The sequence below is a fragment of the Castor canadensis genome, chromosome 17 (assembly GCF_047511655.1).
Source record: "Castor canadensis chromosome 17, mCasCan1.hap1v2, whole genome shotgun sequence".
NCBI classification, from domain to species: Eukaryota; Metazoa; Chordata; class Mammalia; order Rodentia; family Castoridae; genus Castor; species Castor canadensis.
Window position 1 is genome coordinate 40374308 of NC_133402.1, and position 128089 is coordinate 40502396.

The 128089-nt window shown below is 49.1% G+C and overlaps 1 protein-coding gene across 4 annotated transcripts; it reads right to left on the minus strand.

The window, feature by feature from the left end:
• Positions 1-18804: 18804 nt before the first annotated feature.
• Scn5a (sodium voltage-gated channel alpha subunit 5) lies at positions 18805-115444 on the minus strand. Of its 4 annotated transcripts, none has more exons than XM_074059835.1 (28): positions 115308-115444; positions 96189-96513; positions 93729-93847; positions 86939-87028; positions 85498-85626; positions 78796-78887; positions 75362-75592; positions 73826-73889; positions 72367-72508; positions 71673-71870; positions 70592-70771; positions 69587-69958; positions 64174-64306; positions 63294-63532; positions 55646-55819; positions 53694-54050; positions 49607-50041; positions 48142-48300; positions 45313-45433; positions 44309-44463; positions 36172-36345; positions 32673-32795; positions 30562-30843; positions 28128-28181; positions 27306-27443; positions 26532-26636; positions 25197-25467; positions 18805-22381 (listed from the first exon to the last, which is right to left on the minus strand). In XM_074059835.1, exons 2-28 carry the CDS (start codon positions 96459-96461, stop codon positions 21141-21143), a joined length of 6051 nt encoding a protein of 2016 aa, XP_073915936.1. In that variant the 5' UTR covers positions 96462-96513; positions 115308-115444; the 3' UTR covers positions 18805-21140. The 4 variants fall into 4 exon arrangements, with proteins under 4 accessions (XP_073915936.1, XP_073915937.1, XP_073915938.1 ...); XM_074059836.1 differs by lacking the exon at positions 78796-78887 and adding an exon at positions 79022-79113; XM_074059837.1 differs by lacking the exon at positions 48142-48300.
• Between the last annotated feature and the right edge of the window lie 12645 nt (positions 115445-128089).

Sequence of the window (128089 nt, forward strand, 5' to 3'; positions counted from 1 at the left end):
TCACTCACAAAGTATGAGGCATGTAGGGCAGAGAGAAAACAGACAGGAAAGACAGATTGAAGCTTTTGCCTCAGAAATAACTACCTAGAACCATGAGCATCTATGGTCTTGAGGTCTGCTTGGTAAGAAGAGTCTTTTTTTTTTTTGTCTCAAGCCAAAAGGACTTCATTGTCCTCTGACCTTCTTTAGCTCTTTGGAAAGAAACAGTGCAGGTCAGAGGACGATGCTCTTGTGGGGTTTATCAGAGCCTGTGTTTGCCTTCAGGTGTGCAGTTCTTTCAGTGATCAGATAGTACCAGATAGTTGTGTGTCTTGCTTCTCACATGTACTTTTTTTTGTTATAAAGATTAAGAAACCTAAGAAGGCATCACCAGCTCATGATTGCTTCTGTGCCTGCTTATCTACCTGGGCAGCACAGGCCAAGTAGAGTGGAGCTTTGGCTCCAGAAATAGTTACCACCCCCAGGGGAAAAAATGGTGGCTTCTCTGAGCCAGATTTCTAGACTGGATTTATTTAGTCCTTTCTTGGGCTATCACAGTGAAATAACTTGAGGACACAAGAACTTGTCTAAATCTGTCATACTGATGTTGCTTTCCAAGTAGTATTCCAAGAACAGTTTTTTTTTTGTGTGTGTGGTGTTTTTGTGTTTGTCTCTAGAAATGCCAAGGCTTTAAGAAGAGAATGATTGACCTTGTTCTGCTTCTTTATTTGAGTAAAAAGGAAAAGTTAGGGGGTAGAACACAGTAGCCTGATTGGTACCATTCTGTTTTATCATACTGTTCCCCATCAGTTTATGCCAGTCCTTCTCTTCTCAGGGATATAGAGCCAAAATGTCACTGTGACCAAAAAAATCTGTTGTTTTCTCTCCTCGGTAGAGAGGTGAGAATACACATAGGGCTGGGTATTTCTCCAGGATTCTGGGGAAAGTTCTGTGGGATGTGTCCTGCCTAGGTACCTCTTTGGTTGAGCCTGGCTGTTTCCCTGTTACCATGCTCCATTCTGGTCAGTAGCCTTGGAGTCACTTCCTGTACTCTTCTTACTCCAGCTTTGAATTTTAGATCAGTAAATTAAAGTGTCTTAGGTTTTTATTTCCTATGAAAGATGCTACCTGCTCATTGTGAGAAATGGAGATAAGAGCGTATAATACAAGAAAAGTCTTATTTTTATATGTAAAAATCTTGTTGGTATATTAACAGTGATACTTGAACAATTTTGTTGAGTCTCCCAAACAAACTTTACTTTCATTAAGAGTCCCCCAATCAAACAAGCCTAGAATTTTTTTCTAGATTAAGTCATTTTGGCTCCCCTTAGTGTGGCTGTTGATTTTTCTGGACTCCAATGCAGCAGATTCCTGGGTCTCTCCCAAGCAGCAGATGTAGCCATCTTTTTGGAGAACACCTCATTACCAGCTAAACCCAAGCAGATTGTTATCCAGTTGGTACCTCAGCTGAGTTCTTGGGCTGAGTCTGGATCTCTGCCTCTGTCCCTTTTACCCACTAACTCCCTGGTTGTAGGGATAGGCTTCTCTGGAGGAACTGCCTGCTCTGCTGCAGGAAGCCCTATTACTCTCTAACCTTTCTCTACCTCCAGTGATGTCCTCAGACTCTGATCTCCAGATTGAGGCTCTTTTACTAAAGTTGTATGCAGCAAAGGTGGACCTTACACTGTCACAAAGATCAGGAGAGTGGGTATGTTGGCCCTTTAGATATCTGCAAACATTTCTGCCCTTAACACCCTCAGATGACTGAAAACTTCTGTTCCTCCTTAGGCCTTTGATTAGAGCCCAGTAGGAGAGGCAGCCTGTTCTTGAGGGAATGGCTTCATGCAGAGCAGGACTCAGCTTGAAGCCCAACACTTGGAATGATCCTGTGTGTTGCCATGTCACCTGTATCCCCTGGCTTTGTCCTTGTCAGTGCCACTGACATCAACTCGATGAATTGTAAACTTCCCATTAGCAGCCCATTTCTGAACCTATCTCTGTACCCACATTCTGTCATTCTGTTCTTCACTCAGCCCTCATACCTTCAGCCTGTGTACCCTTCCTTCTCTGGGCCCTCCTGGCAAGCTTCTACCTTCTAGCTCCTTATCCACATTCTCATTCATCCTTGTGAAGTTGAATAGGGCTGGCCTCTCATTGGCGTAGACTCCTTGCTCCTGCCTGCCTTTATACCCAGCCTTTCCCATCTGGCCTGCTTTTCTCAATGTCATTGTTAGAGTTTGTCTACCAGGGATCTAGTATTCCTTTTTCTATGTCAGTCCCACCTGTAGAAACCAGCTCTCAGGTTATCAGAAGGACATGCCATACTAGTAACTGCATTTCAACATGGACCCCATGTAATTTGGGACAATGGTGGTAGACCAGTTTCTCTTTGGAGGTTCTTCACGTTCCATTGTAGCCTAGGGGTTGGTCCGTCCCTAAGTGCACAGAGTACCTCTAGAGGTCACTGTGGCCTAATGTCATATGGCAAAGACTCAGTCTCAGCTGTGACACTGTCCCTGGATAGAACTTGGAACTCGAAACTTCAAAAAAATACAGTGGGTCAGACTTAGGGTACAGGTTCTCTAGTCGAGGTAGGGGAGAGCAAACGTTATGTCACCCAGAGGACTTGTGTTGGGCTTTTGTCACGATAGCCTTCATCTTCCCCAACTTTATTTTGAGGGTTTTTTTGTTGGGGGTGGGGGAGAGAACTGGGGTTTGAACTCATGGCTTTATACTTGAAAAGCAGGCACTGTAGACTGCTTGAGCACACCTCCAGTGCATTTTTGCTGTGGTTATTTTGGAGATGGGGTTCTTGCAAACTGTTTGCCTGGACTAGCTTTGAATGCCTCCCAATCTCAGCCTCTCAAGTAGCTAGGATTATAGGTGTATGCCACCAGTGGCTGTCTCTTTTGAGAGATTTTAAGCCTACAGAAAAGGTGAAAGAAGAGTGTAAAGATTGCTCTTCCCCCAATATTTTGTCTTTCTTTCTTGAGCCATTTAAAAGTAATTTGTCTGAAAAAAAAAGTCTTGTAGACATGGTATCTCAGTTTTTAATACTTCAGTTTATGTAACCTAAGAATAAGGACATTTCCCTATATTACTAAAATACATTATCAAAGCTAAGAAAATTATCAAGAATTCAGTGTCATCTAATAATCAGTCCCTATTAAAATTTTAAAAGATTATTAAAGTATAATCTTTTATACTTTTTAAATTTTTGGTGGTGCTGGTGTTTGAGCCTTGTGCTTGCTAGGCAGATGGCCTTGGAACTCTTGAAGGTCTCAAAGTGAGAACTTTCATCACTTTTGGACCTAGTTACCTAGTTTCCTTTACAGTGAAGTTGAAACCTTCTGTGTAAGTCCTCCCATCAGTGGCAGGCCCAAACTGCCATTCTAGGCTAGATGGGGCAGGCTGGCACCTGCCTTCATGTGATAGTACTTTTGAGATAGGAAGCTCATAAAGACCTGGGGTGTCTCATTTCACTGTCAGGTGCTCATGGATTTCTGGCCCTTCACCATCATGATACTACGTGCTCTCATGAGGAGCAGTCATAACCTTGGCAAAGCATTTGGAACAGGTGGTAGCAGTGCTAAATTGAGTCTGGAGTGGGGTTTGACCTGTCTTAGGGATGCTCCACTTTCTCGCTCTACTATTGGTTTATGTGGAACCCACTCCAACTAGCTGCTGTAGGTCTTCACCTGCTGCACTTGTCAAATCAGTTTCTCATTATGTACTTACACAATTTGTGGAACACAAATGTGCAATTTTATGTATGCTCAACTGTTAAGATTTTCTCATATTACAATTTCTATTTATCTTCAGGCTGGTGGAATGGCTCAAGTGCTAAGAACACCTGCCTTGCACGCGTGAGGCCCTGAGTTCAAACCCCAGTGCCACCAAAAAATAAAAATTCTACTCATCTTCAAATGAGTGCACTTTCTTGATCCTGATTTGACCATTTGATGTGTTAGTTATGTTAGTTCAGCTTCGAAATTACAGATTGAATAGACAGGCTTTCAACATGTTTGCTAAAAACATTGAGAGGGACAGGGCTGAGGTAGATCCTCCTGGTAAAAATGCATTTTAATGGCAACCCATAGGGCTGGAGGTGTGCCTGTCTAGCAAGCAAGAGGCCCTGAGTTCAAACCCCAGTACTACCAAAAAAAAAAAAAAAAAAAACCCTCAAGACATGGCAACCCATATAATATATCCTACAAGTTTTATGTGATAATGTACTCTGATAATTCCTGTTAAGCTCACTGCTGTTTTTTTTTTTAAAGAAACACTTCAGACTGTGATGTAAGACAATACCTAGAGAAGTTGTCCACATTTGTTGAATAATCTGTGAACCCAATAAAACAGGCATTACTGTGCGTTTTTATAGGAAGAGAGAGAAAGAAACACTGATTGACTGCATAGGGCAGAAGTGAGTCTCTGTGACAGTTTGCCTGTGAGTCACTGCAAAACAAGAAGTGCCTGCTGTATCTCTAGGTCCGGTCCGTAGGCATGGCTGTTCCAATACTTTGAACACTTGAGTAGGTGAGAGCACACTTGGATTGGGTGCCTGTCTCATCTTCCTACCTCATCAGGGCAACCCAAGCCAGCTGATTTCATCCTTTTGAGTCAGGTTCCTTATCTGGGAACAGGTTGAGAATGAGCTGTTGAGGATTAAATAGATAACATGTAGTTTGGTAAGCTTTTAATAAATGGTACCCATTTACTTAAGAGTAATTATCAGATGACTGCTGTTCTGAGAAGGTGAAGGACTGAGTCTACGACCTTGGTGTGGTGTTAAGCTGTGGACCAGGTAGAAACCTTTACAGTTCAATCATTTATGCATTTACTCATTGTAGCCCTGCCCTGCTAACTTGCTAGAGGTAGGCACACAATGGAGTTGACTTTTCTGGGGCCCCCACAGCATTCTGGAAGTAGTAGATGGTCAAATGTTTTGGAGTTACCCAAGTCAGAAAAGTTGAGTGGATCCTGCTTGAGTCCTAGCATGCTTGTTCTCCATTGAGAGTGAGAACAAGGGCCATGCTTTGTAGGTGTAGGCAAATCTTTGTGGTCACAAAAGAGCAGCAGGCCACAGTGCCAGGTAGTGAACCCTACTGACAGCATGCCTGGGGTTCCAGAGCTCTTTCTCCAGGGCTTCTGCATTAGGCTCTGCAAAGTCTGGCTTCTGGTCTGAGGCAGCCTGCTCTAGTGAGAATATGGAAGTAAGGGGCAGGCCCTGTACTGAGCAGGGGCTTTTGTGTATTTGGTCCTGGGGGAAGCAGAGCTAAAATGAGATTCTCCAGCTGTGTGCAGGTGCGAAACCCTGCCCTTTCCTCTTCCCCTAAGCAGGGTCTTGGAATGTATCTCATCTTTCCCTTCTCCAGCCTCAGTTACTCCACAGGCACAAGGTGAAATATCCTGTCTCTGTAGGGTGAGGGGTCCTTTCTACCTAAATGCATCCTAAGGCTACAGTGGTCAAGACAGTATCGGACAGTGGCCTTGAGTTTGCAGAACCTCCTCAGCACCTCTGAGGCCTGGAAACAACTGGTTCCTTGTTAGAACACCAGGCAGAATAACATTTTAGTCCCTGCAACCATCCATGAAGGGCCTCTGACTTCTACTGGCCTCCCAACTGATGTGCTGTGTGTCCGTACGTACCACTTCATCCACCACCCTGGCCAGCCATTGCCATGCAGACCCAGCCAGAGGAGACCTGGTGATCCAGGGTAGAGATTTACCCACTCAATGGAGCTAGGACAGCACCATGTGATTGTGCCCTCTCTCCCTACATGACACTGAAACCTGAGTAGATTAACACTCCTCAGGGATAAATGTGCCCCTCACACCCCCTTCACCTATGGCCTTTGGAACCTTGCTCTCATCCCTGGGCTGTGGCTCAATCCTTAACATGTTCTGGTCTGGAGTCAGAGCTTGTCTTCTGGCTCCAACCCTTAATGTGTACTTGTGACAGGTTATCAAGTAAGTGGCATTTCCTTATTCTTCAGTTTCCTTGCCTGTGAGGTGAGGGTTGGACTAGATGGTCTTCAGGGTCCCTCTGCATTTGGTGCCTTTTAATTGGACAGGGCAGAGCCTTCCTTGGAGAATGGTGGCCTGCAGAGGTAGTTTGCAGAGGAGGCATATTGGGGCAGGCGGAGGCCGAGGGGCAGAGTGGATGAGGGCCTCTGAGGAGGTGTGAATGAGGGAGGCAGAGCAGAGCCAGTGTGGACAGCCCTGTCCCAGCCCTATCTCCTGTCCAAAACACCCTCTCCACACCCTAGTCCTGATAAGCAGGTGTGAGCCGTGGCCGCCTTGTGACAGGCCCTGTGGCAGGGAGGGCAATGGTGGGGGTCCAGTCCACTTCGGAACGCATTAGACGTCAGCATCTTTTCTCCCCTCACCCCTATTTCCCTGCCAGACTAGACAGACCCAACTGTGACATCCTCTCTGACAGCCCTGGCTCTGAGACTTAGTTCCTTCTCCATAAGGCTTGAGGAAATAGATCTCTGCCAGTCCTCTCAGGCAAAGTGCCAAGTAGGGTGGCCTCCCCACTCCACCCCCAGGCCTATTCCTGCAGCAACTACTGTTGCTCCACCTGGCCTTCTTACCACCTCCATGACTGGTCCTCTCTTCTCCTCACTCCATCTTGAGTCCCTGTGGCCATCAGCTTCTAGCCCCATCTGCCCTCCTGCCCCACCCCAGCTGTAGCTGCTGTCTAGGCCCACACCTTTACATTCCAGCTACCGCTCTCCAAAATAAGGCCTCTTGTTTCTGCATTCATGAGCCGGAGAAAGAAGTAAGTTTGGAGTTCTAGTGAGGACAAATAGGCCAGAGGCTACAGGAAACCTCCAGGATAGAGGGTTTCTGCAGGCTCTAATCCCCTGCACTCCAAGCCCCCAAAGCTTAAGGCACTAAACTCCGAACTCCCACTTTCTGAAAGCTCTTTACTGTGCCCAGATCTGGTCATTGCCTCTGGAAGGGTGCTTGTCTTCTGTGTGCTCTTGTCTATGGGTTCCATTCTCAGTTTCAGCACAGCTTCTGAGACAGCAGAACATACTGGCTAAGAGTATATACTTTGGAGCCAGACAGACTGACCTGGGTCAGATCCTAGCTTCGCCATCTTACTGGCTGGGAAAATGAGCAAGCAACTTAACCGCTGTGTGCAAGTTTCCCCCTCTATAAAATGAAGAGGGCAGTGGTGATAGATGTTGCCATACACCTTATGACAGCAGAACTGTTGTAAGTACCAAATGGGTTAAAGCATGAAAAACATTTTGAATAGTGACCAGTGCAGGAATGCAACTTTTGGCTATTATTAATATTTTTAAAATTTCATTTTAATGTAATGTTAGATACAGAAAAGTTGCAAGAAATTCCCATATACTTTTTACATAGGTTCACCAATTGTGTATATTTTGCTCGTTTTGTCATTTTCTTTCCTGATTTTATGTGTGTGTAAGGTATGCTATACATATACTAAAAACACAGTATATGTGTACATAAATACACACATGCACACATTTTTTCTAAGTTACTTGAGAATAGCTTGAAGGCAATAATGCCTTTTTACCCCTAGAAACTTCATTATCTATTTGGTAAAGACAAGCATATTTTCTTACTAAACCATAATAACAGTTATCAAAGTCAAAAAATTTAACATTGACCTAATATTGTTACATGGTCTATATTCACATTTCATCAGTTGTCTGAATACCTCTTTCATGTCTGGTTTTTCCTTTGTCCACTGTGTTTGTCATATATGTTTAGCCTCCTTTGATCTGGAAGTCTTTAGCCTAATTTTGTGCTTCTTGAACTTGGCATTTTTCTGCTGAAATTCTGTTTGATGTTGCCTCATTATAGTTTCAGGTTATGCATTTTTGGTAAGATTATGTATAGGTGATGTTGAGTATTTCTGAGTATCACATCAGGAGGCATGCAGCATTGAGTTTTCTACTTATTAAAGATGTTACTTTTGACCACTTAGTTTCAGTAGTGTCTGTTAAGTTCCATAGAGTTAGTATTTTCTCCTTAATAATTAATTATGTAATTATTAATACATGATGATAGGGAGACACATTGAAATTCGTTCCTCACCAAACTTTTACCCACTACTTTCATCCATTGATGATTTTCAACTCTACCATTCCTTCTAAAGATAATTAGCCAATTCAATCTGGCTCTTGTGTTTTTTTTGACATATCTCTGTCAGCCTTTGTGTTATTATTTTCTGGTACAACAAGATTTTCATGTGGTATTTGCTGTGCTCTAGCCCTGAATTAGACATTTTGCCCAGGAGTAGCGGTTCCTTTTAATGGAGAATGGTATTTAGAAACCAAGATTTGGGTGCAGGGTATGCTTAGTGATACTGGTGTCTTATTGCTTCTAGTTGACCATTTTTATTACTGTTTACTTGGATGTGATGTTGGGGAACCACTGAAGAAAATTTAGTTTAGGGATGGAAGGGAAGCAAACGAACAAATGACCTAGGTAGAGATTCTCCTGTCTTTCTCTAGGTCTGTGGGGTTTTCCTGCCTTCTCTTCCCTTTATTTCCCTCTTCATCATGACCTCATCTCCCCTTTCTTGGTGAGAATTCCTCTGGACATTCCAGCTGTGGGAACCTCTGAAGCCATTTCTCCAGCTATGTGTGTGCTATCAGAGGCAGACAACTATGTGACCTTTGTGTGTGAGCAGCCAACGACAAAGATAATTTACGAGAAAGTTTTTGCTTAGAACAATCTGGTGACAAGGTGATTGGGGAAGACACATTTGGAAGATTTCCACCTGGAAATGTTCCTTTTTCCTACATGAAAGCACTTAGACCAAAGCCTGTGTGAAGCTGGATATGGGCTCCTGTTGGAGGTCTGCTCTCCAAATAAGTCTCTGGGTTCTGGGAACCAGCCAGGAGGATTTAAATGCTGGCACAGCTCACTGTCATGGTCACAGGTAGCAGGGACAGTAGACCAGAAATAACCATGGCAGTCCTCTCCTTACTTGTGCAACTGTGGGGTGCATGGATAGCCTTGTCCTCCATTTAGTTAACTGTTTGAATTCAAAGCTGCTTCTCCCTGAGATTCCTGGTGTGCAAAGCTGGTTCCTGGAGCCAGTGTAGCAAGAAGCCCATTGCCTCTGGAAGGAAGAAAGCACTGTCCAGCTGCTCTTTTCTGGGGCTACAGTGAAGGAGGAGATCTGTTGGGATGGAATCGGGTGGCCACAATAAAGGTTTTAGTCCAGGGTGCTTCTGAAAAAACTTGTCTTGAAGACAAAGGAAATCGAGTATGGTGACTGAGGTTAACAAGGCCCACCTTTGTGGGTAAGGCTGACTTGAGGAGAGCATGAGGTCTTTTGGGAGTTACAGAGACTGTCAAACTGAGATAGTGTCTGTGCTCTTGGCCTGGAACTGCAGAAATCCATAAGAGTCACCTCAGACTAATTAATAGTGTACATGGGAGGATGGTTGGGCTCTGCCTGTCAGGAATGGGATTGTGTTTTGGCGACCTGGGCTAGACTCAGGACACTGGGAGTGACAACATTGACATGGCAGTGCTGTCAGACCCCTATTGTCTTAGCTAGAGACTAGGGGAGCCTCTTCTGCCACTGTTTGGTGCTCTACCAATCTCACCTCCAACATAGCTCTCAGAATTCTCACTCTTAACTGTCTCCATCCTGGTCCAGCCTACCCTCATCTCTCCCTATGGAGACCTCCTAGCTTGTTTGCCCTCATTCATTCTTGTCTCACACAAATCCTTCCCCTAGAGCAGGAAGTGGCATTTTGATAAAGTGCAAGCCTGATTAGCAGTCACATCCTTTGCCCCATGTAATCAAAGTATGTATAACAGTTAACCTCTTCAGCAGTTCCATGAGCCTCAGGTCATGTCCAGACTCCTTTCCTGCACCTCACCAGGCTGGATTTCCTCTTACTGTCCAGGTTTACCCTGTGTGGGCCATCTTTTCCTTCTGGAATGGGCCACTTGTCTTCTACCTCAGACTCTCACATGTCTCTTCCCCTCTTCCTGGAAATGCCCACCTCAGGTCAGCTCCAATGCCACATAATCAACAGAGGTCTCTGACCCTTTCTCCTGGATACTCTTTACTTATTGTACTTTCTACTCCCTCCCAACAGCTTTGAAACTGTAGACAGCTTTGTTTGTGGAGTTTGAGGTTTAAATCTACCTCTGTGACTTGACTGTGATCTACATAAGGGCAGGGACTTTGGTTTTGCTCATTATTGTAACTCCAGAATCTATATAAGATGCTTAATACATGTTAGCTATCTGAAGAATGGACAGATGCCTCAATTTCCCCAGCTGGTCCCAGTGTAAACTACCTAAATTGGTGACAGAGAGGGAGAGAGAGAACCCCTCTGGCTCAGGAGCCTCCTGACTCCTGGGGTGGCTCCTAGTGTCAACCCTGCTAGCTGGGCTTTGGCTCCACTGCTTAATACATACTTATCCTTTAAATATCATAGTTTCCATAGAACCAAGGGGGTGCTCTGTCAAGTGGCAGGTAGGGCTGGCAGGGGGTAGATGTGTGACCTCCTAGTGAGTCGATCCTATGAAGACCTGGCTGGTCTTCAGCTTGGGTGTAATAGTAAAGAAACTGGCTGTGTGTGGGACTCTGTGGATGGGGCCTGAGGCATTGGGGTAGTGAGGGTGGCACATAGGTGGTAGCTGGCCTAGGGGACAGCAGGGTATGGGGTGGCCAAAGTGCTAAGAGAGTTCTGGCTGGGGGCTGGCATTTGGGCAGGCTGAGCAGGAGTGCTCACAATTGAGGTGACAATGAGTGTGAAGAGCATGTTTAGTGGACGTGAAGGGTTGGGAAGGTGGGAAGGGCAGAGGTTCATCTCGCCCAACCTAGCCCTTCCTTGACTCTCATCTTGCTCACTCTCCTTTTCTCTGGCTCCTGAGCACCTTCATTTCTCCCTGATCCTGTATTTTAAAGGCTTGAGAGCTTCAAGCCCCTAAATCCCTCAGCAATCCCAGTCCCCCACCTCCCACCCCCCCACTTCTGCCCTGCCAGTGGCCTGGGCCCTGCTGAGCTGCTGTACCCTTCTCTCATCACCTTCTTTTCACTCCCTGTGGCACCCTGGCGCCAGCCCTGGGTCTGCGTGCTTTCATTTCTCCTCTCCCACCTCACTGCCCTCAAGGGAAGGGCCTAGGGATGTGAGCTGCTTCTCTTGGGGTCTGGCTTTCCTGCAGAGATCAGGTGGGGTGAGTGTGGGACTGATGGAGGCCCGGCCTCTGCAGGGCAGGACTGCTGCCCGGGAGAGTCACAGGGTGGAGTGGTTGGGAGGACATGGAACTGCTGCAGGGCAAGGCCACACTACTTTCTCCTGCCTCCCAGTATCTCCTGATCTTGCTTTGTGTCACTGGCCTTCCCAGCTCTGCCAGTTTCTCATGACCCTTCCCATTGATCACTGAGAAACTGAGCCATTCTTCGTGTTAGGTGGAGGGTATGCTACCGCTGCCGTGTGTGTAACTCCAGTGTCCCACTGGCAGGTGACTGTTGAGGTGCCTGAGTGGACAAAGGGATCTGTTAAGTTGCTGGCAGGTGGCTGCTGGGATAAGTGTGTGTCAATAAACAGTAATTCTGGAGCTCAGTGGAGGTGACTGTGAATGACACTTAGAAACTGTCCTCCTCCTCCCCACCCCCAAGATAGAAAAACTAACAGATGAAAATTCAGGGTCTGAAGAGAGAAATGAGATTAGCATGAACATGCCACATTGGGGTTGCCGTTACCACCATCACCATCACCACCATCACCACCATCATCACCATCACCACCACCACCACCACCACCACCACCATCATCATCACCATCACCATCATATTGGACATTTATCAAGTGCTTACTACATATCAGGAATTTTTATAAATTCCTTCCATGTCTTAATTTACACAGTCCTCACACTACCCTAGGAAGGAAGTTATCATCCCTATTTCACAGATGAGGAGGCAGAGACTAGAACAGTGAGGTCAGTTTCCCCAGATGTCACAGCAAACCCCAGCAGAACAATGAAATGTCTCATTCTCAGGGAGTCTTGCTCCTCTAAATGAGGCTTTAAATATTTGGTGAGCACTGTTTAGAAACAGTGGCAGGCATTTCACCAAAGAAGATAAGAGATTGGCCAATAAGCACATGAAAAGACTTTCAGCACCATTAGTCATTATTGAAATGCAGATTAAAATTACTGAGATATACCTACTCAAATAGCGAAGTTAAAGGAAAAATACAAAGACTGACAATATCAAATGTTGGCATTGATATGAAGCAACTAGAACTCATTATTGAATGAAAAACAGACACTTTGGAAAACATTTTGATAATTTCTTACAAAGTTACAGATACACTTACTCATAAAACCCTCATTCTTTTCCTAGGTATTTACCCAAGAGATAAAAATACATGACCCCACAAACACCTGTATACAAATTTTCAGAGCAGTTTTACTCATCACACTAAAAAATTATAAACAGCCCAAATGTGCGTCAGTTATTGAATGGAAAAACAAACAGGGTATGTGCATATAGTGGAGTATTGATACAGTCAGCATGGGCCCAAACGCATTGTGCTCGGTGAGAGCAGTCAGGCACAGAGTTTTATACAGTATCAATCTATTTATGTGAACTCTCCAGAAAAGGAACAGAAAACAAATAGTGGTTGCCCAGAGCTGGGGGTGTGAAAAAAAATTTGACAGTAAAGGAGGTGAGAGAAGTTGGTGTGATGGAAATGTTCAATAGCTTGATTATGGTGGTGGCTATCCTGCTTACAGATTTGTCAAAACTTACCAAACTATGCATTTTAAAATGCTGAATTTTATTGTATATAAATTATACCTCACTAAATTTGATTTAAAAATAAAAACAGTGGGCTGAGAAAGGGTAGGAAATAGGATGGTTGCACTCAGTGTCATTGCAAAAGTGACGTATGTGAAAAGCTTTGAAAGAGGAAGGAGGTGAGCCAGGCCTCTTCCTTACGGAATGAGCACACCAGGCAGAGAGATCAGCCAGTGCTAAAGTCCTAGGCCAGGCATGCTCAGCCTGTCCAGGAATGATCAAGAAGTCAATGTGACTGAAGTGCAGTCAAAGACAGGATTGTGGGGACTCAGGCAGGGGCTGGGGAGCTGGGCCTATCATGGAGGGCTCAGTAAGGCTCAAGTGTACCAGGAGCTGCTGGAGGGTTCTGAGCAGAGAAGCAGGCATCAGCTGACTTGACTTTAGTGAATCTGCTGACTGGTGTGCTGGGAACATTTAGGAACAAAGATCAGTTAAGAGGTCATTGCAAGAGTCCAGGTGGGATATGGCAGTGTTCAGACCAGTGTAGTAGCTGTAGAGGTGCTGAGAAATGGTTGGACTTGGAGTATATTCTGAAGGTAGAGCCAACAGGATTTCCTGCCGGATTGGATGTGGGGTGTGAGAGAAAGAGGAGTCAAGGATGACGTCAAGGTTTTTGGCATGAGCAGCTGGAAATCCAGCCGGGCACCCCCGTGGGTGCTGTTGAGTGGTTTTAACTGTCTCCTGGGGCCTGTGGGTGAAGTCAAACAGAGACAGAAGGGAGGGCAGCTCAGCCTGCTCTGGGCTCTGGAGCTCAGGGAATGGGCTGCACATACTGCTTATTCCATTATCCTTTGTTTATTGGCCTTATTGGCTTTTGTCATTTCCTTGTTGTCTCCTGTCTGGTGTAAAGGCTATAAGTGTGATGGATTGAACAGGATACAGAAGGCACAATCATCTCTGCTAAACTGGCCTTTGGTTCTTGGGCTAGCTCTCCCTGCCTCCACCATCCTACAGCAACTCCACAGACCTGCATGTAGAAGGGGCTTGGTCTGGCCTTCCATCAAGAAGGTCTTGAGACGGTGAGTGGTAGGCAGATAGTACATAAGGAGAGATGGCTCAAAAGGCAAACACAAGAGGTAAGCTCATCCTTCTGCTAGACTCACCTAACATCCTTGTACATGCTCTCTCGTGCTGTGCCCCACAGAGAACTGGGCATGCAGCAGAGCAGGCAGGAGGACAGGACATACCGCAGATTGGTCAGCCCACATCCGGGGAAGGAGCTCTGCTGTGACCTCACACGCCTCTCTGGAATTTGAGCCACCGGACTGTCTCTCCACAAAGGCTGGGATGATGGGGCTTTTCTCGCCAGCAGCAGGTGCCTGGCAGCTGCCCGGGGATGCCAGCCCAGTGAGCTGGCATGGGAGGAAGTGCTTGTCAGGGTGGTCATTACGTGTACTGGGTTCAAGCTGGCTTGGGATACCCGCAAGAGGTTGGTGCTGCTCATTGGTCCTCCCAGATAGAGTTTGGCAGCTGCCAGCTTTGAGTGTCATTTCTGAACAGTCTTCCTCAGTACCCCCTGTTTGAAAGCCTTCTGGCCTGTCTGCCTGCCTCTGACCCTGGGAATGTCTTGAGGCCTCTAGCATAAGAGGGTTTGGGATGGGAAGCCTGAGATTCATTCCAGGCATTTGGGGCATCTCTTTATGCCCCCCAACTCCCTTCCTGGCACTGACTTGATTGCTGACTCTTTGCCTTGCCTGTGTGAACACGTGTATGTGAATGCGCACATGGCTGTCCATCTGGGTGAGGCTCTCAAATGGCCCTGAATCTGGCCACCTTTCAGAAAACAGTGAAAGGTGGGCCTGTTGGTGAGAAAAGAGGTCAGAGCACTCAGAGGACAGAAAGGTTCCAACAAAGTGGAGGATCCTGGTGATCCAGCAGATTGGAGCAATTGACCAAATTGCCTGTTTCTTCTACAAACATTCCTGGCATCTCATCTCTGCCAGGCACCAGTAGGATGGGCTGGAGACCCAGTGGTGAACAAACAGGACTGGCCTTTCACAGCCCTTAGCCTAGTGAGTGATTAGGACCCGTGTACTCAGAGTGCTGGGTGGTGGGGTGCCGAGGTACCGGGTCAGCACAGATGGACTCCAAGAGGCAGTCAGGATAAGGAGACACCAGTCCTTATGCTTCCCTGAGCCTGGTGAGGGTCTGTTGCCACACCCTTGTTTGCCCTTGGTCACATTCCCCATTTGCTGCCTCTACCTGTAGGAAGGCCTGGGCTTCTGTCCTCTTGCCTCCCCCACACCTCCTGGGCACTGAGTCTCGTGGCTGTCAGAACTGATGGTGGAGGAGCTGCTGGCACAGGGCAGGGGGGCTGCCAGCGTCGTGGCCCCAGGGTGAGAGCTGACGTCTGTCCAAAAGCATCTCTCCCTGCCAAGGCCTGAGATCCCCTGCTGCATGCCTTCCCTCTGACACAGGAGCCGGCATTCATCAACTCACAGAGCCACCCACTGCCTGGTCCCCAGCCTCAGCCCTGTGTGGTTCAGTGACAGCTGTGGCATTGCAGCAAGACAGTTCTCTTAGTTTGGGCTCACACCACCTGCCTCTAGGTGAGCCTGCCTGCATTCCAGAGCAGGTGAAGGCCTGCCTCAAGCAGTCAGGAAGACCTCACATGAGGCACTGGGAACCCCTAACTCCAAGGCTGGATTTAAGAACAATGGGGAAGCTGCCTTGCTGACCTAGTCCAGCAAGGTGTCCCTGGAGCTTGTGAGAGGAGAACTCACCTCTTCATAGCCTCAAGGGGTGTGGAGTGGGCACAATTTCCAAGTTCTTACCATATGCCAGTCTCTGAGCAAGGTTCTGGATGCAATGGTAAGGAAAACAGACATGGACCCATGCTTGTGTTTCTTTTAAATTTTGTTCATTGGGATTTTTAGTAAGAAATTTATTTGCCAGCACTTTCAGGGATCACACACAGGCGCTCCATGAGTTTTGTCTGGATTTGAAATGGCAGCTTCACTAAGCGGCATACATCCCTACCACGTAGGATATACCACTGTCTCATGTTCTGATAGGCTTGTTTAAAAAGCTGGTCTCAGCCCATTGTCCTTTGACATGGCCTGGCCTTTGAAAGGAGCCAGTTTGGTTGAGGAAAGACAATTCACTACGTGTCATAGGAGGCTAGCCTGAGCTGTCCCGCTCCGGTTTTGACTAAGGGACCAAAAACAAGGGTTTCAGGATACCAAATCATGTGTCTGTCATATGGAGATTGTTCACAGGAGAAACGTCACCAAACAGACCGGACCCCTCAGTCTTGGCAAGGACATTAAAAGGATCTGAGGGGGGGGAAGAGCTGAGGGGACTTGTGAGTGGGTTTCTTTGAAGAGAGCTGTCACTGCATTGTTTTTGTGGCCTTCTCTTGGGGGAGGACCAGAGGGAGGTTGCCTGTGCCACCTTCAGGGATCAAGCCTGTAGAGGGGCTTCAGGGATCTTCTCAAAGAGCTGTGAGGTGTCAGAGATATAGAGGACTGGGCCTCACTGGGCCAGAGCTCAAGTGGGTGGGTGACTGGTCTAAGGCCTTGGGAACCTACAAGAAGGTTGGGACCAGCTGCTCCACTGGGGGCCACAGAGTGTGCTGTCAGAACTTTGCTCCTACTCCAGAGAAGGAGCAGGTAACTGTGGATCAGAGGTGGGCAGGTAGAGAGAAAGCCAACATGCACCTCAACAACAGGGCTGCTTGAAGGGACGAGGGGGCTGGGGTGGACCCACAGGTGCCTAAGGACAAGGGAAGAGATCACCAAGGGCCCCCAGACAAGAGTGCATCTCCTGGGTTGTGGAAACTGCTGGGAGAAGGCCTTGAGTTTGTGAGTCCCTTTAAAAGCCCACAAAAGTATCTGTGAGAGTCCCTCTAACTGTGTGGCCTGGGAGGAGAAGCCACCCAGGCACTCTGCTTATGGCACTGAATGCTGTCATGCCAGACAAAGACTGTATGTAAGAAAAGTGTTAGCCAAGCAGAGAAGCTTTAGCTCTGCCCGGGACTCATCCAAGGCCAAGGAGGGTGATACCAATGAATAGGGCTGGAACTGACAGGGAGGATACTAATACGGCTGGGTTCTTTCCCATCAGTGGTCATGTCTGTTCACACACCACTCACAGGCGTTCGTGAAGAGCATGGAATGTTGTGACAGGGAGGTTCCAAGTGTGGGGCCAATAATGGGGATGGGTCCCAGTGGAGGTGAGACCTGTGGCCGAGTAGAAAGGAGAACATTGTTCTGGGTGAAGGGAGCAGCAGCCAGTGAGACTGGAAGAGCTGGAGCTTTCTGTGGGATGGAGAGATGCAGTTACAGAGGTTGACAGAGCTGAAGGCCTGGGAGGGTTTGCCTTGATCCCTAGGCAACAGGAAGCCACTGAGTAATTTTATCCAGGGTGTAGTTATCTGGGATTAAAATATCACCTTGGCAGCTGAGTGGAAAGGATGAATCTAGAAAAGGAGCTGTCCTGGTGGTCTCCATAAAGCAAGATGGGGACAAGATGGGACCAAGTAGTGGGATTTGAGAGACACTAAGAAGGTGGACCCAGCAGGGTGATGACGGGTGTGTGGGTGAGAGGAATGGGCAGTTGAAGATGGCATCTGTGGGTGTGTCTTCCCAGTTGGGCTTTGGATGAGGCTGGCTGAAAGCTCTGGCGATGCTCAAAGTAGGCAGCCGGATATGCTGGCTTGGGGCTCAAGACAAAGATTCAAGACTCATCTTCAAAGCTATGCTCCATTTGTTCTTCACACTCTTCTGGGAGAGGATCTAGGGCCTGAAGAATTTCGGCATTTAGTCAAACACTGGAGAAGGAAAGACACAATAAAAAGGACAGGAGGAGATGCAGACTAGTAAAGAAAGGCAGACATGCCTTTCTTCATGGATATAAGATTTTGTGGGTACAAAGACAGAACCAAGAGAGTAAAATGACAACCCAAAGAATAGGAGGAAATATTTGCAAATCATATATCTGATAAATGAGAACTCCTAAAACTCAACAACAAGAATACCTGGTTAAAAGATGGCAAACATTTCAATAGCCAATATGTACAGGAAAAGATTCTCAACATCACTGATTTTTTGGGAAATGTTAATCAAAACTACATTAAGATACCACCTCATACTCAATGGATACTATTAAAAAAATCACAAGTGTTGGCAAGGATTTGGAAAAATTGGAGCCCTTTTGCACTGCTAGTGGGAATGTAAGACAGTGAAGCCCCTGGGGGAAACACTTGATGTTTCTTAAAAGATGAAAAATAGAATTACATAGGACCCAGTAATTCCACTTCTGTGCATAGATAGCCAAGAGAATTGGAAGTGGAGTCTCCAAGAGATACGTGTCCATCTGTATTCAGAACGTTATTCACAATAGCTAAAATGTAGAGCCAATCAAGTGTCCATTAACAGTAAACAGATAAACAAAATGTAGTAAAACATAAATGGAATAGAATCCAGCCTAAAAAAGGAAGTAAATTCTAACACATGGTACAAGATGAATGAACCTTGAGGACATTATGTTAAGCAAAATAAGGCAGTCAGAAAAGGACAAATATTGTGTGACTCTACATGAGGCACTTAGAGTAGTCAAAGTTGGGGAGACAGACTGGGGGATGGAAGACTGAGGAGTTAGTTCTTAATGGGCAAATGGGTCCTGTGGGCTAGCAGAGCACATTTGGTGTGTGATGGGCTGTCAGTGGGGAGCTGTGGAGGAGTGAGGAGAGGAGAGGGCAATGAAGATAGTGCCAGGTGTCTCAGGACCCAAACAGCCTGGGCTCCTGCCTTGGAGCTGCCCCTGCTTGATACTTGGGTGTGGTACAGTCCCTGCTCAGTGGGCACACTGCTCTACCTGCACATCTGTCCTGGTCGGGTGCATGTTTCCAGCCACTTTCCAGGACAAATAACCTGAAGTTCTTCCTGGTTCCTGGATTTTCCTCTCTCTGGCCCCAACACTGTTCTCCAGACTTGCTGAGGCCAAGGCTTCTTCACAGCCTGCCTGGGCCTCTGGACCCTGCTTGTCAAACCTCAGCACAAGATCAGAGCTCAGACCAGTCATATAAGCCATTTATTGGTTTGTTTTAAAAATATGTATTTTATTTATACACGAAGTTTGGTGAGAAGTGCTCGATTAGTCCAGACAAAACCTGGCATTTGATGCTCATCCCTCCCTCCTTTTTTTCTACTCTCTTCTCCCCTCCTGTGGGTCATTGTGCAGTCCTGTTCTGGAAAAAAAAAAAAAAAAAATGAAAGCCACGCTGAGCTAAGGAGCTGGGCTAGCTTGTCCTTGCCCTCAGCTGCTAATCCACAGCCAGCCCCGGGCAGCTGTCTCCAGGCTCCTGGGCAGTCTGCACACTCATCACCACAGTCTCCTTCCGGCCAGCTGGGCTGGCAGCCCAGCCTGCCGCCGGCCACATGCCTGCCTGTACAGTGGGCAGCGAGTACCAGGGAGGGGGGCACATCTCTTCAAGCCTTGAGAGAAAGCACAGATCTACAAAAATAAGATTTCCACTTGTAGAAGTGTCACTGAGACAGTTAAAACCAAGTCCCATACTGAATTCAAAGGGAACATGGGAGAAGAAAAATCTTGGGTGGACAGGGTAGGGCTGGATTGCCATTAAAGGAACTGGGGTGACAAGAAGAAACATAATACTTTACTCACTAGCAATGCTCCCCCTTCAGCACTGCCACGAGTGTCATGAACATCCAGCCCTCCCTCAGCTCAGCGAGGTAGGTTAGGAGCAGCCAGCCCAGTGTGGGCAGGTGAGATTGAGGTGGCCTGTGAGGTGGATGTCCCCTAACAGAAAGTGATTCTGCTGGAGAGCTGGAATGGGGCAGCTGAGCCCCTGCCTGCTCGGGCTCCACCAGCTGATCCTGTCACCTCAAGGTGACAGTTCTACAATAAAAAGATTTGCATATGCTAAATAGGATTGTCAGCAGCTGAAGAGGTCATGGGGGTAATTGAACTAGTAAAGGTACCTTTCCCTGAAAAGCCTTCTTGTAAGACCCCTGGGTCAGCCTGTACCCTGTCCCAAGGAGGTCTCATGTGTAGATGCCACCAGACCCTGGGCTGAGTCCTAGGGCCACAGTGCTCCCCTTTCCAACAGGTTCATGGTTTATTACCCTCCCAGAGTACAGAACTAGAACTGATCATCCTACGGTCCTTCCCTGGGCAGAGCCAACCTACCCTCCCCATGTGGTCAGATGCAGAAAGGCTTGGGGAGCGCCTGATGGTGACAGATTCCTTTCTTCAGATGGGCTGAGTGACCACCATGTCTGGGCACAGTTAAACTTAGTCCCATACTCACATGGTGCAACCTTCTCTTCCCTTGGCCTGTTGGGAGGGCCTGCCAGGTCCTGGAAGCAAGAACAAGCTATGTGCCTGGGTGTGAGTGGGCCTGGCTCCTTTGTGCCTTTGGGCTTCATGTTAATACTCTTACAAGAGGGGAAGAAAGGGCAGTACCAGTACCAAGGACCAGCCCAGGGACTCGGGCCACAGTCTTCTGGAAGCCTTTTATTTTTATAGGTGGTGTGGCCTGCATAAAAACACAGGGGAACTTCCAGAACCCTGGGGTAAATGGTAAGTCAGAGCAAGCCATGGGTTGAGAAGAGTCCCAACCGTGGGGGCGGGGAGGATAGGCCTGTCTCCCTTAGAGGTGATTGTTGGAGCCTGGGCCTTTGTGGCCTGTGTCTGGCTTCTGTGTGTGTGTGTGTGTGTGTGTGTGTGTGGTGTGTGTGTGTGTGTGTGTGAGGTGTGTGTGTGAGGAGTGTGTGCATGTGCATGTGAGTTGAGGGGCTTCAGCCCTCCTGGCACCTCAGCCCATGAGGCAGGGGGCCCCCATTTCCCACCCCTCAGCACCCGCCTTGGGGAACCACACTGGACCCCAGCTTGCTTTGAGAGCAGAGTTCTGGCAGCTCTGTAGACACTCTTGTTCAGGGTTAAGAACAGGCAGTGTGGATTGCTGCCAACATCTATGGATAAAACCTTAGTTCTTTGCTCAAGTAAAAAAATATCAAATATAATAAATTTATGAAAGCCCATTCACAACATGTACAGTCTCAGTTTTGTGTTTTGTTTCGGTAGCTGGGATGTTGCTGCTACTCAGAGCCCCGGGGTGCTTCCTGACCAGACCAGGCCCCAGGATGTGTGGGGCCTATAGGGTACAGGCTTCTGTGAATGGGGAGGCTCCTTTAGCTGCCTCCAGCTTCCATGCAGTGCCACAAAACTCTGCCTTGTGGATCCTCAGGGCTGAGGCCTATCTCTCAACCCTGAAGCCTAAAGCCAGGGAGGCCCCCCGCAGACGCTGGTTTTGACTTCATTCAGATTTGCCACGATACAACAGGGTACGTCTTGGCCAGCTGGGCCAGGCTCACACTGTCGACTCACGGTCCTTGTCTGGGGATGGAGGGAAGTCAGCAAGATCTTCACTGCGGCTGAAGTCAGATGCCCGCACCTGGAGGTTATCGCTGGTGGCCCTGGTAACGCTATCATAGGAGGGTGGGAAGGAGGTGGAAGAGATGGAGGAGCTGGAGAGTGGGTCACCACGCCGGGAGAAGTTCTCATTCATCATGTAGGCGATGAGGCCCTCTCGCTCAGGGGCTTCTTCTTCAGAGAGGTCGCTGCCGCCTGCCTGCTGACGGAAGAGGAAGGAGGCATGCTTCACAGAGCGCTGCAGCAGGTGCCTCCGGAAGGCCCTCTGGATGACTGTGGCCGATACCTCCTCGTGCTTGCGCCGGAGCGTGGTGGTGATAGGCTCATAGGAGATCTTGGATGGGTTGGCCGCCATGAACTTCTCCTCCATCTGGATCTTCAGAGCGTCCATCTCCCCAGATTCTCCCAATACCCTCTTGGTGAAGGCAAAGAGGATGTCCATGCAGTGGATACGGTCCCCGCTCACCATGGGCAGGTCCATGTTGATGAGGTTTATCTGGTTGGGCTTGGCGATACGGAGTGGCTCAGACAGGGCATCAGCGAAGTCGGACAGGGCTGAATACTCAATGAACTGGGTGGCTTCTGGGTCAAACTTCTCCCAGATCTCATAGAACATGTCAAAGTCATCCTCGCTCAGAGGCTCGGTGCTCTCCTCTGTGGCCACACTGAAGTTCTCCAGGATGATGGCAATGTACATGTTGACTACAATGAGGAAGGAGATGATGATGTAGGTAGTGAAGAAAAGGATGCCCACAGCTGGGCTTCCACAGTTCCCCCGAGATCCATTGCTGCTGGGCAGATCAGGGTCACAATAGGGGGGCCCTGTATTGAGGATGGGGCTGAGGAGGCCGTCCCAGCCGGCTGACGTGGTGATCTGGAAGAGGCAGAGCATGCTGTTGGCGAACGTCTGGAAGTTGAACATGTCGTCAATGCCAGCCTCCCACTTGACATAAGCAAAATTAGCCATGCCAAAGATGGAATAGATGAACATGACGAGGAAGAGCAGCAGCCCGATGTTGAAGAGGGCAGGCAGGGACATCATGAGGGCAAAGAGCAGCGTGCGGATCCCCTTGGCCCCACGGATCAGCCTGAGGATGCGGCCGATTCGGGCTAGGCGGATGACTCGGAAGAGTGTTGGGGAGAAGAAGTACTTCTGGATGATGTCGGAGAGCACAGTGCCTGTGGGAGACAGTAGAGACTGTGGCCACTGATGGTACCTCTGTCCTCCTTCCAGGCCAGCACCACTGGGGGTGAGGAGCCAGGGGGAGAAGACCCTGCCAGGAGGACTGAGTGAACTGCATACTAGGACGGCCTCCTCCTGCCTCTGTGATCCAGGAGGTGGGGACCCATATCCTTTGAAAAGGGCCGCCTTAGCCCCATCACTCCTTAATCACCATGGTGTACTTGCACCATAAGGCATACCTGTAACTAGGTCCACCTACTCCACGGCTTCTGAGGGTAGAGGGGACTTGCTTAGCATCTCAGCAGCCCAGCTAGGACCAGCACTCAGGTTGCACAGCACTCAAAGTGTGGTCTGAGGACCAGCAGCCTTGGAATCACCTAGGTTCTTATCACTCCTAGCTCATTTCTTCTCAATAAACCCAGACAATTCACATACATATTGAGGGACAAGAAACACTGGCCCAGAATCAGTGCTCCTGAGACCAGTCCATGCCTCAGTGTCCTTTCTGTGATGGCCCCTGTTACCTCCCAACTCTGCTTCCTTTCATGACTTCCCCACCTCTGCTTCTCTAGTGACCACCTGAGTCCGAAATTTAAGGAATACAGTTATAAGCGAATCAGTGAAGTATACTTGCCTCATGTTGGCCCAAGTGACCCTTCCAGACTCTTCATACAGTAATCATGTCACTGGCTGACATGTGTCCATAGGGCACTGGGCTGAGCACTTTGTGGCCAACATTTCACTCAGGCCTTCCCATCACACTGGGAAAGGGAGCCATCACCCTCACTTTCCAGGAGAAGAAACTGAGAAGTGAGGTAACTTACTCAAGTTGCCACCTAAGTGAGAAACTGGGCTGTGACCCAATCTGGCTCCATGGTGACCTCTTAACCACACTGGGACCAGCAGTTGGTTGTGAAGTACATAACGTATCTCTGGAAGCCTCTGACACTCTTTCCCAATGGTCTTTTCCTTTTCTAAAACTTCTCTCCCACCCCACCAGGCACACTGTCACCCTTCCCATCACCTGGGACCTCAGGGCATTCCTGACCCTAACTTCATGTTTTTAACCATCTGCCCATCACTGCAGTGACAGCTGTCCATTGCTGCCTTGGCCTCTGCATTACTGTTTGGGTTCACTGGAGGCAGAGGATGTAAATGGCAGAAAGACAAATGTCAGTCACCCAAAGGCAGAGGTACTCATAGGGATGGAATCAAGAGTTTGAGCTGTGAGCACAAGTGACAAAATAAAACAATATAGGTCAATTAGGCATCATTAAATTTAAAAACTCATTTCTTAATAGACACTACACAGAAATAAAAACGATCCACTAGTATCTGGAATATATAAAGAACTCTTATAACTCAACAATAAAAAGATAACCTAATTTTTTTTGGTAGTACTAGGGATTGAACTCAGGGGACCCATGCCCCTGGTTCTTTTGCTTTCAATTTGTTTTTCAAATAGCCTCACACGTCTTACTGGGCAGGCTTCAAGCTATGATTTTCCTACTTCTGCCTCCAGAGTAGTTGAGCTTACAGGTATGCATTACCATGCCTGGCCTTAAAAACTTAATTTTTAAAACAAGCAAAGGATTTGAACAGCGATTTCTCCAAAGATATGCAAGTGAATAATAAGCATAAGAAAAGATGTTCAGCATCATTAGTCACCAGAGAAATATAAATGAAAAACTCAGTGACATATCACCTCATACCCACTGGGATGGCTATAATAAAGAAATACAATAACATGTTAGTGTGGAGGTGGAATAATGGGAGCCCTCATCCATGGATGGTAAGAGTATAAAATGGCATAGCTACTTTGATAGAAAATGGCTTGGCAGTCCCTCAAATTTTAGATTAGTGGTTGCCAGGGGCTGAGGGAAGAAGGGAAATGGAGGACTACTAAATAGGTAGAGTTTCTCTTGGGGGTGAGGAAAATAATCCAAAATTAGGTAGTGGTGATGGTTGCACAGCTCTGTGGATGTCCAGCCATACACCACATAATGACAAGGGTCCTATGAGAATATATTGTTCAGTGACATAGCCATGGTAGCTTCTGCTAAGTATAGTCTGCGATGTTCACTGACTAATGCATTTCTCAGAACTCACCCCCGTTGTCAAGCCATGCTTGTATACTACCAAGTGAATTCTAAATGAACTTTCTGTGAATTGTATGGTGTGTGAATGACATCTCAATAAAATTGTTACATAAAGAATCTAGGCTCTGAGGCCAAACAATATGGTACAGGTAAGGATCTTACCTGTGCTGGGCCCTAGCCCCAGGATGTCCCTGCTTAGTGCTGACTTTACAAGGTGAATTGCACAAGGCAGAAGATGACACACACTTTGGTGGTTATACCAGAATCTTTCATTTCCAGGGATGACTTTCACCCTAGCAGTCTACCTACCTCTCATCCCTGGGGACCGATCCCACCTGTGTGAGCTTCCTCCTCCTTCAACCTAGGTGAAGGCTTTACTTTGGAGAGCAGGAAGCCTGCAGAGCACCCACTCCTTTAGAGATGTGTTCCAGGGTCCCTTAGAGGGTGGGTCCATGACAGGGTACTGGGTCTTCTGTCAACTTTGCCTTTTTGTCTCAAGATAAAATTCCCAGAAAGATTCTGCCTGAAGGGGTGTGTGAGTGTGGATGGGTGCATACATGCATGTGTGTGTCAGAAGGGAGCAGTGATGGATGCAGAGAAAAAAGGGTGAGGGAGCCTAATGTTTTACTTGGCAGTAAGTTAGAGACCCGAGGGTTGGAGGAGAGGCTTGGTCTGGGGAGGGCTTTTCTGTCCAGTTGACTTCCATACCCACCCACGATGGAGAGGATGACAACCACGAAGTCGAAGATGTTCCAGCTATTGGTGAAGTAATAGTGGCGAAGGGCAGCCATCTTGACAATACATTCGCCTGTGAAGATGGCCACAAAGAGCAGGTTGATCTTGGCCAAGATGTTGACCTTCTCAGGGCTTTGATCATCTGTCTCCACCATCATGGTCACCATGTTCAAGCAGATGAGGAACATGATGGTGACGTCAAAGGCCTGCTTGGTCACGATGTCGAATATGAAGCCCTGGTACTTGTTCTGAAAGAAGGGGCAAATGAGCTAAGCTCAGCAGGGACCTCAGGCAGGCTAGCAAACCCCTTTGCTGCCTCTAAGCCCACACCACAACCCTCTTACTTCAGCCGCTAGGGAGGCCCAAGCCCTGCACACTGCATACTGAGTGCAGAGGAAAAAGTCACTGAGATGGGACAGCTGGCTGTCCTGCCTAAATACTCCCTGGGCTTTGAGACCAGTCCTGAGGCTCTCTCCTCCCTCCAGGCTGTCACTGATGGACCTGCAGGTCTTTAAGAGGGGTTTTAGTACACTGTTCATTGTGCTGCTCTTTTTTCCAGTCTAAAGACTTCAATCCTAGTACTTGTATTAGTCCTCAGATTCACGTAGTTTCTCCATTCTTTTTATGGAATCGATTTTATTTATTCTACTAACTGAAATGATTCTATATTCATATATGTCTTTACCTGTAAATGTGTCCACATTTGGGGAAGAGATAGGATGATAAATAAGTTCACACACACACACAAAACTAACCTACAACCAAGGACAGGGAACAGGAAAGAATCAGGTGAGAGTGATGAACTGGATTAAAAACTGGATCTGCCACTTACTAGCTAGTGATTTAGGTTACACCTCCTAATTACTCTGAATATTCCCCTCCACACATGCTTTCTTGGAGAACGGCTGAGGAGCAAGGCAGTCAGTGTATCACAGAACCCAGCACTGCTTCTGGCTCCACTCACTAGGGGACTCTGGAACACAGCTTCCTGACTGCTCAGGGGTTCCAAGGATGAGGCTATCCATGGGGGTGGGGATGCGAAAGCTACCCCTGGAGAAAACCTGGACCCATGAGGGGAAGGAGGGCTCACTGGAAGCAGCTGAACTCCCGTAAGTCATCAGCTTTCCCTGGGGGCCACAGGCTTCTTATCCTCCCTATCATCTGTGTCAGGCTAAGACCTCTGTGTGGGTCAGACATGAGAGAGCACCTCTCAACAGCTAAAAGACTGTAAAGAGACCTGGCTGTGTGGCTGGGGATCCCAACCCTGACTCCCCCAGCAAAAGATCCAACTCTGCCAGAAAGCCTAGCTCACCAGGGGCCGAGGAATGGGCTTCTGGGGCTTTTTTGAGCCCAGCTTCTTCATGGCATTGTAGTACTTCTTCTGCTCCTCTGTCATGAAGATGTCCTGGCCTCCTAGGTGCAGAGAGAGAGCACTAGCCTCATTTTGGAGTTCACAGAGCCCCAAATGTAGAGGGCACAGGGACCTTGCCTCCTGGATGAGGGTGCCAGGGTTGATCACCTTGTCACTTCCTCTCAAATCCTACACCGGAAATTTTTTTCCAAACCTGCTTTTCCTTATTAACCTTGAAATCTTGTTGATTTTATGATCAGAAAACCAATGTCTACCTCCTCCACCCTTTCCCTATGTGTAGCTTAGCCAGGCCAATGGTTATCTATGCCCAGTTGGTTTGCCTGCAACCCAATCATGGCCCCTCTACTGGAGCTCTGGGGAGACCTTGGGCCTCTGCACAGCCCCACCATGATCCCCAATCATGGACCAGGAAACAGTCCCAACTGTCACCCCAGCTTCTCTCAGGAGCCTCATCTCTCAGGTAGACTATGGAAGGCATGGGGCCTCCCAACAAAGCCCCTTCTTGCATTCTTACAGGCCTAGGCATGCTACATCTGTGGACATACTCCTCTCATTCTAGCAGGACCAAGAAAAGGACCATCACCAACAGAGAATATGAGATGGGGCCTGGAGCTAGAATGGCTCGTCAGTCCCTGACACCTGCCCAGCCCTGCCCAGCCCTGCCCAGCCCTGCCCAGCCCTGTCCAGCCCAGGTGGAGCCAGTGCTCTACGTATCTTTTTCTTCTGTTGGTTGAAGTTGTCAATGATGACACCGATGAAAAGGTTCAGGGTGAAGAAAGACCCAAAGATGATGAAAACAACAAAGTAGATGTACATGTAGAGGTTGTACTCCCACTGGGGCTGCTCTTCATACTAAGGGGGAGAAACCAGAGAGGGAGATCAGAAAGGCTGGGATGGGTGGGGGAGGGCCATCTGTGGGGAGAGGGTGTGTCCACAGGAAGGTTACCTGCACAGGTGTATGGCTGTGAATACAGAGTGGGACCAGAGGCAGGTGGGATAGAAGTGAGAGGAGGCAATGGTGACAGGAGAGAACAGTTAGCCTGCTGGGCTCAGGATGGGCACTATGTCAGCATGTGGGTTCAGCCCCTGGGCCACTGGGAGGTTGGGGTATCTTGGGGCTTTAGACTTCACTGAACTGTCAGTGTGATCGGATGGAACCAAGGACAAATAAGAAATTCACTATGCATCTCTGTTGCTTCCACCCCATTCTCCTGGATTAAGATCTGAGTAAACTACAATGAGTTCAATTTGAAACACATTTGAGAATCTGGGACTTTGGACTGGAGGCATGGCTCTAGTGGTAGAGAGAGGCCCTGAGTTTAATCCCCAGTAGGAAAAAAAATTGGGGAGTTGTTGGGAGATCTATGATTTGGCCCCACAGGCATGGGCATTCCAGGAAGGTGGAACTCCAGGTTGACAAAGGAGATCCTGCCCCTGTGGACTGGGCTTTCAGATGGGACATGGATTCCCTGGTGATCACAAAGCCTGCAGCTTCAGATACCCAGTTTGGTGGGAGAGTCCAGTGTGACAACCTACCCCTCTGGAGTCCACGGCTGCATACATAATGTCCATCCAGCCTTTAAATGTTGCCTGGAAAGAAAAGAGAACATGAAGAAAGTATTTAACTCTACATCTTCGTTGAGCTACATAAGGCTTCTGTCTAGACAGATGAGGTCAGGAAAGAGCCTCCTAGGAGAAGCAAGCAGGCCCCGCTGCACCCATTTGGTAGTGTCCAAATGACTGGTGGCCCAGGGAAAAACTTTGTTTAGGGCTAGGGGTACATGGGAAGCAGCTGAGCAGACATCCCTAGAAAGCTATGCTGTGAGAAATCAACATCTCAGGTGAGGGTTTAGAGTGTGGCAAGGCTAAGGAAGGTCTGCCCTTCCAACCCATATATATTTTAGATTCTAACACAACATAGGGTCTAAGAGGTGGGGCTTGGATTGTGTCTCAGCTTGGGGTTGACCCCTGTGCCATGCATATGGGGGATGTTGAACCATGTGGCTTCTACACCATGGGCTTTCAAAGGAAGACCCTGAGGAATTAAGTTTAACCTTGCCTTGTACTTAAGGGGCTTTTTTCCAGTGTTGTGTTGGTAAATGCCTAGCAATTGGATTTCTGGGAGGAAAGAAACATCCTCATTGTTGTGTTTGCCAGTGTCTCTGATATTTCCACCATGATTGATTTCAAGTTGCCAATGTGAGGTTACTGAACAGAGTTGGAAAGAGATGCATAGGATCACAGCATTACAGTATTTCCACTGTACAGATATAATAACAATAAAATCCACAGTACAGGTGTTGATTAAAAAGTAATTATTTTAACATCATTGAGTTAATTATAAAGTTCAATGATTTTTTTTATAATGGTCATGTTTAATAACCAACATGCAAGATTTCTGCAAATGTAACAATCAGCTCTGTGAGCTGGCATAAGCTGGCTCTAGCACCACTAAGAGGAAGGCAGTCTACATGAATGAGATAGGGCCCTGGTGTGGCCCCAGTTCTGCTATGAAGACTCAGAAAGAGCCCAAGACAAGCTTGGTGGTAAGACTGACTACCCAGTGGAGTCTCACTGTGTTCTTGGCAAACTCTAATTCGGTCACCACAAGGTTAGTTACACAAACTTTCTGTATCTAAGAGTTTTTATGAGGCAGGCAGGTACTATAATTTTGATCTGGAATACCCCAAATGTCCAGATGTTAAAAGCTTGGTACTATTGGGAGGTGGGGCCTAGTGGGAGATCTTCAGGTCATTGGAGGTGTGCCCTTGCAGAGGATAGGGGGATTCCAGCCTCTTCCTTTCTTTTGCTTCATGGTCATGAGGAAAGCAGCTTGCTCTACCATGCACTTTTGTCACAATGTACTACTGCCTTACCACAGGCCTAAAAGCAAGAGGGCCACCAATCATGGACTGGCTCCACAACTGGGAGCCAAAACAAACTTACTTTCTTTATAATTGATTAACACAGGTATTTGCTACAGTAATGGAAAGCTGACTACATAGCAGGGCAGATGGGCAAGCTCTGTCATCTATGGGTCCTCACCTGTGAAAAAGAGGCCAGGAAAGGCTTTGGTAACTTTTGAGAACTTCCCAAGGTGACAAGACACTTCTGACTGAATTCTTCCTGGCCACTGATTAGTGGGCAGTTCTCAGTCTACAAAGGGGTCTTTCCTTCCAAAGTTCTGATATCCACAGGGACAGTTACAGGGACAGACAGCTCTCTGGGTTTGGCTTTAATCCTGTTCTGCAGTAGGCACTGCAGGGGAGTCTTTCTGGTGCTACTATTAGGATTTAAGAGATGGGGGAGGTGTGAATGGGTGCACAAAAAGTTTTCAGAGGACTAGACACAGGTGTCGGGGCCTACAATGGGGTAACAAGACAAGCAAGCTGCAGCTTTATGCATTATGGTTGTTTGCATTTCTGTTTTCAAAGCTAATGGTGGGTTTACTTTATGACATGTGTTGCAATCACTGAAGCTATCCTATTTTCAAGACCAATGGAAACTCTAGAAGGACTGGTTTAAACATCATATATCTTGTACAACAAAGATAAAAGTAAACATGTTTTTTTAAATGACACAAGACAGAGAGATGGCCATAGTCACAAATTTGCTAATAGCCTCTGGGGAGTTGATGGCCTTTCATTTCTAACCTGTGCCATCACCCTGCTTATAGGAGAACCTGAAGAGGTCCATGTGACTGCTGGCTGGGGAGTTGATGCTGCAGCAGTGCTGACCTGACATCCATGCCCTGCCCCTTGGCAAATGTGCCATCTGCTATAGAACTGAAAATCTGGGCCTTCATGAGGAGCCCAATCCTGGAAAAATTCTTAACTTCCTTTGGGCCCCGTGACTCTATTATATAGATCCAGTGTGGCCCCACTACCCCCTCCTGCCCACACCAGGGATGAAGACATGTGCTGCTGGAAGGCCATAGGGAGGAAGGAAGTCCCTTCTCTCCAGGACTTACCACTTGCAGAAGGGCCAGGTACCCGGCCCCCACGTTGTCAAAGTTGACTTTCACCTTGGTCCAGTATAATTCGCCGGTCACGTTGAAGGACTCACATTCGCTCTTGTTGTTCACAGTGGTATAGCTCAGAGGCAGGTCTCCCTCAGTCTGGTTGATGCACCTCCCGAACTTCCCGGCAAAGAGGTTCACCCCCATGATGCTGAAGATGAGCCAGAAGATGAGGCAGACCAGGAGGACGTTCATGATGGATGGGATGGCGCCCACCAGGGCATTGACCACCACCTCAAGTGGACAGAGAGGATACTCAGTTCTTGGGGGTGCCTGGAGCATGTGCCCTTTTCAAGACCCCTACTGAATGAACTCCCTGGCTACAGGTGGCTGTGGGGTGCAAATGCAGATCGTATGGTCAGGGGAGAGCCCCCCACCCCATGGCTAGCACCCTAGCGGGGAGTGAGAGAGCATATTGCGCCTTTTTCTTTGCACCCTGAAGTCTGACTCAAGTCCAGAGCATGTGCCTTTCCTTTCCCTGCCCTGCTGTGTCCATAACCTTCAAAACTTGGTCTTCTTAAAAACAGGCTCTCTGCTAGCTGAGTATGTTAGCAATCGGATAGAAAAGGACCTCTAAACACGTATCCCAAGCCTGGGCCTCGTGTCAATCCCACTGCTTGCCCTCTCTGAGCTCATTTAGGGCTCCTCCCTAAAGTATACCCAGGGGACTCCTGAGGGCAGGTGGCATGGTTCCCCCTGTGCCTCACTCCCTAGTGTGGGACTGTCTGACCCCATGGAACCACAGCCTTATACTCTTCATTTAAACTCAGCTCCCAGGAAAAGACTCCCTGCCACATGCATAGGGGTGCTCCACCCACTCAGGCACAGAGTCCAGCTGTCTGTGAGTCAGGAAGGTGTTTACCACGCAGATGGAAGTGGAGTTGGTAAGGGCTCTATGGTGTGGTCCACATGGCCCGGATGCCATGAGGAAAAGTGCTGTTTTACAGCAGGTATCACGGTCCCAGAACAGAGTGGGATAACTGGCTCTCTATAGCACCAAGCTTCCTGGGAGGAGGGTGGAAGCCCAGGAGTTTGCCTTTGGCTGGTTCTGTGGCCAATGGCCACATAAGGCATCCCCGGCACCTGTCTCCCTGTGTCCCTCTGGAATCAAATGTCCTAGCTCCCAAAAGACATTTAACTCTAGTTCAATTAGTGGCTTGTAGGTGGTTTCCCACCAGGAATAATCAGTGTATTTCTCTGGGGGTATGGGCAAGGTTCAGAGTCATCAGCCAAATGGTGAGTCCTCTGATGTTGCCTTCTCTAACAATGAGACAACAGATGTAACTTCTGCAGCTACACGGAATTGTGCATGCTTTGTTACAAAAACCAAAACCATGCTCACACACACACACACACACACATACATGTTTGTTTTCCTGATGTATACTACAGCTAATGTTTTTTTCTTGGGGCTTTTAAATTTGCCTTATATGTCACATTCTTTGGGAAAATGTGGTGACCTGAAAAACGCCTAGGGAACTGCTCTAAGATAACAGCACAAAAGAGTTAGGAAGCACATAGCATCCCATTCTGCAAATTCATCCTTGACAGTGAGGTATAGCTTGCTGTGAGCCCATCCGCACCCTTTCTATCATAGCACCCACCACCACAGACAGAGGGAACACAGCCTGTGTTTGCTAGGAAGCAGTGGAGACAGGTCAGCGTGCAGAGTGGGCACCGAGAGATAGGGCGCCTCAGCACAAAAGAAGTGGAGGCACTCTGGGTGCCAGGGGGGCTGGGGTGTCACCAAGACACCCATGCCCAGTGAACTCTCACTTCCTTTCCCTGTCCAGGGATCCCCTGGCCTTCACTGGAGCCCCCAGGTCTGGAGATGAGAACCATGGGTATGTGTGTTGGGGGAAACAACTCTCAACAGTGTTTTACCCTCTGGGTGCCCCAAACCCAGCTGTGCTTCTCCTGGAGACTCTGGACCATGCTCCTACCAAGTTACCCAGGTTACTGTCCCAGCTTCAGGCTGGGCCTTTTGGTCAGTAAGCTGAGCCTGGGGGTCCCTCAGTGTGACCACTCTCCCTACCTGGTATGAAGGCAGCAGCTCCACTTACCCTCATGCCCTCAAATCGTGACAGGGCCCTCAGGGGTCGGAGTGCACGCAATGTCCGCAGTGATTTGATGGGGCCCATCTCGGCAAAGCCCAGGGTGTTGGCCACCAGGCTGACCAGGGACACCTATGGAAGAAAGCAGAGGTTGAAGGATGGGGATAGCTCTAGAGACAGATGGCAGAGCTCTTGCTCACTTCAGACAGGCTGGATGATCATCATAGGACTATTACGCACCAGGCTAGTCTTCCTGGAGTCAGAGCCAGGAGTGTCTTGGTCTCTCACCTTTCTGGGAGTCTGCTCTGTGCACTTCACATGGTGCTCTGTGATAGCCCCACTAACATGATGCTGGAGTGCACCATCCCCATTCCACACACAAGAACACTGAGTTCCAAAGCCACCCTGTCAGGGCTTCTTGTCCCTCATGCTTTTCTTTAAACCAAATTCTTGGGCTTCCTCCCCCAGAGAAGGCTCTTTTGAAGAAGAAACCCTGGGTTGCACATGAGCAGTAGGTAGTCCTGGGGCCCCTCCCCAATGCTGGCCTCTGAAATATTCCATCTTCAAGGAGGAACACACAGGTAGGACATGGCAGTGATGGTGCCTTCATTCTCTGCTCCTTCTGCCCCAGAATTCATCTCCTTGAAGCTCCATGGGCTTCTCTGCCTTATTTCCCATGGGCCTGGGATTGCAGGCTGGAAATGGCTTCCTGCCTGATGACCCTACAGTCAATGAACTCCATCATGGTACACAGGGCACCCGGGGGGCGGGGGGCTGTAGACAGGGCCCTACGTCCCAGATTTCTCCCCAGATTTGGAAGCACCAAGTAGCAGAGGGCTGGCTGAAGGGCTTGGAGGAGGAGGATCCCCAGTACTACGTCCACCCATCCCTCAAGGGTGCCAGCCTGTGGGTCTCCATTCCCAGAAAGGCAGAAAGGCATCTCAGGGGACCTCCTCTAGTGGGCGGGACCTCCAGAGCACCAAATCTAGCCAGGCTGCCAGCCCTGCTCCTGACCAGCCACCCTTGTCATCTCTTTTCTTTGCAAAGCTCACCCACCTGTTTTACTCCTAGTCTCCCCATCTCAGTGAATAGTGACCCCATCCTTCCAGCTGTCCAGGACACAGACTTGGCATCATTCCTGCCTCTTCTGTCTCTGACACCCTATGTCTAACCCATCAGGATTTCCTGTTGGCTCTGCCTCCAAAATACATCAGACATCTAAAAATTTCTTACTACATCTACTGCCATCCTCCTGACCAGGCAACATCATCTCTGCTTGGGTTAATGCCAGAGTCTCCTAACCCTTCTCCCTACTTCATCCTGTGCCCTCTCTCTGCCTCTACACTGACCCTTTAAGAACAAGCCAGTGCATGCTACTCTTTTGTTTAAAGCCCTCCAATGCCTCCCCATTGCATTCTCAATAGAACCCCATGGCTTTGTTACATAACCCACCCCTCTCCAGGTCATCTGATACCCTCTCCTGCCTTCCCTTTGTTCTAGCCATTTTGGACTGCTTGCAGTTCCTTAACTCTGCCAGGAATGCTCCAGCCATAGGGCCTTTGCACTGCTATTCCAATGACTGCCTGGAATGTTCTGCCTGGCTAACCACAACTTCCCTCAGATCTGCTCAGATGTCACCTTAGGAGGCCCACCCTGGTCAGTGTATTTAAAGTTGTGGCCTGCGCCTCCCCTCCACCCTGCCCATTGGGTCATAGAACTCTTAATCCCCTTCCCTTCCCTTGCTCCTTTTTCTCCTTGATACATATCACTTTTAACATAACAAAATTGGCTTCTTTCTTGAGTTTATTGTTTGTCTTCACCTTTCCCATGTGGCAGAAGTTTCTGTCCATTTTGATCCCTGAGGTCCCCAGCACCTACCAGAGTACTTGCACCTAATGGATGCATTTATTGAGAAAACTGCACCTTCTCCAGACTCTGAGCCCTGAGACCACCTTTCCCAGGCAGCACAGTCAGTGTCAGGAAAGTTGGACTCCAGTGCCATTTCTCCTGCCCTACCGTGGGTGAAGCCCGTCTCTGCTGTGACCCAGTTGCTTCCACAGGCTTGTTCTCTTCCCTACATGGGTTCCCTCTCCCTGCCCTGGGCTCCCCAGGTAGCAGGTAGTTGGCAGTGCCTTCCCCAGAAGTCTTGGCAGATGCCCTTGGACTGCCCTGGAGACCCAACTCTCCTAGAAACTGTAGGAACAGTGGGCCAGGCAGCCCAGGCCCTGCTTTGGTCTCTCAATAGGGAGGCCTCAGGGTCCTCTCCTTCACTTGGGAAGGCTCTGAAGGCTGGGTCAGCCTACTCCCACCACTCTAGCCCCCCTCATCCTAGTCTTAACATCCTCACTACTTGAAGTAAGAGAGAGATGTTGGTCTGGAGGCCCAAGGACTGGAGTCTGTGTTTCTGCATATTTTCCTGCTTGCAGAGCCTCCCCTGCCAAACCATCATGGTTTGCCTCCTGCCTGGGTTTGTGGCCTAGGTCTACCTGTGTCTAAGCCAACAGGGAAGGTCCAATGGCTCCTGGCTGCCCAAGCCTAACCAAGTCTAACCAAGCCTACAGGGGGCTAACCCCTCCTTCGGCCTCTGAGTAGGATGTGGGGATTGAGCACAGGCCTAAGCCTCTTCTATAACTGAAAGATTGCTCCAGCTGATAAGAATATCCCAATGGTAGAAGCCACTGGCAAACTTGCACCTTCTAGAAAGTCATTCCATTCTGCAGATCTTGATCCTTGCTCTGTCCTGCAGGATCCTCTGCAGGGATGCACATGCCTGGGCCTCCTGCCTCTGCCCTAGTGAGAGATTGGGTGTTGCTCACAACCTGAGCCCTGTTTTCTCCTCTGGCAACCATCCTACTCAGAGCTGCTCAAGACCCCTGTGAAGCCTGCAGTCCTGGAGCCAGGGAGCCTTGGGGCTGGAGCTTTCCACCTCATCTACCAACTGGGTGCTCAGAAGACATGACAGCCTGGACACACCCAGGCAGACCAGGTCTCCCATCTGCCCACTTGCCCAGGCAGCCACTGTAGCCAGTGTTCATGCTCCCTCTCTTCATAGGTGACCCACATCCTTCTTCCCAGTCGTTCCTTCTACTTGAGCCTGCCCAGGATCCCTTCTCCAACCTTTTCCTTAGATGCCCCCGGTGTGAGCCAAGAGGGCCTGCAACACTTTGCAGTTCACCATGGGGTGGGCGGCCCCAAGAGGATGCTTCCTGTTCCTCCCTGGCTCACACCACTACATTGACTGCTCTCAGACTATCTCTCCCAGAAGCAAGAGCCCAGATCTTCCCCTCCTTCTACTCCAATTCAGGGATTCTGATGGCAGGACCCAGGACTCCTGCTTCTCTTCTTCCAGACTGGGGCCCTAAGGTCAGGACCTGGGTCTTAGACTCCTGGCTTCCTTTGCCCTCTGCCTGCCCACAGTACAGATGAGTGCCTCCACTTCCACCTGCTGGCTTCAGCCCTCATCCAGCAATGGGTCTCCATGGTGTGCTCCCTTGGCACCCACACTCACGTCCACAATGAGGAAGTCCAGCCAGCACCAGGCGTTGGTGAAGTACTTCTTGAAGCCATAGGCCACCCACTTGAGCAGCATCTCCAGCACAAAGACATAGGTGAACATCTTGTCAGCATACTCCAGTAGGACCTTGATGGTCTTCCGCTCTTCCAGGTAGATGTCCTCAAAGGCCTGGGGGCAAAGCGACAGGTGGATACAGTGTCTGACCAGACAGGAGGCCTGTTTCTAACAATAGTTGCTGCCAGGAGTGGGGAGAGCAGAGGCAAAGACTAGATCAGACTTCCAGGTGTGGTGTACACCATGGGTGGGGCAGGAAATGGTTCTCCCTGGTAAGGTGGACAGCAAGGCAGAGTGCCTGTTAAGAATGCCCCTTCCTAATGGATTAAGAAAATGTGGTATCTATACACAATGGAATTTTATGCATCCATGAAGAAGAACGAAATGTTATCATTCGCTGGTAAATGGATGGAATTGGAGAACATCATTCTGAGTGAGGTTAGCCTGGCTCAAAAGACCAAAAATCGTATGTTCTCCCTCATATGTGGACATTAGATCAAGGGCAAACACAACAAGGGGATTGGACTATGAGCACATGATAAAAGCGAGAGCACACAAGGGAGGGGTGAGGATAGGTAAGACACCTAAAAAACTAGCTAGCATTTGTTGCCCTTAACGCAGAGAAACTAAAGCAGATACCTTAAAGCAACTGAGGCCAATAGGAAAAGGGGACCAGGAACTAGAGAAAAGGTTAGATCAAAAAGAATTAACCTAGAAGGTAACACCCACGCACAGGAAATCAATGTGAGTCAATGCCCTGTATAGCTATCCTTATCTCAACCAGCAAAACCCCTTGTTCCTTCCTATTATTGCTTATACTCTCTCTACAACAAAATTAGAGATAAGGGCAAAATAGTTTCTGCTGGGTATTGAGTGGGGGGAGCGGGAGGGGGTGGAGTGGGTGGTAAGGGAGGGGGTGGGGGCAGGGGGGAGAAATGAACCAAGCCTTGTATGCACATATGAATAATAAAAGAAAAATGAAAAAAAAAAAAAGAATGCCCCTTCCTTTGGGGGTAGGGGGCAGAGGGAGAAATGGCCCAAACAATGTATGCACATGTGAATGAATGAATTAAAAAAAAAAAAAGAATGCTCCTTTCTGTAATTAAGGAACAGGGTCACTTCTAGGCTATAGAATCTTTAAGATTAACCTTTCTGAAACTTGCCCATTTCCCATTTTAACACAGAGGGAGGGTGTGCAGGCTTAGCTCACTGCTTTCTGCTGGACACATATAAAACCATTTTTGACAGCTGGGTGCAGTGGTGTATTCCCCACCATAATCTCAGCTATGGGAGCCAGAGGTAGGAGGATTGTGGTCTGAGGCTGGCCTGGGCAAAAGTGGGGGACCTATCCAAAAACCAAACTAACAGTAAAAATGATGGGATGGCTCAAGTGGTAGAACAAGCATGAGGCCATGAGTCATGAGTTCAAACCCCAGTAATGTTCCCCCCTGCCAAAAGAAAACAAATCCCAAACTGTTTTTGTTTTGTTTTCATTCTATTTACTTTATACAGTTACATAGTTTTCATAGGAAGTAAGATTAGCTTCTAATTATAATTACAATTATTTCCCTTTACAATGAGTGTATTTTAAACAGGCCAGTGAGAGGTGGTCTAAAGCAGAATTTTAAGCAAATGATGGTAAAAGTGGCCTTAGTTCTGAGATGTAGGGAGCACAAGTCTACATGTAGTCAAACCTTCTCTTCAGAAGCTAGGAATCAAAGATGTAGCTCAGCAGCAGAGGACCTGCCTGGCATGCATGAGGCTCTGGGTTCCAAAAGTTTCTAAGATGCTAAAAGACACTGCAAGTCTTTCCCTACTTCTTCATCCCTGCCACAAACAAGATCCAAGCCAACAGGAACAGTCCAATGGCTCCTGGCTGCCCTCTTCCACCTCCACCTTCCGATTTGTGCCACTACTGCACAGCTCCTTCTCCATCCAGTGTGCCTGGAGGCTCCCCGCCCAGGCAACTGAACACATCACCAAGGGCCCTGTGGAGTGGCCTCCTACTGTCACCCCCCTCCCCCCCTTGGCCTTCATGTGACTTAAGGGCCTCTGTGAGCTACAAGGTCAGTGCTGCTAGTGGTGGTGGCTGGGGATGCACAGTTAAGGCTTGCAGAGAGCTAACTGGGTCAGTACGGAAGGCACAATGGTATAACTCAGTTCCAAATGGACTTTGGGAACTATTCCAAAAAGTAGATCTTTTTTCTGACATAAAAATATGTGCTTCTTATAAAAGTTAAGTAATATAGAAATTATCAAAATTGGCATTTCCAATTTCATGACACTAAAGTCACCACTACTAACATTTAGGTGAGTTCTTTTTTGACACTATTTATATATCTGTGTGCATATGCATGTGTGCACATACACAAATACACAATTTCATAAGATATACTAAATATTTGCTTTGAAAAACCAATTTCCATCAAAGATTCTATTGTGAACACTTATTCACTCAATAGTGTAAATATATACAATAATACCTGTCAGTCTTTTAAAAAGCTTCCTGGTACTTTGACATTTGCACATGCTACTATTTACTTAGATAATAACCCTCTTCACTGTACGTGTCATTCATTTCCAATTTACCTCTAACAGGAAGAACAGAGACTGAACAACGTGCCTCACTATCTGTTGAGGATACTTGTCTAGAATTCAGGTGCCAGGTCAAAGGTGGGTTTTGGTACAGAATGGGAACGGGCCCTCAGAACAGGAGGCTGATTTATACACCATCCACAGAGCGAGAACGTGGCTCTTTCCCTACTGTTCCCCCAACACTGATGGTTTTCTCCTTTTTCACTTTTCCCAGCCTAATGAATGAAAATTATATTTTTTTTATATTTTATTATTAGTGATGCTGACATTTTTTTTTGAGGGGTGGGGGAGTGAGACAGGGCTCTCTATATAGCCCAGGATGGCCTTAAACTCAAGAACCTGCCTTGGCCTCCTGAGTGCTGGGGTTCCACGTGTGCACCACTACATCTGGCCTGACATTTTTGACTTGGGTGTCTGCAGTGTGAACTACCTGTTCATACCCTTTGCCTACTTTTGAGGGCAATTCTATTTGGGTATAGTAACTCTTTGTTTGATACACTTTATCATAATTTGTTGTGTACTTCTAAATCTTGTTTACTTTTGTTTACCACATCTCATTATCATTTATTATTATACCATTGAATAGTTATATCATTTGTTATAATTTTCTTTTAGTAAAATCTTTGGTGTCATGTTGAGAAAGCCCTTGCCTATCCCAAGGCTAGAAAAGAGAATCCTTTTCTTTTCCTCTTCTTTTTAAGCTTTGTGGTTACATTTTATTATATTATACTTTTAAAATATCTAATATATTTTCATTAAGAGTAAATATGTTTTTATGAATGGCTGGTTAACGGTCCCAATATTTTCTGAAATAATCCACTCATGAGAAGTCAATTTCATCAGCTTTCCCTATGTTTTGCACTTGTTGTTTCTGCAGTGCTGGGGATGGAACCCAAAGCTATACCCTCTTCTCTGGTTCTGGTGCTGTCTGTTCCTGAATTAATGTCACATGAGTCTCCCTGGACCTTTTTTGTAATTTTCAAGATAAACATCAGCAAGGTTTTGTCAAATTCACTGGAAAGTGTAGACAATGCATTGCAATTGCGTGGAATCTATTAGGTGCCTTAGGAACTGATATGGAGTCTACCTACCTGAGACCAGAGCATGTCCTCTATTTGTTTTTTGTTTTTTTTTTTTAATACTTCTTGTCAAAGTTTTATATTTTTTCATGTACCTCTCTTCTATTTATTCCATTGTTTTATATTTACAGTGCCTGGCAGGTAAGCAATATTTGAGAACTATTATTTGTGACTAAATTGTTTGGCTATTAGTATAAAACAATACCAACAATGCTTTGTATACTTTTATAACTGGCCACATAATGTTTTGAATAGGCTTTAAAATTTTTATAGGCAATGTTACCCACAAATAGTGATACATCTGTGTTATTTTAATTCTTTCTCTCTGCAATGTTAGGAATCAAACCCAGGACCTCAAACATGTTAAGTAAAGTGCTCTATCACCAGTCCCAATTTTTATTTTTATTTATTTATTTATTGGTGCTACTGGGGTTTGAACTTAGGGCCTCACGTTTGTTAGGCTTGCTCGGCAGGCACTGTACCACTTGGGCCCCTCCACCAGCCCTGTTTTGTATTTTCTTTTCCCTCCTGAGATAGGGTCTCGTGAACCAGGAGGCTGGCTTCAAAACCGAAATTCTCCCAATCTCTGCCTCTTGAGTACCTAGGATTACAGATGTGAGCCACCAGTACCCTGCCCAATTCTGATTATTGTAAATTCTTGCTTTTACATTTAACTGATTGCACTAGCTTTCATTCTTCCATTTTCCCAATTTTTACACCTTGTATTTAATTTTCTTGATTAGTTGCACTGGCTGGTCCTTAAAGATTACTATGAAATAATGAGCAATGGCTAAAATGTAGTTAAATGGCCCTTTTCATATTCCTAACGTTAATGAAAATGTTTCAAGTGTTTTACTATTAATGATAATAGAAATGAACTTGAGAGTTTTTCGCTAAATGAAGAAAATACATCTTATTTCTATTTTTGCCAGAGTTTTAAACAGATTCTTTGAGATAATCATGTGGTTTTTAAAAAAATTTTATTCCTATAAGTAGATTTTTTAATATGACGCCGTTCTGACATTTTAGAATATACTTAACTATGATATATTTAAACTTTTAAATATATTATTGGATTCTATTTGCACATATTTTAAAAAATGTTTTTGCATCACTATTCATAAGTATGAAGTAGGTCTATTATTTTCCTTTTGAAGTTTAACAATCAGCATTACTTAGCTTTTATAGATGCCATTTATAGACTTTCCTTTTACTCATACACTAGAATATTTTAAATAGAACTAGAATTATTTACTTCCTAGAGGGTGTGAAAGAACCACCTATGGAGATATGGGAAATTAGATTGGCTAGCGGTTTATCTATTTGATTATTTTAATTTTTTCAAGAAATCAGTTTTGGAATTATATATCAATGTACTACCTATTTTCTAATTAATGTACGTTTTAATTTTGTTAATTACTTCCTTTGATTTCCTTAAGATTATTTTGTGGTTCTGTTTCTAATTTCTTGAATTAAATAATTTCCATTCTTTTTGTTTGATGATAAAGTGTTTATGAATTGTCCTCTCTGTACGCCTTTACCTGCATTCCATGTGCAGTATCCTCAGCAGGCTAGAGTCCATTTTTCCCCCACCTCTATTTTTCTTATTTTTATAGCTCTCAGATAGATAGAATTTGTTGAATCATCATTTTTTTTCAATACTACAGTTTGAACTGAGGGCCTCACTCTTGCTAGGCAGGTGCTCTACCACTTGAGCCATGTCCCCAGCCCTGAATCATAATCTTTAATTTATAGCACACTGCTATCATTTGTCCATGAATGGCCTCTTTGATTGATTAATTGATTGATTTACTCATTCACTGAACATCCATGAAGGTACCACTAATCTACTTTCCATATGATCCAAGGTCTGTTGGTCTGTTAAAAAATTACTTTTACATTTTCAGTGTTTGTTTTTAATCTTTCTTGAGTGTGTGTGTGTGTGTGTGTGTGTGTGTGTGTGTGTGGTACTGGGGAATTGAATACAGGGTCTGCATATGCTAGGCAAACACTGTATCACTGAGTTACATCTTCAGCCCCTATTTTTGATATTTCTAACAGTTTTCTTATCTGTAAAACTGGCTTAATAGTGGTACCTATCTGTTCAGGCTATAGTGAGAATTAAATGAATTAATACTTACACTTAAAATAGTACCTGATCATAATACCATTTAAGTGTTCATTATTATTCTATTATTAGGTTAGATCAAAGTTATTAACTCTACATATTTTATGGCCTTTCATTGTCTTGTTCTAATTGATTTATCAAAAGCTAATAAAGTTATGACCGTATCTCCTAGTACTATTGCACTGCTGTTGTTTTTCTTCTGTTTTTTTTTTTCAGTGCTTTTTGCTTTACATATTTAAGTGCTATGAAATACCAAGCAATATTTTCATTGTAGGTTGGTCCTTTATTGTCTTATCTCAAGCTTTTTACCTTGAACTCAACATTGTTTAGTATTAACAAGCAGATAGAAAAACACCCTGACTTTTGTGGTCATGTCTGCCTTGGCCTGATACAGGCTGAGCATTGCTAATCTTTTGGAGTACTGATATGACACTCGAAGTTTCAGCTTTGGAGCACTTTGGATTTTGGATTGGAATGCTCAACTGGTAAAGTCTATGCAAATATTCCTAAACCCCTGAACCTCCAAGATCCAAAACATTTCTGATCTCAAACATTTTGAATAAAGTATATTCAACCTGTATAACACCTCATCTTTAATATTTCTGAGTCACCTTATTTCAGTTTGTCATTTAAGAGCACATAGCTGATTAAAAAAAAAAATCCAGTTAGAGTCTTTGTCTTTTAAAGGATGAATTTTATCCAGTTATATTTATTATTAAAACATGTTTGGTCTTGCCTCTGCCATTTTGTGTTCTGTTTTCTGATTTTACGCATCCTTTTTGCTTCTTTTCCTTCGCCTTTTGTCATAAGATCTGCTTTCCTTAAAAAAATTTTTTTCCTCTGTTATTTGGAAGGAATATCGTTTGCTTTCTGTTAAAACAAGTTTACAACTTTAAATAACACACTCAGACTTCTTTTTCCCAGTATATCATCAACATGTTTTTTTAACAACAGAGCTTAGCTGTGTACCATGATTAGATTCACCAGACGCTCGCCAAAACTCCTCCTCACTTATGCCAGGCGGAGCTTTTCCTGCATAGCCCAGACTAAATGGCTCTGCCTGCCCTTGTTTGTGGCTGTTTAGAAACAAAACTTGTTAACATATTGTCAAATCATCCTTCTCTGAAACCTACAGAGACTTGGCTCTGGCTGCCAATGGTGAAACAGCAGGCAAGCTGCAAGCCATGGCTCCAGGCCTACTCTGAAACAAGGGAGGGCAGTGTGGGGAGGGAGGGAGGCCCAGAGGCTTAGAAGTCACAGCTATGGTACCCCCCATGAGCCTCCCCACAGGAGGAGGCAGCATAGACTGGAGGCATATTGCTTTGGATCCAGGTGTCCTTTCTCCCACCCTGTGGGGAACAACTGTGGTCCAAAGTGCTCATCTGTAGCATTCCCCAGCAACATGGGGTGCTTGTTTCCCAATTATTCTGCCTTCTTAATCACCCCTCTACCTGCTTGCCAGCACCTTCCAGAATCCTTTCCGGGACTATCCCATCTCTTCCTATCCATCTGATCTCTCAGAGCAGGTGCTTGAAAGCCAGGTGAGGCATCTCTGGAGGGCCTCACTTCTCCTCTCTGTCCTCCACAGTGAAGCCCCACTTGCCTCCTCCAAGGAGTCCTCCATAATTCCCTTTGATCTCCCTGAGTCCTCCATCCCATTCTCATTCAACTCTCTTGTGCTGATCTTTGACATCTTAAACCTGCTGAATGTATTTTTCCCAAATAGAATGGGAGCCCCTGAGGTCAAAACTGGGGGGTCTCCTCCTCCTTTTGCTCTATGGTTCCCGAGTAGTGGGACTTTGGGGGAGTTGCTTAATATTTCCATAATGGGTTGTTGTAGGGATGGAATATGACAATATATGAGCTGCATGGTCCAACTTGCAGCCCACAGAAGACACAGAGCTGCCCCTGCACTATTAATCATAACTCCATCCTAATGGTTTCATAGAATACTTGATGTTATATGCAGGTGGGTGTGTCTTCAGAGCTCCAGCATGGGAAGCTGATGAACTGGGACAAACTATTTGCCTTTCATGGAACAAGGAAGAGGGCTAGACACATGGCCTACGTATGTACTTCTTGCTCTAGCCTCCAGACAGGTTGTGGGGTTGGAGCTCGTGAGCTGCACTCTGTTCCAGGGGCCTGGGGAACATTTTCAGCAGAAGCTCTGCCCCAGTTTCTGACCTGGCTTCCCAGTTGGAGACCTTCCTTCCCTGCCCTCCTCCTCTCCTCCTGCAGCCCACCCTGTCCCAACCCTGCCTTCCCAGGAGGGTACCAGGGCGCCACTGCTCAGCAGGATCATGAAGATGATGAAGCTCTCGAACCAGCTGTGTTCCACGATTTGGTAGCAGGTCTTGCGCAGTCGCCACCAGACCTTCCCTGGGGCCTGTGTGGTGTCCACTGTGCAGCAGGGACAGCGCCGGACACAGCCTAAAGGGGACAGAGCTGTTCAGACCCAGCTCAGGGCCTGTGAACACCCACGTCTGATGGCAGAAGTCTGGGGAGTTGAGTGAATGATGAGGGAAAGAGGTTGCAATGGCAGAATAGTGAACAAAGCAGCATGGTAGGGGGTCGCTGTGTAGGGAGGACCATGGGCACTTCCTGCAGGGCACTCTATAGAGAACAGAGATGGACTAGGCAACCAGTGAGTGGGTGAACAAGCCTGGTAGGTCTGGGAAGGGGCAAGGCTAGGATTGGCATGGATTCCAGCTTGTTCTCTGCTCATCTGGGAAGCCCTACCCCTGAGGAAATGTCCAGCAACTCCTGGGCCTCTTCTGTCTTTGCGGTCTCTGGGCTTTGGGAAAGACAGACCCCTCAGTGACAGGACCCGCTGTGATACCATGTGAGGGAAAAACGCAAATTACCCCAGCTGCCCTCAGATACACCACCAATTCATAAAAGTTGCAGGTGTCCCTCACCAACATGGCCACCTTAAGCATTTGTGGAGGGCTTACAGAGTGCAGGACCTGGTGGTTCAGGGGTGAACTGGCAAGTCCCTGCTGCAGTGGGTGTAGTCACACTTCCACATACAAACAGCACGGCCAGTCCTCCGTGCTGCTGTGTCATAGCTGCCCAGTCCCATACCATTGGTGGACTTGCTATGACCGGGTCACAGACAGATGGAGCAGCCCCCAGGGCCACAGAGAAATGGGGAGGGAGGGCAGGTTACAGATCTGGTAGGCTGTGACATGGCCTAGGCCCTAGGGAGCTGCTGGCCCTCTTGTTCACCCCCACCACACACACACACTGGGTGGAACAGAGGGCTGCTCAGGGCAGTACCTTCAGTGAAGCAGTCCTCTGGATCCTTGATGTCCTCACCGAGGTCAGGGATCTGCTCCAAGAGGTCAGCAGTATTGGTCATGTCAGCTGTGCTGCCCTCAGAGTAACTGTCCTCTGGGGTCTGTGGGTAGGGGGAGGGCAGGAGTGTGGGCTTAGAAGTGGGCTCCATCTTTGAGCCCAGATAATCCCCCAGTGTATCTCCCAAGAATCTGAGGTTGGGTCAGATGGGCAGGCACCTGCCACAGAGCCACTAGGGCTTCCAAGTCTGATTGTCTGCTGGATTGTGATGTGGGAGTGTGGAGGGCTCTGAAAGAACACTGGGATGGAGAATGTATCTAGTTGGGAAGAAGATGGACATGGAGGGGGGTGTGTGGCGGCAACAGGGACACACACCCAGAACAGTCAGACCAGGATGCAGGCACACATAGCAGCAAGTCAGACATGCAGACAGAGAAGAGGCCAGCAATACAGCCTATGCTTCCCATCCAATTCATACAGGTGCTGATTGAGGTGCAGAGCCTGGGGTAAGACTAAGAAGGTTCTAGAACCTTCTCTTCCTGGCCATGAAGGGGTTTGCTGCCCAGACCTTGACACCTTGATTTTGGGAGGTCATAGGGTGGTGTGTGTACTTGGGTGTGCCCTCATAAGTATGTGTGTCACTTGTAGGTGTGGGTAAAACTGTTGGAGCTCACACATCTCCCTCTTGTAGGCCCAGAACCCGTTCCTGCAATGTAAACTCTGGCAGCTTAGCTTGGCATACTGGGGATTGAACTCAAGGCCTTGTGCTGGCTAGCCAAGTGCTCTACCACTTGAGCCACACTGCCAGTTCTTTTGCTTTTAGTTTGTGTTTCACATAGGGTCTTGCTTTTTCCCAGGGCCACTTTGGACCACGATACTCTTAGACCACCACCATGACTAGCTTATTTTTGAGATACAGTCTCACTAACTTTTTGTCTGGGCTGGTCTTAATCAGCCATCCTCCTCTCTCTGCCTCATGAGTAGCTAGGATTACAGGCATGAGTCACTGTGCCAGCCCCAGAAAACTCTTTAGTCAATGAGCTGCCATGTTGGGAAATGCCTCAGCAGTTACCACCCAATCCCAGGGTAGCTCCGGAAGAACTACTAGTCAGCCATTGACTGACTAACACAGGCCTACAAAAGATCAGCCTTGAGTTGGGATGACACCATGGTGCAACTCATGCTCTGCAGCTCTGCACAGGCCCAGGCCAAAGCCGACTCCAGCCAATGTGGCTTTGTGCAGCTTCTTTCCCTTGTCTGCTTCTCTTCCTTCCTATGGGCTTCTCCCAAGAACGTCTTCAAAGACTCATTTGTACAGTAATCCTATCTCTGCTTCTAGGGACACCGACCTAAAGATAGGTATGGAGGAGAAGGAGTTCTGTGAAGGACAGAAGTCCCTCATCTGCTTCTGATCGGGTGTGGCTCCATCTCAGCAAGCTCCCTCAGGTCAGCCCAGGCCCAAGGTCTGCATAGAGATGGGCCTGACTGAATTCCTGAGCATGGCTGTGTCTTCCTCTATTGTAATCACTCTGCTGATGTCTCCACGTCCTCTTTTCCATTTTGGGGGTTTGTGATGGGAAAGAACTGGGTTTCAGGGGAAAGTCTGAAGGGTGAGGCTCTGCCTTTTGTTGTCCTCATGGCTTTGAGAGCTCCCTGACCTTTCTTCCCAGTTCAGCAGGGCTATGCAAGGAGTGTGGCAAGAATGTCTTCACATTGCTTTCCTTTCCAAACACTGGAGCTATCAAAAATATGTGGGATGGTCATGTGAGAGGATCAGTTGTCAGGCTCCTACTGCAGGTGAGATGAGGGAGACCTTTTGGGGGGGAATCCCCAACACATGTCTCTCCATCTTATAGGCCCCAGCATAACTGATCTGAAGGAAGGAAAAACTCATTCAAAAGTCCACATTCTCTCCTGTGACTTTCTGCCTTTTCCATGTTTTGCCCCCATCAAGTGTTACATCCAGGGGGAGGACATGACCGGCATAGTTAGGATGGTGACTCCACTAGGCTCTTGTGCTCTAAAACTGGCCATGATGGCAAAGCCTCCCAGGGCCTGTCTCCCAGAAGGAAAGACACAGTACTGGGCTGAAGCGTGAAGCATTCTCTGAACACCCAACTCCATTCTCCCCATGCTTGATGTGAGCGAGGGGGCAGCATGGTCAGCCATGCTCAGGCCCATAGGTTAGGAGTTGCAAACTCAAGTGCACATGGAGGCCAGGCAGGTGACTCAGTCTTTTGCAAACCAAGCTCTCAGTGGGCATCAAGGGGCAGCCACCACTTGTCTCTGGCATTGTGGCATCTCTTCCAAGTTTTCAAGGGAAGCCAGAAATACAGCTTTTTACATAGAACCTCCCAAGTTTGAAAAGAATGGTAGTTAATTCAATGTAAAACATTTGGGGTCCAGAATAAATCCCGATGGTAGGCTGGGAGGCCTCCTTTTTGCAGCCTCTGTTTTAGTGCAGGGGAAAAGCAGCAAGTGACCAATGTGCACTCAACCATACTCAGAGCTCCCTGAAGTCCTCTTTGGATGAGGGAGTCACAAGACAAACACTTGCCAAATAGGACAAGAACAGAGGAACAGAATGTGAGGAGAGGATGAACACAGAGGAGCTGGTGAGTACTGTCTCAGAGTCCTAGGTTGAATGTTTCCAGAATTCCCTGTGGCTGCCCATCCTCCTATCTGCAGATGAGTTTCCCACACTGACTGTGACTCCCCCCAGCCAATGCAGGTATGCTCTGGGACCTTTCACTGTGGCTCTAGCCCAAGCAGCAGTGCCCCTCTGACTTCAGGGATAAAGGTGAGCATTACCTCACTGCACCCCAGGACCTGGGGCTCCACTTTCCGCTGCTGCCGGCAGTCTGCCTGACATGCACTGGCCTCAGCCTCAGAGGAGGTGGTCTCTGACACCTGGCTCCAGGCCCTGGCCTCCGGTGGGACCTCAGGGCCTTCAGAGACAGGCTGGGATTCCTGCTGAAGAGACCCCAGCCTGAGCTGAGCCCACACACCCAACTCGAGGGTCTCCAGGACCCTGGTTTGTGGGCTCTGTCCATACCTCTTGGCCTCTTTCTGGACCTGCATCTCACTAAAGACCCTCCCTGAGGGCCCTGAGTGGGTGAATGAGAGGCTCCTTTTAGGTCCAAAGGGCCTATCACCAGACAATGCCTTGGTCAGCCTGGTGTAAATCTCCCCTTTTCTGACTTCTTGGAAGGGCATAGCAGGGCCATGATGCCATCTCAGGAGTGCTACCAACTCCATTTAGGAAGGAGTTCCCAAGGCATCAGCTTGCTTGCACATCTGTGTGACACACACACACACACACACACACACACACACACAGCACGTACAGTTCATGCGCACATGCTGGTTCCCCAGGGAGCCAGTCAACAGGCTCAAGAGAAGGAAAGGAGAGGGAAAAGGAGGAGCAGCCGGAATTCTACTCCTGTGCAGGAAATAATTGGAAGCTGTGGTCCTGGTAACACACACTCTCCCTCCCCCACTGCCACCGCCACTGCCATACAACCTGATTAAAAGGGCCAAAGCTAGTTTCTGGGACCATAAGGAGGCAGGAGGAGCGGAAGCAAGCCTGAGCCTCAGAGCAACTTCCCTCACAGGGAGTGCAGCCAGGCCATACCAGTGCCAGCCCAGGAATGTCCAGTTACATGGAGAGAGCCACTGGACCTGCTTGACCTAAAGACCTAAGAAGAAGCCATCAGAGCCTGGCTCAGGCCAAGGGAAAGCTAAGGGGCGGGAACTGTCTGTTTTGGCCAGACCTGGTCCCAAGTGTTAAAAATAACAGGTTGGGAGATAAGATAGTGCTGTCTCTGACACCTCAGTCTTAGGGAGGCTTATTTTTAAATCTCAGAATTAGCCCAGGAATGGGAGGAGGGGAAGGGGCAGCCAGGAGGTCAGGAGCCTGGCACTCCTCCCTCGCCCAGACATTCAGCCTTGCTGGTCCTGCAGGTGGACAATCATCAGGGTGGGCTTGGAGGGTCAGGGTCCCAGGCCCCTATCCTAGACTCATGAAGAACTCCTAGCAAGTTTCCCTCTTGCCATGCCTCAGTTTCCCTCCCTGTACAATTAGCTGCCAACAGCCAGCCAGGGGATGAATGGACAACAGCTGATCTTGGCACCCCTCTGTTGTGGGGAGTGGGCCTGTCTTCTGTTTCACCCTTCTTCTGCTGGGGCTCTGAGTGAGGATGGGTCCCTGGACAGCAATACTGGGGGGCCCTATACAAATAGGTGCTATGGACATGTACGGTAGAGGAGGTCTCACCTGCTTGCTGGATTCTTCCTCAGTTTCCAGGCTGTTCTCCTCGTCCTCCTGGTCATCCATGTCCGACTCAGCCACAGCAATTGGCACACACACAGGCTCTAGATCCCCAGGGGTGCCCTGGCCTGGCCGATTGCCTTCCTCAAATCGTGTTTCCTTACGGGCTGGTGGTGCTTTCTCTACCTCTGGAGGTGGTGGGGAACTGGCAGTAGCAATGCAGCTGGGCGGCTGGCCATGGGTGGCAAGAGCTGCAGGCTTCTTGGGCCGCCGCAGAAGCCCACAGCAGAAGTCCCAGGTGGTCCTTTTGACGAAGTGCAGGCCCCGCTGGATTCGGGCCAGAGCCAGCTGGAGGTTGTTCATCTCTCCGTCTTCATCAGGGGCTGTGAGGTTGTCTGCACTGAAGGAGCTGAGCAGCAAGGCCAGGAAGAGGTTCAGGACCTGTCGAGGCAATGGGTCAGGCTCACCTAGGCACTTCCTTGCATGCACTCAGCCATAGCTCCAGAGAGGGGAAATGGAGGCCCAGAGATCTTGAACACTACCTATGGTATGAAAAGCAGTTTGGAGGCTCCAACCTCTCCTTTTCTTGAATATGAAAAAAAACAGACTCATATCTTTCCTCCCAAGGGCTCAGACACAATCTGAAATAAAGACCTTGTGTCCTAGCTCAAGCTCAGTGGGAGAGCCACAGTTCACTCTATGTCAAAGGCTACAGATGGGGATGAAATGCAGCCAGGGGCTCACCCAAGGTCACACAGGAAGGCTAGGGAAAGCCCTGTACTGATACCAGCTGCCTCAACCACATTGGCCTTCCTCTCCCTCCACTTCCACCTGTTGCCTTGGGAATAATGGAGTAGGGGGCTTGGGGTGGACACAGGGTTCCTTCTTGGGAAATGGGAGTCCAGGAAACTCTAGCCTTCTCAGGAAGGCATGAGGGGCCCTCAGGTTATGCCAGACCATCTGCAGGGTCAGGCCACAGTCAGGGTCACCTGGATGGGTGCTATGTAGAAGACCAGATAACTGCAAATGTGACGATTTAGTCTTTGTAAAGTAAAAGGACAAGGGCTGGGCTTGGGTCCATTTCCCAGCCTTGTGGAGGGTAAGTGCAGATGGCGGTGGACTCTTCCCAGACATGGGTCAGATTGGCCCCAGAATATCCCCTGGCTGATATTCTGTTCCACTGTGGGCTTGGTGTCTCTTTCTCCCAGTCCTCCAGGAGGGAGTGTAGTTCAATGAGCCCTTGCAGCAGGGTGACTGGTGAGAGCAGGCGCAGTTTTCTGTGGAAATCACTGAGTCCCTGCTACGGCTTCTCACAAGCCTCTAAGAGATGCCCCCCCACCAAGGACCCTGCACCTGTCATAAATCTGGGAATGAGGGGACCAGGCTGTAATTCCAGTCACTCAGGAGGTAGAGATCAGGAGGATCAAAGCTTCCGCCCACCAGAAAAACCCTTCCCAGAAAGCTGGGAAGGAGGGACCAGGCATGGTGGTTCACAACTGTAATCCCAGCCACTCAGGAAGCAGAGATCAGGAGGATCAAAGTGCCACCCTGGGGAAAAAGTTAATGGGCACGTTCTCAGCAAAAAAAAGCTGAGATGTGCACCTGTGGTCCTAGCCAGAGGCAAAAACGCAAGACCCTACATGAAAAATAACTGAAGCAAAAAAGGGCTGAAGGTGTGGTTCTAGTAGTAAAGCACCTTCCTAGCAAGTGTAAGGCCCTGAGTTCAAACCCCAGTACCAAAAAACCAAAAACAGAAACAACAACAACAAAAACTGAGAATGAGAATTTTTTGATGGGAGGGAGTTGGTAAGGCTGGAGGGCCAAGCCTTAGGTTTTGGTTGAAAAGTAACACATGTTCAGGAGGCCAGTATGGAAGGGCTGAGGGGTAGGCGCTCCCACACCATTTCTACTGGTCTGAGCACTTGTGACACCTGGCAGCCTTTTCCATATTGTCACTGTGTGAGTTATGTGATGAGAATTAGCGTTGCTGTCTGCACTGACCTCTGGCCTGAGTCACAGGGCCCAGGCACAGCCCACCTCTGTTCTTGCAATCCACAGTGATCCTCTCCTTGTAGCCCTCACCCACATCCCCTGATCTCCAGGAGTGCTGAGCACAGTCTGGAGGCAAGACAGGGGAGCACCTGGTGGCCCTGTCCACCCACACAGCACCCGAGGGCCTCCCTTGTTGCAGGCTTCCGAAGTTTGGCTTCTTCCAGGTCTTCCTCGTCAATCATGTTAGGCTCCCAGCCCTGCCTGATCATCACTTCCCATTTCAATGGCAAGCTTGTTTCCACCCACGCTCCCCGCCCAGCAGCAGCCCAATTCCCGAGGCGGCCAGGAGGGGCTGTGTGGGCTGGCGTTAGCTCCCTCCTCCAGAGCCTCTAATCTTCTCATCCCCAGCCAAATCTGCTCGGAAATGGCAGGGCTCTGCGAGGGGCAGCCCAGCCTAGTCACAGGCTGGGCTTTCTCCTTAGAACAGAGTCTGGCAATGCCTGGGGCTGGACTGTGTGAGCTCCCCTCAAAGTGGTGGCCTTTTGAGGGGATGTGAGAAGGTTTGTGGGGCCAAAGAGCTAGGTGCCACTGGCACTGTGCACAGATGCCCTGGTTCCTCTTTGTGCTCTGAGGAGGACTGACCCTAATATAATATGGCTTGTCCTGGCCTGGTTAAGGCACCTGGGAGAAGAAAGAAGGCAGGTGGAAGGAGGAAATGCTCTGGAACCTACAACCCATAGTTCTTGTCCCACTGCAGCTGGAAAGGTAAATCTGAAACCTATGTGGCTGATGTGACCCCGTGCTGCCTGCAACAGACACAACAGCTCCAGCAGTGCCAGACTATGTGGGCATGATGCCTGATCATGGGTGAGCTACCTGTGCACCCAAGAAGTGTCCTTGTCCACATCTGCAGTGACACGGATGTCTCCCTGAACCACTGGCTTTTCTCAACCTTGCCTCTTCCTGAGGACCCTTCTCTGGCGTTTAGACTTTGATCTCTTTCAATACTGGAATTCTGCACAAGGCACAAGGAGGCCATAGGAACAAAGGCCTGGTTCTGTATGATGGGATGGCAGGGACTTCCACCACAGCCACTCAAGGTGACACCAAAAGGTCCTTCTGGGCCCCACTGCACCTGGACCACATGTCTGCACCTATACTTTGCTTACTGTCTTCAGTATTATTTGTTTATCAGGGACGTTCCAAACCTTTCTCCAGGAAGCCCTCCTTGACTTCTATAGCCAGAAGGGAACAACACCCATGAGCTCCTTAATGGCTCTGATCATAACTAGTCTGAGTTATTTCAGGCCCGTTCAAACTCCGCGCGGCCCCAGTCTCCCAAGTTAGAGAGTAGTGTCAGGGCTGGGGCAAGGCTATATTTACCTCCTAATGTCCATCAGCACCTGGCACAAAATTTTGCAAATGTTTGTTACCCTGAACTGAAAACCATCTCCAAATTCACTGATAATGAATGACAAGTCAATAAACAAACTAAAATGAGTGAATAATAATGAGTAAACAGATAAATAAATAAAGAGTAAATGGATGGATGAGTAAGTGAGTGAGTGAGTAGCTGGATGGATAAATGGACACATGGGTGAGCGGACAGATGGGTGATGGATGAATGGATGGAGGGTTGGATATAAGGGTGAGCAAATACATGTGTGTGAATAAATGGGGGGCGCTGATGGATGGGTGGTTGATAGATGGATGATGTATGTGTGATGAATGAATGGATGAATGAGTGAGTAACCAGATGGGGTAAAGGATGAATGACTGGTGCATGAATGAATAAATGGTTGGGATGATTGGTAACTGAGTAGACAGAAAGTAGATGGTGGATGGGTAATAAATAGGCAGGTGTATGGATGAGTAGCTAGATGAAAGAGTGAATGGGTAAGAGAATAATGGGTTGGGTTGATGATAAGCGAATAGATGGATGGGCAAAAGGGGGCACAGGTGGATGAACTGATGGATAAGAGATTGATGTCTAGGTGACTGGGTGGATAGAAGGAAATGTAAGTGAATGGATGGATTGATGCCTGGGTGGGTGGGAAGCTGAATGGTGAGCGTGAATGTGTGAGGCTCTTGGCTGACTCACCACAAGGTTGCCGATGACCATGACAAGTAAGAAAACCAGCAGGCACAGTGACTGCCCAGACACCTCCATGCAGTCCCACATGGTCTCAATCCACTCGCCACAGAGGATGCGGAAGATGATAAGGAAGGCGTGGAAGAAGTCCATCATGTGCCACCTGGGCAGCAGGCCGGAGTCGCTGATGCGGTGCCGCAGCTCCGAGTAGTTCTTGCCGAAGAGCTGCATGCCCACCACAGCGAAGATAAAGACGATGATGGCCAGCACCAGCGTCAGGTTGCCCAGCGCCCCCACCGAGTTCCCGATGATCTTGATGAGGGTGTTCAGGGTGGGCCACGATTTGGCCAACTTGAAGACCCGCAGCTGGGGAAGGGAGAAGAGTAGGGGTCCTCGTGAGGGGTTTTGGTCTCTGCTGCTCTCCCCAATCCTAACTGAAAGCCCTAGGAAGCTTTGGAAGTCACAGATCCCTGCTTCTCCCATTTCTCCAAGACCACCGCTATTCTCTACAGCCCGAGGGCAGCCTCCCTGGACTCTGCTCTGGGGCCAGGCCAACAGCTCCAACCCATCCCCCCACCTCAGCTCCTACAAGCACTCTCTTATAAGGACTGCGTAGTAGATCTCCCCAACCTGAATGCTTCCTCTTTCAGACCTGTCTCCATCAGGGACCGTTCGGGATAGCTGAGATCATCTCTGGCTCATCCAATCTCCCTCTTTCTTTCCTCTCAGTTTTCACAAAGGAAGAAATGGGGCAGGTATTCTATGGATACCTATGATGTGTTGGGCCTGTGCATAGGATGGATTCTCAGCTCTCAAGGTCAGCACTAAGGTCAGCACTATTATGAGCTCATTCAACAGGTAAAGAAACCACCCTTTGAAGGTAGAGTGACTTCCCTTATGTAAGCGCCTGAGCTTTCCTTACCACCCCCACCAGCTATCCTTCGTCCCAAGTGGAGCCACCCACAGTCCTCAGGACCTCCTCCTGAAAGGCTTTCCTAACCAGGCCCCAGTTCCACATCTGGACATCTCAAGCATTTGAGCTCCAAGTGTGGTTTGCAGACTGGCAGCAATGGCACTGCCTGAGCGAGACCCACTGAATCAGGCTCAGATTTTTTTTTTTTTTGGTGGAACTGAAGTTTGAACTCAGAGCCTCAAGCTTGCTAGGCAGGTGCTCTGCCATTTCAGCCACACCTCCAGGCCTTTTGCTTTCAGTTTGTTTTTCAGATAAAGTCTTATACTGCCTAGGCCAGCTTTGGGTAGAGATCCTCCTATCTCTGCCTCCTGAGTAACTGGAATTACAGGTGTGCCCCATCATGACTGGCCTGTTTGAAATAGTGTCAGGCTGACTTTTGCCCAGAGTGGCCTTGAACCTTCTATCCTTTTATCTCCATGTCCCAAGTGGCTGGAATTACAGGAGGTCATGACCATACCTGATGGCCTATGCATTTTTTTCATTTCTTTCTTTCTTTTTTTTTCAGTACTGGGGTTTGAATTAACACTTGTTAGGCAAGCACTCAACTACTTGAACCACACCCCGAGCCTAGCCTCTGCATTTTAACAACACCTTCAGTGATCAATGTGCACATTAAAGTTTAAAAGATGCCGATTCATCAGGTAGAGCTCTGGGTGAGTGATCAATAGACCTGGCTCCACAACCTGTCATGTGGCTTTGGGAAATTCATTTCCTCTCCTCATCTGTGAAATGGGGAAGAAGCAATATCCTATGCATCCTTGCGGACTAAAGGGGATGCCATAAAGGGCTCTGCAGTCATCAGGATGCCACCTTAATGGCCCCTCTGGAGGGGTGCCTTCTTCTATTTTGCCCACTTCCACCTGACACCCCCAGCATTGGGCTACACACATAGGGGTACCCAGCAAAGGCTTTTGGGTGATGGCATGACAAATCAAAGCAGAGTATTTGAGTGTGTCCAGCCCTCCCCCGCCCCCCTGCTGTGGGGTACCAGGCGGAAGGAGCGCAAAACCGATAGGTTGCCCATTCGGGACAGGCCCAGCTCCATGAGGCTAAGGATGACGATGATGCTGTCGAAGATGTTCCAGCCCTGCTGGAAGTAGTAGTAGGGGTCAAGGGCAATGATCTTGAAGGTCATCTCTGCTGTGAAGATCCCCGTGAACACCTGAGGAGGAAGAGGAAGCAGGAGTCAGGTTCCTGAAGTTTGGGCTAGAATCACTCTGGCCAGTAAGGGCATCCTGCTTCCTGACCCTTGCTCTAGCAGGGCTTCTCTCAGGGCTCTCCGTGGCACCTGCTTGGCCATGGCTCTCTTCTCCAGCCTGATGCCCAGGCCTCTTGGCTGTTTGCCAAGAGTAATGGTAGATCAGCCCTCAGGAACAGCCTGGGCCCCCCGTGGCCTAAGTAGAGACAATTCTAGGAGGCACCAGCAGCAGGGGAGGATGAGGTGGGCGGTGACAACCCACCACTCAGTGCACTCTCCATAAGGAGTGCCTTTGTCCCACACATGCAAAATCCATACATCCTCCCAGACACTCCTGGTGCTCATGACTAAAGCCTTTGCCCACACTGCTCCATTGTCTGGCTGCCATCTCTCCTTCTCCACAACCTAGCTCTTACTGCAATTATAACCAGCCACCATCTCTCCAGGACTGACACCATGCAGGTGCTGGGCTACAGTGCTTTGCATTAATCCATCCAACAACCTGATGAGGAAATATCATTGTCCCCATCTTACAGGTAGGAAAACAGGCACTGAGAAATTCAGTAGCTGTCTGGAGTCATGTAGCTGGTACATTCAAGACCCAAAAGAAACCAGTGCTGTCCTGCAAGGTTTAGAGCATCCCTGGCTTTCTGGTGACATTCCTGAGTGGTCATTCTGGCCTTTGTAAAGCTACCCAGCCTTAGCCAATAGAACAGGAGCCCATGGTATGGTGGGCCAGGCACCTGCAACTCAGCAAGCTGCCCCAAAGAGTTCCTGGAGGAGGGGATGTCTGGTGAGGAAGTCAGAGGCCTGTCAATGGGCTGCTTGGCTGTGGAGAGGAGGTGGGGGGCTACCCTGAGGGTAGGGAGGAGGCATTCAAGCTCTTTTGCTGGGCAGAGGACTGGGGTACCCCTAGGAATAGTGCCAGGCCTGCAGAAGTCATAAAGATACAGGAATCAGAGACAGATGTGGCTGGGGCACCTCACTGGGGTCAGCAATCACAAGGGGAGGTCACCCTGGCATTTGCACCCTCAGAAAGCTCTGTGCTTAGAGAGGCATTTGTTGCTTGTCCCAGCACCTGCTTTTCCCCCTCTGCTCAGAGGAGGCCCTGTGGAGGTAGGCTGGGGCAGGCACTGTCACACAGGGCTCCACCAGTCAGCCTGGACTTCATGTGTCCAGAAGGAACTATTCCCTGCCAGCCAGCTGGCCTTTTGGGTAACGGAGGAGGCTTAAAAACTCTAGCCTCTGCCCAAATTCCTGGGCTGCTCTCACAGGCACATTAGAAGCATCTATGAGTTCTGCCTGTTTCCCCAGTTCCTAAGCTTGTTCCCATAATTTCTCTATCTCTGATTCCATCTCCTTGCTTCTTCCTCCTCAGGGTCTTTGCATGCACTGCTCTCTCTCCCTGCAGCATCTCCCTACCCCCTCCCACAAGGCTCACTCTGGGTCCCAGATGAAAAGCCACTGAATCCATGGGCTTCCTGGCTCGTGCTTTAGCAAGAACTCACATACCTGCCAGCTGTGCAGGTGTGGGCACTCTGTGTTTGGAATGTAACTCCTTGACAGGAGAGACCTTTTTGGTCTTACTATGCCTGGGACACTGCCTAGCCCATTGGTGGCCTGCCAATATTTGTTGAGTCAATCATGGTGAGCTTTTGACCTGTCTGGCACTACTCAGATCCACTTCACCATCTTACAGGAACCTCAGCCCTCATGAACCAGCACTCCCTCATTAGGCTTCACTGAGAGCCCCAAGGGGTGGGGCCTGGGTTGCACCTTCCTTTGGCCCCTGCCACTGACCTTCCCCAGCACCTCCCTAGGCACACAACGGTGGGGGCATATTTTTTTTGGCAGTATTGGGATTTGAGCTGAGGGCCTTCACCTTGAGCCATTCCACCAGCACTGTGAGCCACTGGTGCCCTACAGGGGGTGGGGGTGGGCATTTTTAAGGCCTGTCTGACAGACCTACTCAGTTCTGGGGAATGGAGCTCAGAAATGGCCCTGCATCTCACTTTGCTCAAGATCCCAGCTATTTAGTGGAAAGACAGCAGCTACCAGGGGAAAAAAGGATCAAGAAAAAAAGACTGAAGAGGCTCTCAAGAAGGCCTTTGGGAAGTGACAAATGAATGATTCTGTGGCGATCAACAGCATCACCCAGAAACTACAGAAATGCAGAATTGTGGAAGAAGTCAGAGCCTGCTGAAGCAGAATTTGCATTTTTTTTTTTTTGAGTACTGGAGTTTGAACTCAGGGCCTCACACTTGCTAGGTAGGTGCTCTACCACTTAAGCCACTCCGCCAGCCCAGAATCAGCATTTTGACTAGATTCCTAGGTAATTTGAGGTTTGAGAAGTGCTGATTTTTGTTTCTTTAGTTTTTGGTTTTCTTTGGTTTGGGGATTTCTTCAGTTTTTGTTTTCTTTAGTTTTGGGTTTCAACTCAGGGCTCTGCACTTGCTAGGCAGGTACTCCACCACTTGAGCCACACCTCCAGCCCTTTTTGCTTCAGATAGGGTCTCGTGTTTTCTCTAGGGCTGGTCTCTGTTTGTGATCTGCCTACATTTGCCTCCCACATAGCTGGGATTACAGGCATTTACTGCTTTGCCTGGCAAGAAGTGTTGTTTTCAAGCACAGGTTCTCTAACTCAGTGCACACTGGAGTCACCTACGGAGTCTTGAAAATGCCGGCACCTGGATTCTATCCCAGAGGCTCTTCTTAAATTGGAGTAGAGTGCAGCTCAGGCACACAGACTTCCAAGCACTTCCCAGGTGGCTAACATGCAGTTAAGCTTGAGAAACAAATGGAATTCGGCACCAGACCTGCTCCCTTCATAAGCTCTCCCAGATGTTCTAAGGTCACACAATCACAGCTTCATGTTCTCAGAGGTACAGAGGATGGTACAAAGCAGGGTCAGTCACCATGTGACCCTGGGCCAGTTTCATCATCTCTCTGAGGCTGGAGTGTCCCTATATGTAAAGTAGGGATGGTAAGTCCACCAGGGGGTTCTAAGAGTTAGAGCTGATGGATGTAAAGTGGATGCTCATGGGAGAGGGTGATGTCTGTTACCACCAGCAGCGTTTATTATGACCCGAGAGTGGCCAGGAGCGCCAGATGCAGGCGCTCACTGAGACCCAGAAGATGGCTCTGCATGTGAGGAGGACTCCTGACAAGAGGCCCACCATCAGCACTGATGGCAGCTTTCCAGCAAGCAGGGACTTTCTGGGAACCCCCACCTCTTCTTGACCTTGGCACATGTTTTAATGGGGTCATACTCTTTGTGAACACCCTTCCATGTTAGCGAACCATAATCTACAGCACCGCCTGCTCTTTTTAAACAGTGGCACACTCCACTGCAGAGCTGCGCTGTAACTAGTCTAACCAATGCCCTGTGATAGGCATTTTTCCTATTAAAAACATCGCCACAATACACATTATTTACATACAGATTGTCCAGTTCTTTTCAAAGGACAGTTTTGGAAGTGGAAATGCATCAATGATCATTTTAGAGACAAGTTTTATCAATCCCACAGACTGCGTGTGAGCAACTGTCTCCCTCCAGCCATAGTAATACCAGGTGTCCCATTTCCACAACTGTTTCTGATTCAACAGGTCATGGTTGTTTTATTGGCCATTTCTTTAATTTTTGTATTTCTTCCTTCATGAAACTACCTGTTCATGTCCTTTGCTATTGTTCTTTACAGTGTTAGCTTTTTTTGAATTGCTTGTAAACATACTTTACACATTAGGGATGTAATTTTCCTGGTTTGTCATGTATGTATATATACAGATTTTTTTTTTGTCCAGATGGGACTGGGGTTTCAACTCAGGGCTTCAAGCTGATAAAGCAGGAGCTCTGCCACCACTGGCGCCACATCTCCAGTCCATTTTGCCCTGATTGTTTTGGAGATGGGGTTATTGTGAACTATTTGCCCTGGCTGTCCTCCAGCTTCAATTCTCCTGATATCAGCCTCCCAAAAGTAGTTAGGATTACAGGTGTGAGCCTCCAATGCCCAGCTATTTTTACTATATTTTTAAAATAAAAAATAATTTTAAGAATATATACTTAGTAGGTAAGGTAATGAGTTCCTCTGAACCTACAACAAACTGCCAAATATTAACATCTTGCCATATGTGTTTCAAATGTTGTTTTATTTGTCTTCACAAAATAATAGTAGCAAAGACTTAAATAGGATTTGCTCTATGTCAGGCATTGGTACAGTGTCTTATATGTTAAATCATTTAATCCCTCTAATAATCCTGTGGGATATGTAATGATGTAATGTTATTATTGCCATTTTATAGACAGGGAAACTGACACACAGAAGTTAAGCCACTGACTCACACGAAGGCTCCCACCATGGTCTTACCTGCTCTGTGCTACCACAGGTGAGCACGAAGCCACCCAGTGTGTCACATTCACTCCAAGGCAATCACCATCCCAAATCTGACATTTATCATTCCTATTCATGTTTCCACATTCTAAATGTACATAATAATAGATAGTATTTTTGCATTATGTTAAGCTCTAAAGAAAAAGTTTTATATAAGCTTTATATAAATTACTGTACTGGTATGTTTTCTTTTTCCATTTTCTTTTATTCTAAGCATCATGTTTGTGGGATTTATATATATTAACACATGTATGTATGTTCACTTTAATTGTGTACAGTATTTCATTATATGGAAACATACATATATATCCATTTGTATGGAAGAATGGATATTTATGTTGTTTCCAGTTTTCCCCATGCCAGAAAGAACTGTACATGGTACATGATTCATTGTACAGATGTGTGACACTTTCTTAAGATTATATATGTTGAGTTATTGGGCTGCAGATCTATGGTTTACCAGATATTGTAAATAGGGGAATTATTTACAGTATGGTTGCATCAAATCCACACTCTTAAACTGAGTTCCCACTGTACCACATCCTTGCTAACTGTAGAAGTTTATTTTTTATTTTTTTATGGGTGAGAAACAGTTTTCATATCTGTAAATTTCATTCCTTTGTTTTTCTCTTCATGTGATGTGGCCTTCAGATTTGTCTGTCATTTCCTTTGTCCATTGTCGTGGTTGTGTTTTTCCTATAGGACTGTCTCTCTTTTCCTTATTGATGTGCAAGTGTTAAATATTGCCTGGATTCCGTTTCTTTCTAGCTAAATACTTTTTATAATGTCAACTTCTAGTTTGTGGTAGTGATTCATTTCATTTACAGTGTCTTTGTTATACAGGTATCACAAATTTTTTGTGGTACTGGGGTTTGAACCCAGAGCCTCACACATACTGGGCAAGAGCTCTATCTCTTGAGTCACATCCTAGCCTTTTTTTGAGATAGGGTCTCACTAATTATTCCTGGACTGGTCTCAGACTCCCACCTCTGCCTCCAGAGTAGCTGGGGATACAAGTGTACAACACACGCAGTTAGATATTATATATTTTAATGCAGGTATATTTGGCAATCTTTTCTTTCATGTTATAAACTTTACAAGATCTTAATGCTTTTTCTCTTATTTTTATCTAAAATTTTTAAAACTTTGTTTTATCATATTTAGGTATTAAACCCAAGTCCTCAGCATCTAATTTATAAGTATGGTGTGAGGTATGGATCTAAGTTTATTTTCTTCCATACAGATTAACTATTCTTCCCAACTTCACTTATGGAATAGCCCATCATTTCCCTGCTGATTTGTAATTTTTCTGTTATTTGTCAAGTCTCCAAGCATAGTTGTTCTATTTCTAAGGGAGGGCTCAATTATACATACAGCATTGCTCCATTTTTTTCTTCCTCTATGCCAATACTGTAAGTTTTAGCTTTATCATACATCTTAATATATAGCAGTAAACTCTCCATCTTATTCTTAATTTATCTTGATGAGCTTTTACTTTTCCATATAAATTTTAAGATTACCTGGTCAAGTTCCATGAAAAAGAGTGTTGTGATTTCAATTGGAATTATACTGAATTTATATGCTCATTTCAGAAAAATTGTTATCTATAATATTCAGACTTTTATCCGTGGAAATGGATTTTAGTCTTCTTTTGTGGTTTCTAACAGGTTCATAATTTTTTCATACAAACTACACATGTCTTTTGTGACATTTATTCCTGGATTTCTTACAGCCTTTTTTTTGAAAAAGGAAGAAAATCCTCACATCCCACAGGATGGGAGACCTCCTGCTTGTGGGGACTGCCTGAACAGCTGGGCCAGAGACAAGGACAGGTCTGCTGTGAGACAGCTCAGACCAAGTGGCCAGGGCCACTCCTGCCAGCCTCGGGATGATCCCAGGAGCTCCTTTCTGAGGCCACTGGCTCTTGCAGGTCCTGTCCAAGGATCTCTGTGGAAACTGGCCTTGCACCTAGAAGTCAGGAAACAGTGGCTATGTGCTCAAGTCTGCCTCCACTATGTCACCCCTCCTGTCTATGTCCAGAGGGACCTCATTTCCCTCTTTATTTATCCCATCTTTATTCCCCATCCTGATTTGGTCTCAAGAAAAAAGAATTAGAACCCAAACATTCTGACTCATAGTGCCAGTCTGTTTAATAGCAATACTAATAACTACAGCTATCATTTGTTTTGAGTGCTGATTGTTTATCTGAGGCAAGCACATTACACACATTTATCTTATTCAATCCTCATTAGCTTCCTATGAGGTTGATATTGTCTCACTAATTTCACATTTATTAATTCAACAAATACTTATTGTGCCAATTACCAAGACTAAGTGATTTGCTTGAGGTCTCATAGTTAGTAACAGCTGAGTCAGAATTAAAATCTGGCTCTGCTTGATTTACTCACTACACCCACATAGCCATCCATCCACCCATCACATATCTATCCATCCACTCGTCCATCTCTTTATCTCCCCCCTTCCCTTTATTTAATCATGTATGCATGCACCCATCCATCCATCCATTGACTCATCCATATCTCTACCTTTCCTTGCATCTTTCTATTTAATCATTCACCCATCCATCCCTCATCCTTTCCTCCCTCTCTCCCTCTATTCATTTATCCATGTGTCATCCACTCATCCACTTATCCATCTCTCTGTCCTTCCCTCTGTCCTTCCCTCCCTCTCTCCAACTATCCATGTATTCCTTTCCCATCCAGAAACACTGATGTTCATCTGCGTAAGCTCCTTTCTTCAAGTACTTTCCTCCTTCATCTACTCATTGCAAAATCTCACCTCCCCATATACTTCAGGCTTACCCCCAACTCACTTTTCTAGCTTCTGGGCATCTTCATACACCTCACCCTAACATTTTACTGCAAATACACATCTCTTTCCCCTTTAAAAGCTGACTTGACACTCCCTCCTTCAAGATGTCTCCCATCCTAAGATCCTTTGGTATTCAGGGTCATTTCCCCATTACCCATGAAGGTTATACCCCTCACCCTATCATGCCCATTTGAGAGTCAGTAGCAGGTAGCCCTTACCAGATTTCCAACCTGCAACATCTCCTCAAATTCGATTGTCATGTTGTAGTGCTCCAGTGCCATGAAAAGTGTGTTGAGCACGATGCACATGGTGATGGTGAGGTCAGCAAATGGGTCCATGACCACAAACTTCACCTTCTGCTTGATGGACATCCAAAATGGGCAGCATTCCCAGATGAGGTAGCGTTGGGCGAAGCGGTTCCAGCACGGTGGACACTTGCGGTGGGACTCCTCCAACTCTGGGGGTAGTCAGAGAGTTTGTGGACTGAGTCATACATTCCAGAAAGTACTTGGGACTTGCATGGGGAAGAACACAACAGTGGGACAGTGAAGGGATAGGGAAAGCTAGGGGAAAGGGTGACCCATGTCCCAGCTGCTTACTCTGGAAATGTGGGAGGAGAGGACAGGAGACCAAGATGGATGTGGGCAAAACTGGACCATGACAGATTAGGACAAATGTAGGCTCATTTGAAACAATAGTCCCGCATGGATGTGGGGACATTCAGGGGGAGGACAGGCAGCAAATGATGGGACAATAAATGGGGAGTCAAGTTCCAATGTGAGAATCCCCAAGATAGACATGGGTATACTTGGGACAGGAAGGGATGAGACGGATGAGAGCCTTAGACAGGCCAGGACAGATGTGGGAGTGTTTGGAAGAAATGGAGATGTGGAAATGCTCAGGAAAGAACAGGTTGAACCAGAGGAAGATATGGACAAGCAAGGACATTGAAGGCTACGGAGGACAGAGAAATCTGGGACAGTTGTGGGAATGTCCAAGGAAGCCAACACAGACAGAGGATGCTTGTGTGGGCTGGGATGGAGCTGACAGTGCTTGGAGCCGAAGTGGGAGGGTTTGGATGACACTAGGGATACTGACCTTCCAGGGCACTGGTGAGAACACTGACAGCGCTGAGGGCCCGCTGCCGTGCCCCTGGCTCCTCGAAGCCATCCACACATGGAGCCTGGGGGGTCAGCATCTGGGGCCCACCTGGTTCGTCAGATGGTGTAGTCTGGGAGCAACCAGAAGTTATGTGTCAGACTGGGGAGATTTTCCTGCTTTCAGCCTTAGCCCTGCTGGGCCTAGAGTGGCTGACCCAGGTGCAGGCTGGGAAGATTACAGAGGGACAGGACAGAGGTCTTGATGGGACCCAGGATGCTGGGCTAAGAGAAGCTAATCTCTACTCTCTTCTAGCTAACAACATCCCCTACCACTTCCCAACCTTTACCCCTTTCCTTCTTCACCACCTGTCAGTGGGAATTCTCTAGTGTGGCAGTGATTCTCTAGTGTGGTTAGGAAAGTACATGTCCCACACAGGTCCTCCTGTGCCATCTGCTATCATGTTTATTGGTACATGAAAGGGGACCTGGAAGTCTTAATTGACCGCAAACTCCCTAAAGTCAAGAGCATGAAGAAACTGAAAAAACTCTAACACACTCCAGGAGGGTATTACGAGAAGCAGAAAGCACAATGCTTGGGTATGGCTAGTGGGAGGCCAAATCTTCTGTGGAAGCAGTGTGGCTGTATCCACCAAGAGAATTTTAAATTGGCCTGCAATCCCTTGTCTAGTAATCTAACTTCATAAATAATTATACCTCTGCACCCAAATATACATAAATGATGATCATTGCAGCACTGTTCCTAATACCATAAAAGACACAGCAACCAATCAATAGAAAGAATATTAAAATCAATTATGGATGCAACTCAACTCTGGATTCTAATACAGACAATAACAAGAATGAGGCAGTCCCATGTACACTCCCATGGGAGTATCTCCAAGACAAACAGCTAGATGAGAAAACAAGACAAAGACCTGGAAGGGAAATGCCAAGTGATAAAGTGTTAAAGAGATACTTGCGAATTGAGGGGAAGAGAGAGAGGGAGATGGTCCCTGTTTACTTAATGCACTTCTGCACTGCTGGGTTTGTCTCCAATATGCACAAATCTTTATAAGTAAAAGACAAGGTCTAAAAATAGACATGTGGGGTGCCTGGTAGAGGGAGCTGACAGGTGAGAGTTCTCTGAGCTTATTCAGAGCTCCCCCCGAACCAAGGAGGTCCCACAGAGCTTCATGTCAGCAGAGGTTGCTGAAGGGACCTGGTTGCTCAGTGTGGTACAGTGAGCTCTATAATCTCTGTAGGGCAGAGGGAAGATAGGCCTGGCCTTATGCATGGTGGCAAAGCCAGGGCCAGGGGTGGGTACCAAAGAGATCTGGCTGCAAGATAAGGTCAACCTTTGCTCTGAAATGCTGCCCAGGGAGGCAGTGAGCTCCCAGTCAAGGAAGTATTCAAGCAGAGGTTCCTGAGGACAGAGGTGGCTGGTGCAACCATAGTACCACAGATCCAAGGCAACATCACGCTTGGACAGTTTAACTCATTAGCACACCTTAAATTCTCCCAACTCCTCTCCTTCTCCTTCATTTCCTTCTCTAGTAGTTTGGGTTACCATGGAGAAAATGTTTTCTCTCTTTCCCCTTCCACTGTGGGTAAAGTAGAATTCCTTGCCCTGGTGATGCAGACTTGCTTTGGTCAAGGGAATGGAAGTGGATAGGATGAGACCAGATAGCTAAAATGTGCCAGTGCTATTTGCCTGGCCCTTGTGCTCCAGGATCCTCCACAAAAAAAGCTTCCCCAGGTAGCTGCTACCCTCTCAGCCTGGTCTAACCCACTGTGTGGAACATGCCAGTTGAGCCCAACCTACATCAGCCAGATTATAGTCAATCTGCAAATAAGGACTGCTTAGCTATTGTGGCCATAGCTAAGTGACATACTACCCCCCTGAAAGCCATCATCATCTGTTTCCTAAAGCTGCTACAACAGCCTCCTAACTGGCTTCTTTTTTTCCTCTATTTTCTATATGGCAAAAAGGGAGTCCCTTAAAAAGTAAGTGGCATGTTATCACTCCTCTGTTTAACAGCTCCCCTTTCTTCACTGCTCCCCATCTTACTGTGCATATCTGAACTTTCCTATCACTTACAAGGCCTTGCATAGTCCAAACCCAAACTCATTTCAGGTTCCTTTCTAATGTTCCCCACACCTGTTCTGCCAGGCCCTCTCATTCCTTGACTATGTCAACCCTGCTCCTCCCCAGGGTCTCTGCACCTATTCCCTTTGCCTACAATGTGATTCCTCCATATCTTTGTGGCTAGCTCCCTAAATTTATCTACCTGCTGATGTTTTGGTTTTGGTTTTTTTTTGTGGTACTGGGGTTTGCACTAAGGGTTTTGTGCTTGTTAGGCAGGAGCTCCACCACTTCAGCCCTGCCTCTACTCCTGCCTGCCAGCTTTAATGTCACCTTCCAGCTCTCATCCCCACCCCTCCCCAGCAACCTTCTATCACATGACCCCATTGTGACCTGTGATGGTTAATCTTAATTGTCACCTTGATTGGATTGGTATCACCTAGGAGATTAGTGAAGCCCAGCTCTGGGTGAGAGCAATTCCAGAGAGGATTAACTGAGGGAGGAAGACCTGTTCTGAATGTGGGTGGCACATTCCACAGGCTGGTGGCCCAGATGTAATAAAAAAGGGAAAAGGAGAAAGCCCACAACTCAGGCATTCTCTCTTTGTTTCTGTCTCTCTGCTTCCTGGTCACCATACTATAAGCTGCTTTGTTCTACTGCACCCTCCCTGCCACGATGGACGGAAACATCTAAAACTGTGAGATAAAATAAATCTTTTCTCCCTCAAATTGTTTTACTTGAGTATTTCTGTCAAAGTGATGATAATGTGATTGACACACGACTTAGACGTAGTTTGCAGTTCACTTTGTCTTCCTGATTGCCATGTTGATGCCAAGATGGCAGGGGTCCGATTTGTTCTACTCACTGCTGTAACCCTGGAGCCTCAACAGCACCTGGCACTCAGCACAGCACGTTGGCATTGGATAAGCATCAGATGGATGGAGAAATACTTGGGAACCAGGAGGCTCAGGTTAGAGGCCCAGCTCTGCCCTGAGCTTGCTAGATGACTTGGGTAATTGAAGAGGAAGGTCTAACATGTGGCGGGAGAAAAAGAGTGGCTATCCATATGGTCCCCATAACCATCTGGCCCTCTGGTACCCAGCACTCCTACAGAAATCCTCCTACATTCATGCTGGCCTGGCCTTTCCTCCCTTCCCTTGTTGACTGAGTGCCTACTGTGTGCCCAGCACAGTGCTTTGTTTGCAGACTAGAGCCAGCAGAAGCTGCTTGGTGGGAACAGGGAAGGCATTCCCAGCGGTCTGTAGCTTGCTAATCTCTTTGACTTTTCAAATGTCTCCATCTTGGTCGATAATTCCCTTAACTTTGCAAATGACCTTGTCTTGGCCTGCTAATCCCTTTAAGGTTACAAATGGGCCCTGCAGAAGTGAGAATGGGTGAAGTCAGAGTTCCCGGTAATGAAGTGTTTGAACTTGGATTCCTCCCGACATGTGCAGCACAATGAGATGATTTTCTCCCTAATGAGATTAGGAAATTCTATTAGCGCTGCTGGCTGCTGACCTGCTTCCCTGAGGCTGAGGCTGGACTTGCCTGGTTCAGTGTTCCTGGAAGACAGACACCCCACCCTTCAGGTAGGGCTGGGTCCACAAGAACCCAGATGGGTTTGCCCCTCATAGGTATCAAGGTTACTCCCCTACACATGCTGCTCCAGAGGGGTATGGGGGCCCCAGACACAGCAGTGTGCCTAGGAATCTTTACTCAATAATGCCTATCACAGACAATGATAATTATGTGAACATGAGGCAAGTTCTGGTGTAAGCACCAGACCTGTTTTGAACTCGCTTGGTCCTCACTGTGATCTGCTAATGTGAATGAATAATAATTTTATTTGCACTTTACAGATGAGGAAATTGAGACACAAAGAAATTAACTTGTACAAAGTCCCATAGCTACAGTAAGTCTCAGCGAAGCAAGCGAGGCCCTCTAACTGGGAGCCCTCCCTCTGTAGCCTTATTCCACTTTCCCAACCAAGACTCCCTGTTAGTCTAATCCTTGAAGGCTGAATGGGCAGTGAACAAGCTCTGATTGATCTTTCATGATCTGGACAGTCTCTCTCCATCACCTTTCTGACCATAACTTCAGCTCCTCTCACCGTTGTGCCCTCTCTGCCACTCACACTGCTCTCATTGTACAAAAGCTATGCACGCTTTTGCCTCGGGACCTTTGCACTTGCTGTGCTGGAACGTGCTTCCATGAAGATGGCAGTGACAGTATGTGACTATGATGTTATCACAGTGTCAATACATTCATGTGTATCTTCTGTGTCTTTTCCACATTTGCCCATGCTATCCTTGCAACAGTCCTGAGGTGGGCACTTCACCTGTTTTACAGATGAGAGACTCGAGGTACAAAGAACTAAGGTAACTTGCCCATAGCCATCCAGCTAGTGAGCTGGAATTAAAAACCAGGTTGTCACGCACAGGAAATCAATGTGAGTCAATGCCCTGTATAGCTATCCTTATCTCAACCAGCAAAAACACTTGTTCCTTCCTATTATTGCTTATACTCTCTCTACAACAAAATTAGAAATAAGGGCAAAATAGTTTCTGCTGGGTATTGAGGCCGGGGGAGAGGGAGGGGGCGGAGTGGGTGGTAAGGGAGGGGGGTGGGGGCAGGGGGGAGAAATGAACCAAGCCTTGTATGCACATATGAATAATAAAAGAAAAAAAAACCAGGTTGTCTCCAGAACTTGGATGCTGATATCCTCCCGCTATGTCATCCCTCCTAATTTCAGAAAGCAGCTTGGCTCCTACTCTCTTTCCAGTCTTTGTTTAAATACCTCCTAATAATTGGGGGCTTCCCTCTCCCCTTTCCCTTCCCCCCAGCACTTATTACATGAATTGATACCAAATTAACAGTAAATTACAGAATATGTCTAACTTGGTGAATAACAGCCGCCCAGGACCCTCTCAGTGTCCCCTTGCCACCCAGCCCTTCTCCCAGGATCCTTCTGATTGCTTGCTCATGACAAAGCAATCTAAAAGGCTGCCACCTGGTACAGCATTGGGCCCCATCACCCTGGACTTGTTATCAGGATACCTTGGTGCCTATGCCTTAGCAGTTGTGAAATATTTGATCACCATCCTGTTTATCACATGACACTGTATGTACATTTACATACACATTCTCCTTCTTTCTTTGAGGTGTGTCTGCCTGTCCTGTTAGTACAGGAACTCTGTGAGGGCACAGAATAGCGCAAGCCGCACATACTAAGTGCTTAGTCAGTATCTGGCGAGTAGTTCTGGACGTAGCACTTATTACCACTTTGGGAGAGAGTTCTGTGCTGGTGTCTATGATGGAGCTGACTCACCGTGTCTGGAGGGCGCTCCAGCATCACAGGGTGGAGCAAGCGGCTCCCTGGGGATGTGACCTCAGGGTCACCTGCCCCCAGCAAGGAGACCACGCCATTGCAGTCCACTGTGCTGTTCCTTTTGCCATTCAGGGCGTGGCCAGGAGCTGAGGCCCCAGGACTGGGCTGTCCTTGAGCACTGGGCCGGCGCAGGGGCCAGGGCACCAGCAGTGACGTGCGATGGCTCTCGCTCTCTCCTGCTGTGCTGTTTTCATCATCTGCAAAGTCTGTCTCAGAGCCCGGGTCGCGCCGCCGAAAGGTGAAAATGCTTCCACGGCTAGAGCGTGGCTTCATGGAAGTCCTGCTGAACCCATGCGTGAAGCTGAGGCGATTCTGAGGGCACAGGGATGGGCATATGTCACAGATAGCTCTGCATGTACTCCCAGCCCAACTCTTTTGGCACTGGCACAGCTCAGCTTCTCTGAACATTGAGGGCATCTGTCAGCCACATGGGAACTGGATGGGTTGTGCCAGGAGGCATTTAAAGGGGTGTGCGTGGGTATAGAGGGATCCTATATCTTCTGGGGTCCCTTACTCACCTCAAATCTATGCTTCTGGGGCTTTGACCCTGAAGCTTTTCTGGGCCTGAAAGTGGGGCTGAGTCTAGACAGGAGGAGGAAGCAGTAGGTTCCTGGTATTGCAGACAGGCCTGGCTGGAGCAGTACCTGGGGCACTCAGTCAAGCCTCTCTTACACATGGGCATGTCTCTGGACTCCTACCAATCTACACCAGCCCCCATGCTGGAGGAGGATCCCCAGGTAAGGGGTATCGTAACACCCAACCCCCACCCCACCCCTTAGCCCAGGGCTCCTCCATTCTAAGAATGGCTACGGGAAATGTGAAGGCAGGGGAGGATTTCTTCCTTAGAGAGTAATCTTAGGGACTGTAACTGTACCAGGAGTCTAGCATGATGGGCTCTGGACACCACACCCATCCTGAATAGGCCAGAACCACAGTGGGGATTACCATTGTTCTGGGACCATCTTCTGACTCAGACTTGGGGAACCTGTCATCCCCACATTCGTCTGTCCCTGAAGACAATCGTTTTCTTCTCTTGTTCCTTCTCTCATGGTTGGTCACTGGGGCCAAAGAGGACATCTCCAAGGAGCTACGGGACACAGTATCCACACCCCTGATGGTGAGGGCCTGGGAAAGGGTAGAAAAAGGGAAGTCTTGGTCACTACGAGAATCCGTACTGCCTTAGGCTTAGGCAAGCCAGGCAACTATCAGTGATCTGGTTTGCTCATTTTGCACACAACACAAAATGAGGGGCATGGTGGAGACACCTCATGCAGACCCAGGATGTTTTGAGAAAGATCAAGATCCTGGAAGGAAGAGAGACGTGGGCGAAGTGGGCACCACTCGGAAGAGGGGGGTATGTGGGACAGGTGGGAGGGGATGTTGATGAGCAGAGAAAGTAGCAGAACTAAATGGTAGGGGATCTTCTAGAAGGTTCAGCTGGCCAGAAGGGTATTAGAGGAAGTGGCATGGGACGATGAGAAGAATAGCTGGCTCTGTAACAGCCTCCATGTGGGGGACTGTGGAAAGCCAGGGCAGCATCTCCAGTGCTTATTTTCTGAGTTGACTCAGGTCTCCAACCTTGGATTATCTTTACCACCCTGCCAGTATAAACTATGTTCATGGATATATGGATCATTTTTATCCAGCATGTACTTTGCTCACAGGGACAACCTTTACCTAGGCGCTACCTCCTTTACCCAGCGTGCACCACCATTACCAGCAGGCACCATTTTTACCTGGAAACCATGACAGCCATAGGGAACAACTTTACCCAGCATACACCACACTCACAGGGCCCACTTAAATCAGCAGGGACCTCACTAATAGGAATTGTCTTTACCCAGAAGGTTTGAAATTTTTACTGAGCAGATAACACACTCACAGGAAATACCTTTACATGGCAGGCACTGCCTTTTACCCAGCATGCACCACCCACCAGCTTTACCTCAGTATGGAGCACACCTCCAGCACCCATAGTCAGATGAGGGCTTGGTCTGGAGGCTCCTTGTCTGCACTGCTCACCCACCTCATGCTCTTTCTTCAGCATCTCCATGGCCTCCTGGAAGCGCTTTTCCTTCTCCTCAGTTTCAGCAATGGTGGCTTGATTTTGCTCCTCATAGGCCATGGCGACCACAGCCAGGATGAGGTTCACCAGGTAGAAGGAGCCCAAGAAGATGACGAGCATGAAGAAGATCATGTAGATCTTCCCTGCAGACCTCAGGGTCTGGAAGAGCAAGGGGGCAGAGGTCATCCTCACTAAAGCCTCCTCCCAGGACCTGGTAACCAGGCATTTCCAAGTCACTATTTTGGTTGTGCCAGGGGTTCAAAGATCCAAAGCCTGGGAGCAGCGTAGAGCATGTACCTCCTACAGTCAGGGCTGTGTGCTAACCTATAGAGGAGAATGGCATATATGCAGGGCAGTGTCACACCTAGAGGGAGGGAGAGGTCCCACCTAATGAGGGGAATGCTGTGCCCACAGAGAAGAACATTCCATTCTACGGTGTGGAGGGGTGTCCCACTTACAGAACACAGTGTTCCGTACAAATGCTTGGGGACCTGGTCACCAGCAAAAGAAGGCTTCTTTGCCTGATGACCCCTTTTCTGTCCCTGTCCCCTCCACAGCAGCTCTCAGCAGTGGGGAGCTGCTGGGTCCACTTCTGGCCAGTCATCTGAACAGTGTGTCCCTGAGCACTCCTCTGCTGGCTCAGGCACCCACCCACCTGCTGGTAGAGGCGCTCCCAGCAGTCCTGTGTCATCAGGCGGAAGAGTGCGAGGAAGGCCCAGGCGAAGGAGTCAAAGCTGGTGTAGCCATGGTCAGGGTTCTCGCCTGCCTTTAGGCACCGGTAGCCCTCGGGACATGTCCTGTGACCAGACATGCACACTCTGTCCTGTGCTGTAAGGGGTACTCTGCCCTTGAAGCCCTCACTGGGCCTGGTTTGTCTCTTTGGAGCTCAGCATGTGCCTCATGGCTCTGTGAAGCTGGGTCCTGCCCCATGACTTTGTTCACACTATGTCACCCCAGACACCATCTTCCCTTCTTCTCTTGTATTCTCCGGTTCCCTTCCACCTGCAGGGTACACCCCTTCCCAGATGCTGTCTCAGCCACCTCCCCTCACAGAGGAGAAGCACAAGCGTCTACCTCATGTTCCATCCTTGGCCTGTCCACCCTACAATGGGGGCCCCTGGCAGGACAGTGTGGGGAGCAGTGAGGCTTGGCAAAGCCCAGGGGAGAAGCAGGGCCAAGGGGTGCAGGGATGATCCTGGGGGGCTGGGCCGAGAGCCTGGCCAGGTCTGGAGAACATGGAACATGCTCATCTACATCACCACACAGGCTTTTGCTCAGTGAGTCAGACCCACTGCTCTAGAGGTGGTAGCTTCTCTCCAAAGAGGGGCCCTGCTGCATCTATGCATGCTTTTGTGTGTGTGTGTGTGTGTGTGTGTGTGTGTGTGTGTGTGACAGAGAGAGAGAGAGAGAAAATGGTATGCTGGATGTGGAGGGAGACTTGGCAAATGGAAAGATGCAGTCAAGGGGCCTCTGTGCCATACCAGTGCCCCAAAACCCTCTAGACAATCTCTTCTGCGACAGAAATGAGACAGCTCTTGGCCTCTGAAATTTCCTACCCAGAGATGTGGGGCTACAACACCACACAGTACCTTACAACCAGGTGTCTCCTCCCTTAAACACCCTCAGCTCAACCACCCTACCCCACACCCCAGTACACAGAGCTTGGAAATTGCACACGGAGACCCAGAATGTCTGGGGACCACAGTCACACTGCAGGTTCATGTCCTGCCTGGCCTTGAGGAGAGTCCTGCTGCTGGGGGAGGCAAACTCTCCCCTGAGGGACAGATCACCAGGAATGGAGGGAAGGATAGGAATTGCTATCAGAATGGCATCAGGATTCGGCTGGTGGAGGCCCTGCAGGGCACTCTGTGCAGCCTCTTGTCCCAGCCCACCTTCAGGGACCTACTGGCCCTCCCTACAAATCTGGGCCTGACCTTTATCAGTTGTCTCCTTTGGGATGGGGTTGGGTGGGGAAGTCAGGGTCCTGGCATGGAAGGAAGACAAGGGAAGACCTCACTGTCCCTAGGGATGGGGAGTAAACAGAAGGCACAGTCAGCTGAGAAAGCACCAGAGGGTGGCTGAGAGACATGTCCCTGGTGGTAAGTGCCACCTACCCAGCATCAGAGCTGTTTCCACATAGTAATACGTCAGAGGTGCCATTCTTGAGCAGGTAATTGTCTGTAACAGAAACATCGGATGGTGAGAGACAAGTGGCCCAGCCTTCTGGGGTTCCCACCTTGAATTGCAGCTTGAGGGAGGGGTTAGAAGCATTGTTGTGGTCACCCTCAACTTCTTTGCCCCTTCCCTGACCCTCACCCTCTGTCTAGCCAGGCTGAAGGCAACTCCCGCTGCTTCCCTGGCCTTCCCCCTGCTCCTCCACTGACAATCTGCTGCCGGTGCCCCTCACCTTCTCAGCAGACACAGGATGCCCTGGGCAGGGCCTCAGCTGTCCCCACGGGGAGCTTCTGCATTCTGGTCCAAACCACTCAGGGGTCCAGTCAAGGCCAAGAGAGGCTCTGAACCAGGAGGCAAGGGTCTGGCAGAGCTCCAGCTGGCTGCAGAGCTACAATGTGGCCTTGGCAGGCTGCTGCCCAGCTTTGGATCCACTTCCATTGCATCAAATGGTGGAAGAGATGCCTGCTCCAGTAACCATGGCAATACTGGGATCTGTTCAGATGGGTCTGGGGCTGGACCAGGTGAGACACAGGACACTTGCCCTCTCTTCTCTGGGACTGCTGTCAGTTCCTGTCACTTACTATGTCCTGTCTTTGTCTTGAGCAGCAGTTCTCAATGTGTGCTTCCCTAGCCAGTAGGTTTGAAATACAGCTGCCCGAGTACCAGCCAAACCTATTGACTTAGAAACTAGGGCTGGCCCCTGTAGTCTGTGTTTTCCAGAGCCCTGTATATGACTGGTGCACACTGGTTTTAGAACCACTGCTATAAGGCCACAACTGAACCATAAGCACGGATCTAGTCATTGATCTTCTGTCTCTTTCGGTGTTGGTGTATATGACAGGCCCTAACTTTAGAATTGCCCTCTGGTCTTTGTGGTCTGGCATCTAGACTGAAGGTGCTAACAAGGGAGGTGCTGGTTATCAGCCTGGAGAACAGAAGTGTGAACCATGGGGCAGTTAAATGAGGGGCTCCCATGATTGCGTTCTGATCTGAGTGCATTTTGTCCCTCTCATAGGGTCCTGGAACACATGCTCATGGAACTAGCACCCTGGCAAAGAACATGACCTTAGTTTTCTGAGGTTATGGGAAATCCCCAGGTCAAGAAGGTAGGGCTCCGCTCAAGCCTCCCTGAAGACCCCAGTTCCATGTCATGCTGACACAGCTCTGCAGGAAGGCCCGCCTTAGCATTCCTGGCACGTTGGGGTCAGCCCACTTCCAAATGCTGTCTCAACATCTAATTCCTTCAAACATCATGTCTTCAGCTGGCTTGGGAATTCATGAGGGAGGCCCTAAGTCTGCTTTGCTTCTGTACACCGGTTGGCTCTGGGGTACCCAAGAACACCCCCATGTACACAGCTGGGGATTGGGGTAGGGCTTGCATGGTCCTAGAGGGGTACCCTCTGGTGAAGCCTGGATGGAGGACACCCAGTTCTGATGGTATCACAAAGCCCTCCCTGGCACTGAGCCCACCATACCTGGGTCATTGAGGTAGTGGTCCAGCGATTCCCAGACCAGGCCATCGGCCTCCACAGAACCATTGGTGTCATTGAGAGTTGTGAAGTTGCGCACACACTTGTGCCTCAGGTTACCCATGAAGAGCTGCAGGCCGATGAGGGCAAAGACACTGAGGCAGAAGACTGTGAGGACCATCACATCAGCCAGCTTCTTCACAGACTGGATCAGGGCCCCCACGATGGTCTTCAGGCCTGGAAAGGTAAAAATGAGCATGGGGTTGCCCACGGCCATTCAGCTCCATGCTCCTCTGGGTGAGGGTCTGGGGGAGGGGCACTGGACCTTCCTGGATCCTGCACTGAGATGGGGTGAGCCAGAGAGGGCAATGATGAGGTGGGGACAGAGTGACGCTTTTGAGGCCTTTAAGACCAAAGTTCCCTCTCCTCAGCTGAGTTTCTGTCCTGACTGCCCTGTGCAGGAGTCTGCCTCAGCCTTGTATTTTCAGGCAGGCCTGATCCTCTTTATTCTCCACCAGCCAAATATATGAAATGGGGCTGAAAGTACTATGTTCTTGAGGAGACACACACTGAAAGCATGTCCCTCTTTGTCTGGTCCCAATGTACACCAGACCTGGCCCTTTTACTGTAGCCCATGGGAAAGGAGACTGATGCAGCGGAGGGGGTGGGTGTTCAGACTTGATACAGAGATAAGGAGAGACACAGCTGTTCCTGATAGGCAGTCCTCCTGTTGCACTGCTGGGAGCAGTTCTCTTTGGTGACACAGAGGTTTCAATTATTTGGAGGAAACTAGGAAACCCAAGGTCTGGGGCCAGGGCTGGTGTGTGTGTTGGGCCCTGTGGAGAAGGTTTTCTGGACTATGGTGGGTGATGTCCTAAGGGCCTGTTTTGGCTCAGACCTCAGTTGGGCAAAGGTTCAGAGACAGGGAAGGAGTTGACCTATATTGCATTTTTCCCATTTGCCCTGTCCCTCTGGGACCCTCTCACCCTCCCATTGCCCAAAGCTGACAGGCTGTGATCTGTTAGTTGCATGGCCCAGCTCCCTGCAGACGCCAGCACCAGACAGCAGAGTGACAGAAAAGCATGTGTAGATGCATTCAGTCTGACCCTCAGCTACTGTCCAGGACAAGTGCACGCACAGCAATAGGAGTGAGGGGCTTCCTGCCAGCATCAGGGCCCTGCCCCACCCCCCAAGCGGCCAGATCTCAGGTTAAGCTCCATCTATTCATTGTCCAGCCAGTTAATGTGTTAGGAGCACCTGTGGCTACTGTGTCTGCAGTCCAGAAACAGGGAGGCAGCAATGGGCAAACATGGGAGAGGGAGGAGGGCAGAGGACAGCCTCCCCAATGTGCCATTGTGCTGCTGCCTGCCAAGGGCTCAGGCACTCTGTGGAAATCATCCTGGCAGATGTTAGCAACTGCTAGGGAAGTGGGTGGGCCTGGCATGGAGTGGTGATGGGCTCCCGGAGCCCTTTGCAGTTCAGTGCTCCAAGCACCCTGGGGGCACATGGGCAGTATCAGTCTGGAGACCCTGCCATATCTTGGGAGGAACAAGTGAGGGCTGGTGGGTAACAGTGTGGAAATGCACACTAGACTCTGCCTCAACTCTTAGACTAAAGCCTCTTTGGCCTAAGTGTTCAAGGCCAGCCAAGAAGGCCTGCTCTGCCTGTGGAGAAAGTGCTGAGAGTAACCCACCCCTTGAAACCTTTCTCACATTGATGGCAGATGTCACTTCTGGCAAGAATAGTTCCAGCTAAGTTGTGTGTATGTGTGTGTAGGGGGTGAGGTGCATGTTTTGGCATCAAGGGGAAATCCAGAACAGAAGTTCTGACAGGTAGGGAGGGCTTGGAATCTGATCATGGACTTCACCTCTGTCGTATGGAAAAGGAGGGCAAGTCTACAGCTACTTACTACTCTGCCAGGGACTCCTACCCACAGTTTTCTAGAGACTACTTTTGGGGTCTGCTGTCTGCTGCCTCACTGTGCTACAGGTGAAACCTGGTAGGGCTTGGTGGAGGTCAGTGGGCTTCCTCCTTTTCACTAGGATTGAGGAATATTTTCCTTTGTGAATCTGTCTTCTAAAACACACCAGAACATGCTTTTTTCTGTAACTGCTGTGCTCAGAGTTTGTACGTGCTCTGGAGGTGTGTGTGTCTGTGAGGTCCCTGGGACCCTGTAGGTTAGGTTGTGAGGCCTTTGGGAATACATTCCAAGGCCTGGTGACACCTGTCTTTCTTGGCAGAAGTCTGGGCCATTTGTGAGGGGTCTAATAAGTGACCTTTGTGCCAGGAGGAACATTCTGAGGTTTGGTTTGAATACAAATAGTCAGAGGATCCACTTAGGAGATAATTAACCTGAGGAGGTAAGGGGGTCTGAACTTCTCCTGGAGCTCAGAGTAGGAGTCCTGACTCCCTGAGGCAGAGATAGCCCAATGCAAGCCGTAGGCCTGGGTACCCCAGCTTTGTGCAGCAGGAGTGGAGGACTCATTGGCTCAGCCAATCCTGCAGCTCTGACCCTCTGCAGAGTGGAGATAGGCAACTCACCTCTAGTCATCATTCTAAGTACAGTACCTTCAGAGGAGTCATCTAGAAGGAGCCTCCAGTCCTGCCTCTGCCGAGAAAGTTCCTCCAAATGGGGAGTTTGGGGCTTGCACTAATCTGGGACAGTGGATAATGACTGCGGGTGGGAAGTTCCTGGGGGCCCTAGCACTGCCTGCACACGAGAAGTCATTGCTAGGCTTTGGAGAGCTTTCCTGGATGGTAGAGGGGAATGTTTTCTAGCAAGGCCATCTGGGCACAGATTTCCTAGTACAATTGCCAACATCTGTCAAGGAGGATTTCTTCCTGAGGCTACCATGCACGGTTTCTAAACCTCTACCGCACCATGCAGCGAGGGATGTCAGATGCCAAGGCCCAATGACACCTGTCCACAGAGTACGCTTCAAGTGAGACTGAGGCTGTGCCTGTGCACATCACCAGAGGGGCACGTGGCTGAAAGCAGGCACTCAGTCATTAAAGACTTGCTGGAGTTTTCCTTTCTCCTTCTGAGTGTGCATGTGGGTTCCCTCAAACAATCCTTTTGGTTTCCTGATCGGAGGATGACACTTCAGGCTAAAGCAATGCATGTCCTAGCTTTCAGCTAGGTATGCAGCTGAGTTCAGTTTAGAAAAGAAATTCATAATTTGGGGAAGAATGAGGGTTCAATGCATGCCCCATGGGGTGCTCTGTGCCCTGGTGGCTGAGAGTGGGCTTGGCTGGGGTGGACAGCCTCAAGTCCATTCTGAGGCTCCAGGGGACAAGTGCTCCCGCCACTCTGAGCTCTGGGAAAGGTACTCTGGTGACAAGCACATTTGAAGGGCCTTCTTGAGGGTTGCCTTGGCTCCCAGGTAGCTGGGAAGGCTCAGGCATGTCCCTCCAGCCTTGGCATTTAACCTGATTTTCACCTGAAATGACTGATATAGTTTTCAGGGCCCGGAGGACGCGGAAGGTGCGTAAGGCTGAGACATTACCCAGGTCCACAAATTCAGTTGTGTATCTGTAACAAGGGAAATTCACACACGAGACAATGACAACACGCCAATGGAACACACGGTTGGGGTGGGGTAGGGGGAGAGACAGAGAGAGAGTCACTTGTAGTTGAGATCTGAGAGGCAAACCTGGGTGTCTTACCTGGGATAACTGAAATAGTTTTTAGAGCTCTCAGGACTCTGAAAGTTCGAAGAGCCGACAAATTGCCTAGCTTTATATTTTCTGATACATACCTGCAGAATCAAACCACAGTTATTGGGAATTACAAAGCAGAACCTCAGCCTGCCCTCCCGACCAGCCCTCATCCTTCTCCCTGTCCCACAGGGGTTTCTGGGGACAACCTGGGCCCTCCCTTGGGCTTTCTTCCTGACTTTGACACTCCTGACATGGAACTTCAGCCCGGAAGCCTCAAGGATGTCTCCACAGCAAGCTCCCAGGGAGCTCTCTCTGTGACGGTCCTACGACCAGCTGGTTCTAGGAGGTGACTCCTCTGTCCTGTTCTCCAAGCCACAGGGGACTGGGACCCAAAGCCACGTGGTGAGGTCTGAGGTTCGGGATGTATTAGTGTGGAAAGGGAGGTAAGATCAGAGGGGAGGGAGTTTCTGGTGCTAGTTTTGCTTCGCATTTTCTGCTGTTGGTCACCAGTGTGTACCCCAACCCAGGGGACCCTGAATTCCTGGTTAGAGACCACCATAGAGGAGTGGTTGGGTGTCTGAGGTCATCCCACTTGCTTCTTCCTACCATTAATCTCTCTGTGCAAGGATAGTCAGGAGACTGAAGTCCCAACAGTGGAGGTGGAATAGAGCTCATCAAAAAACAAAAAAACCCCCAAAAAACAGCCCCCAGGATGGAGACTGTAGAGGTGAAAGGGAGGATATCTTAATGTCTGCTCCTCAATGATTTTCAGGCAATGGTCAGCCTGGAAGAGGAAGGAGCAGCAGAACGAGGGTCCCCGGGGTCGTGCCAGCCCTCCCTCCACAGCGCCCACAAGCTCCTCCTTGGTCCCTTGGTGTCTTCCAGGGATGGCCCTGAGTCTCCACAGGAGTGACTTTGGAAGCAAGATACTCTCATTGGGGTCCGTCCTACGGGGGGCCAAGTGATGCTCAGCAGGCTAAGTGGCTGTGGGGGTCCAATCCAGAACAGGGACAGTTCCATCTCTGGCCTCTACAGGCATAGAGGCATCAAATTCTGAGAGACAGGAACCTGCCCAAGCTAAACGTGAAGACAGGCAGTGGTTGGGCCACGTGACCATAAGGATGTTTGAGACGTGGACACACAGTACAGGACAGTGGCAAAGTGATATTTAACCAAAGGCCTCACATTCATGGTGCTTGACATTTAGCAAAGGTGCCTGTTGTTTAACAAAGGACATCGAACTCAGCTCATCCGATATTTAACTGTGTGTCTGATCCAGGTGTCTGTTGATGTCAGGCCAGGAGCAGTCCTGCAAGGCTGGGCCAGTTTTGAGCCCACTTTCTTCACCATGCCACCTAGAGGACCTCCAGGTCCCTCCACTCTGCTCAGGGCTTCTGAATTCCTCTTTGGGCTGTGGGTGTCTATAGGAAAGGACTCAGCAGGCTGTCAAAGGACTCAGTGTCCTGGGGTCTGTGGGTCCAGTCTGGCCTGTCTCTGTGATGGGGTTGATACCAGTTTCCTCTTGCACCCAGGTCTGTCCATCTTCATGGGGCTCTGTGGATATGCTTGTGCTCTCCTTAGTCTGCAGACTACAGAAGGGGAGTCAGCAGATGTGTTCCCAGTGCTTCCTTCTACTGGCTACACCAGACCTGTTCTATGGTGTGGAGTCCACTCCCAGACTCACTTCAGTTTGTGAATTCCAATGCAGCAGTCGGATGTATCCCATCATCCACTGGGGAGCAGAAATCACCTCCCTTGTTCTGGCCTGTATACACTTGACACATGCTCATTCCCAACTTTTGCTAACTATTCCCTTCTCCTGGATGGCTTAGATCTCCAGACCCTTGTCCCACCTTCTTCTTTCAGTCTCCATCTAGACATGGTGCTGTGGCAGGGCTGTGAGGTTGAGCCTGGAATATTGCTGATGTTGTCATCTCACAGAAGTCATGGTCCCAGCCCATGACTGGGACCCCACTTCCTGTTACTGGTTTGCTGGATGTGGCCTGGCACAACAGTGCCCCTCACTCAGAATGGTTTCAAGGCTGTGTCCTCTGGTTGTGGGTAGTAAGTGGGGCACTGTGCAGATCACAGAGGGAAGCAACTGCTCTTGCTTCTCTCTGCCTGCCCCTCACAGGCCCAGTCTCTCCTCTGGTGTCTTCAGGGAAGAGCCTGCCTGTCCTCCCTTCAGGGTCCCCAGCACAGACAGCACTTGCCTTTCACTCACCATCTGCTTCCTTAGCAGCTGGTGCTAAGCACAGAGAAGCTAAGAACCCCAGGTAACAAGGATCTGGTGACAGATCCTGGCAGGTTGGCAAAGCAAGTGCTGGGAGCAGGAGTGGGGCTGGTGGTCCTGTTTGTATGGAACAACTGTAGTTTGGAGGAAGTCTTGTAGGAGCCTGGACTGAGGGCACGATGGCTCTGGGTTCATGTCTGTGACGTGGTGAGATGCTGGCTGTTTGAACCTACCCAGAATTTGGCATCTGCTGCCTCCCATATTGGGACCCCAGATCCCCACTGAGGTCCCTCCCTGGGACCCTGAACATGACAGGACAGGAGAGACCCTCTCATTGCACAGGGGTGGTGTGGGTGGGATACGGTGAGGCATAGGTAGAAGGCTGTCAAACCCCTCCTCCAAGACAGTCTATCTCTCTGTTGTGGCTGGTCAAAGGTGAACAGCTGGGTGAGAGTATGGGCCCTGGCACAAGAAGAGCAGAGGGTGGCAGGTGAGAATTCTACCCCAGCAAGCAGCCTCAGCATGGGGCAATGGGAGCCTTTTTGAGGGCTGAGAAACCATGAGAAGGGCAGATGCTGGCTTTCTTCATGCTTTCCCTTATCTTGAGACAGTGAGGCCCACGCTGTTAGCTACTGTGGAGACTGGTCCCCTCCTCTGCCCTCCCTCCTTCCCCTCCAGGTTTGGTTTCCATAACAACCCCAGAAGGTAGGAGGCTGTGCTAACTGGCAGGTAATGCCCAGCCAAGAGGGGGCACAGGAAGAGCTCTGGCTGGAGACTGCAAGCTGAGCCTGGCAGGCTTTTCAACACCCCTTTGGCAACCTCTAAATCAGGTAGGGTAGGGTAGCAGGCAGGCAGAAACCTGGCCTGAAACATCAGGTCTGGGACACCTCTCCCATCCATCTGTGGCAAGGAGCTGGGATACAGTTTTGTCCCAGCATTGCTGCTGATTCTCTACAGTTTTGGTGAAGTGATAAGTTCTCTTTGAGTCTCAGTTTCTCCATTGTAAAATGGAGAGTGGATGAGGAGTTTCTCTGAATTGAACTTTTCTGCCACCCAAGGCTCTTTTGGATCATCTCAGGAGCCCTGTGTTATTGAGCCATTTCATCTATAACAGGATGCATTTTAAAGGTAGTAATTGGCTTTCATAAAGCAGAATCGCTGTCAATCAAAGCTACAAGGGGCCAGACCGATCAAGGGCACAAAGCTGCAATTCCATTGGGTCCATGCAGTCTGCTGGGAAGTGAATATGCCATTTCTGTGAGAATCTTGGAAATGTGGTGATTATCTGAGCCTGAGGTCCTGTTTTGCTATGTCACTCCTGGCTCTAGCACAGAGTGAAGGCAGGCAGGGTTGGCAGGAAAGGCACACCTGCTCTGTGAATTCTGAGTGGAAGAAGTGGTTCCCATGTAATCTCATGGGGATTGGGAACAGGATTCCCCCATGAGACAGGACCAGAGACTTGCTAAGGGCCTGAGGTCACGTAGAGCATCACCCAGAGATGCTGACTGAGCTCATGCCAAAGCCTGGCCCAGGGTGATGCCTTTCCTTGAAGTCTGGGGGCCTCTCTGCGCTGACAATGCTGCAGACTCCAGGATGGGGAGGTAGGAGAGGCTCAGGCAATGGTGTCCCCTCTCCTGCCTGAAGCCCCTTGGCTCCTTGTGGATCACCGGTGCCCACCCCACAGGGTCTCCCAGATCAAGAGCACAGTCTGGCAATCATACTCTATCCTCAAGTCTGTGCAACATCCCTGCTCTGACACAGAGTTCTCCTCCTCTCAAACCTTAGACATACCTCCCCCTCTTTTCTCACTGATGATCCGGCTTCTTATTTCACATAGAAAATAGAAGCAATCAGAAGAGAGATTCCTTCTTCTCTCATCATCAACTCTATCAATCTACCTCCACCTCCACCTGAAATTCTGTTGTCCCCATGCTAAGGTCAGCACAGTACCTTGGCACTGGATTCACACTCCCTTGGGAAGCCCAAGAAATTTGTTCCTGCGTTGTGTCCCCTAGCCTATATCACCAAATCTCCTCTCTACTGGATCATTTCCATCAGCCTCTCTTCTTCAAAACTCATCCTTCAACTCATATTTCCCTCTGACCACCATACCATCTTCTACACTATTTTACAGAAACCCCATAAATGGATGTCTATACTTCCATGCCTCCTTCCCTCACCCCTGAACACTTTAACCAAGTGTGCATCCTCTCACTCCACTGGATTCTCTTGTCAAGGGCACCAAAGACCTTACCAAATTTAACAGTGCATCTGAGGTCATCACCTTCCTCATCCTCCTCCTGGCATGTTCCAAACCTGGACTGGCTTGCAGGATCCTCTCTCCTGGTTTTCTTTTCCCTCTCTGGCCAGGTCCCTCAAGTAACCTTTGCTCAGTCCCCTTCTTTCCTGACCTTAAGATGTTGGAGTGTCTCACAACATAGTCCATGGCCACATTCACTCCCAGGTGATTTCACCTGGTCTCCTGGTCTCCCAGTGGCTTCTAATTGACATGTCCCCCTTGGACTTTGTTCCTGAACTCCAGGCTGGAGTATTCTGTTGTCCACTCAGTATCTTACCCTGGATGCTTCCAAACTGGACTTTTGATTCCCTTCCTCTCTTAGCCGGTGCCTCCCTCCAATTCTTCATTTCAGCAAATGGTAACACTGTCCACCCAGTTGCTCCAACCCAAAACCTTCAAAATACATCCAGTCTAACTAGATCTCCCATTCACTACTTGGACTCTAATCCCAGCTGCTATCCACTCTCTGCAGCCTCCTAGCTGCTGTCTGTCTCCACCCTATCTCCTCTCCAATCTGTGGGCCACACATTCACTGGAGGTGGAATCTGTAGAATGTAAGTCAGGTCACCCCCAGTGCCTCCCATCACAGTGGAATCTTATCATGACCTACAAGGACAGTCGTGATGATCCATCCCCACCCACCACTCTACAACTTCATCTCCTACTGGTCTTTCCCTTGCTCATTCAGTTTCACCCAGGCCTAAATCTATACTAGATTTGGGGCAATGGTATTGTCTTTCTGAGCCTCAGTTTCCCCACCTGTAAAATAAGGGCTGGAATCAGTTCACAAACAGTGTACCTAGAAACAAGAGGATCTGACACATTTTCTAATCACTAGCTGGATAGGACTCCTCAGAGCAGGTCCATCAGAGACCAGCTTCCTCTTTGTCCTCTCTCCCCCACAGCATGGCTGAACTCAGGGGTTAAATAAGACTTTGCCATGAATAAGTAGATTCAGAACCCAAGAATCCTAGAGAGTGGGGCTGAACTAAGTCTCTGATTCCAACAAGCCCTACAGTGTCCCCTTTATAAGCAAGGACTTGTAAGAGCAGGAGGACCACCTTGCTAGCTCTCTGTGCTGAGGCGTGCAACTCAGTCCCGCACACAGTGGGTGCTCAGCTTGCAGATAAGGCTTTGATGGCTGAGTCTCTGATCAGGACTTCTGTATGATCAGCCCTCCTTGCTCAGTTGTCCCACCAAAACCCAGTACCTAATCTCTGAAACATCCGGGATGGAGTGCCTTTCCATGGAGCCCTCAATTATGGTCTCCTTGGAAAGGAAATGAGGCCTCGGTGGAGCTGCAGCAGGCCTGGGGCCACAGTCAGTTTTTGGTGGTTCCCTGTGCATCCTTGGCATCCAATTTCTTGTCAATAAAATAGGGCAAAGGAGTCCCCTCCAGGCCATCTCTCTGACTGGTGTGAAGGTCCACAGGATTGGCTCAGTGGCCAGGTGCTTTGAAATGTGCCAAATGCAGGGTCTCTGAATGGAGAGGGCATATGTGCTAGTTCACTTGGCACGGAGTCCTGGGGATGCCCAGTCACTTCTCCAGGCAATTTCATCATTAATCACCTTGGAAGCCAGGTCAATGCTCACAAGTGGGCCAGGGGTTTGGATCATCATATTGGTTTCTCCTGATGCAAAGGGCAGAACATGCTAAAGAAGACTCTTAATGATGTCCCATGAGCACAGGACTGCAGTGGGCTCCAAGTGAGCCGGAGACTTTGAGCACCGGTGGATACCTGAGCTACCGAACCTGCCTCTCTTCACCAGGATGAGCGAAGGCCTTTACACTGTCATTGTTCTGCCATATAAGCCAGGAGGGCTGTTTCCCAGCCTGGGTGCACAGCTGCATGTGGACCACAGCGGGGAAGCCCAGAAGGGGCCTGGAGGTGCAAACCCTCACCATGTGGCCCCTATGGCCCAGCATGGCACAACAAGCAAAATACTTACGCCATGACTATCACACTGAAGTCCAGCCAGTTCCAGGGGTCCCGAAGGAAGGTGAATGCATGCAGGCAAAAGCCACGAGCCAGAATCTTGACCAGAGACTCGAAGGTGTAGATGGCAGTAAAGGTGTACCTGGGGAGGAGAGGCAGGCAGGGATTCTCAGAGGCCAAAGCCTACAGGGTGGTTCACTAGGTTCCCCACATGGGACAAGCCCTGTGCAGCTTCCAGCACCAGGGGTGTTGCTCCCACACCAGGGCTGTCACAGCTGGCTCTCTGCAATGCCCTGGGGCAGTGTTGGAGCTGGGGACTGCAGCTTTGTTCTGAACATCAGGCTAACTAATCCATCTTCCCATTTGTATATTGAGTGCTTGTCAATGAACTCGCCGTGTTTTCTTTCTACCTATCCCCTCACCCCAGCACTAGGGGTACACGTGCACAGGCATATGGTGGCCACCAGGTCTGTACCATAGGACACCAGGGACAGGTGGAATCACTGCTTCTCACCCATGTGTGTGGGTTCAGCAGCTTACAATGGGAGCCAGGTCCATCCTCAGTTGCCTACAGGATAGGTGGGTCTAGCTATACGTCCTGGCTGGAAAGAGTGCTGATGTTCTAATACGTGAGGTTTGGTGGGTGGGGGTGAAGTGTTCTCTCAGGGACAACCTGAGGAATCCAAAATGCCTGGCTCCCATGGGACTGGGAAAGGACAACAACCCTGGTCTCAGAGCAGCTAGATGCAGCCCTGCCACAGGCAGAGCTGAGTGTCCTCATGTGAACATGGAGAACAACCTGGCAAACCACTTCAGTCTCCTGAAAACAGGAGCCGTGTGCAGTCAGGGCCTGTAAAGTCTGCTTAGAATCTGCAGTAAAGGTACTTTTGTTTAGGAAGAAAAGAGCAGAAGCAGTTTTTTAAAACCATGTGAACAGTTATAGGAGGCAGGACTTGGGAGGAAAAAGGTGGCAGAGTATAGCACTCAAGTGGGGATAGCCTGGCCTTTCCTGCTGCCATACCTCCTAGCTGCAGGACATCAGTTCCTCTTTAATGCTTAGTCTGGTCATCTGCTAAATGGGATTACACCTGCCTGAGGGCTAAAGAGGACAATGCTTATTGTTCTTATGATGGTGCCTTGTGTGTACTGTGTTCAATAAATTACTAGTGATATTTCAGAGCCGTCTCCAATGCCATCCATCCCCTTCAGAGGATGATAAGGAGAAACTTCTTACTCTGCCAACTCGGAGAGCTTCCTCCTCTGAGGGCAGGCACATGTGGCAGGACTTTGGAAAGGCAAAAGAGGGTAGTGACTGGGCCATGACATGTGAACTGGTTGAAGGTCACCCTCCAGTGGGTAGGTCTGGGGGCCTGGACACAGCCTTTAGGGCCCATGGCATGGAATGGAAAGGAAGGAACGGGGTCAGATGGAGGGGAGGCCCTGAAGATACTCACTCGACATACTTGGTCCAGGGCGGAGGGTCATGCTGGGCCATGAACACGCAGTTGGTCAGGATGGTACACATGATAAGCATGCTGAAGAGCGTGGCACAGGGGTCAAGGAAATTCATGTACGAGAGACCAGCAAAGACAGCACCATCAAGGGGCTTGCCCTGGGATTGTCACCACCAGGTCAGCAATGCCAGATCAGTGAAGGGGCTCCAAGGAGATACACAGGACTGTGACCCATCCATGCTGATCCCTCTATTGAGGAGGCTAGTCTCTGTCTCCTTCCAGGCACTTGCTGCTGGACCCCTGTCCTGCTCCCCAGCTTTTAGCAGGCACCAGACACCTGACACTACTTTTGGCAGTAGTTTCTGTAGGGTTGAGCATGGAAGGGAGAGGAAACCCCAGACTTTGGAGGATTTTACCCATAGTCAGGTAGGGACCCTGTTCCCAGTCCCATGGTGAGGGAGATGGGCATTTACCAACTGCTTCTTAGGATGGGTAAGGCCAGGAAGGACAGAGCCCCAAATTTCCTCCCTCAGTTCCAGGGGAGCAGCCCAGGGAGCTTTTGTCTAGGAGTGCTGTGTGGCCAAACAATTATGTATTTCATGGAGACTTGCTGATCCTGGGTGAGGCAGAAGACCACTTACCTGGCTGCTTCCTGCCCTTGCACCTGCCCTTCACTCCTGACCCCTGCCCTGTCTGGGAAACTCCTTCTTGTCCTTCAAGAGTCCCCTCGACAGAAGCCCCTGGCCCCAGAAAACTGCCCTGGCTCCTTGGCTATTTCTGTGTAGCACCTCCAATTTGTCAGTCACTGCTCTTTTAGCCATGGCTGCTCACTGAATGGCAAAGCCCATCTGTTTTCCCAACAAAAAGGACTCTCCAAATGCCAGGACTGTGTTCTGGGCATCCTTGTGGGATCTTGGTCTTGAATTGAGCTGCCCCAGGCCTTATCTACCCCCTGACTCTGGCTATGAGTCCTAGTACCCTAGCTGTACTTCAGGCTAGGCACAGCTCTGAATGACTTCTTCCAACCCCCGCCTGCCCCCTCCCCCCATAAGACTGAAGGAGCAAGGGACAGATGGTGGGCCTCATGGACCAAGGACACTGTGCTGCCCTCACAGACCCCCTCCCAACCTGACAGAACAGGCTGTGCCTTCCACTCCCTGTGGCTGCCCCCAGGCTCACAACACCACACCCCAGTCTCAGCCCCATGTGCACAGCTGCCAAACAGAGATTCCCACAGGTGCCCAGGAGCTGAAGTAATTGAGCCCCAGGGGTAGCCTCTTTCTTTCCTCCTTAGCACAGCCCCAGCCCCACTCACCTGACCAAGAGAACAGTGCTATGTGACCCTAGGCTGGTCCAGGCTGGCACTTCATGTTGATTGCCCTGGCTGGGAAGGAGCGAGGGGCTTTAAAGAATCCAGCCATGTGGATGCCCTTCCCACCTCCAGTCCTCCTTCTAGGGAATCCAGGCAATTAAGAAACCAGCCTCCCGTTCATAATTAATTCTCCAATTTCTCATTTGAGATGACAAGAGGCCAGGCTTTGGGAATCCCCCTTAGTCAGATCAGGGCTGCTCAGCTTTAGTGCCTTGGCCCTGGAAGCCCTTGGTTTCTCCCTATCCAGAGGGCAGGCACTGCAATCCCTCCCTCAGGGTGGCATCCACAAGCCCTCTGTCTGTGAGGGTCTCCATGGCCAAGCCTAGTTCCCTGTCCAGCTGTGAGTGATGGATCAGACCGTTATCTCAGGACCCCTTCTCCCTCACACACACTAGGCTTCCCTCACTGGGCAGAGAATTAGCAAGTCCCTCACCCAGCTTTTGTCCATCCCACAGGCTTACTGCTAAACCATCTGCTGAGGACCCCAGATGGTTCTTGAAATGTGCAAGTAATGGTGGCCTCTTAGTGTCATTAAATATTTGTTGAGCCCCTCCAAGGAGTCAGCTCTGCTGTGTGTGTCCATGAACAAATCTGATTCAACAACCCTGTTAAGTGGGTGGGGACGTCACCTCCATTTGGAGGTGAGAAAACCCGAGGCAAAGAAGTGAAGTTGAAGGTCACTGAAGTAGGCAGAATAACACTCCCAAGATGATCACTTCTGAATCCCTGGCAACTGAATGCTGATTTGTAAGACAAAAGGGACTCTGAGGCTGTGATTAAATCAAGGGTGTTGAGATAGGAGGGCACCCTGGATTAGCCAGGTAGACCTAATGCAATCACATGCCCTCATGACAGAAGGACTGGGAAGTCAGAGCTTGTGTGTGAGGAGGACATGACTATTGCTGGTTTGAAGATGGAAGAGGGTCATGGGCTAAGGAGTGTGAATAGCCTCCAGAACTGGGAAAAGCCTAGAAGACAGGTTCTCCCCTAGGGCCTCTAAGAAGGAACTCAGCCCTCCTGATTTTAGCCCAATGAAAGCCTCAGACTTGGAAGATGATGAATGTGTACTGTTTTAAGCCTCTGAGTCTTTGGTAACTTGTTTCAACAGCAACAGGAAACTGCTACAAGTACAAAACTGATAGACGTAGAGCCAGCCCTGAGCCCCCCAGCTGTCCTGACCCTCATCCCTGTGTAGGCCTCACTCCCAGTCCTCGCTATATCAGCTCTGCATGAGGATGTCAGGTGCCACCTTGTCCATTATCCTGCTCCAGACTAGAGGGCCTGCACGAGTCACACTGCTTCAGCCCTCACCTGGCCTCTACCACCCATGGGGCAGTATAAAAACCAAACTAGCTGAAAGATTCCACTAAAGTGAGGAGACTGCCACACAGGAGGGGAAAGACAGGCATGGGTCATATTTTGAAGAGCAAACCTCACCTGAGCAGGGGTGCCTGGCCCTATGTGGGAGAGAGCAGAGCCATGTCTCTGAAATGCTCCAAAATGGGAGGCTATGGGAAACTGGATGGGCCTCCACCTGGGCTGGGCAGGAGGGCTTCCCAGAGGAGGTATTTAGACAGGCTGGCCAGGGCTCCCCCAGCAGTCAGTCATCCCTGCTAGCCCTGATGAAGCAGTGTGGACTGAGGGCTCTAAGACCCCTCTCCGCAGAGCCAGGTGCTTCTCGTGCTGGATGAACCAGACACAGCAGAGACTGCCACAGAAGGTGGCAGTGTGGACAGGCTGCCTTGGACTGGAGGACTGGGCTGAACACAGAGGTGGGAAAACTCTCTAACATCGAGACTCAGGGACAAGCCAGGGCACACAGCCTGCTCCATGGTGGGCAGTGGTAGCAGCTGTTTGTCTGTCTTTTCCAGACCTGGTAATGGCTTAGGGTGAGGTAAAACAGCTTTTCTTCCCTCTGCCACTTGACAACTCAATGCTTGCTTGGCTTCCCTGACCTTGAGGATGGTGCTTACACCACTCTCACCCATTCCTCTGTGGGTGTGCATGTGTGTGATGTCTTCCTACCTAGACAGAACCCCTGGTCCACATGACTTGGCTCAAAGCACCCCAGGTCCCCCACAGAGCCCAGCACGTAGCCAATACCATACTGATGAGTCAACTGAATGCTGGGCTGGGGCACACCTGTTTGCACTGCTGCTAATTTCAGGCCGACAATCAAGCTGGTCCTCCGTGTGGGCGGAGGCAAAGGCCAGCTCTCTAGGCCTGAGCTCAGCAAGAACATCTTCAATGCTGTTGGTCCATAGTCCCAGACACCCGGGCCCAGCCTCATGACCAGAATGCTTGTGCGGGCCATGGGGAATGCCTGAACTTGGGCTGTTTAAGTCTCCAGATGCCAGGGAGCCTGAACAATTCCAAAGAGAAGGGAATTAGCCATGGGGGTATTGTCATGAATTTGTGCAATTAAATGAGCACTGCCCATTTCAATCTGATGGAGAAATGTGGGAGGGCTTTGTGAGCAGATCCTGGGCACCCAGGAAGGCAAATGCTTCTTGGCATGAATGTGCAGACTTTCTGAATGTGACTGCAGTGGAATTTGGAGTTCTGTTGGTTTCTTTTATTTAATCCCGGCAGGAACACATTCTGCAGGATTATAACAAAAAAATAGAAAAAAATAATTCTACATGCCCATATTTACTTTTCCAGCAACTTCCCAGGGATGCCCTGCAAGCCTGGAACAAGGAGCAAAGCCAAACGGGATGGTGGTGCCTCTGCTAGCCCATCACTCTGGACTCCTAGCTTGTCACAGGAGACCAGAGTTTCTCACCAGGCTGCATTCCTGCCCCATTTTAAGTCTGTCTTTGTTCCACCTTCCCCTTTCCAAAGGGCCTAGCACAGAACCAAGCACATGCTGGCACTTAGTAGATGTTTGAATGGATGTAAAAATTTAAGCAAAGTGAAAGTTCACAATGCAAAACATAAACTCTTCTTATTAGAAATGCATTGTGAGCTGAGTTGTGGCACATACCTGTGATCCCAGCACTTGGGAGTTGGAAGAGGGAGAATGGAGAGTTCCAGTCCAGCCTGGCCTACATAGTCTTAAAAAATAAAACAAGACAGGACAAAAACAAACAGAAATGCACTGTGACTGATAAAGGGCACAGGGTTTCTTGTCGGTTTGATAAAAATCTTTTAGAAGTAGATAGTGGTGATTTTTGAATAAATTTTGAATATACTAGAAACCACAGGCCTGGTGGCACACACCCATAATCCCAGCTACTTGGTAGAGATCAGGAAGATAATGGTTCAAGGTCACCCCAAGCAAAAAGTCATTGAGACACCATCTCACCAACAAGCAAGGAGTGGTGGTACATGCCTATAATCCAAGCTATGGAGAGGCATATGTAGGAGAATCACTGTTCACACCTGGCCCCTGGCAAAAATTCAAGACCCTATCCAAAAAATAACTAAAGCAAGTAAGGATTGGGAGGTATGGCTCAAGTGATAGAGTGCCTAGCAAGTGGGAATCCCTGAGTTCAAAGCCCAGTACTATCAACAGCAACAACAAAATCCTCTACCAATTTGTGCACTTTAAAATTTTTTGACATGTACCTCAATTTTTGAAGTATACCTCAATTAAAAAAAAAAAAAAAAAGGAGACATGGACAGCTTGTAGATTCCTAGGCCTTACACTGGCCATTCTGGTCTGGAAAGCCCTAAGAATTTGCCTTTTAAGCAAATGCCTGAGGACTTTGCTAAAAAGCAGTTTCCGGGGGTGGGGAGGAGGAAATCCCTCCTACAGAATCCTGGCGATGCCCGTGGCACTGAAACTCATCCAAGGCTCCAGATTGCTGAGGGGCTGGTCCCAAACCCCAGCAGTCTCCTGCCTTCCTCTCCCAGTGCTGCCAAGCCCACTAGGTGGCACTGTCAAGGACCAAAACCAGCTCCTATCCCCAGACAATGCAGTGCCAAGGCAGCCAGTAGGAGCCTAGCATTGGGTTCCCTGATGCTGATCCACCCTAAGCCCACTCCCTGCAGCTGCCCTGGGCGAGAGGAAAGCTGGCCAGCTCACAGCCCTCAGAGCCGAACCTCCCAGGTGGAACCAGTAACTCACAGCCTTAGAGCCACTGCTAAATGGCCTCTCTGGCTGACTGGGAAATCAAGTGCTCCCACTGCCTCCCTCACCCATCTGCCTTCCTGGCCTCTCATTTGCCCCCTGCCCCAGCCCAGTGCCTAGCAGGAGCCCTGAGACCGAGGCTGCATCCCTGGGGGGTTTCTGTGGCTGCCAAACAGATCTGGGTTGGTTAGATACCTGAAGGAGAAGCCCCAGGTGAGCACAGAGGATGCTTTCAGGCAGGCCACGCCCTTGGAGTGAGGCCTGAGATGGCTCAGAGCAGAAAGAAGCCTGCCTTTTCTCCTGTTGGTGATCTTCTCAACAGGCTATCACCACACTCTAGCCCCAGTGACAACTATTTGTGTAGCTGCTTTATTACTCTTAGGGGTCTGTAAACTTCCCCAGGAGGAATGCCCATGCAGAGCAGGGGGCTGCATAGACCTTGAGGGGTTCTGGCATTCAGAGCCCCACAGCTCTGATTAACAGAGCCTGCATGTGTACCCTCACCTTGACCAGTGGCTATAGGAAGGGCTGCCCAGGCCCTCAGTAAACTGCCTCTGCCTCTGCAGCCCACCCCACCCGAGTCTGAGGTTCCATCTGTGGGGCCCCTTCTCTGAAGCCCAGGGAAGAGATGTGACGCCTTATACCATGTGTCCTGAATGAGGCCCTCTCAGGCCTGAAGTCAGTTTGGGCACCTCATCCCCCTGCATTGCTCCACTAGCTCTACACAGCCTGGAGCTTTTTTTAAGCTGTGGTTTATATAATTGAATGCTAACCAGAGTTCTTTGAGATGTTCTGAAACTGCAAACATTTTGTCAACACCTAGTCCAAAAGCAAGTGTTGCCTCCCTGGAAAGATGCCCACGTGAGGATAAACTGGAGGCCTCTTTACTGGGAAATGGCTTCTCCCTGGCTGAGCCCTGACAACCAGCTTGAAGGTCCCCACAAGTGGGTAGGGAGGTGGAAGGCCTAGGGCCATGGAGGGTGGGTGTGCACTAAAGCTATCAGAGGCAGGGGAATGCTGACAGCCTCATTACGTCTGGAATCCTACCGTTTGGCTTCTAGGCTTTTGAAGTATCAGAAGGGGGTTTCTCAAACTTTCTTGCACCCATGAATCCCCAGGGACCTTATTAAAATGCAGGTGCTGACTCGGCAGGTCTAGGGTAGGCTAGCTGGCTCTATCTTTCCAGCCAGCTCCCAGGTGATGACCATGCAGCTGTACCAGGAGCAACTGGGACTCAGCACCTTTGCCCTTAACAACGATGGAGATAGGTGGGGGCGGTACTCTTGTGCACACCCCCAGGTGAAGCCCCCAAACATCCAGCAAAGATTAATTGCAAAGGATATGAATGAACCAGAATCTTCACGGCTGCTCTGCGGACAGGGTGGAAGGGACTAAGGACATACAAGGCATTGGTAGCACTGAACCGGAAGATGGTCTTGCCTTTATTCAGCACGATGAAGGTCTGTGGACAGGGAGAAGCGTTAGGTCAGAGATGGCAGCTCTAGACCCTGTGAAAAGAGGCTCAGAGCCCTAGGACCAGGGCTCAAGGATGGGGAGTGAGGAGAGGGAGTGAGAGAGGGTAGAAGGGGGAGCAGCTAGCATACCCAGCAGGTCACTGCTTTGCCCATAGGTGAGGTAGGGGAGGCCAGGCTGAAATTTAGTTTACTTTTAAAATTAGCCCCAACAAGAAGGGAACTTTTATAGGCTACGTCCAGCTGCCACAACAGCAGAGGCCTAGAAGATGCACCGATGCCTCCTCCTTCCCTTCTCCCTTAGATATCCCCCTTCATACTGCCTGTCTTCCCCAACAAAGCCCTTTGAGAGCAATGGTATGGCTGGGGGCCAGGTCAGCAGGGAAGACTTACCAGGGTGAGAGGGAAGGAAGAGGAAAGTACAGAACTGTCCTGGGAGACCTTCCCTGGGACTCTGTCTCCTGGAGCCCAGGCAAATGCCAGTCCCCCTCTCAGAGGAGACAACCTAGTGTCTCTTTCTAGGGAATCATGAGCAGCCCAAGACGGAATCCCTCCCTTGGCCTACAAGGGCTTAATGGGGCATGGGACAGTGGGTGCTGGAGGCTGAGTACAAGCTCATCATGTGGGTGTTGGGGCCAAAATCAGCCCTCAAGGACAGCAGTCCTTCCTCACTTGTCCAGGCACATGCAGGCACAGCTCTCCAAGAGCTGAGCTGGTGGAGCAAGGCTATATTTAGTCTGGAATGGGGAGGCAAGTTGACCGATGGACTAGAGCCGAAAGTTCTGTGTGGTGTCTCCATTGGTCTGTGGCCTGCAGGCAGCATGGCCAGAGGTCAAAGGGGAAGACAGGAGGTAAGAGGCCAGAACACAGCTGGAGCCACTGTCCAAGCATTCCTAGACATGGGGACAGAAAGAAGGTGTCCCTAACTCTTCCCAGCCCTAAAAGCCCAACTCAGCCCTAACTCCATTCTTGGTTAGGTCCACCTGCTGTGTGTGACCCCTGCCTATCCTAGCTGACTCCAACCTAATGACCACCCATCTTTTCACCATGGCCTTGACTCACTAACTCCAATTCTTTCTGCCAGCTCTGACCAGCCATGACCTAGACCCTCCCTCTCTGTCTGCGTTCACCTTTCACTTAATAACTCTGATACCAACTATGCTCATTCCCAACCTCAATTCCACTCGAGTCACTTGAACTGGAGGACAGTTTGTCTGGAAGTCTGCAAGCAGGACCAGGTTCAAGGTTTCCTCTCCTGCTTGCTTATATAGACTGGGGGTGGGGGTGTTTTCCTTCACACCCACATCTGCTCACACATGCCTTTGTGCACACACCCCCTCAGGCTTTCAGTCTCTAAAACACAGTCTCACACCACAGTCACACACCTAGGACTTGGTGACACACACACTCACACCTGCCACATGCTCACACACAGGTGCACTCGTGTTGACCACATGTGCCCTGCCTTCCCCTCAGTGCATGTGGCTGACAACAGTAACATGAGGAAGGCCACTGGCCTTCCTGGCACCCACTGAAGAAAGGTCTTCCCCCAGATTCATGCTCCAGCAGTAGCCCAGAAATGTGGGTGGGGTGGCCAGACTAAGCCTCTGTGGAAGCCCGTGTGCTATGACTGGCTGGGTACAAGGTCCTGACGTGGTCCTGACAGAGGAGGCCAGGCCAGGAAATCTAGACTGGGACTGGGGAGCTTACCTCTTGGGTAGAAGCCATGCTGGGAGGACACCTGTCACCCAGCCCTTATAGACAAAAGCCACTTCCTCTTCCTACCCACAAGAGGGACAATGACAAAACAAGTCCTCCCCCCACACTATGCCCTCAGCAGTCGCAGAGTCCTTTACCCCTCTCAGGCTTTCTTCATGGTCCTGTGGCAGCCTGAGCTAGCTGACTCTGCCAATGCCTGGCTGGAGGGATGGGGTAGAGCACACACTGTCCTTACTTAGGAGAGGGGACCACACGCTATGCCCTAGGGCCCAATCTGGATTCGTAGCAGGACTCAGGGCTTCATTCCAATTCATACACATACCTTGTGGCAGGGAGGGGCCTTCCAAAGCGGATCATCCAACTACAGGGAATTCCCAAAGAATATCACAAGGAGACAAGATTTCAGCACAGGCTGCTCTCTTTCTTTCATAGCCCCAAGCCAGCAGCTCAGCTGCAAGATTTCTGCCCCTTTTCCAGAACTCCAAAATTAAGGTGAGTGTAATTCAGACCACTGGTGGATCACTCCCCAAAGCCCAGGTAGCCTGCCCCCCCCACAGAGCCTCCCTATCTGCTGCCTTACAAACAGCACAGAAGGGGAGGGGCAGCAGTCACCTTTTGGGTGCTATAGAAGGGGTCCAGGTCCTCCAGGGGCTCCCCGATGAGCTCTCGGGGTGGGTTGCCATAGAGATCTGGCAGCTTTTTGGAGGCCTGCAGGTCCAGCTGGGGCCTGAGAGCCTCCTCCTCGGGCAGCCCCTCGTGGCTCTCTTGTGGCGTGGCCGAGCCTCGGGCTTGCTTCTCTGCCACGCGCTTCTCGATGGCTGCCAGGGACTCCCGTGTGAACCTTCGGAAGCTGCTGGTGCCCCGAGGTAACAGGAAGTTTGCCATCTTCTCATCCTGCTTCTGGGGCACAGGCTCTCCTCAGGCTGCCTGGGGGAAACTGGAAGACAGACATGGACATGATGGCTAGGGGGCCAGGACAGAGGTCAGGTGGCCAGACCTGTGAGGAGGGACTGTGCGGATGGAGGGAAGAACATGGTTTGCAAAGATACTCAGGACCGCTGACTGCCAACCACTGCACCTGCTTGACAGTGGCTGGGGTCAGCCCAAGCCCTTCAGGCTGTGTGAGAGGGAGTGAAGACTGGCAGAGAGGTCGCTCGCCCTCCCCATCCTAATAAGCCTGACTGAATATCAGTGGGCAAGAGCAATTGTCATTGCAGTACCTCCATCTTGCCCAGTCAGCACAAAAGGAGTCCCTTGCACCCTCTGGCCCAATGGTCCTCATTTGAGACACTCCCACAACCCCCAGGCTGAGGAAGTATGCTCCATGGGGCTGGGATGAGACCTGTCATTTTTTAATCCTGGATTCCTGGCAGAGCAGGTCCTGAGCTAAGGAATAAGTGAATGGAGAACCGTGGGTGGGCAGTCAGGGTATCAGAAGGGAGCAGTGCCCGCCCCTCCTCTCCAGAGAAGAATTTCCAGCCTGAGTGTGTCCGGAGCCCACAGCACAATTTGACCATGTCGGGGGAGAGTGTACAGAATTCACCTAGGGCACCAGAGGTGGAAAACTGACGTGACATCTATGTTTGCCACAGGAAAACCCCGTGGGTTTTTGGAAATGGCTGGACAACAACTCTGGCTCTGTCATCCACATGTTGGTACCCTGGTCCACACAGCTGTGGTAGAGCCCCCACTAAGGATCTCAAAGGAATCCCCTTTGGGGTGTGGCATCACCCAGAGCTCATCTGATTCCAAAGATGGGAAATGCAGAGGGAGCACCTCTGGCTTCTCCTCACTCCCCTCATCCCAAATGTGAACAAACAAATGCCAGTCCCAACGGACAGCAGAACGGGGAAAATGGTGACCGCTACTGACTAGGACATCCAGCCAGCACATGGATCTGATGTCAAATCGGGAGAATGTAGCCCCTGATGGCCACAAACAATCCAGAACCTGGTGTGAACACACTCTGCCTATGACAGCGAGGCAGAGGAATGTGCTCCTGATGGCCACCAAAACAGGATATGGTCAGAGGGCTCTTGACTGAGACACCAAGCCAGGAGGCTGCACAGTTAATTACCACATCAAACCCTGGAATGGCTGGGCATCAGCTCAACAGGGCAGAGTGGACACCTGCTGGAGATGTCTGCCAGGACAGAATCCCTTCCTGTCAACCCAGGGTTTTGCCCTGATGTTATCCTCAAAGAGCGTCACCAATGACCTCCAGGAGCTGCTTTTGCCCCAGCCCTGCATGTGGTCAGTGAAGGCTCAGGCTTGAGCCCACCCTGAGCACTGTGGACTGAGGCACTTAGCCAAGTGGTGGGTGAACAGAGAATAAACACAACCTGGCCTGTCCTCAAAAGGGCTTCCCCGGAGAAGTGTAGCATGGGATGTGTGGAGGGAGGCAGGAAGACAGATCTCAGGATCTGTGCTTTTAGAGTCATTTCATCCTCTGCATCTTCTTCTTGTTTCATTCACATGTACTTAAAGGAGTGTCTTTAAGTACACTCCTTTTATTTTTAAAAATAGCAGGAAGTAGGTTCCCACTTCATAAAAGCACTTCCCTATCTACCTTCCATCTTTGAGTGAACAGAAAGACATCTGTAACACTTGTCACCAGATGTGAACAGTGAGGGGAATTTCAGTAATTTTAAACTTTCTTTGTACTTTTCTTTATTGCTTCAATTCATTATAATGAGTTGCAAACATAATAAAGTCATTATTCTTTTTATTTAAAAAATAAAGAGCTCAGCCTGGATGACTTCTTCCCCTTGCAGGGCAACCCTCTCCACTGTGAGCAATCACTAGTTCCATAAATTGGGAAGCCACCCTGTTAGCTTGGAATTATTTGCTAAAAATACCATTTTCTGTTTCACTGTATCCATCTGTGTCCATATGCCTGCAAGTGCTCTGGAGACGTGTACACTCATGGACGTGCAAAGCCTTACTGGCATACACATACATACACATACACACACACACACACACACACACACACACACACACAGGGAGAGGGGGGAGAGAGAGAGTGGAGAATGTGTGTGTGTGTATCTGTGTGTGTACAGGCCTGCACCTGCACATACACCTGTCCTCGTAAAAATGTTTGTAATTTGTATTGAAATAAAGGATTCATGCAGATAGGTGCACATAAATGTACAGGTGGATGAATTTCCACAAGCTGAACACACCTGGGAACCAGCACCCAGATGAAGAAAGAGATGGTTCCCAGCTCCTCTCTCCTGGGATCCTGTCCAAACACTAACTACCCTCCTTTGCCAAAGGCAGCCACTCTCCTGAATGCTGCAAGTACAGGTAGGTGAGTCTTGCCTGTCTACGTAGTTCAGGAGCTTTTAACCAACCACTTGGAGGGAATGGAAAGGATTTCGGGGAGAAATTATACCTCCTTCTAATTAACTCAAATTTAACAATCTCGTCATTTGGGAATGTAGGCAAAAAAGGCAGAAGTGTTAGCAGTACTTGGGACCAAAGGAAATTGCAGCTACTTCCCCATCTCATCACGGTGGCTGCTGGCATTGCAGACATTATTAATGGTCATCACTACTTCCAAATTACAGTTCTTAGACCTGCTGCTTGATCTTATTTAAAACATCAATAAAGAAGCACAAACACTACTCTGTTAAAAATTGGTTATTAAGTGTTCTGATACCTGGATTCAATACAACTGATTTCCTTTCAACCCTACATATTTTATTTTGTGTTGAAAAATGTGAGATGGGCTTCACCCAACTGATAGAGAAAGGTTAAGACCCTGTCTTGGTTTCTGCTTAGTTGCTAACCGGGGGTCCCCTCCTTTCCACCTCACTTTCCTTACCTGCGAAGTAAGGAAGGTGGACAAGGAGACCCCCAAAATCTCTTCTGGGATTCTCCAATGCTCTCACCATGATCCCCCTGCGATGGGTTTCAGTGGCTTCCATGGCTGCTCATTGACTCTGACTCACCTGGACATGGTATCATCTCTGGGCAGGAATGGAGAACAGCACTGAACGTTCTCCAAGAAGGGGAGAAGCCTGGCCTGGGGAACTCAGCCTGTCCTGCCCTTGGGCTTGAGAAATTCCATTCTGAGTCCTGCAGGGGCCCTGTAGGAGAGGCTGAGCAGCCCCAAGGATCCCCAGAGATGGGCAGAGACCAGAGGGGCAGGTGTCTGGGTTTATATGTCCAAGTACCCTCTCTAGTTCCCTGCATCCCAAGCCCTCATGATGGGGCCCTGGATCCCAAGAAGGGTCTATCCCACCTGTCCTCCCACAGAACACCCACACCCTTCGGGCCCTGGTTCCAAGGGAGCAGCTGAAACCAGAGTCCTGCTGAAGTTCCCTGCTCCCCAGCAGCCAGGCAGCCTCAGGTTCCAAAGTAAACCTGCCAAGAGTGTCCTTTGTCTCCGGCCTGTTCATGGTGGGCGGGCAGGATCTGTTTTCTCCCTTTTCTCCCACTGCTTGCACCTGGCTCTGGCCCTGCCCTTCCTTCAGCAGCTCAGGGCCCACGCCCTGCTGTACCCAGCCTGCTCTGGCTACAGAGTTTCCGGAATGCCAGAGTGAGGAGATCACAGAGGTGGTCTGAGGATCCTCTGGGCTTAGGCCAGACTATAGCCCTTAGGTCTGGGAGGCCCTAAAACACCTGAGCAGATCTCTATCTGACAGCTCCTGAGTGCGGGGAGCCTGCGGTGGATGGATTTGATTTCAAGACCTGTCCCCTGTCCCCTAGACACCAGCCACACACTGCTACACTTGCCCAAGAAAAGTTTCTCCCTCCCTATATTGGCTTTTCCTTCAGCACCAACCTCACATCTACTTTCTAGGTCAGGCCAGCTTCCTGTTCTTCCAGCTGCATTCTGGGAGCCCCCACTCCATTCCTGCCCCATGTTCATTTCTCTGGGTTACTGGACACATCTGCCCCTAAGTCCCACTGGTTCTGCAGAGTTGGTGGAGTAAACTGTGAAGCCTCCTTTTCAAACTGGCTCCTCCTAACACCCTTTCTTTTGACTCTGACCACAAGCCCTCCAAACCCATCCAATTCTCCCACCTCCATCCCCAAGGCTATGGCCCTGGGACAGGACTCCTGAGCCCTGCTTGGACCACAGCCATGCCTGTCACCCTGCCTTCCTCTTTCCTTCCACCCCACTCTGTGACTTAGACATTCTTCTTTTTTTTTTTTTTGTAATACTGGGGCTTGAACTCAGAGCCTACACCTCGAGCCACTCCACCAGCCCTTTTTTGTGATGGGTTTTTTTGAGATAGGGTCTTGCAAACTATTTGCCTGGGCTGGCATCAAACCGGATCCTGCTGATCTCTGCCTTCTAAATAAGGAGCCACTGGCACCCGGCTAGACATTCTCAAACACTGTCCACATCCTCTATGATGGCAGCCACCTCCTGCTCCCCTCATTACCTGCCTCCCCCAGGGCTCTTCTGATGGCCCACCCACCCATGCTGTACTCCTTCCTCTATACCACACCCAGCCCTTGCCCATTTTTGGTCTCAGCTGGTCACTGACAGTGTCTGGAATGAGTCTGGTCTCCCCAAGCCAGCCTAAATACCTTTTTTACAGCAGGGATAGGAGCCCCCTCTAACCTGCTGGACAACGGGCTGGAGATATGTGTGTGGTGGAGGGAGGACTGGCCCTCTTGAGGCTTCCTGAACACATGGGGCACACATGTGTGAACGAACAGTGCCATGACCTGGAATATGCAGCCTGGCAGCCCAGGGTACATGTGAATGCTGCCTGGGGTGGGGACTGACATGGGATGATTAACTTGTCTGGGTATGCATGGGCCTGCCAGTTTTAACAGTGAAAACCCCAAATCCCAGGACACTCACAGTTCTGGACAAACCAGCATGGCTGGTCAGCTCTGGAGTGAGGAAGAAGCTGAACTCAGTCTTCCAACTCCTTGCAGCTCCTCCCTGCCCACTTCAATCCCTGACTGATCCTGAAGGCAGGCACACTCCAGCCTCCTGAGTCACCGCTGGCATTTTGGTCTCCTTGGAATCGGAGCCTCTGGAACCCAGCATACAAAGAATATTCTTTGCCATGTAAATTTATGCACAGTGCTCTGTGGAAGTGGCCCCCAAGCTTCCTAGAAAATCTCTTGCCAGTTTCCTCTGCTCTGTGCTCTTCTCTCCTGCCTGGCAGTTGGTTGACTTCGGGGTGGAGTACCCACTACCTTGGCATACAGTCCCACCTGCCCTAGTCTTTACCAGCCCAGTGGTGGTTTCCTTCTGTCTGTACTGGATCCCAAAGCAGAGGCTCACAGAGAGGATGTGGGTACCCCTGAAGCAGCGGTTCATGCCCCAGAGGGGGAAGTCAGGGCATCTGTGCCTCCTTGAGCATCCCCTAGTCACACTTCACCTGAGAGCACGGGACCCTGCTCTCCGCTCAGGCTGACAGGACATGCTAAGAAGATGGGTGCTTCTGGGCTGACCACACCAGAGACAGGAGGGTGGAGGAGAGAAGTCTGACAAGTTGGAACTTCACTCCACTCATCCACTGGAACCCACACAATGACATGAAAACTAGGGAGCTTGCTCATGCTGGGTCTCATTCCCCAAGATGCCCCATGAGAACTTGTAGCCCTTGCATGCACCAGGCTACTTCAGTTCTTCTTTGAGGAGAACAAGCTAATAAACACCTCTACTCAGACTCATTTCATTAACTGAAAGATTCAGTCAACGTTTAATTAGCATCCACTGTGTACATGGTCCTACAAGTGACTTCATAGAATACTTTTCTTCCCAAACTGATGGGTCCCAAATCAACAGGTGTTGAAGAAACGAAGAAGCCATCAGCAGAGACACCATGCTGACTAGCAAGGACATTTTCTACACAAACTTGTTAAGACTAACAAAGAGGAAATGCCTTGGGCCAAAGAGGCCGCCCCTCTTATATCCATCTGGCCCTTCTCTTCTGGTCTTCTCATTTCCCCCACTTGGAGATTTCCTGTTCTAATTAGGGAAGAGGAAGTGGTTAGGGCTGTGGCTTGGAAACCAGCTTGTCCACATGAACCTGAGCCCTGGCCCACCACTCACCATGTGTCCTTGGGGGAAGTTACTTGATGTTTCTCCAGTTCAGTTTTCCCATCTGTAAATGGGGTCAGTAACAGTATACCTGTTTCCCAGGGTTGTTGTGAAGCATAAATGTATTGATACTTTTCAAGCTTGGCACATAGCACGTATACAGTGATTATCCATTGCTATTATCATTGTGATTATGGCTGTCATTGCAATCACGCATCACTAATAACAAGGACATGTTCTGAGAAATACGCAATTAGGCAATTTTGTTCTTGCGTGAAGATCATAGAGTGTATTTACCTAGACAACAGTGTAGGTCAATCATTTGATGTGGCCTCTTTTTTCTCTCTTTCTTTCTCCCTTTCTTCCTTCCTCTCTCCCTTTCTTTCTTGTGCTGGGGATTCAGGGTCTTGCTCATGCTAAGCATATGCTCTACCACTGAGCAACACTCCCAGGCCCAAAACTCAATGTGGTTCTTGATGCAGTCAAGAGAGGTGATAAAGTTGGGCAGAGTGGCTCAAGCCTATAATCCTAGCTACTTCAAAGCTGTGATCAGGAGGATTTGTGGATTGAGGCCAGCCTGGTCAAAACAGTTATCGAGACTCCATCTCAGCCAATAAAAAGCTGGGCATGGTGGCACATCTGTCATCCCAGGTACAGCAGGAGTCATAAATAGGAGGATTGAAGTCCAGGCCAGCCTGGGCATAAATGCAAGACCCTATTCAAAATATACCTTCAGCAAACAGGGGGGTGTGGTTCAAGTGGTAGAGCACCTGCCTAGCAGACACAAGGTCCTGAGTTCAAACCCCAGTACTGCCAAAAAAAATGAAAAATTGAAAAAAAGAGAGGCGATAAGCATGAACCATGTGAGGCAGATGCCAGCATATCATGGCATATTTTGATAAACTTTTCTTTTATATAAGTAGGAGTGCACACTAAAATAATGATAAAACATAGCACAGCAAATACATAAACTGGCAACTTGGCTGTTTGCTATCAAGTTTGCGTGTAGCACCTAACACTCTATGTAACTGTATGAGCCATACTTTCAATGCCCTGCACACCACCATCGCTTGTGAGTAATATTTTACAATGGCTGCCACATTACTAGGTGATAGGTCGTTTGCAGCTCCCTTATAATCTCAGGGGCTCACAGGCTGCAGGCAGCCCATCCTTGATAGAAACATTGTTACCTGAGATGTAACTGCATTATTGGTCTCAGAGATCCAGGCAGAGTGCTTCCTTGCTTCCTTCCACACCAGCCCTCCCCTCCTGGCTCTTTCCTTCCCTATGTCCCTGGCACATGTGAATCCCCACAAGGGCGAGGCCCAGGCTAGTCAGGTGCCTATGAAGAGCCAGATGAATAAAAGAGTGAGTACTAGATCAACCTTCCTACTGCTCCCCTTCCCCTGCCTTTTTTCTGACCTCAGTTTCCCCAACTCTGAGCTAGGTGGACCATGGGCATCCCAGCAGTATCACATGCTCACTGGGAGCCCTGCCCAGCACTAAGCGCTGTTGTGGATCACCTTATTTCATCCTTGTAATCTCCTGGGAAGGGGGAGGGGAGCCTCCCTTCACAGGAAACCTGATGCTCAGAGAACTTGAAAGCCCCAGTGTGTTCAAGCCTAGCTACTGCACTCCATTCCTCCTACCACCAGGGCAGAGCACTGGAGGAAGGTGCAGGGTTTACCTCAGCTACCTGTCTGGATTAAGCTGAGTGGGGGAGAGCAGGAAGGTTGCCACTGGATCATCTAAGGCTGGTCCTCCCCCTGGAAGGCCCGCCTGACCTGTGCCCACGCCTGGGTAGATGCTCCCAGGGAGACCTGGCCGATTTCTGCCCATGCCCAGAGTCAGCACTTTCCCAACAGAAGCTATTCTCCAGCAGTTTTCTCTCCAGTTCTTATACCATCATCCAGGCAGCTGCTCTGGACTGTGGCTAGTGTGGATGGAGGTGTGGGTGTGCTGCTGTGAGCCCACCCTAATTCTGAGGGCTTAGTAGGAGATAAAGAATGCCAATTAATACATTAATAATTTTTAATATTGATTTCAAGTTAAGTAGATCTTTAACTTGATAATATGATTAACAAATTAATTTCACTTTGTTTTTACTTTTTTAAATGTAGCTGGTAGAAAAATCTAAAATTGCATATGTGACTTGAATGTGCAGCTGACACATTTCTGTCGGATGCCAGCGTGCTAGCTCACCAGAACCTAAACCAGAACAGAAGTCCACCTGCCTTGGGGCTGGGCCTCAGACTGGCCTCTGGGGTGGGGACGGGGACTTAGGTGGGTTGAAGGATGGTGTCTTGGCAGACCAGAAAGTGGCCGCCCTGGTTTCTGGCAGTGGCTGTGGGTGGTTGTGAAGGCTCAAGCCACAGGTTGGGCTGATGGGGTGAGGGGTGCGGGGCGGAAGAGGGGAGAGGGAGGGGTCTATAACATGTTTCCAACCAGCCCAGGCAATTATCTGTACAGACCCAGCTCTCTGCCTAACAAAGGCTCCATGGGGGTACCAGCTGGCACTCTGGCCTGAGCATTCAGGTCCTCGCTCCCAGATCAAAGGCACATTGACAAGTCCTTGCACCAGGGCTTCAGCTAAACGGCTCCCTGCAGGCCCCACTTCTTGGAGGCAGCAAAGCATTAACCCTGTGCAGTCCCCAGTGGTGAGAGGAGCTGCGGGAGTCCCAAAGGGGCTTTTCCTTCTGGAGTCTCCATCCTGCCGCCAGAGATCTTGAGAAGTCCTGCAGAATCACTTCAGCCCTCCTCTTAAGGCGAACATGCCCACCCCAGAAGCTGGGGATGCCCTCATTTACACACATTTGCATCTCATTTATTCCAACACCACGGCTGAAGCCGAGGCTAATTCAGATGGCAGGAAAACCCCACCCACTTTAGCTCTGCAGAAGTGATTCCCCAGGCAGGAATAAAAGGGGGTCTTTGAGACCAGGAATTCCCTCAAGGCTGGGGGTCAAAGGAGGAGCTGGCACCTCAGCTCCACCCCACCTCAGCCTCACCCCGTGTTTCCCAAGGACAAGCTGGTTTGGGAGTTTCATATGGGAACTCCAAGCCTGCCTTTTTCTCCTAGCTTCCTCCCTGCAAGAAGAATAGGGGCCCTGGAGGCCTGGTAGCTAGTGGCTCCTTCACTCCATCAACTGTTCAACAGTGACTGGGTGCCACTCCTGGGGAAATGTGTAATTCCCAGGATGCCAGGACCCCCTCCACAGGGTGCAGGGCACACAGCCCCTCTTCCTCAGGCCCAAGTTTTTCTTGTCAGGCCCCTTACTGGTCCATGCCCAGGGTATCTATAATGGGCTGAGTGGCACACTGCCCAGGTGCTGGTCTGAGGGGGGTGGGGAACCTGGATCATCAAACACTCTGCAGCTAGAGGCCCAGGGTTAGAGTCACCTAGCGGTGCATCCATCCCAGACCCCAGTCCATATGTCTACACCACACAGTACATATAACCAGGCCAGAAATATGCCCACTGGAGAGGGTCCCCCCCAAACACTCATGGCCCACAGGTGCTCACAAGACAGCCATCGGAATCCTGACTTTCTAGCCCTGTTCCTTCCAACTCATTTTTCTCAGTACCTGAGCTGAAAAAAAGCCTTCACAGGGTAACTGTGCACTGATGCCATGGCAACCAAGACATTTATAGAGCACCTACTGTGTACATCGAGGGAGACAGACATTCCTCCAGAGAAATCTGGAAGGCCACTCTCTGGGGTCTCTTATCACTCAGAGGGAGATAAACCAACCTACTAAGACACTAAATCTATGCCACAAATGTGTCCACGAACACTGTAACCAAATATGCAACCCTTTTTCCTCAATGCTCTTTTAAACTGAGGTATAACTAATACAAGAGAATGAACAGAGCGAAGGTGTACAGTTGGAGGAGTAACTTAAACCAATTAAGATAATTAAGAAAACATTCCCTTCACTCCTACAGTCCCCTCTGTCTTTTTCACTCAACTGCTTACTTTTGCCTGTTTTAGAACCTCACACAAACAGGTTTTTTTGTACCAGGCTGGTTTTGTTCAACATAATGTTTGTGAGATTCTTACTTCTCATTTGTTGGTGAGTGTCATCTAAGCTATCTGTGCAATGCACTGTGAACACAAGTGACCCTTCTGGGGACAAGTCCTTAATTGGATCATAAAAGGTGAGGACCAGAAGGGACCGGAAGTCCAGCTATCTCTTAAGGACGATAGGCCCCAAGGAATCTTTAGGGAGTTTTTTTTTTTTTTTTTTCCCTTTCCTTCTCTCAGACAGTTCCTGAAACAGAAGCACTGCAATTATCCATCTAATAGGCACAGACTCAGCAAGCAAGTGGGGGCTTTCCCTGGGTTTCCAGTGTTGCTGGCAACTAGCTGTCGCTTTATTTAACTGGCAGTCTGGCTGCATCCGACCTAGCACAGTGGTGTGGTTGGCACTGCAAGCAACAGGCTGCTGGGTGCCTTTTTCCACTCAGGTCTGGCTGGAGTGGGCAGTCCTGTCCCACAGTCTTCCTCACACCACGTGGTGTCCCCTAGATGGATCCCCTCCCTGCCCCAGCAGGGAATCTGCCCAGAGGCAGGAGAGTTGGGCAGGGGCAGCTGCAGGCAGGCACCTTGGCTCTGAGGGGCTTGTCTGGGCCCCTTTCCTGCTTTTGTCCTGGTCAATGAGGCCGGGGCCTGGACAGCCAGGTAGGAAGTATTGATTGGGCAGCCCACAGTCTGATTCCCTGCCCCAGCTGTGTGTGTGTGTATGTGTGTGTGTGTGTGTGTGTGTGTGTGTGTGTGTGGTGTGTGTGGTGTGTGTGTGGTATGTAGTGTGTGGTGTGTGTGTGGTGTGTGATGTGTGATGTGTGGTGTGTGTGGTGTGGTGTGTGTGGTGTGTGGTGTGTGTGTGTGGTGTGTGTGGTGTGTGGTGTGTGATGTGTGGTGTGTGTGGTGTGTGTGTGTGTGTGTGGTATGTGATGTGTGTGTGTGTGATGTGTGGTGTGTGTGTGTGTGATGTGTGGTGTGTGTGTGTGTGATGTGTGGTGTGTGTGTGTGGTGTGGTGTGTGATGTGTGTGTGTGGTGTGTGTGGTGTGTGATGTGTGTGTGGTGTGTGTGATGTGTGGTGTGTGTGTGTGGTGTGTGATGTGTGGTGTGTGTGTGGTGTGTGTGTGTGATGTGTGTGTGGTGTGTGTGATGTGTGTGTGTGATGTGTGATGTGTGTGTGGTGTGTGTGATGTGTGGTGTGTGGTGTGTGTGGTGTGTGATGTGTGGTGTGTGTGTGTGGTGTGTGTGTGTGTGTGGTGTGTGATGTGTGTGTGTGTGATGTGTGGTGTGTGTGTGTGATGTGTGATGTGTGTGTGTGGTGTGTGTGTGTGGTGTGGTGTGTGATGTGTGGTGTTGATGTGTGTGATGTGTGGTGTGTGTGTGTAGTGTGGTGTGTGATGTGTGATGTGTGATGTGTGATGTGTGTGTGGTGTGTGGTGTGTGTGTGTGTGTGTGTGGTATGTGATGTGTGTGTGTGTGATGTGTGGTGTGTGTGTGTGTGATGTGTGATGTGTGATGTGTGTGTGTGGTGTGTGATGTGTGTGTGTGGTGTGTGGTGTGTGATGTGTGGTGTGTGTGTGATGTGTGATGTGTGTGTGTGTGATGTGTGGTGTGTGTGTGTGTGGTGTGTGTGTGTGGTGTGTGATGTGTGGTGTTCATGTGTGTGTGATGTGTGGTGTGTGTGTGGTGTGTGTGTGTGTGATGTGTGTGTGTGTGGTGTGTGATGTGTGGTGTGTGATGTGTGTGTGTGTGTGGTGTGTGTTTGTGTGGTGTGTGATGTGTGTGTGTGGTGTGTGGTGTGTGTGTGTGATGTGTGATGTGTGTGTGATGTGTGTGTGTGTGTGGTGTGTGTGTGTGTGGTGTGTGATGTGTGATGTGTGTGTGTGTGTGGTGTGTGTGTGTGGTGTTGATGTGTGTGTGTGATGTGTGTGTGTGTGTGATGTGTGTGTGTGGTGTGTGTGTGGTGTGGTGTGTGATGTGTGTGTGTGTGTGGTGTGTGATGTGTGTGTGTGGTGTGTGATGTGTGTGTGTGGTGTGTGGTGTGTGTGTGTGTGATGTGTGATGTGTGTGTGTGTGTGTGGTGTGTGTGTGTGTGGTGTGTGATGTGTGTGTGTGGTGTGTGTGTGTGTGGTGTGTGATGTGTGTGTGTGTGATGTGTGGTGTGTGATGTGTGTGTGTGGTGTGTGTGTGTGTGGTGTGTGATGTGTGTGTGTGTGATGTGTGGTGTGTGATGTGTGATGTGTGTGTGATGTGTGTGTGTGATGTGTGGTGTGTGATGTGTGATGTGTGTGTGTGATGTGTGGTGTGGTGTGGTGTGTGATGTGTGGTGTGTGTGTGTGTGCTGTGTGTGTGTGGTGTGGTGTGGTGTGTGATGTGTGGTGTGGTGTGTGTGTGTGTGATGTGTGGTGTGGTGTGGTGTGTGATGTGTGGTGTGGTGTGTGTGTGTGTGGTGTGTGTGTGTGTGTGTGTGCTGTGTGTGTGTGATGTGTGGTGTGTGTGTGTGGTGTTGGTGTGTGTGTGTGTGTGTGATGTGTGTGTGTGTGTGTGGTGTGGTGTGTGATGTGTGATGTGTGTGTGTGATGTGTGTGTGTGATGTGTGTGTGTGTGGTGTGTGTGTGTGTGGTGTGTGTGTGGTGTGTGTGTGATGTGTGTGGTGTGTGTGTGGTGTGGTGTGGTATGTGATGTGTGGTGTGTGTGGTGTGTGTGATGTGTGGTGTGTGTGTGTGTGGTGTGGTGTGTGTGTGTGGTGTGTGTGTGTGTGTGTGATGTGTGTGTGTGGTGTGTGTGGTGTGTGATGTGTGTGTGTGTGTGTGTGTGATGTGTGTGTGTGATGTGTGGTGTGGTGTGTGTGATGTGTGTGTGTGTGTGATGTGTGATGTGTGTGTGTGATGTGTGATGTGTGGTGTGTGTGTGTGTGGTGTTGATGTGTGTGTGATGTGTGTGTGTGTGTGTGTAAGGATGGGGGAAGAGGCGCATTAGCCTGAGAACTGCTTTGGTGCCTGAAGCCACATCACTGCTCCCTGCCCTGCTTTCTTTTGAAAACTGACTCTTGAGCTAGGTCCTCCCTTCACACAGGCCTTCTAGGAATCAATACCCTCCAGAAAGGAGCCTCTACTTGAGAGTCCGTTACCAGAAAGTGTGGGCTCTGCCTGCATCCCCAAGCGACCTTCAGCCTGTGGGGCACCCGCCCTGAGTGGGTAGGCGGAAAGCAGTGAAAGCCCTTGGTGATGAGGACAGATCTCCATCCATCCCAGTGGGTGAGGGGCTTGCCTGGGCCCACGAGCCTCAATAGCAGCTCCATCCTCCCCTCTGCTAATACTCCTGCGGGGCTAACTTTCCACTGCCGCCCTGGGAGATTTAATCAGAAGAGGAGAGAAAGGGCTCAAGCCTCAGAGCATAAACATTCTCTCCGACAACAGGCCTGGACACACAGCCTGATCCTGTGCCTTTCCAAATTCGTGTGTCCTCCACAATGGCTTCCAATCTCACCTCTTCCAAGCAGCCTTCCCTGGCTGCCCTGGGCTACACAGATCTCCCCCAGGGGAGGCCAAGCCCCCCCAACTTCCACCTTGCATTTCCCCTGTCCTGGGCAGCCCTCTTTCTGACTCGGGGTAAACTTGGAGGCCTGGAGTGTCTCGGTATCCCTGTCTGCCTTTTCAGAGTAGAAAACAGAGTAAGGGCTAGAGAAAAGACACCGAAAACTGTCCCATCAGTCCGTGGCTTCAGCAGCCATGCCTCCATTTTCTGTTGGGACTTGAGCACATCAGGTGCCCCACTGGGAAATGAAGTGGTTCGAGGAGCTTGGGTACCTGGCTCCCCAGCTTGCAGCTGTGACTCTGCAGGGAAGGGGTGAGACCAGGCCCAGCAGAGGAGGTGACACAAGTTTCAAAGAATCTATGTCCAATGTCCTTGGTGCCACAGTGCCCATCCTCACAAAGCCTGGTCCTTGGACTTCCTCCCTTATCTGGGGGTCCCACGTCCCAGGAATTGACATAGAATCTCTATAAATAGTGCCATTCCATATTGATCATCTTAAAAAGACACGGTATGTTCTAGGCTCACAGAGAGGAGAGTTATGTCTAAAAATAGTCTCGCTCCCAGGAACCACTGCCAGCCTGAGGCAAGTGGTGTAAGCTGTGCATAGCCGAAGGGACAGTCCACAGAGGGGTGGGGAGCACCAGTCCATTGCCATCCCGTACCCTTTGCTCCACTACAGCAGCCACCTCTGGAGCTTGTTTCTGCCTCAGGGCCTTTGCACTCACAGCTCCCTCTTCTGCATTTCCCCCCACATCTCAGGTTTAGTTCTTTCATGTCATTCAGGCCCCAGATCAGTCTCCTCAGAAGAGAAGTTCCTGGTTAGCCAGGCCAGAATTGCCACCTCTCTCTATCATGCTTCACATTTCCTTCACAGCACTACAATTATCTTCTGTATCTATTGTTCATGGGTGGCCAGTCTCTTTCCCCACTAGTATGAGCACTTCATGGAGCAGTTACTCTGTGTTAGACACCTTCTAGAACCTTCCATGGCACAAAGTGTCCTCTCCAGGTTGTCTAGGCTGAACTCTGCTTCAGAACTCTGTGTGAGGCCAGCCTAGGTTGGCAGAAGGCAGGGGATATCAGTCCCAGGTTCACCCCATAGTCGCTGCCCCCCACCCTCCCCCAAACACTGTCTAGCCTCTGTCCATAGGCAGCCCACTGGCTTGGTCTTCTCCTTTCTGTGCCTCTGTGGTTTAGCCAGGAGACTTACTCCAGTCCTGTCTTCTCCAAATTCTGTCACTCTGGACACCTGCTCCAAATGAGTTCATTTTGTCTCCTTGTCTTAGAAGACAGCTTTTGGAATACGCTTCTCTTTCCTCCCCTCTCACCCCAGCAGTCCCAAAACCATCACGCCTCCCCCACAGAGGTTCACAGGAAGACCCTTCACGCCACCTCCCTGACTGACCCGGTGGGCAGGTAACTATGCGTGTAACTCCCCATCCCCACATGGTTAAGCCACAGAGCTCTGACCCTCACTCTGGGGGAGAGGCACCTTCCCATCCATAGGCACCTGCCCAGAGATGCCAGGGATGCACTGTGACCCAATGCAATGCAAAGGGTTGTTCGAACACTGGTCTCTCCCTACAGCCCCTGCTGGACCCCACTCCTTGCCAGTTCCCCTCTCTCACCTCCCTCTTCAACCACCAAACCCTTCAACGCTCTCTCCACATGCTGTCTCCATGTCCTTACTTCCTCTCCCTCCTCAACCCACTCCAAACTGACTTGCATTCCCACCAAGTCACTCACTCACTCACCAAGAATCTGTCTGTTCACCAGCACATTCTGTGGGCGCTGAGAGGGGCGTTTATCTTGCCGAGGTCACCTGCACCCTGACTGTTGCTCAATCTTATGGGCACTTCTTTCTAAATTATTCATTCTTGTTCATCTACCTATGAACTTCCCAGAAGGGAGTCCCCTCCCCAGGACCCACACTCCCCCTCCCAGCCTTCCTCACACAGTTCTGCCTCGAGACTCAACCCTCTTCCCTCTCTTCCTCTCCACCACGTCAGGGTCACCTGGCTGCATTCAGAACCACTGCTGTCCAAGCTCTACCCACAGCCAAGGGATCAGCACGTCTAGGGGTGGAGCCTGCACACGGAGTTTTTATGTAAAGCTCTCCAAGTGGTGTTGATGTCACCAAGTTTGAGAATCATGGGTTTGCAGTGGCTACTGAATCCAGTTCCCACCTCCAGCCCTGATCTCTTCCTGGAGGAATGCACTTCCTTCCTGGGTCCTTCTCCCTAACTCCCTGCTGGATGCTGGCACCTCCTTAAGTCCTACTGGGCTCACACCAAGCATGAAACACTTAAGCATTTTTCCTTTGTTCTTCCCAGTTTGCCAAACCAGACTTCCCTTGCCCCTTGTCCCCCATGGCATAGCACAAGGGCATCATACCTCAGATGGCCACTGAAGGTGGGAATGCATGTTCAGAATAAGGAATATGTTCAGGTGACATACTCCTCAGTGGAGAAGGAAGATAGGCATGCACCAGGTTCTGTCACCTGTGGTAACCTCCCTCTCCTTCAGCTGAAAGACTTTTGAAGGCACCTGTAGTCTGCCCCGAGGAGGTGGCAGAGATACCTGGGCTCAACCCCAAGTTCTGCTACTTAGATGTGTGACAGCGAGTGAGCTGCTTTACCATCTGCAAAATGGCCATTATTGTGGTCTTTGCCTCCAGGGTTGATGCAAGGAGATTCAGTGACATGAGCCTTGTAAAGCGCTCAGTGAGTCCCTGGCCCATAGAAAGCACTCAGTGCATGTTAGCTATTTTTAGTACCATTACTGATGATAAATTCCCAATTCCTGAGCAGAGCTCATAAGGGGCCCCGTGACTGTGACCTTGGCTTTCGCTCTGCTCCTTGCTCCTTCACACCATGGGACCCAACAGATCACTTGACTAATAACTGTGCTTTTTCACATCTCTGCACTTTTGCACATACAGGTTCTGATAGCTAGACTGCACTGTTCTCACTTGGAAAACTTCTATTCACCCTTCAAAACCCAGGTGGAAAGTTATTTTTGTTACCAAGATACCCTTGACTCTCCTGACCAAAGCTAATTTTACCCCTCTTTTGAGTGAGTTCTGGTGTCACACTTCTATCATTACACACTTTTCCAAAAAGCCTCCCTAGGGATCAGCAGGAATCAGCCTCCTATGAAACAGACTGCCAGGCTGTCCTCAGGACTCTCCCCTCTTTGGCACCATTCCTCCCAGCTTCTTCTTCTTCTTCTTTTTTTTTATTTTTGTGGTACTGGGGCTTGAACTCAGGGCCTTCACCTGAGTTCACCACTCTACCAGCCCTTTTTTTGTATGGATTTTTCAAGATAGTATCTGGAGAACTGGTTGCCCAGGCTGGCTTGGAACTGCGATCCTCCTGATCACGGCCTCCTGAGTAGCTAGGATTACAGGTGTGAGACACTGGTGCCCAGCTCCGAGCTCCTTCTTCATGTTGAGTCCAACCTGGAATTTTCCAGAGGAGTTCTGATCCCCACACAGGGACTGGCCAAGTACCCTGGAGCACGGAAGCTCCCTGTGACACAGCAGGCTAGATGTGAGTTCTTGGCACTTTGGGACCAGTTCCCTCTCTGCTCAGACCCTCTTTGGTCAGTTCTAGGTAGGTCTGGGCACCAAGAAATAGATCCCAAAGGATCCAATCTAGCAACTCTTTGTGACCTTGGGTAAGTCCTTGACCTCCTCTAGGTCTCAGTTTCCCCACTTGTGCAATATAGTGGTGGCCAGGGGGTCAGATTAAAAGTTTACTGAGGTTCTTTGCAGCACCCTGGCTCTGTCCTCCTCACACTCCTGTGACAACAGCACCTAACCGTCATTACCACTGCTCCTGGGCACCTGCGGGATTCTAACTGGGAGGAGATGGAGTCAAGGAGAAGGAGAGGGAGGGATGGAGGGTCTCTGTAGCTCAGGGATCCTTCAGGTCCTGAAGGATGGGGGGAACCTGGGACAGGGCTGAGGTGCCCTGGCATGGGGAAGGCAGCATGTAGAAGGCACAGACCCGGCTCACTGGGAGGTGAGCCTGGAGTCCCAGCCAGAGGTGAGCAGACAGGTGACTTAGGACCTTAACAGAATACTTGTCCCATGGCCCCTACTGGGCTCAAAGGCATTGACACAAGAATGAGTTCTGCACAAACGGATGGACCCTGCCCTCCAACAGGTGTCTGAAAGGCGGACCTAAAGCCAGGCCTTCTCCCTGGCATTTTCCTCACCATCACTACCACCACCACCATCGCCGCCGCCACCACCACCATCACCACCCCTGCATCTCCGCCTGCACCAGCCCTTGTCCCCTGAGACATGGCGAGGTACCTCTGCATCCTCCCAGGGGCCACCAAAGACAATCAAATAACAGAGGTCGAGAGCCGCGTGAGCCTGTCAGGGTTAAAGGGAGGAGGACAGAGAACTCAGCCGAATATCAGCGCTCAGAGCTGTCTCTCCACCTTTAGAGAGGACAGGGACCAGACAGCGGAGATTCGGCCACTTTAAGGCATTAGAGGGCACTGAGATCCCTTAGTGGTCCGACCGCGGAGAGACGGCACTCTGTAGTTCTGTCCTCCGTTACAGCGCTCAGAGATCTCCTGTCAGGGCGCACAGAGATCTCGTCTAACACAGAGACCAACCAGAGCGGACGGTACCCCGGGCCCACAGGAAGGGAGTGCTTGGCCTTCTCCCCTTTCCCAGTCCTACCCAGGCGGCCCCTTCACCCTCGCTCCCGGGAACCATTTAATGCGCGCCTCGCCGCCGCTCTGACCTTGGGGTCTCCGGCCTCGGGAATCCGGGTCCCAATCCCAGACCCTCGCCGAGCCTGCGCCAGGGATAGCGGGGAAGCCGGGCCGAAGCACCCCCTCCCCCGGCCCTCGACAGCGTACAGGGAAACCCGGAGGAGAGGGAAGAGGAGGGGGGCACGCGGCGACAAAAGGCGCCACCCGGGGATCCCCTCCAGTCAGGGCGATCTGCGCCCCTTCTCCCCCCCTACTCCTGGGGGGCACCGATGGGGGAGGGAGCGGCCGGGCGGCCCCGGGGCCGGGGAGGGGCGCAGGAGCTGGCGCTCCCGCCCTCGGGGAGGAAAGTTGGGCGGCGGCAGGCGAAGGGGGCTCTGGCTGGGCCGGGGCCGCCGGGCGCGGGGGCGCTCGCTCACCTGCTGGTACCCCGGCCCGGCCCCGGGGTGGGCGGCTGCGGCTCGGCGCGGACTCGGCTCGGCACGGGGCTCGGGCACCGAGCGCAGGCTCAGCGGCCCCGGGGGCGCGATCCCCGCATCCCACGGGCGCCGCCGCCGTCTCGGCTCCGCGGCTCGGCTCGGGCTCCGGGCTCGGCGGGCGGCGCGGGCTCGGGCTGGGGGCGGGGTCGGGGGCGGGCCCCGCCTGGGCTCGGCCTGGGGCTCGGGGCCCCGGGCTGGCTCCGCCCCAGAGCGACGCGCCCGGGGCTCCGCACGTGGGGCTCCGCCCGCTAGGAGGGAGAGCGCACGGGCACCGGCGGGGCGCACACCCCCACGCTGACCCCGGGGCGCCCTGCCATAGACAGCCGCCCACGCGGGCGCGGACAGACAGACACACGCTGCGTCCGCACGCCGGCCTGGGGACGCTTCGCCACAGATAGCCACCCACGCAGACATGGACAGGCACACGCCGACAAACACTGGCATACACTCCTTCACAAGCTGGAGTACATACACACACACACACACACACACACACACACACACGCACACACACGCACCTCCTCACTGACTTAGGGACCCTACACCAGCCGTGATCCACGTGGACACAGAATCACACTGACATCCATGCTGAGGCAGACACACACGGACATATGCACACCTGCACTGTCACAGTCACACACACACACACACACTGACACTACACTGACACTACACTGAGGCAACACACCGACAAACTCTGACACCCACATGTCTCAGAGACAAACAGCCGCTGACACTGACACAGACACACTCACATAGGTCACATCTTCTAAGGATGCACACAGCGACAACACTGAACTCTGCGCGGTGGTGGAGACTTACTTACATTGACACACATGTGCTGACAGTAACAAGTTCACACCCAGGCTCAGAATCCAGAGTACACCAACAAATACAGGAACACACCTGCCCACATGCACACACACCTCTCACCCTCTTGAGCCATGTACAACTTTCTCTTGACACACACAGACATGGTCACATAATGACAAGAACATTGTCTCACACAAGGATGCTGTCATAGGCGTAGTCTGTGAGACAATCTGAGAGACAGTCATGCACATGTGGGCACAGATTCAAGCAGACTCCTGGGGAAACACCCAGGTGGCAGGAGCACTCTTCTGTTAAACAAGTCAGGCCACCAGCTTTTGCCCATAGGCCTTTGGAAAGACAGTGCCCTTCTCCCTCTGCAGTGGCCACCACCCAGAAGTGTGTGTGTGTGTGTGTGTGTCTTTTTTTCTTCTGCCACATAGCTCCTAGAAGCAAGAACCACTCTTGGAGGGCAAAACAGGTGCTGGAATCTCAGAGGACACTGAGGTGCTGGGTTTAGAAGCCAGAGACTGGGTCCTGTCTCTTCATTATTGGGATCTTGAAGGGATCCATTTGGGACCTGAATGGATGCTTTTCATGTATACAGAGGACTGCCCATGTTTTGGAGGGGATCAGTGAGAAAGTCAGTGTACTAAGAAGTTCAGGACAGAGGACTCTCTGGTTCTGAGCAGGGGCAGAATGGCTAGTAGACAAACAGATGGACCACAGGTGGCTCCCTGATTCCTGGTAGCCCCTGCTGCACCTCGGGTTGACCAGCAGCTCCCACTAGTGTCCAGAGTGGGAAGTGCAGTCATTGTCAATGTTTCAGCTCCAAGAGTGGGATCCGCCTTTCTGGAGCTCATACCTACAAGGCAGGTATAGAGAAAGTGGTAGCAAGAAGGTCCTATCTTCCCTGAGATCTTTCACCATTGGCTTCTGGACCTGGAATGAAGATTCAAACTTGCAAACAAACATTGGGCCAAGCAAGAGAGAAGCTGGAATCAAAGGTGCTGAGGTGGGAGTTGAGAGCCCCCTGCTCCTTCTGTATCTAGCGCAGGTGAGGTTTCACATTCCTTCTTGGTGTTGGACCGGGGATGTTGCCAGCAGAAGAGGTGGGCTAAATCTGTGAATCTACAGGCACCCCTAATTTAAGCGAGGATAGGGGAAGAAAGGCCAACAGGAGGGAGGAATCCACTGAGACTTTGTGGAGATTCAGCTGTAAAGATACATTGGAGTTCTGAGAGAGGCTGCAGAACATAAGAATGGGCCACTGTATCTGGAGTAGTTGCCACCACGAAGGAGTTTGTGCCAGGATGTAGACTCTCTTTGCCAGACCTCATTTAATTAAAGCAGCAAGAGGAGTGTGCAGTGAGCAGAGATCAATCAAAAGGTTTTTTAAGCTAGCATTTCCTTTATCCCACTCTCCCCCCACCTCAGATTCAAAGTTGGATTAAGGACCTTGTCACTGTGGATTGTGCAAGAGTCCTGTCAGGTGTTACTTTATTTCTTCCCCTGTTACCTCTACTCCCTACCATTTCTCTTGGTATACAGGTGTCCTTTCTAATAGATAAAGGAGATGTTTAAAAGTGCATATAAATATTGTTTATGCACATAAGTGTGTTTTCTTTTTGATTGCCCTAGGATTTTCTTTTTATGTTTCCTTCTGTTGAACCTGTAGAAATATGTACACATCCTCAGGGTTCAGTGTGAACACACCATGTAACCTAAACAACACACAGAAACTAAACAGTGTGATACCTCAGAAGTCCCTTTATGCCCCCTTCTAGTGACTGTCACTATCCCACAGGGTTAACTACTGTGCTCACATCCCTCTGCTAGTTTTGTCTAGTTTGATAGTGATTTAAAATGGAATCCTAAAGTACAAATGCTCTTATGCATGGCTCTTTTGATCAACTCTATGTGTGTGAGATTCATCCAAATTGTCGTTCACTTGTTCTTATTGCTGCATAGAATGTCATTGTGTGAATACACCAACATTTATTTATATATCCATTCTACTGTTAGTGAGTGCTTGGGCAGTTTCCAATTTGTGGTTACTACAAACAGCACACTATGAGCATTCTAGAACATGAATTTGTGTGAATATATCTAGCCATTCACACACAGTTTGAACCTGGCAGTGGAGCTGCTGAGTCATAGGACAGCATGTCCCTGCTTTTAGTGGGCACTGCCAGTTTTCCAAAATGGTTCTACCAACATGCCCTCTGCTAGCAGTGAATGTGAGAGAATTCTGGTTCATCTACAGTCTCCAGCACTTGGTATTTTTGTCATTTTCATTTTAGTCACTTGAGTGGGTGTGAAGAGGTTTCACATTGTGGTTTTAATTGGCATTTCCCCGATGACTAATGAAATTGAGCAGTTTTTTCATGCTTTATTGGCCATTTGTGTGTGCATGCCTTTCATTTGTATAAATAGGTATTATTCTAGATTTCATTCTTTTCTTCTGTGTCTTCTCAATGCACTGCTTTTGAGCTCAGTCCACGATGTGGCATGGGCAGCTAGCTCTTTGTTAGCTGCAGTGTGGCTTGCACTATGCATTTGGCACCTTTTATCTAGCCATTCCTCTACAGGTGAGGGGTTGGAGTCAGTGTGTGGATGGAAGAGTAGTAACAGTCATATGTTTCTGTTTTCTTCACTTTGCTAATTTCCGAGGTGGAAGTAAGTAGGCAAAGAAGCAAGAATTTGGGTTTCAGAACCCAGCAGCACTGGACTAGAAGGCATCATACAAGGAAGAGCTTTGGGGTGGGGCTGATGGAGAGCCCATGCAAAGGCCAGCAGACCTAGAGATGCCTCTCCAGCCCTCCCAGCTAGAGGCTGGTCTTTCTCTATTCAACCCACTATCTCTGGGCTCTATGAAGAGGAACTTGGCATTCATTCCCAGCCTTCTTTTTCCTGCCTGCCTCTCCTGTGAAGGCTCTCATGCTTGGTCTTTGCCTCTCCAGTTTCCCTGTACCCAGTGTGGTCATAGAACTCAGGATGGCCGAGAGGCATAAACAAACCATGGCCTGGAAGGGACGTTTCTGGGAAAGCATTGGCTTTCATGATAAAAGAGGCCTGGAGCTGTGGGATCTGCTCACTTCCCTCTCTTCCTCCTGCCTAGAGGAAGGTGGTGATGCTTGATGCTGACAAAAACCTCTCATACCAGGAAGGTAATTGCCATGAGATTGGCCCTGTCCTCTTTCACCAAGTAAGACAGGACTCCTATTCCCAGCCAGCTTGTGTTAGATGGGGTGATTCTGGGAGCCCAGTGGCTTCTGATACAAACTGTTCACTGCTTTTTGATTTTTAGCCTTTCCCCAAGTACCTGGTGCTGGGAACTTTCAGAGTTTTGACGAGGTGGGTACCCTTCCTCTGCAGGCATGTTGAATCCAGCCTTTTCTGCTCTGCAAAGTTTGAGTTGCTGCTCAAACTTCCAAAAAGTTGTTGTCCCATCTGCAGTTGGCTCTTCTGCCATTCTTTTTGTCTATGTAGGGTTTGCGTGTTAAAAAAATAGTTCACTGTCATTTTAGTGACATTTCAAGAGATGCCATCAATGCACTATTATATCTTGAAGATCATCCTCCAGTTTGGCTTTCTACTCCCGGTAATATATTAGGTAGTAATCAGATGCTACCCTCGTTAGTTGTTGGTATTCTTGCTTTTTATTTTCCCAGTGCCTGAGCAGTTGAGACCCTCTATCTTAGGAAAGGCAGAGAAAAACAGAAATATATTCAGGCCAAGGACATGAACCTGTTATCATAGGGGGATGGTGACTCGATCCTGCCCTAATACTCAGCTAAAGCTCTCATCTGAGGCACGATTGCCAGAGGGGAGAATTTGCTGTCTTTTGTGTGCATCCTCAAACCAAATTGGACACACACCACCTGTAGTCCAAAGATGCCAGCCGCAGCTGAGGCAGAGCCACCCCTTCCTCAAGACACTCCGCTGCCATCTACTGGGCATCAGAGAGAAAGCTGACATAATCTGATGACTAGGAAAGTGCATCAGACCCCAAAGTCCTGTGCTGTACAACTGTACAGGGTAGCCCGCCCCTGTTCTTGCTTGCCCCTCCTCCTTAGAAAATGCTGTTCCTCACCCATGGGCTCTGGCCACAGTAGTAACTACAGAGCAGGGCTTGGAGGGCAGAGCTTAGGTTAGGTTTGTCACTTACAGTCTCCATGAGCTTGGGCATGACCTTGCTGGAACTTTTTCTACTTATTTGTAAAATGGGATAATTATCTGCCCACCTCATTGAGTTATTGAGAAGAGCAAATGAAATAACATGGGAAAATGTTTTTAAAGTGGAATAAATGTTTTATGGATTGAATTTGACAGTCATGGTATCTAAAAGCCTTGTTCACCCTTTGCTTTTAACTGTGTTCCCTAAAAACAGACTCTGGATGGAGATGTGCACACAGGGTTTTACCAAGTGTACAAGGAAGCAGCATCCACGTGGCTGAGAGGGAAGCCAAATTGGACGGAGGGAGAAGTTGAACTCCAATGTTGTTGCAAGATAGCCTCAGTCAAGACTCTAGGAAGCATGGGAGCTGAGATGACCCTCAAGGTCGAACCACTTTGAGGCCAGAGCGGGGGCGAGCAAGCCTTTCTCCCTCTACTTCAGTCAGTCCTTAGCAGTGAGCTGCTACTGAGGAGGGGCCATAACCTTGGAAAGGCAGCTCCCATGAGGCAAGGACAATGCTCAGAAAGGTCACAGCTGTGAGCCAACAGCAGCCACACCTCTGACAGCCGGAGGAATGACAAGATCCGATGTTAAGAGGGGCTCAGCAGCTCCCCACAGCACAACCTCTACCCTTGGACACATTTGTGGGAGACTGCTGTTCTTGGCAGAAGAATTGCTGAAGACGGGTTCTGCATATAACAGACCCCTTCTGGGTTTGACTCTGTAAGCAAGCGGCACCTGTGTCTCTGTGATCTGTTATATTCCATGGGGGACATATGTCACCCTGAGTTCTGCCATCTTCACCAAGGTTGTTTGTCTTCTGTCGTGTCCACATCAGTGCTGTGGTGTAGTTAGTAAGAGGGTCAGAGTGAGAGACCTATGCTGGAGCCAAATTCAGCCCACAAATGTATGTATGTGGTGGGGTGTGTGTGGGCACATACAGTGTGTAATCATGTCACTGTTTTTAGCTGGGACATGCACTCTCCAGGTTGTGTCATACTTATTAACAGTACCTGCCTATCCCTGCAGGGTCTGAGATTTTTCCTCTCCTGGATTTGAGTCAAGCTGTCTTTGAGGATTCTGTAATACCCAGTGTGGCCATGTGAACTGGGACTCAGAGGTGGAGAGGAAGGCGGGGAATTGGGGCTCTGTGGAGGGTAGGAGCAGCAGGTCAGGCACAGAGACTGAACTAAAGGTGGGGACAGGGAGGGAACTTCTGCAAGATGGGAATTGTGATTGGGCCCTGAGTTTCCACCAGTTTTATTTTATACCTTTAAGAAGCATTTTTTGGACACATACAACATGAATGAGTCTTAAATATGTTGTGCTAGGTGAAAGAAGCCAGCCTGAAAAGATTCCATATACTTATATCATTTCATTGCTATGGTGTTCTGGACAAAGTAGAATTAAAGGGACAGGAAGCAGATGGGTGGTAGCCAGGGACTGGGGCAGAGAGAGGTGTGGGGTCTACCACAAAGGGCCAGCTGTTGGGGGGCCAGCTACATTTCAGGATGATAGGTCTGTTCTGTGGCTTGACTGTGCATTTGTCACAGCTCACAGAATTGGACACCAAAAAGAATCTGCCCAAATGTAAACTAAAATAATAAACAAATAATTAAAAATAAACAAGCAGGCATTTTTAGCTTTTTGAATGGAAGTGGTATTTCTGTAAGGAGTGGGTGGGGGACGAGAAAAGGGGTCTGTGGGACTCACAGAGGCCTGGTCAGAGCCCCTGATCTGGGGGAGGCCCTGGCCTGTGGGGTTTGATGTCTGCTGCTCTGTGCTGGGCCTGGGCTAGAGTCTCTCACTGCCCAAAAACAGGAGTCCTGGTCTTGGACACAAAAGACTTTCTTTCCCTTCCCCTTTTCTTTTCTTTAGTCTTTTCTTTCTTTTTCTCTCCCTTCCTTCTGATGGTAGCATCAGACCTTTTGTCTCCAGTTTTGGTGGTAAAGAAGAAGGAGGGAGCCTGGCCCACACCTAAGAACTTTCCAATGGCTCCTTTCTTTCCCATTAACTGAAGCTTCCTAAAAATATAAACATCCTGGACAGGATGTGGGCTAGCAGAACCATAAACTTCAGTCCCCAGCTTGTAGAGTAGCTACGATACTGCTGTGTGCCTCAGTGTTTCCATTTCTAAGGGAAAAATTAGTGGGGCAGGGGCTCAAAAATTCTCTGTTTGGTTGTTCTACCTCTAATGCTGAGCAAGTGTTGCCTTAATGAAGGAAGGAGGTCCACCAGGTGGACTCAGCCTCTCCCTCTCTGCTTTCTCCCCTCCCCCGCCCCCCCATCTCTGCATCCAAGTGCTGACAGGAGTCCTGGGTGTTCCAGCCTACCCCTTGCCACCTGCAGGTTCCCAAGAGAAGTGAATGAGCAAAGGTGCCAGACCTGACAAGAGAATTCAGAAGACCCCTCCCCCTACACACTGGAAGTCAGTGCTTCCGTCCAGAAAACGCTCAGAACTGGCAGCGACTGACAAAAGCTGCCTCTTGTCTGCAAGTGTATCAGCTTGTGAGAGAGATAAGAGGCAGGGGCTGGAGCGCGGGCTTCTCAAGTGAATGCTGACAGGAGAACAGAAGAGCTGCCTCCCACTCTCGCCGCACAGAGCATCCGGGCTGCCAGGCAGAGATGCCGCCACTCCAGCCCCCTCCCTCTCATAGGATGGGGCCAGGTCCATGGGGCTCCCTGGGGAAAGGCTGGGGAGCTGGCATCCCACACGTGTATGGGTGCAGGGCAGGGTGGGGAGCCCTTATCACTTCTGACAGCTTCAAAGAACAGGATCCCTGAGTCTCCCCTTTGGGTGGGGGACAGGAAGCAGGAAGTTTGGATTCAGCCTGGGCCACCTCCAGGCCCACCGCCATGGAGGGGAGGAGCAGGTGAACCTTGGACTTGGCTTTATTCTTTAGGAGGTCCCTACTGATAGCTTTCTCCAATCCCCAGGGTTTAGACTGTGATTCCACCCCCCCTCCCTTTTTTTTAACCCCTAGAGCCCCAGCTGGGATGCCCCTCCCAGGCACATAAGCCCCCAACAGGAATGCCTTCTTCTCCCATGAACATTCAAGTGGGGTCTTTGTATGAACACATGATTCTCCCCTTCTCCCTTCCTAGAGCCCTTTAGTTTCCTCATTTTGTTTTTGAGGTAGGGTCTTGCTAACTTTGCCTGGGCTGTCCTTGAACTTGTGATCTTCCTGCCTCTGCCAGCTGAATAGCTGGGATTACAGGTTGGTACCACCAAGTCCAGCAACATGCATTCTTTTTCTCTCGGGTAACTATCTAGGAGTGATATGGCTGGATCATATGATAGATGTATGCTTAGCTTTTACAGAAGTTATCAAATGGTTTTTCAAAGTGTTGTACCACTTTCACCAGCAGTGGGAAGTTATGCTTCTCCACATCCTCCCCAACACTTGCTCTGGTCAGTCTTATAAAATTTGAGCAAAAATTTGAGTCTTTTAAAAGTATAATGGGGTATCATTGTATGGTTAACATGCATTTCCCTAATGACCAATGATATTAAGTATTTTTTTGTGTGCCCATTTGCTATCTTTATGTCATTTTTAATTTTGTATATGAAGTGTTTGTTCAAATCTTTTGCCTATTTTTTAATATTGGGTTATGTTTCCTTATTAATGAGTTTTAAGAGTTCTTCATATATTCTGGATCTAAATTCTTTATTACATCTGTGTTTTGCATACATTTTTCTCCAGTTTGTGGCTTGTCTTTTCATTTTCTTGGCAGTACTAGAGTTTGAAGTCAAAGCCTTGTACTTGTTAGGCAAGCTCTCTACCACTTGAGTTATGCCTCCAGCTCTATTCATTTCCATAACAGTGTTTTTTGCTGAAAAGTTAAGAAATTTTTTTTGAGACAGGGTTTTGCTATGTAGCCCAAGCTGGCCTCAAACTTGGGTTCCTCCCACTTCAGCCTCCCAAGTGTTGGGATTACAGCTGTGTACACCATGCTTAGCATTTAAATTTTTAATGAAGTATAATTTATTTTTTCTTTTTATGGATGCTTTTGGTTTTGTGTGTAAGAAATCTTTGTCTAATCTGAGGTCAAAAACTATGTGTCCTAGATGTTTACGTCTAGGGCTTTACCGCAAGGGGTATCTCCATTTCGAGTTAATTTTTATACATGTTGTGAACTTTGAATTGAAATTCTTTTTCTTGCTGTAGAAGTCCAGTTGTCCCAGCACTGTTTGTTGAGAAGTCCCTCCTTGACACTAAATTTCCAAAAATCAACTTACTAGGACTGGAGGAGGGTAGCTGAAGTTGTGAAGCACTTGTCTATCAAGTGTGAGACTCTGAGTTCAGTCCCAACACACACACACACACACACACACACACACAGACACACACACACCCCAACACACACACACACCAACACATACATAGACGCACACACACCAACACACACATAGATACAGACACACATCCACACAGACACACACCCCAACACACACACACACCCCAACACACAGGCACACACATAGACACAGATACACACAGACACACACACAAATACACACACAGACATACACAGACACACACACAGATACACACACAGACATACACAGGCACATACAGACACACAGAAACACACACATAGAGATACACACACAGACACACAGACACACACACAGACCCACATCCACACAAATAAATTTACTATGAAAGTCTATTTTTTAACTCTATCCTGTTCCATTGATCTATGTCTACTGCCTTGATCACTAAAGACTTTTTTTGGTTTTTTTGCGGTACTGGGGCTTGAACTCAGGGCTTACACCTTGAGCCACTCCACCAGCCCTTCTTTGTGATGGGTTTTTGTGAGATAGGATCTCAGGAACTATTTGCCCAGGCTGGCTTCAAACTGCAGTCCTCCTGATCTCTGCCTCCTGAGTAGCTAGGATTATAGGCATGAGCTGTTGGCACCTGGCTTAAAGATTTATAGTAAAGAAATCAGGTAATGAGAATTCTCCCAATGTTTTTATTTTTCTTAAAAATTGTTTCAGGTACTCTAGTTACTCTGCATTTTCATATAAATCTTAGAATCAGCTTGTCAATTTCTACAAAAAATCCTGCTGGACTTTTGGCCTAGATTGTATTGAATCTATACATTAATTTGGGGAAGAAGTGACATCTTAGTAACATTGAGTCTTTTGATCCAAAAGCATGGAATAACTTTCCATTAATTTAGATTTTATTTGTTTTCTTACATCTGTGTTTTATACATGGGTCGCTGTAAATCTCATTTGATGATTTTTGGTCCTGTTTGTTTTTAAATTTGAGCTTGTACTTCACTTGGGAGGGAATATCTCCAAATTACTAAACCCTTAAAATTTACCGACGTTATGTGCTCCTGCATTTTAATGCCATTTCCTGGCTCATATTTCCCCTACTAAGGCAACTAAAAAATGTGCCACTTCCCAATCATCAGATCCAGTCACTGTATTATGATGATTGATGGGGATCAGTGTCTGTTATTACGTAGAATGTCAATACGATGAGGATTTATTCAGGCTATATAACTGCAGAGAACAGGTGAGTTTAAACTGTCCTGTGCAGGTGTAGTCTTAGCCACATCAGGTTGAACCAATATGCTCTGGTGATCTTCACAAGTTGACAGGAAGCTGCTTACAGGTAAGTGATTTGTAGTAGTGAAGATACTACCTCTAGGCCGGGAGCTGGGGGCTCACGCCTGTAATCCTAGCTATTCAGGAGGCAGAGGTCAGGAGGATTGCGGTTCGAAGCCAACCCGAGGCAAATAGTTCATGAGACCCTGTCTTGAAAATACTTAATGTAAAAACTGTTGGTGGAGTGGCTCAAGGTGTAAGTCCCAAGTTCAAGCCCTAGTATGGCAAAAAAAAAAAAAATTCTATCTATCTATCTATCTATCTATCTATCTAGATATAGATACTACCTCTGAAACAGCTGCAATTAGAGTTACTATCTGACCAGGTATACAATAATAAATATAAAACATGAATACAAATAATATAAATATAATGTAAACATCAATAATTTGCCAGGAATCATCTGCCTTCTGTGTAAGCCAAACTAGTGAATTATTGACTTCTGCAACCTTAACCTGACCTTTGAAATTCTCCCAGGAGTGTGAAACTGCTTTTGAGTTACTGTCCTGATAAGGAGAGCAAGTTCAAGGGGTTCCACTTGGTTTTTTCTACAGCAGTAGCTTTTGTACCATGCATCAAAGAGCCAAAGTAGAGATTCTGCCTGTTGCTAAAGTATCCCTATCCCAATTGTCAGGGAGCAGCAAACTTTCTCCATCAAGGACCAGGGAGTAAAACTTTAAGCTTTGTGAGTCATGTGATTGTGGTCTTCCCACCCCCAATCTTCTCCCTAAAAGGTGTGGTGACACAACGCCTATAGTCCCAGCTACTCGGGAGGCAGGGGAGTATTGTGAGTTTGAGGCCAGCCCAGGCAAACTTAGTGAGACCCTGTCTCAAAACCAACATACAAATACAAAAGAGGGCTGTAGTCACAGCTAATGAGGTAGAGTGTTTGCCTAGTGTGCGTGAGGCCCTGTGTTCAATCCCTAGTCACACACACACACACACACACACTCTACAGGACAGATTTGGTCCAGACCACAGTTTGCCAGCTCCTAGTCTAAATAAGTACTATGTGATAAAACTGTGATAATGGAAATTTAAAATTAAATAGTCATATGTCACTCGTGGCATAGAGCTGTGCAGGTCTAGGTCCAGTAACTGCAATGTGCCCATAGACCTAAGATTTGACCTGGGGCCACAGTTCTATTTAGCATGTGACCCTGTAAGCTCCTGCTGTTTCACTTGGATGATAGTGGCATTTTAGGTCTAGGAATTAGTGTCACTTCAGAGCCAGTGTCCTTTAATCCTGAAAGATACTCCCTTTTCCTCAGTGCACGGTTATATACCAAATGGTTACAAGACCCTTTGGGGAGAGCCTGGTGGAAGACTTACAGTACATATCTATGGAAGTTCTACAGGATCTTTTATCACAGGGGGTTGTCTCCCCTCAATCAAAGGGATCTCAGTTTGTGAACTGACTAAATTTAGGGAAATGAATGAGAGGCTGTGACTCTTTATCACAATCACTTGTGCTCTGGCCACTAGATCTGGAGTTTTCTGGGTCTAAGCAGACAAAGTAAATTTCAGTAGGTTTCTCAACTATTTCATCCTTAAGGCCTGTCATCAATTAGCATTCTCCATGATCACTATGTTTCAAGGTATTTTGATTGATTCTTCTCCCCTGCTTCCCATTAAAATGCACCCACCTTCTCTTTTAATTAAGATAGCTAAACGTGGTCTTTTGGTCTTCTCTACTCTGAAATTTTATCATCCTACTAAAATTAGAGAGCCCAGATCAATGACAGTATATGCCATCAGTATATAGAGAGGGCAGCCATGCTATAATTTGGATCTCTAATGTACCCCAGAGTCCCTTGTGTTAAAGTCTTGGTCCCAAGAGTGATGCTGTTGGGAGGTTGTGAAACCTGTGAGAGTGGATCTTGTAGGATGTCCTTAGGTCATTGGAGGCATGCCCTCAGGAGGGTTGTGGGACTCTGGTTCTTTTTTACCCTTGGCTCCTGGTATATGTGGTTTTTGCTCTGCCATGATGTACTGCCTAGCCACAAAACCCAAACAAAGGGGCCCATCAATCATGGACTGGTGCATTCAAAACTGTGAGCCAAAATAAACATTTTCTCCTTACAACTTAATTATCTCAGGTATTTC

Coding starts and splice junctions, on each gene's coding strand:
- Scn5a (XM_074059835.1), bottom strand. CDS start 96,461: ATGGCAAACTTCCTGTTACCTCGGGGCACCAGCAGCTTCCGAAGGTTC. Junction 26,637..27,305: donor TCAACCAACAGAAGAAAAAG/ATACGTAGAGCA, acceptor CTCTCTCTGCAC/CTAGGAGGCCAGGACATCTT. Junction 22,382..25,196: donor TGTCATCCTCTCCATCGTGG/GTGGGTATGGAA, acceptor TGTCTCCCACAG/GCACTGTGCTCTCCGACATC.